A 144,179-nucleotide genomic window follows, 5' to 3' on the forward strand; every position below is an offset into this window, starting at 1 on the left:
GAATCTGCCTGCCAAGGCAGGAGACACAGTAGACTAGAGTTTGATCCCTGGGTCGAGAAGAAGATACCCTGGAGGAGGAGACAGCAACCCATTCCTATTCATGCCTGGAGAATCCCATGGACAGAGGAGCCTAATAGGCTATGGTCCATGGGGTCATGAAGAGTCAGACACGACTGAACAGCTGAGCATTGCATGCATACATACATACATACAGCTAGCAAATGTGCCTTCGTGGTTTTACAAAGCTCTACCAACCCTCAAGGAATAGGTATCCTCAGTGGTCATGATTCCACAAGCTGAGGCAACTTCCTCCAGGCCAATAGCAAGGATCATCTGTACCTCAGTGTGTAGGGTAGGAAGGCTTGTGGACCACAGCAATGTACACAGAGGGTGGCCCAGAATGAAGCTGGAGTACTCAAAGGGCCATACCTGCTGGGTCCTGGAAGCACATGTGGCTGACAGACATCGGTGGTTGACTGCTGAAATGTCACATTCCCCTAATGTCCCTTCTTTCTTGCTAATAAAACCTTAATTTCATTGAGGTAAGAGTCACCCTCAACTCGAGGAGATGAATCTTCATTAGTGTAATCAATGGAGACGCCATTCTTCTTACCTTGATTGGTTTTAGGGCTGACAGGTGACACAGTTCTGGCCAATGGGATGTGAGTGGTGTCTGCTACTAGAGGGGCAGGAGTGGGTGGAGAGGCTTTCAGAAATCTTTCCTGGACTTTATAAAGGACAAGAAAAAGGGATATTCTGTCCTCTGGCTTTGGGCACTGCTGTGTGTGAATGTGATATTCCGAGTGCCTTCCTGCAAACATCTTGGGCCCTGGGGGACCATCCCCCAGAAAAAAGCCAGAGTAGAGGATGCCAGGAAAGCTGGAAGGATGTACATCCTTGATGATGTTGCTGCTAAGTCGCTCCAGTCGTGTCTGACTCTGTGTGACCCTGTGGACTGCAGCCTACCAGGCTCCTCTGTCCACGGGATTTTCCAGGCAAGAGTACAGGAGTGGGTTGCCATTGCCTTCTCCTTTGATGATGTTACTGGACCACTAAGTTAACCAGTTCTTTATGGAAGATCATAAATGCTCTTGTTTGAGTCATTTTGAGCTGATTCTGTTACTCTATCACTTGCTGCCCAATGCATCATAAATAATTCTTCATAGTGAGGGTTTGAATACATATTTGATTTGAGTAACAAGAAACTACTTTAAAATATTAAGCCCAGGATGGGACTGACATGCTTAGGTTACGGTCTAAAATGCCTGCAGAGTGGACTGGGGGAGAAGGAAAGAAGAACTGATGTGAATATCCTCCAGAAGAGATGAGAACAATGCCACTTTAGACTTTGATGGTGGAAGTGATAATGGAGAGAAGTGAATGGGTTCCCACCTATTTAGGAAGAAAAGTTTCCCATGTTGCCTCCTGCAGAAAGCCTCTGACTTTCTCAACTAGATTCTGGTTTTCAACTCTCCTTCCTCTAAACCCTCCAGTGATGGTGTGTGGCCTTCTCTTTGGGAACTGGTTTTGTCTTGTGTGGACTTCCTTGGTGGCTCAGACAGTAAAGAATCTGCCTGCAGTGCAGGAGACCCAGGTTCAATCCCTGGGTCAGGAAGATCCCCTGGAGAAAGGAGTGGTTACCCTCTCCAGTATTCTTGCCTGGAGAATTCCATGAACAGGGGATCCTTTCCATCTCATATCATTTGAACCATGCCCCCCGCCAACATGACCTGTGAACTCTCTGAGGATGGAGACCCAACCTCTTCCATTTCTTGGTCCCATGTGTGCCCAGCACAGTGCCTGACACTCAAGGTCAATCAGCCACTGCTCAGCTTGCCTGAAAGAAGACAGGCTCTGTGCAAGCCTCACCTTTACTCTGGTCCCCCCACCCATCCATCCACACTCCTCAACAGGAATCTGTGCGCTGTGAAGTGTGGGACCAACTCAGTGTCGAGAGGAGCAGTGAGAGAGGCCCCCACACTCCCTGCACAGGTCCAAACGGGGAGACCAGCTATGCCTCTGCTGCCTTGGGAAAATCTTTCCTGTCAAACAGGCGGGGCCGGGGGAGGGGCTGATTGCTAAGGTTGAAGGATGACCTCCTGGTTGAAGGGTGGCCTGCCTTCTTCACAGGCTCCCAATGTTTCAGTTTATTCTGGGAAATGAGTTCCATTGCAAGAGACTGGGAGCAGCAGACTGAGGAACCTGCTCCAACAGAGAACAAAACGAAGCTTTGCATCGTAAAACGTTTCTTTCTCTACAGATTCACATTTTGTGCTTTCAGCGAGAAATGGAAAACAGGGCTGTTGGCTTTTGAGGATTGTTTATTTCAAGGAAGCAGGTAGATGGTGGCAATGGATGGTGATGGATCCACTCTCAGACAATAGCCATTGTTTGTGGCCGGGTTGAACACGTGGCTGCATCCCGGGTTCCTGGCCTCCCCGGGGGCCACTCTACACCTGGGGCACCGGAGTGGACAGACCCTTCGCAGGTTGCCCGGCTCCAAGACATACCAGAAGGACATAAATAATCAGCCACCGATCCTTCAGCTCGACTATAAAAAGCATGCGTATGCTCTGTGCAGGTTTTCTTAAGGTAAGGGACAGAGCCTGGGCAACGCTGAGCTTCTGGAGCTGCCCATATGGGGAGGCGGTCTCTCACCGATGATTCTGCAGACAGAAATTGCCCATCTGCACTGTTTGCAGGTGTTTTGAATGATTATATTATTAGCTCTGTCTGTTCAACTTCGCTTTTTTATGGTGGCTTTAGTATTGCAGTTAAAAAAAAAAAAAGGAGAAGAAGAAAGAAAAAAAAAAAGAAATATAAAGGCTGCCATCTGGTTCTCGGTTTGTGATAGCACTCTGTCAGGAAGGGGGACGAAGCATCCCCTGCTATCTGGGGGGTGGGGCACACATGGGGTAGACCCTCATTCTGCCCTTTTCTGGGACAGGAGAATTTGGGGGAAGCGAGGTCTTTCACTACACTGAAGGAAGCGGATTTATTTTCTCATTGCTCTTCTTCCCACCACCTTGATGCTTTGCTATTGCCTTGTAGCTCACCTGGGTACTGGAATTGGTGATCAGCATGTCCCCCAAAGCCTCAGCCTGGCCAGGAGAACTGCCTGCATATGTCAGTGAGGGCTGTGCTGAGCTATCCATCCCCGCAGTGATTCTGGATCTTGATATAATCTGTGCTGTTACCTGGGATGCTTTGCAGGGCTCTTCAACTGCAGGTAGTCAGACAAAGATGTATTGGATTATCTGGGTATGGGTAATTCATCAGGGAAATGCTCTCTGTGTCAGATGGTGCTGAGTGGGTTATTTAGGGTTGTGCAGTCCACCCAGGGCAGGCAGGTTGCCAGGAGCCCTGAGACCAGCCAGGTCATGGTGCCTCCACACCACAAGAGATTCCAGGCAGATCTCCAGCCACACTTGAGCCAGAGGGTGTCAACAACCTTTCCATTGCTTTGGACGAAAAGAGAGTTCTGTAGGTTTCCGCCCCGCACCCCCTTTCAGTGTAGTGAAAGACCTCGCTTCCCCCAAATTCTCCCGTCTCAGAAAAGGGCAGAATGAGGGTCTACCCCATGTGTGCCCCCTTCCCCCGCAAGACAGACAGAAACAATGCTCTGATGTAATCTGAAGAAGCAAAAAGGAGTCTGACACCCAACCTGCTCTTCCTTCCAGGCCCCCCAGGCCAAACGTGCCTGCATGCTAAATCGCTTCAATCATATTCGACTCTTTGCAACCCTGTGGACTGAAGCCCAGGAGACTCCTCTGCCCATGGGATTCTCCAGGCAAGAATACTGGAGTGGGTTGCCATTTTCTTTTCCAGGGGATCTTCCCAACCCAGGGATTGAACCTGTGTCCCCTGTGGCTCCTGAATTGGCAGACAGATTCTTTACCACTGAGCCACCTGGGAAGCCCCCCAGATGAGACAAACCATTGAATTAAATGTGTCATTGATCCCTGTGGTTTCTCTTCTGCAACACACAATTGTGCTGGTAGAAGGTGACGGGTGAAGGCTCAGGTCAGCTGAATGGCAGGGGCAGCATTAGGCCATGATATGTCTTAGAGATCCAAAAGGAGGAAGTGGGAGGAAGGGTCTAGAGGAGAAAGAGGAGATTCCTTGAAACCATACTTCCTTGATGTTTTGTTCTCAATGAACAGAACCTCACCCAAATGCACCAGAAACAGAGGCTTACTGGGCATCCAGTTGGGATGGGAACTGAATTCTGTTTTCACTTTTCTCTCTCCACTGCACTTCACTTCCCAAAGCAAACCAAGCACTTTGTATTTCCCTTTTGGGGTATATATGCAGGTTTAAAGCTGTGGGCAATCCCTCTTCCTTTGTTTTACGCAAGCTCGAGTCATGAGGATGGTGCCCAGAGTGGGGGTTCCTTAGGGTAGGTGAAGACCTTGGAAAGCAGCTAGGGAGAGAGAGTGTGTCCCTCAGCCTGGAAAGAGAACAGAACTCGGTGGTCCTCAAGTCGCCAGCGTGACCCCCTTGCTTGTTGGCAGTGCCTGAAGCTGAAAAGACCTTGAAGAGAACGACTTCATGGGGCACCTGGTGGGTATACAGCCAAATCCTTATGGTCCCCAGGCTTGGCAACAGAGCCCAGGAGCAGACGAAGTAACAGTGATCAAGGTACCATGCAAAGATGGACCATGGGCAAACTGGGGGTAACTGTTACCGAGGAAAGAAAGAAGGCCCCTTTCGGGATGCTTTGCTTTGCATAACATTTCAGAGGTTTGGCTGACCATGAAGACGTGGGATAAGTGGCAAAGAGTTATATAAAAATCCCTAAAATGGGGACTTCCCTGGTGGTCCAGCAGTCAAGACTCCACTCTTCCAGTGCAAGGGCCAAAGGTTCGATCCCTGGTCAGGGAATGAAGATCCCTGCACGCTGCATGGTGTGGCCAAATTAAAAAAAAATTTTTTTTTAAAGCCTGAAATGGTGCATTTCTATTGAATGAAGTGATCAAGAATTAGGGGCCTAATATCTTTGATTAGAGTAATATTGAGAAATGAGCTACTTCTGGTTTTTGAGCCTGGAGCTGCAAATTCACATCTGACATTTGAGAGGTGTCAGAATAAAGTCCAGAAAAAGACAAAATCAAGAGCCACAAGAGCTGGGAGCAAGGGGGCCCGTGGCCTTTGGCAGGAGGAGTCTGTGGCGGTAGGCTCCAAGGCCCAAGTCAGATGCACAGCCCTAGGTCTCATCGCAGAGAACAAGGCGCGGAAGAGCAAGACACTGGCTGACGATTTCATACTGTTGAGAACACCCTTAAGGGGGCAGACTGCCTGCTTTGAATTTTGAGTTTTCTATGTATTAGTTGTGTAACCATGAGTAAGTCCTTCCTTCCTCCCACTCTCTCTCCCTCCTTTCCTTCCCCACTTCTTTTTTCTTTCTTTGATAATAATGCTAGGATTGTTGAGAGGATTACTTATAAGACAACCTCAATAAAGATTAGCTAGAACTAGCATGATTGTTTGGAGAAGGCAATGGCACCCCACTCCAGTACTCTTGCCTGGAAAATCCCATGGACGGAGGAGCCTGGTGGACTGCAGTCCATGTGGTTGCGAAGAGTTGGACACAACTGAACCACTTCAGTTTGACTTTTCACTTTCACGCATTGGAGAAGGAAATGGCAACCCACTCCAGTGTTCTTGCCTAGAGAATCCCAGGGACGGGGGAGCCTGGTGGGCTGCCGTCTATGGGGTCGCAAAAGTCGGACACGACTGAAGCGACTTAGCAGCAGCAGCAGCAGCATGATTGTTATTTTCTGCATATCTGCTTCCTGTTTTTTTTTTCTCCTTATTTTTTATTTTCTCCTCTTTTTTATTTTCTCCTTATATTATTCTCTATATGGAGAACAATACCATGTAGAGATAAGAGAACAAACTTTGGAGCCATGAGTCCAGGAATCAAAACAAAATGTGTTAATCATTTTAAATTATTAGCATCATCATCATGATCATTGAATGGTTTTCCCCCCGTCCCAACCTATGTTCTCATTGTTTCCTTCATCACACTCTACCTTTGGCCTGCTGGGACCCCAGCTCGCCGTCTGGGGTCCACCACTGCAGGAATCTTAGTTCTTTCCTTTGGGCCCCACGTCCTGCCTCCTTGCAGGGCTCAATTCCCCAGTGAGAAAAGGAACCCATGTCACTGTCTTCCAGGTCAGCTCACCCAGGGCCTGAACAGAGAACACTGCACCCCCCAGGTATGGCTCTTGCCAAGGTAGGTAAATCATGACATTGATCAAGAGGACAGAGGTCCTCTCTAGGGTGTAAAGTTTACATTTAACGCAGCCACTCATCCTCAGGTTCTTCCTCATGATACCATACCCAGGGAGTCTCCCACGCTTTCCTCAGACCTCCCTGCAGGAGGGCCAAGACGCATGACTGTTGACTCACTGGCACAAGCTTTACTCCTCAGTGTGGGGTCGAAGCAGCGGGAGGTGGTGCGTGCACGTGCGGGCCAGCCTAAGGTAAACCCTATGTGCTGTGGTTACCCACAAGTATTCCCTTGACTCCCTTCTTGCCCCAGATGGCAGAGAACTCACGTGGTGCCTCTTCCCCTTCCCCACGTGACCTCCCTCAGTCTCTCCAGAGCCTTTGGGAACCCATACATATGCCCCTGAAGACACTGATTTCAATTATAATTAGCAGCAAAAATTGCCTTAAAAGTTCTTTCACCTCAGAATTCTCCCTCTGAACCATTTTATAGTAGAGTGTTAGTCACTCAGTTGTGTCTGACTCTTGCAACCCCATGGACTGTAGCCTGCCAGGCTTCTCTGTCCATCAGATTTCCCTGGAAAGAATGGGAAACCCACTGGAATGGGTTGCCATTTTCTTCTCCAGGAGATCTTCCCAACCCAGGGATTAAATCTGGGTCTCCTGCATCACAGGCATATTCTTTACCATCTGAACCACTACAGAAGTCCATACACTCAGCAATTTTCATGTTTTTGACTTTATATCCCCAAGGCAGAAAATCAGATGGGCCCAACTCATCTATCCCAAGGTCCCCTCCTGGTTTCTCAACCTCAACTAGGAAAGGGATGGAGGCTCACAGAGCAAAAGAAGTTGCCTCCCTAGGGTGTGGGTTCTGCAGGGGAACTGGGTAAGAAGACTTTTTATCTTGAGGACACCAGGAGCTCTGCAGCAAACCCTTGTCTTAAAAGTTATCTTTTTCACACGAGGAAAGAATTATTCCTTTATAAAGGATAGGAAAACAGTGCTGCTATGCTCTGCAAACTCAGCCAGTTGGAGGCAAAGCTGGTCCATATTCTATCCCCTCTAGCAAGGTCATGCCTCGCAAGAGTCCCACACACCCTGAGGTCTTAGAGAGCTTTAGAGACATTTGTCGAAGTCTAAATGGATGAAAGTGAAAGAGGAGAGTGAAAAAGTTGGCTTAAAGCTCAACATTCAGATCATGGCATCTGGTCCCATCACTTCATGGCAAATAGATGGGGAAACAGTGGAAACAGTATCAGACTTTATTTTTTTGGGCTCCAAAATCACTGCAGATGGTGATTGCAGCCATGAAATTAAAAGACACTTACTCCTTGGAAGGAAAGTTATGACCAACTTAGATAGCATATTCAAAAGCGCCAGTGGTCATGTATGGATGTGAGAGTTGGACTGTGAAGAAGGCTGAGCAACAGAGAATTGATGCTTTTGAACTGTGGTGTTGGAGAAGACTCTTGAGAGTCCCTTGGACTGCAAGGAGATCCAACCTGTCCATTCTAAAGGAGATCAGTCCTGGGTGTTCTTTGAAAGGAATGATGCTAAAGCTGAAACTCCAGTACTTTGGCCACCTTATGCGAAGAGTTGACTCATTGGAAAAGACTCTGATGCTGGGAGGGATTGGGGGCAGGAGGAAAAGGGGATGACAGAGGATGAGATGGCTAGATGGCATCACCGACTCGATGGACGTGAGTCTGAGTGAACTCCAGGAGTTGGTGATGGACAGGGAGGCCTGGTGTGCTGCGATTCATGAGGTCACAAAGAGTTGGACATGACTGCGTGACTGAACTGAACTGAACTGAACTGAAATGGTGGCCACAGGCTCAGATACCCCAGGGAAGCTTCCTCTGATCCCCACTACAAGATAGGTTTTATTTTTAATTATAGGCGCTCTTATTCCACAATTCTTTCTTTAAGAGCTTCTATGTCTTTATGATTATATATTCCTCATTTGATTTTTCTTTCATTCAGCACATGCTTATTTTTTTTTAATGGAGTATATTTTCTTTACAATGTTGTGTTAGCTTCTGCTGTACATTGAAGTGAATCAGCTATGTATAAATATTCATCTCCTCCCCTTTGGGCCTTTCTCCAAGCCCACCCTGCGATCCCACCCTTCTTGGTCGTCACAGAGCACCGAGCTGAGCTCCGGGTGCTATGCAGCAGTTTCCCACTAGCCGTTTATTTTACACACGGTTGTGTCTATGTGTCAGTCTTCATTCCCCAGTTCACCCCACCCCCGCCCTTCCAGGTCAGCGTGTCTGTTTTCTATGTCTGTGCCTCTATTCCTGCCCTGCAAATGAGCACACAGGTCTCTGCTCTCACAGAGCTTGTGATGGAGTGAAGAGTGGAGATGGGGCCGCATCATAGCAGGAGGAGGATGGGAGGGCTGAGAAGGAGAGGGCTCCTGTACACAGGGCTCAGTGCAGACCTTTCTGACAAGGGACACTGCTGCAGAGGCCAGAAAGCACCGAGAGTGTGCCCTATGACAGCATCTGGGGGAGGAATGTTCTAGGAGGAAGATTAGTGTTGGTTGCTCAGTTACATGAGTGACTATTTGTGATCCCATGGACTGTTGCTCTCCAGCTGAGAGTACCCAGGAGTGGGTAGCCATTGCCTTCTCCAGGGGATCTTCCTGACCCAGGGACTGAACCCAGATCTCTTAAGAAAGTACAAAGGCATAGAGACAGGGTTCTTTTGAACCCTGTCTTGTTTCAGAAAGAGCAAGAGGACAGTAGTGTGGAAGCTGAGTGAGTGAAAGGTGTCTGCAAGCCAGGGAATGGAGCCATGTAAGATTTTCCCCTGCATGAGAGGAGAGCTATGGTGGGCTCTGGCAGAGGAGTGCCCGTGGACTCACTCCAGGCTTCAAGGGACCATGTTGCTTCAGTGCTGAGAACACTAGTTAGGAGACCTTTGCAATCCTCCATGTAAGAAAACAGTGACTCTGTGTGATAAGGAGTTAGCAGAAGGGGATGATTCTCTTACTGTGTTTAGCCAAAGACTTGGGGGAAGGGGCATTGTTTGTTACAGAAGCTAGCACGAATTATCCTGACTAATAAAAGCCCTATCCATCATAGACAAGGTCCCTGCTTTCAGGGAACTTGCTGCCTAGGTGAGAAGACAAACACTAACCAAAGTTCATTTCTTGCTCAAAATCCAACTGGAGTTAGATAGCTCTTGTGGGAAGTTTCTTCCAGGTCGTTACTCAAGAATTCAGGCTCCTTCTATATTATGTCTTTACCATTTTGAAAATTTTCACATCCAGCCGTGAAGATGGAGGAAAGATAGAGAGATCCAAGAAAGAACACTGCCAGAGGGCCTCGGAGATTCAGAGGACACTTCTGGGGGAATGAGGCAGTGGCGAGGGGCTGGACGTTCAGCCTCTGTCCCTGCTTTTATCCAAACAGTCTCACTTTTAACTGTTCTGCATATCAGGGTTTGACATATGATTTTCTTTTTTAGATGAGTTCTATCGCTGAAATTTGAAAAACTCCAGATTTCATGATAATCCCAAGATTCTAGAATTTCCACATATGTGTTGGGGAGGGGGCATGGGGGAGAGTTGTCCTCAAGATCATTTGTTGTTTTTAATTCAGGTTCTAAAAATGATGGGGAAGCTGCTCTCTTTCACTCAAATAGTAATCAAAAGTTTTGTCTTTGTTTCAAAATGAAAATTTGAAAAGGTCTAGAAAATACCAAAGGGACAAGCTAATGATGGAGCAGCCAAGGGAGTGTAACGAAATGCTGCACTGTGGGTCCGATGCCCAGGACCCACAGCGGGCACCATGCCCTGTCAGTCCTCGAGCCCTGGAACTGCTCCCTGAGCCATCTCACTCTGCCAGGCCTGCATTCTTCTCCCCCTCCCCTCCCCTCCCCAACCATCTGAGCTGTGAGTGGATTGGGGACCACAGGGGGTGGCTGTCACTGGTATCTTGCCTGCCAGAGTGATAGAATGACTAGCGTTTTTCAGCTCATTCCTCCCAAACCCTTACTTGCAATTGCTCTGATGTCTACCTTGGAGAAGAGAGAGGGACTATTCCTCGGAATCACTGCTCCCTGATCTGTGGAGCACTGGCTTGGGGGAATGCACTGGACCTAAAAAGGATCTTGTGGCCCCAGTCCCAGTGTGGCACCATTATCTGTACGACAGTGGGGGATTCTATTAACTCTCCTCCAAATTCTAGTAGTTGAGAAGTGACCATTTTTCAACTTCTAAAGATGAGGAAACCAAGGCAATGAAAGGGAAAAATATGTCTATAAATTCTCTGTGGGAATGATTCTATAACATATAATTCCCAGATGATTTAATTAAAATCTAATATTGATTTCAAATTTTAATTCATGCCTTGCAAGTCATCGTCACTATGTTGAACCTGATCAGAAGTCTTGCTTTGGACTTTATCCTTTTTTTTTTAATTGAAGTATAGTTGATTTGTGATGTTGTGTCAGCTTCAAGCGTACAGGGGTGGGGGGGTGTCTCTCATCCTGGTACTGAGTCTCTTAGAGGGAACACCCACCACACAGACTGTAGCCACATCAGAAGTGCAACTGATAAAGGTGCTGTCACCACCACTTTGGGCACTTGGAATTAGCAAACATGCAGAGCTCAGAGTTTCTTAAATTGTCCTCAGGACCACACTCAGGCAGTGGGAATTTTCCTGTTGATCAGAGTAAAGATAACAGCCAAGTCCAAGTCCTCTCTCCCAGGGTCCTGAGGTTGAAAGCAGACCAAGGCATGACTTGTCATACAACTTTATACAATGCAATTGTCAAAAACTGTATCATAATTTGTAAAATCCCATCACAGTAACTATGGGTTTGGATACAAAACAGAATTAAAAACTGGGTTGACTGTCCCCAGGCCCCACCCTATGGTTGATGCATTCATCCACTTATGTAATCAGCTGACACCAGTCAAACATCTATGACTTGGAAGTCACTGCAGAGAGAAAAGAGAGGGTGGCTGCCCAAGGGACCCCAGCACAATGCCCACTGTGGACCACAGCTCAAGGTGAAAAGAATAAGGGACCAGTGGCAAGTGCAAGTACATTTGTGCTCCCAGTGAGCAGGATTATTTGAATCTATCTGTTTCACCTAACAGGATAAAGTCAGCTATGAGAGTCTGAAAAATTAGGGGTTATCTAGTCTCATAGCACAGAGATCTGACATAAAACCCTCACTTCTCTTCGGATTATCAGTTTGTTTTTAAAATATCAGAAGGCTGTAAACAAGGAGGGGTGTTTTTTTCTATTGTTCTATAACCATGCCTTGCTCTTGGAAGCCCTTCGCCTTATGCATGTAAATTCTTAAAGTGGTTATGTTGTTGTTCAGTCACTCAGTCATGTATGACTCTTTGCGACCCCATGGACTGCAGCAGGCCAGGCTTCCCTGTCCTTCACTATCTCCAGGAGCTTGCTCAAACTTATGTCCACTGAGTCAGTGATGCCATCCAGCCATCTCATCCTCTGTTGCCTCTTCTCCCCTTGCTCTCAATCTTCCCCAGCATCAGGGTCTTTTCCAGTGAGTTGGCTCTTCACATCTGGTGGCCAAAGTATTGGAGCTTCAGCTTCAGCATCAGTCCTTCCAGTGAATATTCAGGGTTGATGCCTATGAGTTGAACATGTAGAATGCAATCAACTCTAAGATGGAAGCTCCATTCTCGTGGGTGTCACTAGGGTAGAAAGGCAGGCATATACCTACAGGACCATTCTCTCCCTGGAAACCAGGCCAGAGCTGAGGCCTCTTGGGGTTGCCTGTGCTGTGAGCTTCACCAACTTTCTGAGCCCTGGGAAGGCACAACAGGATACTGACAGTACTGATCAACAGCCAAAGTGGCAGTTCTGGCTGAAGCTGGAATGTGGATTGGGTTGGGTTGGGCTTTGCCATCCCAGATTAAAAAAACAAAAAGCAGAAAAGAAATAGTTAATAGATTAAAGCAGTCCATGGTTTATGTTAACATTGTTGAACTGAAGCCATGAGACAGACATTGTCTAGCAAGCAGACTCTTTGGGTCTGCTCATTACTGAGCCTAATGTGTAACCAATTACACAACCAAATGTCCCCAAATAAGCTCAGATGGGGGATTCTGCCCTCCTCGGTCTGGCTCTCCCTTTCTTTTCTTCTCTCTGTCACTCTCACTGTTTCTTTTTTGAAATATAGGTCCAGTGGAAAAGTGTGTCATTTGGGATGAGGGAAAGAGAAGGGTTCTGGCTTTCTTTGGACCTCAAAATGGTATCAAAGGCAAAGCCTAGAACATTACAAAGGACCATTTGGAAGCCTCCACTTTCCTTCTCCCATTAATGCTGTTCCCCTAACCTCCTCTCAGATTGCCAGCTCCTGTCTCACCTCTGCAGGGGAAGAGGTGAAAGCACCCAGGCAGGGGGGAGAGGGCTGTCCCAGGCTCTTCCGCTTACTCAATGCAATTGAAACCTTGGTCAAATGTCTGAACATATTTGAGACTCAGTTAACCTATCCATAAGTAGGCATAGTGAACTCTGCCTCAATAGATTGTTATAAAAACTAAAAGGCATGAGGACTCTAAGGCACCACCGGGGTGTCATATGCCTTCCCTCCCAACCTCATGCCGGACAGTTGGGTATCTGATAAGGCTTGCTGTGGGACCAGAGGACAAATAGTCTCAAGCCATCATTAGCTGGCAGATTTTTTGTGGATGAAATGATCAGCTTCTGGGTGTATTGAGTGAGAATGAAGGTGTCTGGGTTGTATTCTCCAGCTGGGATCTGAAGAGTGGTCCTAAGTGTCTCCCGTCAGATGAGACCTGAAGATGCTCGCTGTTAGGAGGTTGGGCCACATAAGCAGGGCACAGATACTAGCAGGACTGGAATTTCAGTTTATACTATTCATGTTATCCAGGGGCCCATCTGAAGTAAGGGTGTTGTTTGAGATGGGCTTTGGGCTGATTGGACAAGGAAAGAGACTGGGTTGACAGGAGGGTGTGAGACGGAGCCAAAGGCCCCTCTCTCAATGTGGGCATAGCCAGGATCGTCTCGGGGAAAGATGAACACCCTATGAGCAACTTGCTTTAATAAATGAGAACTGTCCACACGTTCTAGCTTGCTGGTTTGGAGACACCAGAATCTGCTAGAAGAAAGGTGAGGTGGTTCTGTAAGGCTGTCCACCTTGTTAACTTGGCTCCCGTGGGTAGGCCGGTCCTGCAGTGGGCTTCCAAGTGGCACCAATGATGACTGATCACAGGACCCCCTAAGTGAGGCCTTCTCCTTTCCTTTACTCTGCCACTTGGTCCCATGTGCTGTGGGCAAGCCCTTCCCTCTCTTGGGTCTGTTTTCTCAAGTGTAGCATGAGGATCCCCACTACACCCAGGATGAGTATCTTTGCTGGGGGTTGGTGACCCAGCCTTCAAGGGGTAAGCTCTCTCTTGAGTCAAATGTTCACAAGAAAACTATCAAGGACCAGGTGGGGTCCCAGAGAGTCAGGGGTATGAACAGACCCTGCCACTCTGCCTGGTGTCCTCTCCGGGCTAAGGCCATCTGTGCATTCCTGGGTCAACTATCAACCTGTAGGCATCCATGCTTCTCTTTCAAGGAGGGACGCGACCCTCAGCTTAGCCCTGGGCCTGGGCAGCATTCTACAGTTCAGTTGGCCACATGATCAGATAACTGAGCTGAAGGTTTGCCCCAAAGTTGTCAGTACCAGCCTGCCCCTTGGGCCTCCTGTAAGCCCATCCATCCCATGGTTCTCTAAAGTTTAACCGGCAGAGACCAATGGTCCAATAAGATCCAGTTTGGCCTGGGCTGTGCTTCAGATATACAAGATAGAAACACTCCAGGATGTTTTTAAGGTTCTCCAAGTTACACTTTTCCCTTGTTGTGTACTAGTTTTGAAAGAAGAATGGAGTCCACACATGCAGGGATTTCTGCAGATTTACTCAGTATCTTAGAGGAAACAGTAGGGATTCTTTGATAAAACTTTAGAGGGAGTCTCTACTTCTCAGGACTTCAGGAAATGGTCATAAACTGCCCTGTGTAAAGGGCTTCCCAGGTGGTTCTAGTGATAAAGAAGCCACCTGCCAATGTAGGAGACTCAGGAGACCCAGTTTTGATCTCTGGATCAGAAAGATCTCCTGGAGGAGGGCATGGCAACCCACTCCAATATTCTTGCCCACTCCAATATTCTTGTCCATGGGATTCTCCCATGGACAGAGGAGCCTTGCAGGTTGCAATCATAGGGTTGCAAAGAGTCAGGCACAACTGAAGCGTCTCAGTACATACACACCCTGTGTAAAACCATAGAAGAGTCTGATCTGGAGCTTAATATTTTATGTTCCATAGGATCTTGGAAGGGACACCCAGGCAGCTGCAAGAACAATGCCTCAAACACAATAAGATCTTGTTACAGCTGATATTTATTTAGTTCTTGCTCTGGGTGGGGCCCTATTTTAAGCACTACTTGCTTATTAACTCATTTAATCCTCATAACAGTTCTCAGAACTAGTTAAGTTATTGGATGCACAAGGCAACTCTTTGCTGCCAAATAAAGATGAGCTTTCCATTTTTTTGCAAAACATGCCACCGAGAAGATGCTCCATTTAAACCAATTCAACAACCCATGCACCACTACATGAGTTCTGGAAGCAAGAAATCTTTCCCTGAAGGAATTTGACTTCCTATAGGGAAGTAAAGTATCTGTCTTTCATACAAAGAACTGAGAGGACACAGAGGAAATACCAAGTATATGAACAAGTGAGTCACTCCTCTGTGCTTCTATGCCCGGAGCAGACATCACTAGTCAATCAGAAGCTTTCTTTCTTGATGAACCCAGATTCAGCCTCAGGATCCTTCTCAACATCATGTTCCTGGAAGCCACTTTTGACATCTTTGGGATGTGCTTTTACAGAACAAACGTTTGCCTGTATCCTTTCTCAGTATGTCTGCTGGCAGCTCTGTGAAAGATGCACATAGGATTCATTATCTCCAAAATAGAAGGCAGAGGACTGATGCCCAGAGAGGGCAAGTGACTTATAAAGTTACACAGCCTCTTTGGGGCAGTGTCTAGTTGATCTCACTTGGGACACATGCCTGCTGCTTGGCCAGTCGAACTGAGACCCCTTAGTGTACAGTCCATCAGACTACAGGTATTGGGGTAGAACTCATTTCTAAAGAGACACTCACACACTTTTTCAAAAACAAAAAAATAATTGTTGAATGTTGAAGAGTCAAAAAAGTTTCCCTGTACCCTGAGTCTGATTTTGATACAACATAGCTCCACAATATCTTTTTAGCTTGAACTTGAACTCATCTCAAGTTCTCCATTGAGTTTCAGCATTGGATCTGTTCCTGGTCTTGGCATTTCTACACCTACTACAGGAAAGCCTATTCACTTCAGTTTATTTAACTCTTATTAAGAATCATGTGAGGCACTTTCTGGGTGAGAAAACTGAGACTTAGAGACCTAAGAAGCGCATTCAAGGTCACTCACCTAATAGGTTCTAAAACTGGGTCAAGAGTCTTCTCAAGGTCTTTCCATAAAGTCTAAAATCCATTTATGTATTAAATAATTAATTCACTCATCATTTGTTGAGCGCTGAATACCCTTTAGACGTGCCTTCCTTTGTGACTTTGCTCATAAAGGCCATCCCTTTGGGAGTACCTCTATCTCATCTCCATGGAGACATAACCCATCTTTCCAGACCCACTCTCTGGGTACCATCTTCAGACAGAAAATGATTTTCCATTGTTACAGCCTCTGTTTGTGCTTTTCTGGCACTACTCCATCCAGTTGGTGTGAGAATCTTAGTTCACTGTCTCCTCACCCTAAGTCCCTGCAGGCTGGTGCTATGTTTCTCTCATTAAACACAGAGCCCCCAAAGCTGGAAAACTCAGTAATGGGGGCTGATATAAGCTACTGAGGTGGGACTATTTGAAGTTGCCAATAACCAGCCACTTTTTAACCTGCAAAAATTGCCATCCCATGTAGTTCAACCAAAATAAATTGCATCTGACTTTATTGGGGTTTATGATTTATCAATAAGCAATTCTGGACTTTATACACTGGGATTTGTGATCTCCTATGCTCAAGATATTTCCTCACTGTAGCATCCTGTTATCAGAGAAGCTTAGATTTTACTTTTAGTTTTTCATGTTAAGAATCTTCAAAAGGTAAAGCCATATACAAAAGTAAAGAGAAGAACATACTGAAGACCCAGACACTCCTCAACCAGCTTCAAGACTATCAAATTCATATTCAGTCTTATTTCATTCCCAACCCACCCACCCACTGCCTCCTTTCCCCATGCCAATTATTCTTACACAACTCCCAGATACCAAGATATCAAATTATTGGAAAACAGTTCAGCATGTGTTTCTAAAAAATAAGCAATCTTTTAAATATATATATAGCCAAAATATTTTTAAATAAATTAATGACAATCTCTTAATATTGTCAGATTTAATGTGTGCGCGCACACACACACAGACATACACACAGAGAAGAGACACTTGACATATATATATGTCACTTGACACATATATCCAATAAAGTACAGTCAGACCAAAGAGAGCTTGAAGCAGGGTCTAAATTAGTTTTACGCATTGTGTTTGGTGGATGTTCCACTAAGTTTCTTTCAGTCCTTAATTTTCCCTCCCAGATATTGCCTTAACCAAATTGTTCTCGAACAGTCCCCATTGACTCAGTGGAGACTGGGGCCCTTGAGGTTAACCGGGTTGTGGCCAATGTCCCAAATCAAGCCAGTGACACAGGCCAGGGATGGAGCCCAGATGTTGGGCGGTGTGAGCCTCCCCATCCCTCACCCGGAGGCCCCACCCAGGCCCACTCTGGAGGCCCATCCTGGGGTCAGAACCACTGCCCTCTACAGATCAGCACTTCCTGTTTATCTTTCCAGGACGCAGTGAGCACTGCTGTGAAAAAGGTTCAATGGGTTTCCTGACACACAAAGCCCCTAAAAGGCAATATTTTGATGATTTAAGTATAAATGATCAGAAACATGTGGATTTCATTTCCTTCAGAATACACTTGGGTATGAAAATGAAGGGGAAATGTGCTTGGCAAAATACAGCCCGGGCTTCCTCAACCCCCTGACAGGGTTTAAGATGTTTAGCAAATCTGAAGTGAGGTTCCCCTTTTTCTCTGCACTCTCCCACCAGGCTCATGCTCATTTGGACTGGACCTGCTACCACACGGGGCTGTGACCTTGTTAAGAAATGCAGAGGAAGAGGAGAAGCAGGAAAGAGAGGAGGTGGAGAGATTCTCCTAACTGGGTTCTGCCTTGCACAGAAAGCTGACCTGTCTTCAGAATCAGCCAAAGAGAAGTCCTGCCAGGTCCCCCTCCCCTTATGCCCTTAGGGGCCAGCCGCACTCTGGCCACGTCTTCCTTTCTCCTGAGGAATAACCATGTGGAATCACACAAGAGGCAAAGCAAACACTTGCAGTATTTTCCCCTTCTTTCCTAGGGTTAAAATGGCATTGATTCCATGACACAGGTAGATGGTCTCCAAAGCTCCAGATAATCCAGGCCACTAGGCAACCATAGTTTCTGATGTTGGAAGAGGAAAGCCAGAAAGAGGTTCTGAAGAAAGGAGACTGCAGTGGAGAAAGAAAGAAGGAAGGGAAGGCAGGAAGAGAAATGGAAGGAGAGGAAAGGGAAGGACGGAGTGTGCGCAGCGCTGAGCCGGAAAGGGGGCCTTAGGACCACTAGTCAGGGCTGCTGACCCTAGAACAGGATTTGGGGGCTTTCCTAGTGGTGCGAGGGACCTGGGTTTGATTCCTGATCGGGGAGCTAGATCCCACATGCTGCAGCTTAGGATCCTGCATGCTGCAACTTAGGATCCTGCATGCTGCAGCTAAGACTTGGTGCAATCAAATGAATAAATAAATACTTTTGAAAATAAAATAGTGTCTTGGTCAGCAAGTTGGTTCCAGACCTCCCTCTTTCGAGGCACACTACAAATGATGCAAGGAACAATTTTGGGGGAAATGTCCATAAACCAGGACAGACTTCCTTTCTCTCTGTTTTTTGTTTTAATCATCACAATCAGTAAAAACGTCTCCAGAGGCCTTGCTGCTTATTCTGAGGAACGGATGCTAGACTCCTCTGTGTCCTGGAGCACCCACCATGGAGAGGGCCATGCAGGATCCCAGAGCAACCACCCAGTGTGGCCAGTAATCACGAGTGGGACCTCCCAGGTGTCCCCAGTCAGATGAACATAGAGGTGGGCACATTCCATGTGTTAGGCATTGTCTTGGGGGTCCCAGGGAATGGGATAGAGGATAAGAAAGGCTGGGCTTCCACTCCTGGGGGCTTGCTGTGTGCTGAGTCACTTTAATCATGTTCAATTCTTGGCGACCCTATGGACTATAGCCCTCCAGGCTCCTCTGTCCATGGGATTCTCCAGGCAAGAATACTGGAGTGGGTTGCCACTTCCTCCTTCAGGGGATCTTCCAGATCCAAAAATCAAACTCTGCATCTCTTGCGTCTCCTTCATTGACAGGCAGGTTCTTTACCCTTAGTGCCACCTGGGAAGCTCTCCTTGGGGCTTGGGGCTTACATAGGACAAAATACTTTTTTGGTGGGACAGTGGGAACAGAACAGAAACATCGTATTCCCAGTCACATGCTGGCATTAGTCAAGGTAATGGTGACTTGGCTTCAGGTTCCCCTGAAGCAGATGCCCAGACAAGAGGAGCCTCTGGGGACAAGAGGTGTAGGTGAAAGATGACCCCAGGAAGCAGAGCGAGACAGAAAAGGCAAAAAGACCTTGCCAGTGAAGGCTACTGTGTGGGCAGCTGAGGCTCAGTGACCCTGGGGCTCCATGAACACCTCTAGAGTTCCCCCAGGATGGTCCCACCAAGAGGTGAGCAGCTGGGATGTAGATCCTCCAGTTCATTGGTGAGGGGGAACTCCTGGGGTTGTAAACTTCCAGCTCTTTTGCCCTTCCTCCCCAAGGATTCCTAGGCCCCTAGAACATCTTCAGGTGGGAAGCTTTGGGTTGGATGGAACAGTCTATGGCTGGCCTCCAGGGTGGGTCCAAGGGAGTCTGGGCAGGGGTTCTATACTAGCTCCAGCTCCCAAGCAGACACCAGCATTTGCCCAGATGAACAGAGTGGAATCTGGGGGGATGGCAGGAGAGTAGCAGAGACCAGGAGTTGTGCTTCTGCCAGCAAGAGATGGGGTAGCAGCCCCACCTCTCGGCAGCCCCACACACTGGTAGGCTCGGCCCCCATTCAAGTCACCACAGTCCCCTGGACTCCAGCTCTTCTGCCCAGAACCAGGCACAAGAAACAGGAAAGTGCTTTTTCCCTGGGCTCTGGGTGGCCTGGTCAAGTTCACAGTCATTAGAAGGAAATGTGGAGCACAATTGTGCATGAACCTTCAGTGGCCGCATTCATGAGAGGAATCACTGGCAGATGTTTTGTGTTTGTAGGATTTTCATGAACAAGGGACATTACCGTCCATTATTCATTTCCTTTCAATTGCAGTGAATAGTTTCAGTGACAAATATCAAATTTCTGTATTTACAGAAAATCAGCCCATGTGTTGATAATGGTGCAATCCAGTATTTACTCTATAAAGTGCTGACTTGTTTTTCATTAATATAGACATTTGGTAATTATTACTATAACTATTCATTAAAATGTGAAAGTAGCTAAATAATAAGTTGATAGGCCATTTATTCTGTGCTCCCAGGGGGTAAAAATAGCCAGCTTCTCTTTGATAATCCTGGTTTTTTAGATTTTGGACAATTCAACTTCTATCTGAATGAGCAATCTGGAGAAAGCCCACGCTTGGCCCATGGCAGATGATCAATAAAAATACTTTGACAGATGTTTATCGGTTGACAAGGCTACTAAGAATCGGCTTTATCCTTAAGTCCTCTAGGCAGAGTTCATGTCAGTCCATGAAGTTTCCACCACAGGTACAGACACTGCATCCATGCTAGGTGACAAGATGAAGCCTGGATGCACAGCAATTGCTTGGTCACACCTTCAACTTGGCAAAGATCTTGAGTAGGATCATTTTAAAAAGCACTTTAAAGGACCAAAGGAAAATAACTTCAGTGCCTCATAAGAAAATCCTCCAAGCTGATTGAATAAGAGCTCCCATGTCCGGGCCTTGTAGCCTAGGAAACATGTACCTGTAACCTCAGTCCCTTCATTCACTCATTTGTTGGCTCATTCATCCATTCATGGATTCTGATGGAGTCCACTGCAGGAGGGTAGCACACGGAGTGGAAAGGAGCCAAAGAGGAACAACATACAGCCCTGTCCCCCAGGGACCCGGGGGCTTAGGGATGAGGGACCTTCATATTGGGAAGCGTCAAGGATGACAACGGAGTCTGAACCTCCCCTCAGACGAGCAAAGGCAGCCGGGCTGCTGTGCTTAGTCGCTCAGTCATGTCTGACTCTTTGCAACCCCATGGACTGTAGCCCACCAGGCTCTTCTGTCCATGGGGATTCTCCAGACCAGAATCTTGGGGTGGGTTTGCCATGCTCTCCTCCAGGAGATCTTCCAAATCCAGGGATTGAACCCAGGTCTCTTGCATTACAGGCAAGATTCTTTACCATCTGAGCCACCAGGGAAGCCCAACGCCCATAAAGATCTGGAGGTTCTATGCCATAAGCTGGATCTCATTCCTTCTCCATTTTGACATTGACTTACTAAGTGCAGTGAGTGCAGGTACACACAGGTGGAGGCCAAAGAGATGGACGTTAAAGTGATTGTATCAGTTTCAGTCCAATTGTGAACCCTTGTTGACAGATATTTACTCTGGAATCTAGTAGAAATGAATGCTTTGTCCTGTAAGTTTCTGAATTAAAACTCAAGTCTCTCAACTGTCTTACATTTTCAAAGTTTATATATATATATATATACACACAAGTATATATATATACAAGTATATATATATATATATACTTCTATTTGTGCATATGTGTATATATGTGTATATATATATATTTATATATTTATAGTGTATATGTGTAGATACGTTTGTAGAGTTTCCTGGGATGCCAGGCCCAAACCTACAACAGCCTTTTCAATTGACGCAAAGGCTTCACCTTGGACTTGGTCCTGAAAATTAGCTTTTTGAATTTTTTTTGTTGTTGTTGTTTAAATAGCAGCTGCTTCCCATGACTTTTCAAGTTTTGCTTCCTGGTTGCTAACACTCCAAAGTAGTCTGAAAACCAATTTTACACTTAATAAAGTTTAACTATTCAATATTTTTCATTTTAAAACTAAATAACAGACATTTAAAAGAATATTTCTTTTTTAATGACACTCATGCCACTATTTTATAAAACCAAATGACATCCACCGTGCATTCCTATCTCTTTAACTGCCAAATACTCTATTAGTCAAGTTTGCTCATATTTACAAGATTTTGGAGCGGGGGGATGTTTTACTGCGATCAGAAGATCTAACATCTGTTTCTCCAGGGATTCTCCATGTGTTCTATAGTTTGCAACAATTGAAACCACTGTTTTCAAAATGCATTTGGATTAAAGGCAATGTACTAAGACTGGATTTCACTTCACAAGAGCCTTGCACATACATCTGGGGCTTTCACTTGTGTAATTTTTCCAAGTAGCAAGACATTCATTCCGGATTTAGGTAGGTGATGTGCAATAATAGCAGAGCCCAGTGGAGTGCTTGTGTAAAATAATGTAGGTGAAGGCACTTGGGTGTGGGGAGAATTTTCTGGGCATCTGTTTCTGCCTGAGGCACCACATTGGAAAGGGTGTTCCTTTGGTTTTGTTGCTTCAGAACCCAGAGCAGCAGGGGCCCCTCCAGTTCATCTCCTTGCATCCAGGCAGGAAGGGGGTCTTGCCTGGCTATTTATCAGCAACACTGTCCAGTAGAACTTTCTGCCATGATAGAAATGGTTAATTATATATTTGCACTGTTCCTTTGATAATAGGATGATGTTGCTTCAAACCCCATGTGGTTATTGAGTACTTGAAATATGGCCAATGAGACTGAAGAACTGAGTTTTTCTTGTATTCAAAGTTTTTAAATTCTAATATCCAAGTGGTGCTAGTGGTAAAGAACCTGCCTGCCAATGCAGGAGATGTAAGAAAGGTAGGTTTGATCCCTGGGTCAGGAAGATCCCCTGGAGTAGGGCATGGTGACCCACTCCAGTATTCTTGGCTGGAGAATCCCATAGACAGAGGATCTACAGTCCTCTGGTGGGTTATGGTCCATAGGGTCACAAAGAGTTGGACATAACTGAAGGGACTTAGCAGGCACGCATCCATTTATAGCTAGTGGCTACCACATCAGACCATGCATAAAGGACTCAGTCATGCTAAGATCAGTCATCTTTTGATGTGTCTGGACTGAGGCATCAGCTCATGGGAGCAAATAGCACCATTGGCCCAAACTATTTACTACTGTGCCCAGTGCCAATCAGGTGTCACTCATGTGCAGATCAGGAAAAGGAGCTCTTCCTAAAGACATTTTTCTCTTATTTGTTACAAAGTGACATCATAATATGCAAAACTACCATGTCAAGGCTATGGCAGGCACCCCTAAGCTTCTGCTCAACCGTATATAAGAGTCTCTTTTCCATGTGGTTTCAGATGCTTGGATATGGGCATAGATTGCAGGCTGCTGGCTCCAGAAGAACAGAGGCTGGATGCCCCTCACTGCATACCCGAGGACAATAAGCAGGAATCTAGACAAATCACAGAGAGGCTTGGTAAGAAGCTGACTCTGGGAAACTCATCTTCCTGACCAGAAGCCCATTTCCTAGAAGTTTCCTTTCTATTGATTTTGTGATGGACTGTCATAAACTCTCTCCTATAGGTTATCCCCACAACCTTTCAGGTTTTGGAAAACAGTTACAAAGCACCCCTTTCAGCCTTATGTTTCCTGGAACAGGAGTCCTGGGATACCTTCCTCTCCTCCACATACTTCTCTTCCTCTATCAGAGGAGCCAGGCTTGTTCCCATGATGGAGGCAGAGGCCAAAGTATGTCAGGCCTCCTGAGGCCTTGCTCAGAACGGACCGGCCACCACTTCTATCTTGGGCTTTGGCCAAAGCTGGTCACAAGGGGTGGAGAAATGTGTTCTGATCCCTGAAAAGAATTCCAAAGTCACATGGCAGAGTGCAAGGAGACAGGAGATAGGAAGGAGAGAGGAACTGGGCCCTTAATTCACCTATCACAAATTCTAAAATAATACTAGCCAAGCTAGCATTATTGAGCACAATTATTGAGTACTCATTGAGTGCTCAATGACTGAGGACTTACTAGTGAATGTGCTCAGTCATTCAGTCATGTCTGATTTTGTGACCCCATGGACTATAGCCCATCAGGCTCCTCTGCCCATGAAATTTTCCAGGCAAGAATACTGGAGTGGGGTGCCATTTCCTACTTTAGGGAATCTTCCTGACCCAGGGATTGAAACTGTATCTCTTGTGCTCCTGCATTGGCAGGTAGAGTCTTTACAACAAGCGCCACCTGGGAAGTGTTATCTTTTGGCAATAAGAATATAGGTGATTCTTTTTATCTTTGCTTCATCTGTAGTTATTCATTTTTTTGCCTTTTTGAATTATATAATAGGTGCATTTTAATGTTTGCTAATAAAGGGAATAGATTTGTGCGAATAAGTTGAGAAATATAGACAAGTAGGAAATAAACACCCAAACTGTACTTTTCACCAAGAGTGTTACTAGTACTGTGAGACAGTACCTGGTTGGAGACTGTCATATGCATTGCAGGATATGCATCTTTGGCTCCCCTCATATCCAATGATTGTAATGGCCTACACCATTCTGACAATCAACCCCTCCACAGCAGCCACCATCACTTATGTTTCCAGCGGCTTCTTGAGTTTTCCTCCATAACGCTAAAAGCCACATTTACCCTTTTTTGTTGGTTTGTTTTGGTATTTCTGTGCATAGCATTAATTCATTCACTCATTTAAATAATTTTAATGTTTATCTTATTTATTATTTTACTGTTTTCCAATGACATAACACATCACATGGATAATTTTGATTACAGTTATTTTTCATTTAATTTGATATAATGTATTTTTTTTACATGCAACCTAGATGCTCCAAGTCTTTTGACTTTAGATCTAAAGTTATCTTTCCTTTAACAAAAACAAATTTTTTCTATGGTATCCAGTTTGCCACAGGAAGTCAGGTCAATGCCTTCCTGTGGATTTCTGATGGTAGAGAGGCATCTGGACTCTTCTCACGGCTGTGACTGTAGTCACCCCTTCCCATGTGTCTTCCCCCATCATCCCAGGCACCTCTTGTGCTGCCCTCTTTCCCACCATCTTTCATGGGCATTTCTCCTCTCTTCACTTACTTCCAAAGAAAGATTTGCTGAAGGGATCTGTTTCTATACAGTTCTGGTGATAATGGAAGGTGACTACTGCATGGAGCTGGGACCAACTTGGATGTGCATTTCAGGCATCACGGGCGCCCAGGTTCACTGGCCATAGCATGTTTTAGGGCACTCTTGGAGTATGCAGGGAGAACTGCATCATACCCTTTTTGCCAGTAAGTTTTGAGTCAATTGAGAATCAGATGAAAGTTTCAACGTGATAACTAGATAACAGCTAAATTATTGGGGTAAATAGCTTGGATCTAGAGCTGAAGTCAATATTCTGATACTTTCCCTCAAAGTTTTGCATCAAAAGTTTTGCACCTAAGTTTTGTTCCTAAATCTTGCATCGAAAAAACGAGAGAGTTCCAGAAAAACATCTACTTCTGCTTTATTGATTGCACCAAGGCCTTTGACTATGTGGCTCACAACAAACTAAAATACTTAAAGAGGTGGGAATGCCAGACCACCTTACCTGCCTCCTGAGAAATCTGTATGCAGGTCAAGAAGCAACAGTTAGAACTGGACATGGAATAACAGACTGGTTGCAGATAGGGAAAGGAGTACATCAAGGCTGTGTATTGTCGCCCTGCTTATTTAACTTATATGTAGAGTATATCATGTGAAATGCTGGGCTGTATGAAACACAAACTGGAATCAAGATTACTGGGATAAATATCAATAACCTCAGATATGCAAATGACACTACCCTTATGGCAGAAAGCAAAGAAGAACTAAAGAGCCTCTTGATGAAAGTGAAAGAGGAGAATGAAAAAGTTGGCTTAAAGCTCAACATCCAGAAAACTAAGATCATGTCATCCAGTCCCATCACTTCATGGCAAATAGATGGGGAAACAATGGAAACAGTGACAGACTTTTATTTTCTTGGGCTCCAAAATCACTGTAAATGATGACTGCAGCCATGAAATTAAAACATGCTTGCTCCTTGGAAGAAAAGCTATGACCAACCTAGACAGCATATTAAAAATCAGAGACATTACTTTGCCAACATCTAGTCAAAGCTATGGTTTTTCTAGTAGTCATGTATGGATGTGAGAGTTTGAATGTGAAGAAAGCTGAGTGCCAAAGAAATTATGCTTTTGAACTGTGTGTTGAAGAAGACTCTTGAGAGTCCTTTGGACTGCAAGGAGAGCAAACCAGTCAATCCTAAAGGAAATCAGTCCTGAATATTCATTGGAAGGACTGGTGCTGTAGCTGAAACTCCAACACTTCAGCCACCTGATACGAAGAACTGACTCCTTGGAAAAGACCCGGATGCTGGGAAAGATTGAAGGCAGGAGGAGAAGGGGACAGCAGAGGATGTCATCACCGACTCAATGGACACGAGTTTGAGCAAGCTTTGGGAGCTGGTGATGGATGGGGAAGCCTTGTGTGCTGCAGTCCATAGGGTTGCAAAGAGTCAGACACGACTGAGCAGCTGAACTGAACTGAACTTACCAGATGAATGGAGAATTATGATCCATTTCTCAGGAGAGGCCAGTTACAGAGAATGTGTTATGGGAACTGAATTAGAAGATGCCATTTAGAGCAGCCACCAAGAAATTTCCTCTTGAACACCTATCCCCCACTCTACACACCTATAAACTGAGAATCCATCAGCTGAATATGAGAAATGCCTTCCAAGGAAAGAACACCTCCTGGTAAAGTGATAATAGGGACTCATGGAAGGAGCAGAGGAGGTTAATTTTTCTACAAAATTTCTGTTCAATTGTTCTGTTTATTTTCTTTTGGGTTGTCATCTATCTATCTACCTATGAAAAAAGTTCTTCATATATTCTGTGTAGAAACAATTTGTTAGTTTTTTGTGTTACAAATACAATCTCCCACTTTGTGACTTCTAAGTTGTGTATGATATATTCAATTTTCTAATTCTGATATGGTATACCAATCTCTTTTCTTTGTCTTTAGTACATTTTGTGCCTGTTTAAGAAGCATTTTCCAGTACCAAAGGTCTTAAACATATGCTCCCATATTATTAATAAACTTTCTAAAAGTTTTATAAGTTTGCTTTTCATATTTAGCTTCATAATACATCCAAAGTTGACTTTTGTGAATGGTGTGAGGTAGGGATCTAATTCCAATTTTCATTTCTATAAAAATACTATATTTTTCTAGAATCATTTACTTAAATATAGATGTCTTCCCCCATTGCTCTATAGTAATATCTCTGCTTGTGGATTTTTCCATTCTATTGTGTTCATCTGGATATCAAAGACTTGTTATAAAACTAATGTGATGCTGGCCACAGATGGATAAATACATTGAGTCTTCTCACCATGTTCTTCCTTTTCAAGAGTGCCTTGGCTATGCTCAGCATTCTGTTTTTCCATACAATTTCAAATCACCTTGTTAAAATCCATAAGATCAATTTGAGGGAAAATGACATTTTAAACATATCGAGTTCAAGCACTATCCTTTTGTTCAGTTTTTATTATTTTATTTAAGTATGACTTAACAAGCAGACTGTCGGATTTTGTTTGTTAATCCTGAGAGTTCCTGACCATTCCAGCTACTCCAGCAATTGCTGGAGCGCAGCTGTTTACATTTGGAGGAGTCATGAATAAATTTAGTTTCATTTCCTCTATCTAACTTTATGTGTATGCCTGTTGCACACTACAGTGTCCTTTTTCCTTTCTTCATTTTTTCAGTTTGATCATGTTGCTATTCATTCCAATTTTGCCTCTGCTACAAAGAAGATCTATTGCACTTCTCTTTTACACTTATTGCTAACTCCCTTTCCCCTGCTCTTTGATTCAAATATATATCACTTCACCATTAGTCAAAAGTTAGTTACCATTTATTTCCTATGTTCTTCCCTCATGAAGCCTTAATTACCCCATCTCAGAATTTCTCAATGAGAGGCATAAAATAATTTCACTTACCCCAACTATTCCCAGGCCTTCCTTTTATTTAGTATGTGAAGTTTGATATTTTTTCCTCCCTCTTCTCTCCCTATCACTCTCACTTGTAGATTTTATTAAAATGATTTAGCTACTGTGTTCCTTTTATTCTGTGTCTTTATAAAAATAATTACACTTTCTATGTATATGCATGCATTTATGATGAATATTTGATATTTATATATTAGCTAGGTTCATTGTTCACTGCTTTTTCTTTTATCTTCATCTTCCCTCATCTTTATTTTTTTTTATTAAAGTCATTTTACAAGTATTCTGCTCAGATTGGATATTTGGGTGATATACTTTCTAATTTTTTTTAGCACATTCCTTTCACACTACTAGATTTGTGCTATGTCACTAGTCATAGAAATTTCTCATTATAGGTCTTTCTGTATTCATCTATAGAAACAATTCTATTGTCTTCCAGCATTTAGTAGGGCAGATGAAAAGTCTGATGTTATTAACTTGTGCTGTTTACTTGGAAGCAAGTATAATTTTAATTTTTCTGTGAAATTCAAGAATTTCACCAAGTGGGTCTAGACATGTGTTTGTGTATATGTGTTTCTTCATGAATTTATTTCAATTTGCTTAAGCACTTTAAATCTGCAGACTTTTCTCATTTCATGGAATGTATACATTTGGTAAAGTTTAATAATATCTCTTATATATCAGCTGCTTCTTTTCCCATAATTTCTGTCACTCACATGTTAGATCTCTAGGATTTATCCCTTAATCTTCTTACCTATTCCATCAAGTTCATAATCTTTTTGCATATTTTTCTGTTCTTTCAAGTATCTCTTGCTCTTGACTTGTGACATTATTAATTTAATCTTAACAGTGATAAATCTTTCATTTGATTTATTTACCATTTTTTCACTTTATTTTAAGCCCCCCCCAAGTATCTTATTATGAAAATTAATTTTCTAACATCTTATGCTTCTTTTTTTATCCAGATATTCACAGCCTCCTCCAGCAGTATTTTTTTTTTTTACTAGGTTTGCATACTAAGAGTTCTTCCTGATCCTCTCATTAAGGTGTTTGGGCTCTTTTAATTAGAATATTATTCTTTCTGGATTTATATAGTTCAGTTAGCTACAGCTGCTGGGTTTTTTTTTTTTTTCCCTGAACAGCAGGGGTTGTACGGATGATGAAAAAAATGTGGTAGTTCCTGGCCCCAAGAGCCTGAAAAGTAAAGGCAATTGTCACCTGCTATTAAGGCACCTGGAGAAATCTCTTGCTCATTGATGTCCCAAGTCAGGATGTTGAGCACCAGGATCAGGAATGCCTCAGTTTACCCATTCATTTTACTCCTTGACCTTCAAGAATGTCCCTAGACAACTCTCCCCAGGTCACATTGTGCTCCTCCCCTGCTCCCGAGCTGCATCACTGGTCTTTGGTCACTTATACACCGCCTATGCTCCCTGCAAGGGCCTTTAGTTTCCAAAGACTCATGCCATTAAGCCAAGTCCTGTAGATTCCAGAATGTCTGTGGTTAGGAGAGGCTGGTAGCATGGATTAGGTTGTTGAGGCAGGAGGGAACTGTGCTCAGTAGAATCCTTTTTATACTGTTGCCCAGGAGAACCCAAATAATCAGAAAATTTGCAGATAAATTTTCAGTGGAGCAAGGTCCATAGACTGTGGGAAAGTAATTTTGAATCTAGAAATCTATATCCAATCAACTAACATTGTGAGGGAACAATGAAAATGTTGTCATCTGATATACCTATAAATAGATGTTTATAGCAACTTTTGTTCATAATTGCTAAAAGCTGGAAATAAGTCAAATGCTATCCAATGTGTAAGTGGATAAATAAATAGAAGTACCTCCATGCAGTGAAATACTCTTTAGCAATAAACAAGAATAAACTACTAATTCATGTAAAAATTTGTATGGCTTTCAAAGGCATTATGCTGAGTAAAAAAATCAGTTTCAAAGGTTACATATTATATGATTCCTTTTAAATGATATTCTTGAGAAATCAAAACAATAGTGATGGAGAAGAAATCCGCAGCAGTCAGGGATTAGGATGTGGGGAGTGGATGTGACTATGAAGAGATAAAACCAAGGGAGGGTTTTGTGTGATGGAATTCTTCTATTACAAGTTGTGGGATTTATTGCATGACTCTATGTATGTGTCAAAGTTTTTGGAAATGTGTACAAACATCACTTTTACTCTAAATTAATTTTGAAAAGGAAAGGAAACAAAGGAGTAAAGAAAAGAAACAATAGGCATAGTGGATTCAACCTGAAGTCATGCCTTTAGACAAAGAAGAGTCCCATAAATAGAGAACTGAGAAAACAGAGGAAAAAAATTATATTGAAAATATATTAGATTTCCCAGAACAGAATCTTCAGTTTGAAGTACTCTGCAATAAATGAAAATATCACTTCATTTTCCATATCAGTATATTCATAGAAATAAGACATCCTCTACAAAGAAGGAAGCATTAACCGGGCATCACGTGTCTAACTCTCTCTACTGGACACTAGAAAGAAAAATGGGGCAAAACCTTCAAAGTTCTTAGGGTGACTTGGGAACTGACTTTCAAATTGGAAGTGTACAGCGAAGCAAGCTATGAGTTAAATGAAAGGGAAGAATAAAGATATTTTCAGACTGCATAGACCTGGAAACTTACCTCAAACACACTTTTTCCTTGGGAATTATTTGATGACTCAAGCAAAATAAAACAGTGTATCAAAACTGAGAAATAATGATGTCCTATTTCAGAATCCTTCCAAGCACCAAGCACAGAGACTAGTAAGTCCAGACCAGGGTGGGAAGGTGACTCCAGAATAAAACGACAGTTGGAGGATTATGTAGAATGATTAGAACTTTCCAGGTGGTAAAGAACCCACCTTGTGAGGCAGGAGACTCAAGAGAAGTGAGTTCTATCCCTGGGTAGGGAAGGTCCCCTGGAGGAAGAAATGGCAACCCACTCCGATATTCTTGCCTGGGAAATCCCATGGACAGAGGAGCCTGGCGGGCTATAGCCCCTGGGGCTGCAAAGCATCAGACACTATGGAGCAAGCGATGGGGTGGGAGTGAGGGTGGGTGTTGGGGGCAGAATGACTGAGACCTTGGAAGAACTATGGGCTTGCTAAAGACAACTGGTGATGTTAGTTTTTTAAGAATGAACTTAAACTTGGCTTTAAGTACATTCTTCTTCGAGCGGCTGTGTCGTCAAGAGGTTGGTCTCCTGGTGAAAGAAATGTATCCTGTTATTTGTTCTTTTGTCAGAAATATTCATATAATCATAATAAAATCAACATCATTTATTAGCCTTTGACTTGCAGACTCGCCCCATAAATGAAACACAGAAGATCCAACTTTTATTATACTGCAAATATTATAAATCTTGGCCAAATAAAAGTAAAAGTTCATTTGAAAGAAGTTGGGAGGTGGAAATATCCTCCTTTTAAAAGTTAAAATTCAAAAGATTTAATTCAGAGATTGAACCTATCATTGATTAGATAAGAAATAGAGACAGAGAGGATAGAATAGCGGCTAAGAGCATGGGGTTTCTAGGTTTGAATCCCATCTCTGTCATTTATTAGTTGTGTGACCTTGGGCACATTACATAATCTTTCTGTACTTCAGTTGCCCCATCTGTAAAATGAAGGTATTATATAACTAGGTTAAATGAATGAATCTATCTAAACCACTTAGAATATGTGTATAGCACATATTATTATATACACATTTGCTACAAACTCAGAGATGAACAATAGAGAAATTAATAAAAGTGAAAAATATTTTTTGAAGAAGGATAGAGATATTACTAGATGTCATGTAATTGAACAAAAGCATCATTAAAACATGGCAAAAGTTTATTAGACAATATTTATAGCTAACAAGTCAAAATGGTGAATTAGATTTCTAGAAGTAGCAATAAGAAGATTTAAGGAGATTAAAGGGTTTATTTCTGGAAAGGCAGGCTGGGATTTGGAAGTATAGGAGTTGAACTTCTTGCTTACAAGAGTAAGGGCTTCTGAACCATTTGATTCTTCAGCCAGGTTCATGCATTGTTGTGATAATATTTTTTTTTTAAAGTAAGTCAGACAAAGACAAATATCATATGATATTAAATATATGTAGAATATTTTTAAAAGGGTGCAAATGAGCCTATTTACAAAACAGAAGTAGAGTCATAGGTCTGTAAAACAAGCTTGTGGTTTCCTGGGGTTAAGAGTGCATGTGTGCATGCTAAGTCACTTCAGTCATGTCCGACTCTTTGTGATCCTATGGACTGTAGCCCACCAAGCTCCTCTGTTCATGGGAATTCTCAAGGCAAGATAACTGGAGTGGGTTGCCATGCTCTCCTCCAGCGGATCTTCCTGACCCAGGGATGGAACCCACATCTCTTATGTCTCCTGCATTGGCAGGCAGGATTTTTGTTTGTTTGTTTGTTTTTACCACTTCCTGCTATCTGGGAAGCCTGGGGGTAAGAGTGGGGAGGGATAATCTTGTAGATGGGAATTGACATATACACAGTACTAAAACAGTGACAGATTTTATTTTGGGGGGGCTCCAAAATCACTACAGATGGTGACTGCAGCCGTGAAATTGAAAGACACTTGTTTCTTGGAAGAAGAGTTGTGACCAACCTAGACAGCATATAAAAAGCAGAGACATTATTTTGCCAACAAAGGTTTGTCTAGTCAAACCTATGGTTTTTCCAGTGGTCATGTATGGATGTGAGAGTTGGACCGTAAAGAAAGCTGAGCACCAAAGAATTGATGCTTTTGAACTGTGGTGTTGGAGAAGACTCTTGAGAGTCCTTGGACTGCAAGGAGATCCAACCAGTCCATCCTAAAGGATAACAGTCCTGAATATTAGTTGGAAGGACTGATGTTGAAGCTGAAACTCCAATACTTTGGCCACCTGATGCAAACAACTGACTCCTTGGTAAAGACCCTGATGCTGGGAAAGATTGAAGGCAGGAGGAGAAGGTGATGACATAGGCTGAGATGGTTGGATGGCATCACCGAGTCAATGGGCATGAGTTTGAATAAGCTCTGGGAGTTGGTGATGGATAGGGAAGCCTGGCATGCTGCAGTCCATGGAGTCACTAAGAGTAGGACACAACTGAGCGACTGAGTTGAACTGAACTGAAATATAAAATAGATAACTAATAAGGACCAGCTGTATCACACTGGTGAGTAGAGATCTACTCACTACTCTGTAATGACCTATATGGGAGAAGAATCTGAAAAGAGTAGATATATGTACATGTATAACTGATTCACTTTGCTGTACACCTGAAACTAACACAACATTGTAAATCAATTATGCTCCAATCATAATTTTTAAAAATTACATGCATCAAACAATATATCCAGGTGAATAACATAAATGTCTATCTTCTAAATCACCTTTGTGATGAAACTGAACAAGGAAAAGTTAATCCAACAGAATGCAAGAAAGAAATACAAACAAAAATTGGAAAACATAAAATAAGATGAGAGGAATTAATCTAAGCATTTAAATAACAGTGTTAGGGGACTTGCTCAGACTTTCTGTAATGAGGAGCATAGTGGCTGACTAACCCCTCTTGCCCTCTCCAAATCCACCACCACATCCCCCCAAGGCTGACCTTGCCCTGGAAAGTTCCCAAGGATACTCATACAAACCACTTCTACAGAACCCTGAGCCTTGTTAAAGGCAGCTTGGGCTGCAGTCTCATATTAACCAGGTTGGAAACTTCAGGTTGTGGACTGAGTCTGACTCTTTTTCCCGTGTACTTCTTCCTTCCCCTCTGGTTCCATGTGGAGCAGATCTGTTTTGCTAGAGAAAGTTTGTCCTTGCCTTTTTCTGCTTATGACACTTTTATCTTGACCTGCACTCCCCCAATAAACGTGATGCAGATTACTGTCTTTTATTTGTTTATTGGCAGATTCAACTGATCTATCAGAAGACCGAGTTCCCAGATTTAGTTATCAAATAAGATGCAGTATGTAGGTGTCCTCAGAGATAGAACTTCACAAAATGGAACAGAAAGTCTGAAAGTAAGGGGTCGGAAGAAGTGCATAAGGTAGATATTTACAAAATAAAGAAATTTAGATAAGGATATTAACCAGAGCAAAACAGAAAACAGATGGAGTCAAACTGATATTTAAACAAATGAGAAATGGACAAATCCTTAATTACAGACAGAGACTTCAACACAACTTTCTGAGAAATACAGATCAGTTCAGTTCAGTTGCTCAGTCATGTCTGACTCTTTGCCACCCCATGGACTGAAGCACGCCAGGCTTCCGTGTCCATCACCAACTCCCGGAGCTTGCTCAAACTACAATACAGATCAAGTTGACCAAATACAGATCAAATCAACCAAAATATGCAAAATAAGTGATTAGCACAAATAACATGCCTTAGTCATGAATTAACACACTCTTCCTCGTCCCCCAGTTTTTAGCACCCAAGGAATACTTAACAGAGTTGTGCAAGGTATTAAATAAAAATTTTAAAAAAAGTTACAAAAAGCATAAATCATTAAAGCCATTTTTCTCTGGCCATAACAAAATTGAGTAAGAAATTAATATCAAAAGAGAACAAGAATGCAGGATGGTGATCAGGAGGGAGGAGAAGCAATGATTCATCTGAAAGATACTTTTTTCAATTCTTGATTTAAAGAAAACAGACCCCAAATCATGAACAAGTTATAAATGAACACCAATAAATATTCTATACTTCAAAATGGTGAACATCACCAAAGTAGAACTCAGAAAAAAACTATAGCCATAAATGCATTTTAAAAAGACAAAACAAAAAATCTTACATTCAAACAAACAAAAGACATAAACAAGAGAGCAAATAACAGAAAAAATAAATTCTAAAAATGTAAACAAAAAATAGATAATAAAAAGTAATGAAGTAGAACAGCAATATAAAAATACGCCTTATCTATCAGTGAATCTCAAAGCTGATTCTTTCTATGACAACAAGAAAGGCAGCCATCAGAACTGCATGGAGCCTGACTGCTCATCCACATACTTTTGTAGTGATTTACATGCAATAACCTAAGTCATCATCACCTCTATTAATGTAGATGTCTCATGGTGGGTACTATTATGTAGCATGAATTCTGTGTGTTTTCATTGTCTTGGTTTCCCTTTTTATTTAGTGATCATTCATTCATTCATTTATTCATTCAACAGATGTCTCAGTGCAGTTGAGTTCAATCGGTCAGTCATGTCCGACTCTTTGCAACCCCATGGACTACAGCACGCAGGCTTCCCTGTCCATCACCAACTCCCAGAGCTTGCTCAAACTCATGTCCATCAAATTGGTGATGCCATCCAACCATCTCATCCTCTGTCATCCCCTTCTCCTGCCTTCAATCTTACTCAGCATCAGGGTCTTTACCAATGAGTCAGTTCTTCACATCAGGTGGTCCAAGTATTGGAGCAACCTCAGCATCAGTCCTTCCAGTGAATACTCAGGACAAATTCAACAGATGTCTAACACCTATCATGTACTATGGTGTATTGGGGGAACTGGAAAGTTGAACTAAAGAATTGTTTCATATAGTTATTTTGGGGCTGCACTGAAAAATATTGATCACAGCTGTTATGTTGCTATTTAAATTGTCATTGAAACTCACTTGCTTTTACATTTACATATATTTTCCTGTTGATTTTTATTGTGGTGTAATTCACATTTGATGAAAGTCATCATTTTTAAGTGTACAATTCATTGTAACACATTATGTGCTCAGCTGGGTAATCACCAGACAATCAAGATACAGAACATTTTTATTCAATCCCCCAAATTTTTCCTGCCTTTTTCAGTCAGCCTTCTCCAGTCGCTGGCAACCACTCATCAGTTTTCTCTACCTATAGGTTTGATCATATAAAATTTCATATAAATAAAATTACATAGTGTGCAATTTTTATGTCTAGCTTCTTTTGTTCAGCATAACGCTTTTGAAATTTACCGATATTATTGCATTTATCAGTAGCTTGTCCTTTTTCATTACTTAGTAGTGTTCCATGGTGTGAATCAAACACAATTTGCTCATTTATTCACCAGCTGATAGACGTTTTGGTTGTTTCCATTTGGGGCTGTTATGAAAAAAAGTGCTATAACAATATATGTGGTTATAGGAATTTTGTGTATACATATGTTTTTATTTCCCTTGCAAAAATACATAGAAGATGAGTGGTAGGTTTTGATAGTATATATATGTTTAGCATAATAAGAAACAGCATTCTTTTTCCGACATAGGTATATCTTCCTGCCTCCCTACTGCCAACTCATGATGGTTACAGTGTTTCCACATCTTTGGCAACATTCAGTAATTTCACACCTTTTAATTTTAGCCATTCTAATGAGTGTGCCGTAGTATCTCCTGATTTTAAATTGCATTTCTTCAATGACAAGTGAGGTTATTGCCTTTTCATGTACTTACTTGCCATTTGCATATCCTCTGTTAGTAAAACATCTTTTCAAAGCATCTTGAATCCTTTTACGATATATTTGCTTTCCTTATTATTCACTAGTAAGAGTTTTTTTTACATATTTAGGATAAAAATATATGTTTTGTAAATATTTTCTGCCAGTGAATGACTAAAGTCCCTAAAATTTTGGTTTAATTAAAGCTGAACATAAGAAAAAAATGTTTATGCATACAGCTGATGGTTATGATTTTCCAGTTTGTACCTCATGTAACCACATTTTATTATACACACACACATACTTTTTGTATGGTCAATATTCTTAGTTGTGAAAAACCCTGGTGTAGATTTTAGGCTGAACTATTGAAGCACAAGCTCACCAGGAATTTGTCTTCTCCCCGCCGCCACATTCTTAACTATGTCTTTGTGTAAGAGAAATATGTTGTAATCTTGATTAAATCAAATTTCAGTTCAGTTCAGTTCAGTCACTCAGTCATGTCCGACTCTGAGACCCCATGAATTGCAGCACGCCAGGCCTCCCTGTCCATCACCAACTCCCGGAGTCCACTTAGACTCACGTCCATCGAGTTGGTAATGCCATCCAGTCATTTCATCCTCTGTCGTCCCCTTCTCCTCCTGCCCCCAATCCCTCCCAGCATCAGAGTCTTTTCCAATGAGTCAAGTCTTCACATCAGGTGGCCAAAGTATTGGAATTTCAACCTTAGTATCAGTTCTTCCAAGCAACACCCAGGACTGATCTCCTTTTGAATGGAATGGTTGAATCTCCTTGCAGGACAAGGGACTCTCAGAGTCTTCTCCAACACCACAGTTCAAAAGCATCAATTCTTCAGCATTCTGCTTTCTTCACAGTCCAACTCTCACATCCATACATGACCACAGGAAAAACCATAGCCTTGACTAGATGGACTTTTGTTGGCAAAGTAATGTCTCTGCTTTTGAATATACTGTCTAGGTTGGTCATAACTTTCCTTCCAAGGAGTAAGCGTCTTTTAATTTCATGGCTGCAGTCACCATCTGCAGTGATTCTAGAGCTCCCCAAAATAAAGTCTGCCACTGTTTCCAATGTTTCCTCATCTATTTCCCATGAAGTAATGGGACCAGATGCCATAATCTTCGTTTTCTGAATGTTGAGCTTTAAGCCAACTTTTTCACTCTCCTCTTTCACTTTTATCAAGCGGCTTTTTAGTTCCTCTTCACTTTCTGCCATAAGGGTGGTGTCATCTGCATATCTAAGGTGATTGATATTTCTCCCGGCAATCTTGATTCCAGCTTGTGCTTCTTCCAGCCCAGCGTTTCTCATGATGTACTCTGCATAGAAGTTAAATAAGCAGGGTGACACTATGCAGCCTTGACATACTCCTTTTCCTATTTGGAACCAGTCTGTTGTTCCATGTCCAGTTCTAACTGTTGCTTCCTGACCTGGATACAGGTTTCTCAAGAGGCAGGTCAGGTGGTCTGGTATTCCCATCTCTTTCAGAATTTTCCACAGTTTATTGTGATCCACACAGTCAAAGGCTTTGGCATAGTCAATAAAGCAGAAATCGATGTTTTTCTGGAACTCTCTTGCTTTTTCAATGATCCAGCAGATGTTAGCAATTTGATCTCTGGTTCCTCTGCCTTTTCTAAAACCAGCTTGAACATCAGGAAGTTCACGGTTCACGTATTGCTGCAGCCTGGCTTGGAGAATTTTGAGCATTACTTTACTTGCGTGTGAGATGAATGCAATTGTGTGGTAGTCTGAGCATTCTTTAGCATTGCCTTTCTTTGGGATTGGAATGAAAACTGACATTTTCCAGGCCTGTGGCCACTGCTGAGTTTTCCAAATTTTCTGGCATAGTGAGTGCAGCACTTTCACAGCATCATCTTTCAGGATTTGAAACAGCTCAACTGGAATTTCATCACCTCCACTAGCTTTGATCGTAGTGATGCTTTCTAAGGCCCACTTGACTTCACATTCCAGGATGTCTGGCTCTAGGTGAGTGATCACATCATTGTGATTATCTTGGTCATGAAGATCTTTTTTGTACAGTTCTTCTGTGTATTCTTGCCACCTCTTCTTAATATCTTCTGCTTCTGTTAGGTCCATACCATTTCTGTCCTTTATCGAGCCCATCTTTGCATGAAGTGTTCCCTTGGTATCTCTAATTTTCTTGAAGAGATCTCTAGTCTTTCCCATTCTGTTGCTTTCCTCTATTTCTTTGCATTGATTGCTGAGGAAGGCTTTCTTTTCTCTCCTTGCTATTTACCCTCCTTCATTCCTTATTTTATGTTTTTTGTATCATATCTAATAAAACTTTACATAATTTGAACTTACAAAGATTTTTACTCATATTTCTTTCTAGTTTTAGTTTTACCTCTTACATTTAGATAAATGACCTATTTTGAGTGTGTGGTGCGAGAAAAGTGTTAAATTTTTTGTTTATTTTGTTTTTTTCCATATAGATATCCAATTGTTATAGTATTTCTCTTGAAAGACTATCATCTTGGAGAATATTCTTCTCTCCATCGAATCACCTCAGTACCATTGTAAAAAATCAATTTACCATGTATGTATGTGTCTAGTTTTTGCTTCTCCATTCTCTATTTTGAGGCTCTGTTGTTATGTACATAGATATTCAGAATTGCTATGTCTTCTTGGTAAATTCTCTAAGACTTTTGTAATGTCTTCTGTTACCACTTTGTAATGTCTTCCTTTATCACTCACAATATTTTTTCATTTAAAGTTCATTAATATAACCATTCTTCTTCTTCTGCTGCTAAGTCACTTCAGTCATGTCTGACTCTGTGCGACCCCATATATGGCAGCCCACCAGGCTTCCCCGTCCCTGGGATTCTCCAGGCAAGAACACTGGAGTGTGTTGCCATTTCCTTCTCCACTGTACTTTTCTTAGAATTAGTATAGGCATATTGATTTTTTTTTCTATCCATTTGTTTTTAATGTATCTATAATCTTTCTCAGAGAAGGCAGTGGCACCCCATTCCAGCACTCTTGCCTGGAAAATCCTATCGACAGAGAAGCCTGGTGGGTTACAGTCCATGGGGTCACAAAGAGTCGGACACGACTGATCGACTTCACTTCCACTTTTCACTTTCATGCACTGGAGAAGGAAATGGCAACCCACTCCATTGTTCTTGCCTGGAGAATCCCAGGGACGGGGGAGCCAGGTGGGCTGCCGTCTATGGGGTCGCACAGTGTCAGACACGACTGAAGCAACTTAGCAGCAGCAGCAGCATAATCTTTATACTTAAAGCAGATTTCTTGAAGACAACATCTTGCTTTTTACCTAATCTGATAATTTTTTTGCCACTTAAATGGGGAAATTAAGATAAATTATAGTTAATGCAGTTACAGATATTGTTGGATTTAAGTGTCTCATTTTCCAAGTTGTACTCTTTCTGTTTCATTTGCTATTTTATCCTTTTTACCTCATTATGGATACTTATAGACTGAGTACTTTTAAAAAAGATATTTATTTATTTATGGCTGTGCTAGGGCTTCCCCAGTGGTTCAGTGGTAAAGAATCTGCCTGCAAAGGAGGAGCCACAGGAAACACAGGTTCAGCCCCTGAGTTGGGAAGACCCCTGAAGCAGGGCATGGTAACCCACTCCTGTATTCTTGCCTGGGGAATCCCCATGGACAGAGGAGCCTGGCAGGCCACAGTTCATAGAGTCGCAAAGAGTTGGACACGACATGCATGGTTGTGCTGAGCCTTCATTGCTGTGTGCAGGCTTGGCTTTCTCTAGTTGCAGCAAGTGGGGAATACTCTCCAGTTGCAGTGAACAGGTTTCTCATTTGGTGGCTTCTCCAGGTTAAGGACACAGGATCTGGGGTGCACGGCCTTCAGCAGTTGTGGGACACAGGCTGAGAAGTTTTGGTGCCCAGGTTCTAGAGTGTGCAGGCTGCAGTAGTTGTGGTGAATGGGGTTGATTGCCCCATGGCATCTGGAATCTTCCCAGACCAGATATCAAAGCCATGTCCTCCGCATTGGCAGGAGAATTCTTAACCACTGGACCACAAGGGAAGTCCAGACTGGGTACTTTTATAACTCCACTATTGCTAAATTTTCTAGTGGTTTCTCTATGGTTTCATCTTTAATTATACCTTTAATTAATCACACTCAAATTATTTTATTCTGCTTCATGTATAAAGTAAGAAATTTACATTAGTACCCTTACAATTCCTCCCTCCCTTCTTTTGTGCTAATTATCATTAATAGTTTCCTTTTTATGTTAAGTTCCCACTCAGTCAGGTATATTTTAGAGTGATTAAAAATAAGGAAAATGATATTTTAATTTTTTTTTTTTTTTTGCTGTTTCTAGAGTTCTTCATCTCTTTATGTAGACTGAAATTTCAGTCTGATATTATACTTCTTCTGCCTGTAAGGCTTTATTATTTCTTGTAGCTCCAGGTGATAAACAGTGAATTATCTCATTTTTTCCCCCTAAAATTCTTTGTTTCTCTCCAATTTTGGTAAGTTATCCTAGCTGGATATAGAATTGTGAGTTAATAGTGTTTTTCCCCAGTATTTTAAAGATGCCATTCTACTGCCTTCTGGCTTCCATAGTTATTGACAAGAATGCTGCTTTAGTAAATTTCTCTTTTTCCTTATGGCCTTCAGCATTTTCTCTTTTTCATTTTTTCCTGCAGTTTCACAATGATATACAGAAGGTATTTTTGTTCTTTCTTTTGGAATTTTTCTTGATTTGTGTTCTCTGAGTTTCTTAGATCTTTGATTTGGTGTATATCACTTGGTGTATATTTTTAAAGAATCTTAATCATTCTCTCTCTAAATATTTTCTGTGTCCCATTCTCTCTTCACTCTCTGGAAGTCCATTTACATGTGTGTGTGTGTGTGTGTGTGTGTGTCTGTGTGTGTGTGTGTATGTATGTATGTATGTATTTGATTTGATATTGCCCCACAGCTCCCAAAGAAGGGCAATGCCTGAGAAAGTTCAAACTACCACACAATTGGGCTCATTTCACATGCTAGCAAGGTAATGCTCAAAATCCTTCAAGTTGGGCTTCAGTGTTACATGAACTGAGAACTCTCAGATATATAAGCTGGGTTTTGAAAAGGCAGAGGAACCAAAGGTCAAAATGCCAACATTTGTTGGATCATAGAGAAAGCAAGGGAATCCCAGAAAGAAGTCAACTTCTGTCTACTCACTGAGTGTGCTATGTGTGTGGAATACAACAAACTGTGGGAAATTCTCCAAGATAAAGGAATTCAAGACTTCCTTATTTGTCTCCTGAGAAACCTGGATGTGGTTCAAGGAGCAACAGTTAGAACCGGACATGAAAAAACCTACTGGTTCAAAATTGGGAAAGGAGTATGTCAGAGCTATATATTGTCATGCTGCTTATTTAACTTATATGCAGAATACATCATATGAAATACCAAGCTGGTTGACTCACAAGCTGAAATCAAGATTGCTGAGAGAAATATCAACAACCTCAGATATGCAGATGGTATCATTCTAATGACAGAACATAAAGAGAGACTAAGGAGACTCTTGATGAGGGTGAAAGAGGAGAATTAAAAAGCTGACTTAAAGCTTGACATTCGAAAAACTAAGCTCATAGCATCCAGTCCCATCACTTCATGGCCAACAGAAGGGGAAGAAGTGGAAACAGTGACAGATTTTACTTTCTTGGGCTCCAAAATCACTGAGAGTGGGGACTGTGGAATGAAATTAAAAGACGCTTGCTCTTTGGAAGGAAAGCTCTGACAAACCTAGACAGCATGTTAAAAAGCAGAGACATCACTTTGCCCACAAAGGTCTGCATAGTCAAAGCTATGGTGTTTCCAGTAGTCACCTATGGATGTGAGAGCCGGGCCATAAAGAAGGCTGAGAACCAAAGAATTGATGCTTTTGAATTGTGATGATGGAGAAGACTCTTGAGAGTCCCTTGGACAGCAAGGAGATCAAACTAGTAAATCCTAAAGGAAATCAACTCTGAATATTCAGTGGAAAGACTGATACTGAAGCTGGAGCTCCAATACATTGGTCACAAGAACTGACTCATTGGAAAAGACCCTAATGCTGGGAAAGATTGAGGGCAAGAGGAGGAGGGGGCGACAATGAGTGAGATGGTTAGAGAGCATCATGGACTCAATGGACATGAGTTTGAGCAAACTCTGGGAGACAGTGGAGGACAGGGAAGCTTGGTGTACTACAGTCCATGGGGTTGCAAAGAGTCAGACACAATTGAGTGACTAACAACAACACAGCTCTTGAGTGCTTTGCCCTGTTTTATTTTTCATGTTCTTTTTCTCTTTGTGCTTCAATTGTCATAATTCCATTGAACAATCTTCAAGTTCACTAATTCTCTTTCCCTTGCTGTTTTGAATCTACTGATGGGATCGTTGAAGGAATTATTCATCTCTCACACTGCATACTTTTAAAAACATATTCATTAGACTTTTTCTTATAAATGTCTTCTTTTTGCTAAATTTCCTCACCTGATCATGCATGAAGTTTATCTTTTCTATTAGATCATTTAACTATCAATTACAGTTTTATGTTTAAATTGTTTGATGATTTCAATATTAGTCATTTATGAATCGGGCCATGAATTGTGTTTTTGTTTTAGATTTTTTTCTTAATTGAGAGAGTAGGTTGTATTGCTTTCCTGTATGTCTTGCCATTTTTCATTAAATACTGACATTGTATGTAGACCAGTAGACACTGAGTTGGGCTTAGGATTTATTGCTTCCATGATTTACCCTCGGTACACCATAATGTTAAATTTCCATTAGCAATGAGCTGTTATAGCTTTATACTTGGGTAAGGCTGAGGGGCCAGAAGCTATTTCTTAGAATTACTACTACTTCACCTTCAAATTTTCAGCTATCTTTGCTCATTTGTACCACAGAGGTTTCTTTCCATGCTTTTACTTCTCCTCCAGTAGTAGATTACTGTTGTTTGATTTTTGTGGTTGCTAAGCAAGCAGTGGGTAAATTCAGATTTCTCTCTTGTCCATTCCCAGTTTTAGTTTTTAGTCATATAGGAAGGTCCTTTATGCCTGAACACAAGGATATTTAGCAAAGAAGATACACAAACAGCAAACAATCACATGCAAATTATTTGACCTTTTTAGTCATTAGAAAAATGCAATTTACTTTTCCAGCTTTATTGAGATATAATTATACAGAATTTTATTTATAAATGTATAAATAATGCTATTTATTAATGCATAATTATAAATAATATTCTTTAAAGTATATAATTTAATGGTTTGATATATATATATGTGTGTACTTTAATCAAGCTAATTAACACATAGATCATCTTAAATACGGTGTATATGGTGAGAACGCCTCAGATCTACTCTCTGAGAAAATTTTACTTATATAAAATAGTATTATTAACTACAGCCACTGCACTGTACATTAGATCTCCAGAACTTATTCATCTTATAACTGAAAGTTTTGCCCTTTGACCAGTATCTCTTCATATCCCTCACTTCTAATTCCTGGCAAGCACCATTCTACCATCTGGAGAAATGCTATTCAAAACACAGTAAGATACAACAGCATGCCTATAGAATGGCTAAAATTTAAAAAAAAAATTGTTGACCCATCACAATATTGTAAATTAATTATCCTCCAATTAAAATTAGTTATTAAAGATAAATCAGTAAAATTTAAAAACTTGAAAATACCAAGTGTTGACTAAGATTTGGAGTTAATAGAATTCTCCTACATTGCTGTTAACAATGCAAAATGACACAGCTACTTCAAGGAAACAGTTTGCCATTTTCTTATAACTGAGAAATTCTTCTAGGTATTAGAAGAATAAATTAAATTAAATATAAAATAAACAAATTTATTTAAATAAAATAAAATGTATGTCCACACAAAGACTTTTTCGTGTATATTCATAACAGCTTTATTCATAGTAGCTCCAGACTAAGAACAACCCAAGTGCTCATCCACTGGTGAATAAAAAACAGTGGTATGTCTATATAAAGGAATTTTAACCAGGAAAAAAACAAGGATTATCCAACAATATGGAGGAATATCAAAAGTATTATGCCAAATGAGCTAAGTTAGACATACAAAACTGCATATTATATATTTCTGTTTATATTGTGATTCCAGAAAAAAAAGAAAACCAGTTCAAGTGATTACTTTCTGGGGCCAGGTTGGTAAAAGACACTTATTGTAAAGAAGCCTGAGAATACTCTTTAGAATGATGGAAGTATTCTACATCTTGATGGTGATGGTAGCTTCAATCATATGTATTTGTCAAAATGTTCAAACTGTGCACTAGGAATTGGTGAATTTTATTGTATCTAAATTATGTTCAGTATATATGATTAAAATAATAAGATGGAAAAAAGACTTTCAATGAGTAATGAAGTAATGAATTGTTTTCAAGAGAGGGGCCAAAATAAGCGAGAGGAAGATTAAATATCGAACGAGAAAGCAGAATTAGATAAAGCTAGAGAATAAATAAATAAAGCTAGAGAATGAGAAGGATGAGTAGAGAGAGCAGTGGGGCCTGAGCATTAAACATCAGAAACAGGGAAGGAGGCCTGAAGAGAGGGAAGTGGGTTTTAGCAGCGGATGGATGGAACAGGCAGAGAAATTGCAGTTTTCTTTCATTTTCCAGCCTTGTTAAGAGGCTTCTATTGGCCTCCTCAGGCTTCTCAAGTGGCACAGTTGTAAAGAATTTGCCTGCCAGTGCAGAAGATGCAGGAGACGTGGGTTTGATCCCTGGGTTGGGAAGAGCCCCTGGAGTAGGAAATAGCAACCCAGTCCAGTAATCTTGCTTGGCAAATCCGATGGACAGAGGAGCCTGGAGGGCCACAGCCCATGGAGTTGCAAAGAGTCAGACATGACTGAGCAGCTAAGCACAGGCTGGCTCCTCTAGCAGCCGTCTTTGTGGAGTGGAGTAGAGTAGGCTAGGTGCCGGCTCATCTCATTTCATCAATGTTAGTGCCAAGTGTTATCGAGTCCCTTTTTGACTATCATCCAAATAGTCAGTCACCCTACGATGTAGGGTGCCAAGCGTTATCGAGTCCCTTTTTGACTATCATCCAAATAGTCAGTCACCCTACGACGTAGGGTGCCAAGCGTTACCGAGTCCCTTTTTGACTATCATCCAAATAGTCAGTCACCCTACGACGTAGGGTGCAGCTTGCTTGGGGCTGGTGCATGGGGATGACCCAGAGAGATGTTGTGGGGAGGGAGGTGGGAGGGGGGTTCATGTTTGGGAACGCATGTAAGAATTATAGATTTTAAAATTTAAAAAAAATAAAAAATTTAAAAAAAAAATTTAAAAAAGGGGGGGAAAAAAAGCAATCAATATTACATTAAAAAAAAAAACAAAAAAAACAAATAGTCAGTCAAAACATAAAATGAGTACAAGGAAGTGAGCAGAATATAAATGTGAAAGGTAGGCTTGTCCTAAGACTAGTAATAATCATCGTAGTAAAGCAGATAGATATACTAGTTAAGTCGGGACACGGGCAGCAGAGGCAGGCCTATGTCAGTGCCTTCCTCTTGAGCTGACGTGCCTCTGAGGAACCCCTAAGCTTCCCTAGATACTCAGGCTGGAAATCTTTCCCATCCATTGGAGTAGGGGAAATGACAGCCAGAGGGTACATGAATTTCCAAGGTCATAGAGTTCTATAATCTCAACTCTAAGACCTTAACCAGAATTATGTAAGGAAGGAAAATATTTTTTTACAGAGAGAGTTGATTATTTTCCATGCGTCTCTTTCGTCTTCTAAATATTTTTTGAGAATCAACTAGCTGCATGACATTAAGCTAGCTATTGGAGTGATACATTAAAAAGTCACAAATCTGGCACTCTAAGTAGTTTCTTTTGAAGAGTGAAGTTCACGTACTATTTATTTATCTTTTCCAGGAGTGAGTCCATGCTGATATCACAGGCACATCTTTTACCATAGCAGCTACAATACAGAAATTCCACCTCCTGAAAGCCACCCCCTGTTCCAATCTGCACTGGACACAATGCACTCAGGTTATCACTGGCAAAGTGCTCAGCGAAGAGGCCTGCATTCCTAGGAGTTGCTGTGAAAGCAAAGCATCTGGGCAGGTGTTGGGAAGTGGCCACAAGCCCCTGGGGACTTTCACCCTGGTGACCCAAGTGGAATTTGGGATTATGGAAGCTCACTCATCTCTTCTTCCAGGAAGAACCACTATCCGTTTTCTAAAGTCTCAAGTTTGCCTAGAAAGACTATCATAAATTCAGAACATTGGTTTTAAAAGTGGTGCTTCTGGAACTCTCGCTCCTTTTCCTTGTCACCAAAGAAGTCATTCTCGGAGTGGGGTGCTATCATTGGAACGCCTCCTGTTGGTCTCACAGGGCCGTGTTTCCCATCAACCTCCCACCTTATATCCTTTGGGCCTTAAACCTTGTATGTCTCATCTCAAGCTCACTTTGTTGCTCTTTTTTTTTTTTTTTTGTCTCTTTCTTTGCCTTAAAAAAATTTTTTTTCTTGCGTACTTTTTTCTTTCTGACGGAGGAGGACTGGGGAGGAGAAAACCATTGTCAATTAATAGACTTTTTCACCAGGTGTTTCTCAATTATCACGTTGGCAGTCAGCCCCTTCTGTGTAAATTGTATTTAAAAAAAAAATCCTTCCAGTGCAGAAATCCTCCTTGGGATTGTAACCAACTCAGTGTCTTATTTTCTCTGAAGAAAGATCGTCCTCTGGGAACAGCCCTGCTTAGAACTCTAAGAAAAGCCAAGGTTGCTGCCTCCTGCAACAGCATGATTTAAATGTGTTAAAGTGTGTGATTATCATCAAGTCTTAAACACTCTAGATTTGCTCCTTCATTCTGCACAAGTTTGAGAAATAAACCTGCGACCAGTCTCCTAGAGAGATTGATGCTTATTCTGTGTCAGAGGCCTGGTCTCCAGACGTCCCCATAAATTTGTCTGCTGGAAGACCATAAACATAATTCTGAGCATGGAAGTTATTTCGATTTGAATTAATTGCTTTTTCAGTTTTTTCAAATATGCAAATTGGAATAGCCAAAGAAACATGCTCATAAAAAAAGCAGTCCATTCTCTTGGAGAGATTCTGGAGTGTCCTTGCCAAGGTGACCTGCTTCTTCTCAATACAAAAGCAAAGGTGTATTTAGAAAAAAAAAATGATGCATGTGTGTGTGGGTATTTCCTCTTGGTCTGACATTTTCCTCATCATTAAGTCTAGAGTTTTGTGTTTCTCAGAGCCTCTTTGACTTCAACAAGTTACCACAAAATGAAATAAGGCTGTCAAGTCAACTGTGCAGAGAAAAAAAACTCTTAAAGCCAGTCCTTAGCCTGCAGAAAAAAACGATTTTGTAGTTAGGGCTGGATGTGAATGCAGAAGAAGACTCATTCATTATCTTAAAGTTACTCTTGACCCAGGTTGATCAACCACCACTCTTTTCATCAGGCTCCTTGGTGGGGTCAAGAATGTCACTACTTATAGCTGCTACAGCCCAGCAGCCTGGCTTCCTTGGAGACCCCAGGAGCCCTCTTGGGCGGCGGGGGGACATGATGGCTCATCTGGACCACAACTTTTGTAAACATCCTCAAACTGGGGATTTTCCATAAACCTTCTGAGCCTGCAGAGATGCCCAGCTTGTGCCAGCTCCTATATAACAAGCTCCAGGTGCTTTCTCTCTGCTGCACTGGGTGGAATTCTCTGAGCTTTGCCCTAAAACCATTTCATCAGAGCCCAAAGCCAGGGGTGGGAAGTCATGGGGTCAGATCCCTGAACAGAGCAGCACTGCTCATGTATTCAGACTCTCTGCTCACGGTATGGATGCCCAGACAAGATGCCCCATAATCAGCCAGAGAAAAGAACTCATCTTCCACCCCCACTCCCCAGCATCACTAGGGCATAGTCAAAGTCTTCCTGGGTTATCTGAGTAGTCAGGTTTATGAAAACATGACTTCAAGTCCTAAACCAGGAAATGCAGAGGTCAGAGAAGGATGGAACCATAAACTCTGCTCGTTGTGTTAGGTCAGGTTTCCTGGAAGCAGATGCTGAGGTGGGGATTCTGGTGCTAATGACTTCCTGGGGAAGTGCTCTCAGAGGGGACCAGTGAGGGATGAGGAACACAGCTTAGGGAAGGGGGCATAACCAGGCAAAGATCTGGTTTTAGCTAAGAACCTGGCCTCAGCTTGAGCACATAGGAAGCTCTAGGGTAACTTGGGCTCCTCAGCTCTCCAGAGTTGTCCTTCTCTGACCCCATGACTTCCCACCCCTGGCTTTGGGCTCCGATGAAATGGCTTTAGGGCAAAACTCAGGGAATCCCACTCAGTGCAACAGAGAGAAAGCACCCAGACCTCATTATACAGGAGTTGGCACAGGCTTTATACTTGGAGTGTTGGTGGCTGACTGGAGACGCCCCATCTCCCACTCCTACCCACCCAAGAAGGAGTATGCAGCTCCAGAAACTCCAGGCCAGGCAACTCTGAGGGCAGTTCTCTTGAGAAGGGTGCTTCTGGGAGCCATGAGCAGACTGGCTACTGAGTGCTCAACCCATTAAAAGGCTTCTGGGCAAAGCATTAGGACACTGATGATATAGCTGTAGGAGAGAACATGGTTTAGAGGCACAGCCACAGTGGGCCTCCTAATAGGACTCCCCAAGTTGTAACCTTGGGGGTCACAGAACATGGGCGGGATGGGATGGGATGGTGGTTTCCCAGGCAGTGCACACAAGACCAGGGGCTGGCTCACCCCAGTAGAGGACAGAAGTGACTTTAAGACTGTCTTGTCTGATAGAGAAATCCCTGGATGGCTGAGTCTTGCCGTGCTCCCAAGAGGATGAATCATTAAACCTTCCCTCTGTGTGACAACTGCCTCTAGAAAGAGAACAGGGGACAGCAGTTCCTACCCAGTCATTTGCAAAGGCAAGGGTTGGTCCCTTCAAGGTAGGTGTGTGGGGAGGGGGAGGCTGCGTAGGAAGGACAGTGATCTGGAGAGAGAGTGCTGGGGCTGAGCCAGGAGGAGTGACACAGGCCAGGAAGGATGACTGGAGTGAAACTGATGTCCAGCCTACTTCCCTGACCCTTGAAGCAATGCGATGGCCACTCTTCAGGCACACTGGGGAAAGGCCAGGCCAGAACAGGCCTGGCCTCGGTACTTATGTACAGGAGTCTGCAGGCCCTGAACTGAAGAGTCCTCAAGGGATCCTTCTGGAGCAGAGTTGCACCCTGCTGTTAAAATGTGTGTGTGTGTGTGTGTGTGCGCGCGCGCGTGTGTGTACATAAAAAAGAAATCAAAAGCATGAGACAAAATTTAAAAATCAGAAGATTTCACATAACACCTTTTCTTAGGTGTTTTGCTGTTGCTGTTTTATGAATCTGAGTCCTTGTCATGTGGCCTCAGCTTCCTAGTGACTGGACCATGAGCAGCTGAGACTCTTACTCAGAACACTTACTTCCCAGCTCATCAAGACTCACTGCCTGGCCCCTGAAAGCATCCAAGGGTGTTGCCCAGGAATACATGCACAGACTGGAGGCTGACAGACACGCACTGAGGTTTGTAAACTTATATAGTAAAAGCAACAAAGAACTGGATGCCCTGAGGAGAGCACGCAGTATGGCCAGGAGGTAAGACCTAGTCTGATGGGTGATCAAAGCCCCCATTTGCACTGTTCTGACATGGGGTAGAGAGTGAGAACGGGTGCAGAGCAAGAGGGGTACGGGCACAGCTGAGCTGAGGGAAGGGTCAGCCTCTGCCTCCATCTCTGCACTGCTGTCCCTCCTCACCCAGACCTCGTGATCACTTACCTGGATCAATGCCCTTGTCCTCGCAGGCTTCCCCACTGCATCATCCTCTTTCCCACCTCCAGCTTTGCCCAGCTCGGTCCCAGCCTCCACCACTCTCTGCTTTCAGCTCAGTCCAGATCATATCCCTTCTTGGAAACAACCCAAGGACCCCCAAAGTCTGGGGTGTGGCTTGGGCTTCTTAGGCTAGTGGTGAAGAGCCAAGGAAGCTCATAGTGACTCATGCATGTGTGTGTGTGCTAAGTTGCTCAGTCATGTCTGACTCTTTGCAACCCCATGGACTGTAGCCCATCAGGCTCCTCCATCCGTGGGATTTCTCAGGCAAGAATACTGGAGTGGGGTGCCATTTCCTACTCCAGGAAATCTTCCCAACCCAGGGTTCAAACCTATGTCTTTTTTGTCTCTAGCATTGGCAGGCAAATTCTTTATTTCTGGGTCACCTGTCATCCACGTTCAAGATCAGTACCGATGTCTCAAGACATTACATCTAGGAAAAACTTCAGGCTCTCAGGTAACCCAGAAAAGTAGAAAGTCCCAGCAAGTGCCTGGCTTAGGAAAAAAGGTCGTGGGGCAAATATCAAAGTGGGCTTCACAGAATGGGTGTATTCTTTGTCTGCTCTCTCTACTGAGGAATCAAGGGGAAAAGCAGATGAGAGAGGTTGGTGAGGAGGTTGGGATCTATCCTGGGAGGAGCACACCTCTCTGCTCAAAGTGCAGACATGAGTGCCAAGTATGCTCTGATCCCCAGCCCAGCTCACCTGCCCCTTGAGCACACGGAGCAGAGGGAGACTAGAGCAAATGAGCCACAAGTTAGAGCCTGAAAACACGGCTGAAACTTCCTCCAGCACAAATCCACTCTGGTGTGTGCAATCATGACATTATACAAATTGTCTATCTACCTATCTATTTATCTATCTATCCTCTGTCTACACAGTATATTACTGCCTTCTTTCTGTTGTAAGGTGCTTTATGTAAATGTACATTCCCAAATAATAGTTCATTTGGAAGCTTCCAAAACTTCCCAGTTTTCACTCTAGGCTCAGCCAACCTCAACCACAAGTGTCTGCCTCTGTGATGGAGGGAGGAGCATTGTTTCCAGAGCAAATTTCCCTCCTATCAAACTAGAGAATTTCAGTACATGCCTTCTCCAAGGTAATGTCATAAGGGCTGAGGAGGGTACAGAATCTCTCCCCAAAAGTAGTGTCTCTTCCTGGCAGCTCACTGTGGCTCCCTGGAGCTCACTGTGGCCCAGGGGCAATGACTGATCTAAGATTGGGGCTAAGTACCTAATATTAATATTCCCTAATTAATAGATTGGAGAAGGAAATGGCAACCCACTCCAGTATTCTTGCCTGGGAAATCCCATGGACAGAGAAATCTGGTGGGCTACAGTCCCTGTGGCATGCTACAGTCCATGGGGCAACAAGAGTCAGACACGACTTAGTGACTAAACGACCAATTAATAGATGCTGAAGCTGAAGGTGCGGGAGTTTAGGAAAGCTGCTCAAGCCAGAAAGCTATACTTCAATGTATAAATTCAGTGCAATCCAAACAAGATTTTATTTTTTGGAAACCGAAAAGATAGTTGTAAGCTCAGTTTGCAAGAATAAACATAGAGGCTACAATGATGATTATGAAATCAATCAAATGTGTAAAAATAAAGATCTGCAATTATGATTTTAGGATTAGTCAAACATGTAATAATATAATGATGGAACAAACAAAAAAAGTGATGGGAAGCTTGCTCTCTCACTAACAAAACACACAATAAAGCTACAGTAACTAAAATAGGGTCACACTAATACAAGGATGTATTTCATAAGCAAATATAGTGATTTTATCTGTTCACTGGAACCATTTTGAAGTTTAAGGAAAAAGAAACAGATGTCCAGGTCTCACCTCCTGCCCAAGAGATGCTGATTTTATTGTTCTAGATGGGGTGTAACCTGGGCTTCCCAGTTTGTAAGTGCTTCTTCAGGTGATTCTAATGAGCATCTAGTGGTTGAGAATGACTGGTCTAAACAGAATCATTTGGGGCGCTTGTTAGAAATGTGTATCTCTGGATTTGAGGTCACAGGTTCAAGATCCCTGAGGAGAGGGTTGCATTGAAAGCAAGGTACACAACATACACTGAACCATTAGAATCATGGAAAAATAGTACTGAGATAGTTCCAAGTGCATGGAGGAATTTAGCACATTATAAAAGGGGCGTCTCAAAACACTGGAGGAGAGACTATCAAGGATGTGGCTTAACTGATCGACCAATGGTGATTAAGTTGCATCTTGAGTTTACTTCTTTCAACAGAAACCATAAAAGAAATAAGGCTGACTAATCTATAATGTGGTAGGGGAAGCCCATTTAGACTTTCCAAGAAAGCCAGAAACTTTAGAGTAAACAAAAATTTGATAGATTTGACTGCATAAAAGTGAAACTAATTTATGAACTGAAAGGCACACAAATAAAAGTGACAAAGATAAAGTTGCCACACACATTACTGAGAAAAAGTTAATAACCCAAATTTGCCAAAAAATATGCTTATGAACCGAAAGGAAGAAAATACTCAGTCAAAAATTCAGTAGTAGATACAAAGGGACAAATGACAAAATAAAATGTATAAACTGCCAATACATATCATTGGGTATTTTTTCTCATTAGTAATCAAAAGTGTTAATAAAAGTAAAAATGACTCATGCTTTTTCGCTCATCATATTGTAAAGGAGTAAAAACTTGGTAAAACCCCAAAATAGCAGGAAATGTGAGAAAACTGAGATTCTGTTGCAAATTGGTATTCTTTTCTGGAGTTTGTCGACTGAAGTCAACTTTTCGTGTTTGTTAAAGAAACACATCTTTGAGTCAGCAATCCATACATTTAGGAATTTATTCTGAGGAGCTAATTGCTAAAGGGTGCAAATATATGGGCCCAATGACATCCATTAATGCTTTTAATAATGAAATTCTGGAAACAACCCATCTGTACCTAAGTGAGTGTAACAACATACACACACAAGCCCTCCTATTTGAAATAATGCGTAATACCATAGATTTCCATTTGCTAGAAAGATGACAATTTTTCATACCTCTTCCTTTTGTATACAGCTATTCCTTCTCCATGGGCTGACACTTTCCTCCACTTCCTTATCTGATTCATTCCTGATTAATTCAAAACCAGCTCAAATTGCCCCTTCCTCTGTGAAGTTCTTCCTGTCCTTCTGAGCCACATGAGCAGCTGCCACCTCTGAACACTCAAGGCATTCCTTTGCTACTTCCTCGCTAGCATTGTTTAATCATTTAGTCTACAAATATTTTATTGACCACCTTCTACTATTTTGAGCACCTCTAATGTAATTGACTCTTTACATGGCCAACTCTCCCATTGGATTGTGAGTCCCTCCATAGCAGGAGTTGAGCTTGATTTATTCTGTTACCCTGGATTTCAACCTGGAGTCAAGAATTAAAAATATAAGCTTGTTGTATTAAAGGAGGAATGGATGGACAGACAGATAGATAAGTGATACATGAAGGTGGATAGATAAACAGAGGATGGATGGATGAGAGATAGATGAATGGAGGCATGGAGGGATGGATGGATGGAAAAATGGAGTAATTTAGTCAGTGATTTAATGAGTGGCAGGCTGGTTAGATAAATGAATGTGGAAAGATGAGTGGTTGAGTTGATGGACTAGGCATGTGAGTTAATGAATGGATAAGCAGATGGGTGGGTAAGTGGACTGGGTAAGTGAACTGGGCTTCTCTTGTGGCTCAGCTGGTAAAAAATCCTCCAGCAATGTGGGAGATCCAGTGGCTCAGCGGTAAAGAATCTGACTGCAATGCAGGAGCTACAGGAGACACAGGTTTGATCCCTGGGTCAGGAAGATACCATGGAGAAGGGTATGGTAACCCACTCCAGTATTTTTGTTTGAAGAATCCCATGAACAGAGGAGTCTAGTGGGCTACAGTCCATGGGGATCACAAAGAGTCAGACACGACTGAGAGACTTTCAAAAAAAAAGTCTTGTTTTTTTTTGTATTTTTTTAAATCAGTATTTTAAAAATTATTCTTAATAACTTTTATAATAAAACTGCAATGTGCATTTAATTAAACCCCCTCTGACTAGAGCCACAGCTCAGAAGAGGACAATGGAGTAATAGGATTGCTGAAACTAAGGGCAAATAATAATTGAGGTCCTTCTCTGTGCAGTATTCTGCTCAGTGATTGATGAACTGGATACTCATGTCATGTCATGAAGCTCATCTGTTGGAGCTCACAGACTAACTGGAAAAGTGGGTCTTCTAAGTTGTGCCTCTAAGTCTGTCTGTGTTCTTCTCCCTGCATGACTGCCATCTGGCGTCATAGGTACAAACCCTGATGGTCCACGGGGACAATGGTCCACATTAAACCCTTGCATCAGGACCATTCACAGGTGTAATGCAGTCACAGGTATATTAGCTAGAGTTCTATTTCTTCAAGAAATAGAACTGAGATAGAGAGACAGGGAGAGAGACATGTATCATAAGGAACTGGTTAACTTGATTATGGAAGAGGTGGGCAAATTCCAAGATCTACAGGATGAGTTGGTAAACTGGAGACCCAGAGAAGCTGACAGTTTAAGGCTGAGTGCAAAGCCCTGAGAATCAGGTGAGTCAATAGTGTAAGCTCCCATTGAAAGGCCAGCAAGCCAAAGCCCCAGAAAGAGCCGATCAAGTTCAAGTTCAAAGGTAGTCAAATAGGAAGAATTTCCCCTTACTTAGGGGTAGAATCAGTCTTTTTGTCATATGTGGGTCTTCAACTAATTGAATGAGTCCCAAGCCTCACTGGGGGCTTCCCTAGTGGTTCAGACCATTGAAAAATCTGCCTGTAATGTGGGAGACCTGGGTTTGATCCCTGGGTTGGGAAGATCCCCTGGAGAAGAAATGGCAGCCCACTCCAGTATTCTTGCCTGAAAAATTCCATGGACAGAGGAGTCTGGTGGGCTACAGTCCACAGGGTCACACAGAGTTGGACACGACTATGTGACTAACACTTTCACTTTCACCATCATTGGGGAGAGCAATTTGCTTTGTTCAGTCTACCAGTTTAAATGTTACTTTCATCCAAAACATCCTCACAAGACACTCACAATAATATTTGATCAAATATCTGGGCATCTGGAGTCCAGCCAAACTGACACATAAAAATAATCATCACAATACCTATCATGTGCATAGAAATTCTGTAATCTTTGTTTGTCTTTATTGAATACTGGAGTGGGTTGCCATACCCTCCTCCAGGGGACCTTCCCAACCCAGAGACTGAACCCAGGTCTCCCACATTGCAGGCAAATTCTTTACCATCTGAGCCACTAAGGAAGCCCAAGAATACTGGAGTGGGTAGCCTATGCCTTCTACAGGGGATCTTCCCAACCCAGGAATTTAACTGGGGTCTCCTGCATTGTAGGTGGATTCTTTACCAGCCGAGTTACCAGGGAAAGAATGTTCAAACCACCATACAATTGCACTCATCTCACATTCCAGCAAAGTAAGGCTCAAAATTCTCTAAACTAGACTTCAACAGTATGTAAACTGAGAACTTCGAGATGTTGAAGCTAGGTTTAGAAAATACAGAGGAACCAGAGATCAAATTGCCAACATCTGCTGGATCAACGAAAAAGCAAGAAGTTCCAGAATGACATCTATTTTTGCTTTACTGACTATTCCAAAGCCTTTGACTGTGTGGATCACAATAAACTGTGGAAAATTCTGAAAGAGATGGGAATACCAGAGCACCTGACCTGCCTCTTGGGAAATCTGTATGCAGGTCAGGAAGCAACAGTTAGAACTGGACATGGAACAACAGACTGGTTCCAAATAGGAAAAGGAGTACGTCAAGGCTGTATACTGTCACCCTGCTTATTTAACTTCTATGCAGGGTACATCATGAGAAACGCTGGGCTGGATGAAGCACAAGCTGGAATCAAGATTTCCAGGAGAAATATCAATAACCTCAGATATGCAGATGACACCGTCCTTATGGCAGAAAGTGAAGAACTAAAGACCCTCTTGATGAAAGTGAAAGAGGAGAGTGAAAAAGTTGGCTTAAATCTCAACACTCAGAAAACTTAGATCATGGCATCTGATCCCATCACTTCATGGCAAATATATGGGCAAATAGTGGCAACAGTATCAAACTTTATTTTTTTGGTCTCCAAAAATCACTGCAGATGGTGACTGCAGCCATGAAATTAAAAGATGCTTGCTCCTTGGAAGAAAAGCCATGACCAACCTAGACAGCATATTAAAAACCAGAGACATTACTTTGCTGATGAAGGTCCATCTAGTCAAACCTATGGTTTTTCCAGTAGTCATGTATGGATGTGAGAGTTGGACTATAAATAAAGCTGAGTGCTGAAGAACTGATTCTTTAGAACTGTTGTATTGGAAAAGACTCTTGAGAATCCCTCAGACAGCAAGGAGATCAAATCAGTCCATCCTAAAGGAAATTAGTCCTGAATATTCATTGGAAGGACAGATGCTAAAGCTCCAATATGTTGGCCACCTGATGCAAAGAACTGACTCATTGGAAAAGACCCTGATGCTGGGAAGGATTGAAGGCAGGAGGAGAAGGGGACGACAGACAATGAGGTGGTTGAACGGCATCACCAACTCAGTGGACATGAGTTTGAGCCAACTCCGGGAGTTGGTGTTGGACAGGGAAGCCTGGTGTGCTGCAGTCCATGGGGTCACAAAGAGTCGGACATAGCTGAGTGACTGAACTGATTTGCCTTTATTTATTTGCTGATTTATTTTTAATTTGGTACAACTTCAGTACATTTCTGGGATTCGGTACCTGCTAAGAAAATGCTAAAGCAGAAGGTGGTAGATGAGGCTCAGGAAGTTTCGATCAAGTGCCTTTCTGGAGGGTGTTCATGACCTTTGAAGAGCCCTGGGGACCCCCTTCACCTGTCTGCATCTCAGAGTCTGTTCTGTGAAAGGAGGGATTGGCAGATAGCCCTGAAGACCTTTCCATTTCTCCAAGGCAAAATGCATCATCGGGGCCTACATTCAGTTGTAATGGAGATTGTGAAGCAATGATCTAAAGCAAAGGACAGCAAGCTTTTATTGTAAAGGATCAAATAGCCAATGTTAGACTCTGTGGCTCAGATTGTCTCTGTTGGAATTATTCAGGCTTGCTCCTGAACACACACAACAGACACAGACAATGAACAAATAAATCGGACTAGCTATTTTCCAAGAAAACATTAGGTACCAGCAAGATCGTGGGTTGGATTTGTGCTGTGGACCATAGTTCACAGACTCCTGGTTTAAATAAACTGTGTTCTGAAAGGCTTAATTAGAGACTTTGATAAAGGTGATAAAAATTCAGATGATAATGGTGATGAAGATAACACATACATCTTTTCTTCCTTTTATATCAGATATATGTGCATATTCCTCCAATGTTAAAATTATTAACTTTAACTGTGTTCAGCAGAATAATGCCACCTGCTTCCATAGATGCCCATGCCCTAATCCGCAGAGCCTGTGACCATGTTACCTAAAACATGGCAAAGGAGACATTAGAGATATGAATATGGTTATGACCTTGAGATGGAAGATGACCCTGGGTTATCTGGGTGGATCCCATCAAATCACGAGTCCTTAAAAGTGGAGAACTTTCCAGCCTAGTCCGAGAGATCTGGGGGTAAGAAGGATTCAACCCTCTGTGGCTAACTCTGAAGAAGAAGGAAGGGGCCAAGAGAACCAAGGAATGCTGGGTCACTAGGAGCTGACAAAGGCAAGGAAAAGATTGCTTCCTCAGAGCCTCTGGAAGGAGCCAAGCCCTGTCCAGACCTTGGTGATAGCCCCTTCAGACATGTAGAACTATAAGATAATAAGTATGTGTTACTTAAGCCCCTAGGTCTGTGGTAGCTTGCTCAGCAGCAGTAGAAACCTAATATGCTAAATCCATGAGAAAAATTTAGAAAATGCAGAGTCTAAAATATCACCCACAATACCACTCAAGGACACCCACTATGAACAGGTAGGCATTTTGTTTTAAGCTTTTCCTCTATGTATCCAAAAAGTGAGTGAGAGAAAGAGAAATATAAGTACCTTAGGTACATTGGCTATAATTTATATCCTACGTTGTTTCACTTAACATTTTAACAGAATTTTCCTATGCCAATAAATTTTCTTCAAAAACATGTTTTCTAGTATAGATGAGTCATAATTTATTCACTTGCCCCCTTTTAATTGTTTCTAATCTTTTCACCAGAATAAAAATTGCCAAGGAGAAAATTCTCATACATATTGAAGTGTTAGGATGTTATAAGGTTACTATCTCTTTTTTTTTTTTTGCCATAAAACTTGAAAATATTTTTTCAGTTTTGTTTGATGTTAATTTATTCAAGGTCTTTTTGGGGGGTCATTTTTGATAGATAGAAATCTTACATTTTATTTTAGTCCAATAGATCAGTGTTGCTCCATCATATCTTTTCTTCCATGACTGGAAAAGCAAATTCTCACTCTTAGGTTTGTGCTTCCTTCTAGTTCTTTTGAGAGTCTGTGTTTTCCATTTTATCTTTAGTCTACCTGGTGTTTAACTTCCCAATTAATTACACATTACTCAGCAGTGTTTCTCCCACCATCTATTGCATGATTCTTAATTTGTGCATTTGATATTTGATAGCCATTATTATACCCTGACAGTGAAAAGGGCTTCCCTGATGGTTCAGACAGTAGAGAATCTGCCTGGATTGAGAAGATTCCCTGGAGAAGGGCATGGCTACCCACACTAATATTCTTGCTTGGAGAATTCCATGGACAGAGGAGCTTGGTGGGTTACAGTTCATGGAATCGCAGAGTCAGACATCACTGGATATTTGATAGCCATTAAAATCCCCATGGACAGAGGAGCCTGGTGCGCTACAGTCCATGGGGTCACAAAGAGTCAGACATGACTGACTAACGACAGCACAGCACTATACCCTACTGCTCCTAAAATGCAGGTTTTCCCAATGTTGGCATCACCCATATCTGGAGGAGCTTACAGTTACTAGCGTCTGAGGTCTTTGCTGACTCAGCTCGAAGGCTGGTTCTTCCAGAGGTTTGCACTGGTCTTGCTATCACCTGGGGGCACCCTGGGCGCAAGACCACTTCAGGTTGCAGGCTGGCGTTCTCCTAGGCTTTATTCTGCATTGCCAGATGGATATGGCTCCAGTTCTTAGTCTCAGGGGAGGGATATTTCCCTCCTCTGCCCAGTGCCAAGATGCACAGACATTTCTTTCTTGTTCATTCTGCACAATGGGTTTCTTTCTTTCCTTCTGGTGGGCATTTACAGAAGATGTAGCCCTTGGTGTCAGAGGAGTTCCCCTATTAGATTTATCTTTGGGAATTTTTCCTGTTATTGGTACATAAAGTAATGATGTGTCTTACAATCAACAATGCATCTTAGAGTCCAGGAAATATGGTATTTCATATATAACATGTAGTATAATCTTGGGTCCAGTTTCTGAATTATCTAGTTTGTTTTACTTTGCATCAGTATAATGGTGCTTTGAAATATTTTTTATTTTAATATATTGTAGAACAATTTCTTCCCTATTAGTCATTCTTTCTAAAAATGTTCTTATTTTTTTCATTCCAGATTAATGTTAGAATTAATGCTTCAAGTTATCACACATCATCCATATCAATAAGTGAATAATCTAAAATGTAAAAAAAAAAGCTTTTCTGGGATCTTTATTGGATCTTTATTAACCCTATGGATGAATATAGGAATAACTGATACCTTTACAATATTTAAAAACTAATATATTTCCTAATCAAGACTCAATATATTTTATTAAAGACTTACATATTTTATATCATTAACATTTTATTCGTATAAGTTTCTCATAGTTCTGGTTAATAACATTTTTCTAGTTATTATATATTTTAGTGCTACTGAGAATAGATTTTTGTTTTCATTAATTTTCTACTTGGCTATTTTCGGCATACAAGAAAGCTGATTTTTTTGTATTTTGATTTTGTAACTAGACACCTTTTTGAACTTTCTTAATTTTTTTCAAACTATATTTTCATGATTTTTAAAAACCATCACCTTCTAAATTGATCGAAGTTTTAAATATCATTTCTTTAAGAAAATCAAAGAAACACTGCCATGTTAAAGGAATACATTGTTTATTTAAAAATGCATTTTGATGTTTAAAAAGTCCTACATTTGAGAATGAAGGAATTTAGATTTTATAAGCAGAACAATCATATTATTGACATATAATGATCATATCATCTGTTCTCCTAGTTTCCCCTCTTATTTCTCTCATATATGCTATTTTACTGGCTAATATTAGTGATATTGTTCTTGATTTTAATGGGAAGGGCTCTAGTGCAGTGGTTTTTAATTACCTAATTTTTCTTGAGTGTGGGGAAGGTCGTGGCCCTTTGGAAAATCTGCTGAAAAATGTGCATTCTGTCCTCCAGAGAAAAGGAAATGTGCACTCACACCCAGACCCCAAGTGTCTAAGCTTTCAAAATTCTCCCAGCCCCCATGGATTTTCGCAAACCACCAAAGTCCATGAAACCTGATTAGGGATTTATTTTTTCCAAGGTTTTACCTTTTGGAAGAATGTTAAATGTTAATTTAAGATAGATCGTCTTTGCCTGACTAGGATATTATCTTTATTTCTGTTTTATTTCTCCCCCGTAAAATCAGTTGTTTTTGTTGTTGTCTGCACACTCAGTCCTATCTCACTCTTTGCGTCTCCATGGACAGAAGCCTGCCAGGCTTCCCCTGTCCGTGGAATTTTCCAGGCAAGAATGCTCACCAGAGTTAATTCCAGTAAACACCATCTGGGTGGGATGCATCACTCCTCCCATTTCTCCAGCTTGTCTTGTATTCACACCTTTGCAATTTCTCCAACTAGAGGAAGAGTAAGTGTCCTTGCCCCATTGTCACTGGGCCCAGACCTGTGACTTTCTTTGGCCAACTGGATGCTAGCTGAATAAGCAAGAGAAGTTCACGATGTACATGTGTGGTGAACGTGCCGTCTTGCGCTTCTGATACTATCACAAGAAGAGCATCTTCCAGAGCAACCCTCTACTACAAGGAGAAAGAGAGAGAGATGAACAGAGCTGGCTCTACACTTTAGGGTGGAGCCTAGACACAGGTCAGGGACCACTCTCAACTCCCAGGGATCACCTTCAGTTCCTGGTTATGTGGCCCTCTCCAGGGAGCCATGTCTCACAAAAAGGAAGCTTGATTCTTCAGGGTCAGCAAAAAAGGGTGGAGAGTGGGGAGAAAGAGTCTCTTCTTTTATAAACGGCTTACCTGATTAGGTCAGGTCCACCCAGGATAATCTTTTATGATTAACTCAACATCAACTTATTAGGAATTCCAATTACACCTGCCAAACCCTTTTATCTTTGCCATAATCTGTTGGCTAGAAGCAAGGTACCTCCTTGCTGGAAGCTCCTCACTTCCCATCGATTAAAAGCAAGTTACCATTCCCACCCATTGTCAGGGTATAGGAATTATACAAGTTTATTGGGGATTACCTTAGAATTCAGCCTACGACAATCATCTATTTGTTATTTTTATTTATTAATGTCATTGTTTGACTATTGACTATGTCACTGATATTAATACTTTATTTACTGATACTGCACATAATATAATGAACAGAATTTTCATTAATTAATTAAAAATTGCTAATGGTTAACTTGTGAAGATTATATTAATATATTAAGAAAATTAACCATATTAATAGATGGCTAATTAATTAATATGACTAATTATATTAATATATTAATACAATCTTTACCTGTTCAACCACTTTGCATTTCCTGAAATAAGTCCTGTTTGGTCATAATTTACATTCCATTTAAAATGCTGCTCGTTACATTTCAGTGGGAGTTTCACTGGTTCTTCTATTCTCATATTCAAAGAGGAGATTGACCCATAGATTCTTGGCCATCCTCGTTGGGTTTGATAACAAAAAGCGAGGACAACATTGTGAAACACATTCAGAAATCTATGATATCTTTCAGGGCTCAGTGAGAAAAATAGGACTACCACAGATATTAAGAAAAAATGAAAAGTTATATGGATAGGAGAGGATCAGGGGAAGTGAAGGGTGAAGTGTGGGGAAAGTTGGAGGATTAGAGAGACCATTACTGACCTCTTCAGCCTGGCTGGCTGGCTGTACAGATTAGGGCTTGTGGGAAAATCTGAAAAGCCATGATTACCCCTAGCTTGGGCTCCAAAATCACTACAGATGGTGATTTCAGCCATGAAATTAAAAGATGCTTACTCCTTGGAAGAAAAGTTATGACCAACTTAGATAGCATATTCAAAAGCAGAGACATTACTTTGCTGACTAAGGTCCGTCTAGTCAAGGCTATGGTTTTTCCTGTGGTCATGTATGGATGTGAGAGTTGAACTGTGAAGAAAGCTGAGCACCGAAGAATTGATACTTTTGAACTGTGGTGTTGGAGAAGACTCTTGAGAGTCCCTTGGACTGCAAGGACATACAACCAGTCCATTCTGAAGGAGATCAGCCCTGGGATTTCTTTAGAAGGACTGATGCTAAAGCTGAAACTCCAGTAGTTTGGCCACCTCATGTGAAGAGTTGGCTCATTGGAAAAGACCCTGATGCTGGGAGGGATTGGGGGCAGGAGGAGAAGGGGACAACAGAGGATGAGATGGTTGGGTGGCATCACCGACATGATGGACATGAGTTTGGGTAAACTCTGGGAGTTGGTGATGGACAGGGAGGCCTGGTGTGCTGCGATTCATGGGGTCGCAAAGAGTCAGACAGGACTGAGCGACTGAACTGAAATGAACTGGGCTTCCCTGGTGGCTTAACAGTAAAGAACCTGCCTACCAATGCAAGAGACGTGGATTCTATCCTTGGGTTGGGAAGATCCCCTGGAGAAAGAAATGGCGATCCACTCCAGTATTCTTGACTGGGAAATCCCATGGAGAAAGTAGGCTGGTGGGCTTCAGTCCATACAGTCACAAAAGAGTCGGACACAACTTAGCGACTGAACAACAGCCCGTAGCTTATGTAGAGTGTGTGGCCGCAGGTGTGGCAGAACCCATGCGATGCTGCATGGGGAGCTCCCTGAGAGGTCTTGAAAGAGCTCTTTCTAGGAGAACTGTGCCTCTTCATGCATGTAGCCAAGACGGTGGTCTTGCAGGTGCTGTGGGAAGATAAGCTAGGTGTAGAGTGAGAGTAGAGGGAAGACACCCTGGTTCCCCCCACCTGCTAAGCGGCTCTGCATCAGTCTGTCACTTTGCCTACCTCAACCTCTTCCTCCTTCCCAGGCTGTTCTGGGAGATCCTTGCCCCAACTTCAAACAAGAGCAGCAGAGCCAGGCTGACATCTCATAATCTAAGACATCTCACAATCTGCTCTCGTTTTCTGAGGTCAGAAATGATTCAGACACTGTGGAAATGGAATACTCCTTGAAATACGGAAAAGACTTACTCATAAACCTGTGGATGCTGGACAGGATGACAAATAGGCCAGAAGCAAGAGACACAGAGGAAACAAGGCTGCTGGTCTGACGGGGGGAGCAAAGACTCCAGGATAAAGAGCAGTTTTCTGTATTTTCACAAGAAACACAGATTTCTTACCTTTTGGACTGACAAAAGTGTAATCCCCACAGTGGTCAAACTACTCCCTCAAGCAAAAGACAGGTAGGTCCATGCTTGTAGAGTGCATAGAATGGGCACTCTACAAGCGGTGATCTCTATAGTGGTGATCTTCGCTTCTCAAATTTTAAGCTTTAGTTTTTAAGTAGAGATTTTAAGCAAAGAAAGCAAATATTGTCTTTAATAGGAAATATGAATTCATTTATTTCACTGTCAATTTTTGGTTACTGAGTTAAAGGATCTTCATTCAGTCAACTTGCTTGATGATGCACTCTTGTCTCACAAGTTCTTTTATTTTCTGCTTTCTTGATTATATATTATTTTAGTGCCTTTTTGTTATTTTAAATGGGTACAAGAAGACGTTAATTCTAGTATCAATTTTCTCTAAAATTGGAGAAACAATGATTGAAGTATGGTGCTGAATATTTGAAAACATATCTAGATCTGACTTCACACTTGTTGTAAATTCCTTTTCTGATAATTCCAAACTCTGTGTCACAACTGAGCCTCTTTCTAAATCTTGTTTCTTCTCTCCAGACTGTGTTTCACCTTGCTTTTTAGTTGCAAGGCCTTAACAAAGCCTTGCAATGTTTTGTTAAAAGTCAGGCATGTAATGGGCAGTAGAAGCTGATGTAACTTGGCCTTCAATGTGAGAATTTATGTTTCTCTAGTTAGGACCTAGGCTGTGGTTAATGTTTGTTCTAGATGTAAATACCAGCAGCTTCACATTCTTTCAGTGTTCTTGTTTGTGTCTCCCTTCTCAACTTCGGGCTTCCCTATGTAATCCTCCTCAGATAGAGTCTGCATCTTGCAACTTAGAAAGCTGTAATCCACCATTACTGTATTAACTGTGTTAGTACATGGTGGTGGTGGTGGGGTAAGGTATGGGGAAGAGGATCATTCTATAATCTTCTGATAAAATCTCAGGACTGTAGTGTTTCTCAGTGTTGCGACCTTCACAAGTATTTCTCGGGTGGCATAGGTTTTCTCTTCTGCTGCCTAGTTGCTTCTCTGGTTGCAGCATACCCAAGAAATTTCCCTGAAGCCTGTCCAAGGCTGGTGGGGCCTTGAGTGGAGAGAAATGCCCTTCCTCCAGCTGCAGTAAAAGTTTCAGAATTGTGCTCTGGCCAAGTACTTTCTCCTTTGGGAGTATTACACATGGTTAGTTTCCCCCTTCCTACTGCCAGAGCCATGAGGGGATCTTTCTCTATTCCCACTCACCCTGAGAACCTGGTGGGGTCCCTGGAGATAAAGCTCATAAAGCTGTGGTGGCCTCCCTAAGACTTCAGCCTCAGATATTTCTCACTCTCGTATCAGCCCACACTCCGTCTCCAGCAAAGCTGTCACTTAGGGTTCTTACTGGTTTCTAGCTCCAGCGGCTTCAGCTGCAGTTAAGCAGGTTTCTGTAGCTGTACCTCTCTGAATGCACCGTCTCTCAAGACTTCAGAGTGGCTCTGTCTTATGATTTCATTTCTCTGACCCAAGAAAAGTTGTTTATTTTTAGTTTTTACTCCAACTTTTGCTATTAGGACAGGAACAATAGCTTCCAAGAGCTTTTCATATTGAAGCTGAAACCAGAACTCTTCAGTACTTTTTAACCTAGACACAAAAAGGAGTCTTTTATAGATTATTTTGATTAATTTTGCTTAATTCAGATGCAGGCTCTAACCACTCACTGGAAATGTAGAAATAAGCAGCTTGGGGTTCATTGCATCAATTTAGATACATCTTTGTAAAGGTGTTTCTTTTTAGAATGAGAAGATATGCCAATATGGGCCTAGGCGGAAGCATTGCAGACATTTCAATTGGCAGTCACTGGTCATGTATATTACAGTGCAATGTGTGGGTATATCTTCCTTTGTCTGCTCTTAAAGACATCATCAAGCTAGACTTCATGACTTCCTTAACAGATAAGGAAATGGTGCTATTAGTGATGTCTAATGGCTCCCCTGAAGTCACAGAGCAAAGATGCCCATCTTGCTTCTATGTTCCATGAACCTGGGAGGAGACCATCTTGATAAATAGACATAGTCAAAGGGAAATGCCAGAATTTAATTTTAATCATGATAAACAATAAATAAGTATGAGAAATATGAACTTTGAAATAAATTGAAACAAGATTTAAGATGCAAATGTGTACCATAAAGGCCTGTTGAGATAGAAACTGAAGGGCAAAATGGGGTATTGTGACCAGAGGCCATCCCACAGTATAACATGGCCTAGTATTAACCAGGCTTCCCAAAGATAGACTAGGTATTTGCCTAATGTGGCAAGACCAGAGAATTTAAGGAGGAGGAAACTAACTTTGGTTGAATATTTACTGAACCACATTTTATACACTCATTTATTCATTCATTTGAATGAATTATTGAGTTCCTACTACATGCCTGCACTGTTCTTGGTGGCGCCAATTGAAAAGTCAATGTGATTTGGCCTGTTCCTTAGGGGAGATTACAGTCCAGTGTAGAAGGCAGACAGCTAGCCAGGGAGCGACATCGCATTATAATATGTGCTAAGAGAGGATACCCCACAGATTTCTCTGGAACTCCCCAGGAGGAGTCTGAGCCCTGCCAAAATGGGGGCAGGGGGTGACAGGAAGGGCACCCTGCAGCAGGACATGAGATGCTAGGAAAGAAAGTGAGCATGAGATGAGAGGGGGGAACAAGCCTGGCAGAGCAAGAAGGCCTGGGGTGTCAGGGAGCCTGGCTTCTTCAGGAATTGCCGGGCTCAGTGTGGGTACCATTAGGTGCTGCCAGTGGGTCAAGGTTAATGCCTTCATCCTTGCACAAGGGGAGCCAGGAAGAGATTCCAGCAGGAGAGCCACATGATCAGATGTGAGCTTAAAGGACATCTTGGAGGCAAGGAAAAGGATCAATGTGCATTTGAATGGTGGCAAGGAGGCCAAGTGAGAAACACACAGAAGTGATAAGGGCTCCAAGTTAAGGGTGGTGGTGAAAAGGGAGAGAGATTAAAGGATCAAACAGATATTAAGAAGGTGATGAAATGGGCAGCACCCGATGGCTGGTCTGGTTGAGAAGATGAGGTCTGAGCTATAATAATGGAGTGATGGGTGGGTCCTTACTGATGTGATGAGGAACAAAATGGAGTGGGAAGAACAAGAGTAGTTTGGGTTGTGTGGATGGGACATCCAGGGGTAAGTATCCAGAACTGGAAACTGAGGAGACACCTCCACTTGGCAGTTGCCATAACCTAGACAAGGGTCTCTGAAGCAGGCCTTGTCAGCACCCCCAATATTCTCTAGGCCCACCCACAAATTGGGTTCTGTGTGCACCTCCCATTCAGGCATGTAGATTTCTGTATCTCTTTGCCTGAGCTATGCTCTGGCCTGGGGCACTGGCTGGCTCCTGCATAGAGCTGACCAGAAGTACAGGGATGGAGGGAGTGTAGGTGTAGTGTGTCAGGGGTTAGCCCATGTTAAAACTCAGATTCCTGGGCCCCCACCAGAGACTCTGATTTAGTGTGTTTGCTGGAGAGAAGGGAATAAGACTTGCATTTCTAACAGGCTCTCATGTACCTCTCTCAGATGGGTCCACAACACTGTTCCCAACTGTCCTGATGGTAACCTTTCCTTAACACCCTCTATCGAGTCTCTCCCTTCCATGGCTCCTTCCCTCCTTCTCCTTCCTAGGATCACATCCCAATGCCTTGTCTGAGGGTCTGTTTTGGTTAACTCCTAATACAGTGGCTACCTAAAGCCCCTGTCTTATAGATGATATTCAGTTCAGTCACTCAGTTGCATTCAGCTCTTTGAGACTCCGCGGACTGCAGCACATCGGGCTTCCCTGTCCATCACCAACTCCTGGAGCTTGCTCAAACTTGTGTCCATTGAGTCGGTGATGTCACCCAACCATCTCATCCTCTGTCATCCCCTTCTTTTCCTGCCCTCAATTTTTCCCAGCATCAGGGTCTTTTCCGATGAAAAAGTTCTTCACATCAGGTGACCAAAGTATTGGAGTTTCAGCTTCAGCATCAGTCCTTCCAATGAATATTCATGACTGATTTCCTTTAGGATAGGGTGGTTTGATCTCCTTACAGTCCAAGGGACTCTCAAGAGTCTTCTCCAACACTACAGTTCAAAAGCATCAATTCTTCAGCACTCGGCTTTATTTATGGTCCAACTCTCACATCCATACATGACTACTTGAAAAACCATAGCTTTGACTAGACAGAGTAGATGATATTGGTGGGGGACAATTGTGATAACTATCTCAGAACTGTCATCAAAATTAAAACAGTGAAGGCATGCATGAGGCATCCTCAGGTTAAAATGGCCATTCGTGGGTTGTACCTGACTCCCCTCACCTCCCTTGAAATATTCCTGAAAATTTCCATGGATGAAAGAAGGAAAGTTTCAACAGACATGGACACTTGGCATGTTAGTCAAAGATATTAAGGACACCGGGAGGCACTTCCATCAGCCGCATGAGAACGGGGCCCCTCTGGGCAAGGAGTCCGTGGAGATTATTTGGTAATCTATCAAATACCAACATTTGACATAAATAAAAACTCACCCAGTTTGTAACTCACTCTCATATACTCATTCCCTGATGGTTCAGATAGTAAAGAAACTCCCTACAATGCAGGAGACACAGTTTTGATCTGTGGGTTGGAAGATCCCCTTAAGACAGGAATGGATACCCACTTCAGTATTCTTGCCTCAAGAATCCCATGGACAGAGGAGCCTGGCAGGTTACAGTACACGGGGTCTCAAAGAGTTGGACATGACTGAATGACGAACACTTTTCCTCATTTATCCAAACCTTAAATTTATCCTGTTGGAATATTCTTTCTCAGGTAGTATGCCATTCAACCTTCCAGAAGCAAGGCGTGGAGCTTTAGCAAGGCAGAAGTCACTGCCTCTGACAGTCCTTCTCTGGATATAAGTCAAAGAAGTACTGAGCTGTTCCAGGGAGTCAGAGTCAAGCCCCTAAAGCCAGATTCACAGAAAGTCTGCATGGTGGTTTCCTGTCTAAAAGGGAACGGCCACACCCTGTGACAATGTCTGTTCTACTTTTACCTAGCTACCTGGTAGGTGCTCAATAACTAAGCAGCATTCGTCCTATTTCCACCTATATTTTCCTTATAATTTAATCATTAGCAAAGGTCTCTTTTAACCATCTATTTTAAAGAATAATAGTAAAGCATTAAATCTGATTTTAGTACTCATGTCTGTCTAGTTTGCAATTTAAAAATAAAATAACAAAAACCATAATTGTAAAAAAAAGAGCTAAAATGAATTAAACTAAGCTTACAGCAACGCGCTTGATAAATTTTGTATGCCATCAGACTAACGCGAGGGATCCAAATTGAGATCAGTGGGGGTGAGGGTGGAGTAGATTAAACAGAGTGTGTGTGCTCAGTGGTGTCCGATTCTTTTGCAATCCCATGGGCTGTATCCCACCAGGTTCCTCTGTCCATGGAATTTTCCAGGCAAGAATACTGGAGTGAGTTGCCACTTCCTACTCCAGGGGATCTTCCCGACCCAGAGATCAAACCCACGTCTCTCGTGTCTTCTGTGTTGGCAGGTAGATTCTTTACCACTAGCACTCACAGATTTACAGAAGGGAAGGGAATACTGGTTGGAAAAGAAGAGAAAGCTGCCCCTTGATGCAGCCAAAATGACGCAAGGGACTGTGCCCATTTCTCTGGGCACTTTTCACTGCTTCCCCTCCCCCCACAGCCTCCTGGGCAGGTGGGGCAGAAAGAGGGGCTTCCATGGACCCCTCCCATTGGTGACCTCTCGTCCTTTCTTCAGTTGAGCTCCCCTGCCCTCCCCACGTTCTCCTGAAACTGACACAGAGACAAAAAAAAAAAAAAAACCATGATTTTCATTCAGATTAATGCAACAGTCTTTTTTCCTGTTTCTGAATGCTGTATTAGGAATTAGGAGCTCTTAAAATTAAATTTAGCCGAATATACTCACTTTCTCCATTGTCACTGTGTTCATGTTTTCAGTCTGCTTCTGTCTGCTCTCACTTCCTGAACAAGGGGAGAAATATTAGTTCAGTTTAAAAAGTGAAAAAAATAAATAAGTAAAACCACAGACAGAAGTATGCCCTTCTTCTCTGGTTCTTAGCATTCTGGAACGCACCTGTGTTAAAATATGAAGAAATAAAACAAATATAAATTATGCATTTTCCAACTTAATTTAAAATGCATTATGCTCTGCTTTGTTCTCCGGAATTAGTCTTATTAAGGGGACAGATCTGTATGGATTAATTTTGAGTCAGTTTATTCACTTCTTTGTAATTCAGTGGCAAGGATTTTTGTCCCCAGGCATCAAATTAAATTTTTTTTCTTTTACTGTAAGTAACACATACGAAATATAGACTTCTTTGTGTTATTTCTTTGTTTACCTAGCAAGCAACACATTCCCATGTTATGTTTCCACCAAATCTTAAATCTCTCCTTTTATAGAGCGAAACTTTCCAAATGATTTTTAAAGCAATGGAACCGTTGTCACAATATTTGAGCTGGGCACAGTCATACCATTATCCTCTTCCTGGTATTAATTTTTAGAGAGATCCACATGGCCTCCCTCCAATTCAAACTCCGAGGCCACCAGCCCCCAGCCCCTGCTTTCCCAATAATTTTGGCAGCATGTGAACTGATATTTTATGATGATTTAAAATATGTACCAAATCATCATTTTTAAGTATTGTTTGAGTACAGTCATTCTTTGTTCCGCTTAGACGTTTTAAATCTTTATTTTTTGCCCCCTTATACTGAGCGAGAAAATAGTCTGAATTCTTAATTAGTCTTCTTTAAACAAAATATCCTTTCATATGCACTAATAAAGACTAAGGATCATTCCCCTCTTGTTTAAATAACTGCTTGCTGTAGTATAAAATCGTAAGAGACACGATGCAGATCAAGTTACGGGCTTGAAGTGGGGAAGAGGAACAAGCCGTGCCATAATAAGCAGATTTTAATGATTTACTATAAATCAGCATTTTTGCCCTGTCAGTGAGATTGAAGAGGCAGACAGCTCCTCACATGTCTGCCGAGCAAATGTCTTCCTGATGAATCATGTGCACTGAATCACTGATCACAACATTCAAACGGCACATCCAAATAATGAGGGAAACATATACACAGCCTCCCGATGGCTGCTCCAAGGCAGCAGGAATATATGTTTTTTCGTTGTGTGGTAGTTAAACCCTTCCATTGATCCTCGGAGGGTTCCACGGAGGGTGATGGAAGTGTATATTACCGGGTTAACCGTGGATGCCCTAACATAGACTCATCTGCATAAACGCTCTGCCCCACCCCCCGACTTTTGATGAGAATCTAATCTAGTCTGCAGGAGAAGAGGGGGGCGGTCAGTAGAAAGACAGGCTGCAGTAATGAACCTAAATGTAAAGAATCTGGCCGCAGAAGCCAGGAGAAGTCCGAACTAATTTCTGTTGGGTCAAAGGCTCGTTCGGTCCGGGGGCAGGTTTTTCGATGCCCCACCTCTGGCAGGCTCCCTCCTGCCCCACGAGCCTGTCTCATCCCGTGCTCTGTCAGTGTCTGGTGTTTCCCCCAAAGGCAGTGCTTTGCTGCTGGGACCCATCCCTGGGGAGAAGGACTTATATGGAAACGGTGTGCTGGACCCCCGGACTGGATCAGGAGGCCAGGGGAACCAGGCACAGAGGCCTCTGGCTTGGACACAGAGCCCATCATGGACCTGGATCCATGGATCTCAGAAAGCCTTTTCAGCTGACACATCCGGAAGCTCTCCCTGACTGCCGCCTTCAGGCCTCATCTCCCACCCCTGCAGCCTGCCATCAGTATCTCACTCCTATCCTGCTTGTTCCTTGCTATGCTTATAACAGACACCCATCCCAGTCCACTGTGGCCTCCTCAGTTGTAAAGTGAAGTTGCTCGGTCGTGTCCAACTCTTTGCAGCCCCATAGACTGTAGCCTACCAGGCTCCTCCGTCCATGGGGTTTTCCAGGCAAGAATACTAGAGTGGGTTGCCATTGCCTTCTCCAGGGCATCTTCCTGATTCAGGGATCGAACCCAGGTCTCCCGCACTGCAGGCAGATGCTTTTACCCTCTGAGCCACCAGGGAAGCCTCAGTTGTAAGGTCACTATATTTCCTTTTTTTTGAAGCCATCGTAGGATCTTGTACAGAAAGCAGGCTTCATCATAACTCACCCACCCTCATGAGTAGTGAATGAATGAGTGATGAAGTCTTATTACCAAGCTCAGCTGGCAGCATGGCACACTGAGGCCCCAGGCTCTTATAGACAATGAGACAGAGTCCTGAGGCCATGGATGATCAGCTTCCTCTTGCCGAGTTCTAACTCTGCCCCCTCTGACTTCAGCTCTTGGTGCCACATGAGAATCACCAGAAAAGTAGAAGATGATGTCCAGGGAGTGGGCAGAGAGGGACTTTTGAAGGGGCCCTACATCCTGGGGACTCAGAGTCATTCACAGAGGATCACGTCCTCAGAGATGTTATTTCAAATGTAAACCCGAGAATAAATCAAAGCTACACCCTGCTCCCACCCCTCAGATGCCTAAGAACCTAATTAGAACTCTGAAGCTTCTGTCCATCTTGTGAATGAGTGGACCTACAAGGTCAGTTTTGAAATGTCTCACTTTACTACCCAGGACTTCGTGCAGAGTGCACAGGGCCTTCTTATCTTCAAATACCTCTGGAAAAGTCAGAGATGTTGCAACTTGCCCCCCGGTGGTGCCCTCACCCCCAGCTCATCTCTCTCCAACTTCCCCTTAACCACCCTCCTCAGACACCCAGCTTTCTAGACAGGCCAGGGCATCCGGGGCCTCTAACCTCCAATAGTCGGTGCCCAGCTGGGTGCTGGTTCCCAGGAGGCCAAGGACCCATTCACACCCAGCAGGCTTCTGGAGCTCAGCATCTGGTCTGCTGGCTTTATCAGAGCAACCTGGTTCCACCCCTGGATTGAACCTGCCTCACACTGCTAACGAGGGAAAGCCTCCCAAGGAGCCTCAACGCTGCCTGGAGAGGAAAGGAGGGGCTGGCTTGGAACACAGGGGCATCCCCACCACATTCCTGGCCAGGGTGCTCCCTCTGCTCCCTGAGCACAGCTGGGGTCCCACACTCCCACCGCTCTGGAATGCCCGCTCTCTCCCACTCCAGTCCACTCAGGAGTCCCGCCTCATCTCCCACAGTGGAAGTAAGCGCTCCCTTCTCTGAGCCCCGCAGTGCTTTGGGTACTGTGGATATTCACCTGCTCATGGAGTCATTCATTCATGCAGCTAGTATCTAATAGAATGCACTCTGCCTCAGCTTGGGAGATCCAGTGGTGTTGGGAGAGATCTGAACTCTGCTCTCATGAAGCATCTATCCCATGGGTTTATCCTTTAATCCAGGCTTCTCTGCCTGGTCCTGTCAGTTAATGAGGAAGGCAAGGGTGCCACTGGGTGGGGTGGGTGATGCCAGTATGCACGGAGCTTTTGCCATGTGCCAGGCAGTGTTCTGGGCCCAGCTGTGAACTAGTCAGGGCTGGGCAGCATCCCATCGAAGGTAGTTTCAAGGGCCTGTGACCTATATTGTCATACAGGACTCCTACTCAGAAGAGTCCCTCCCTGATTTAACACTCTAATGCCACCATCTTGAAACTCTTAATAATTTTTAAGCAAGGGGCCCTGCATTTTCATTCTGTGAAGTCATTAACAGTTCTGATCCCATCTTTGAAGGGTTTGCAATTCTGTGCAGGGAAGAAGAAGCAAACAAGTAAACAAATGAACAAGGGATTTAAGGTGTTATAAGTGATGAGATGGAGAGCTGGAAGAGGAGCTACTTCAGATTGGGGGGTCCAGGGAGTCTGGGATGAGGGAAACCATAAGTGGTGGGAGGCCAAGGACCTGTAGGCGGAGATACACCAGTTAACCCCGTTACTGAAATAAGCCAGTTAGTGCCGTGGCATGCCTAGGCACCTGCTCAATCATCCATTGTCTAGGATGTGTTGGGGTTTGGGACTTTGCCCCTCTCTGACCCAGGAAGGAAAATCGGGAGGTCAGGAAGGGAGTTCCTGTCACCTCCTCTCCCAGCCATCAGCACACAGGGAGCAACCCCATCCTCCTCCTCCTCCTACCCTGGCAGCCTGGGGAGTGGGGCCCCTGGGTCCTCTTGTTCTTGGGTCCCCATTATTTATTTGCCTTAGCAAGCCTCCATGGGAAATGTGGGGGATCCCACAGAGAACTTTGAAGACTGGCCACCACTAGGCATCTCAGCTCCTGGGGATGTCCCGTGGGGCTTTTTGATGTAGGTGATATGGTGCCCTGGCCTGAGGGTTGGAGAAAGACCAGTCTCAGAGCAGTGCTCATCTACTTAGGTCTCCAGCCCCAGACCCTGCGGTCCCTCAGCTTTCACTGTGGCCTCCAGAGGTCCCTAAGTGTGAATTCTTTCACCTGGGGCAGGTGCTTTCTCTGGGTTTGTGGAGGGGTGTGGCACAGGGAGGCCATTGATTGGCAGCTCGAAGCCCTGTTCCCTGACCCCTCCTCCTACCAACCTGGCTGCAGCCTGGCCGCAGCCTGGCCCCCTTACAGGGAAGACAGAGCATAAAGTTCACACCAGATCAAAATTCAACCATTGTGACCATCCAGAAGAAAGCTTCCTGTGGGCACAGCCTTAGGGCCCACAGAGGCTCGCAGTGGATTGCATACGCAGCGCCACCAGCCGGCCGGGGCCGGATATGCAGCAGGTACGCAGATAGAATGGAAGGGGTGGGTGGTGGGGACAAGGGGAACTGTGGTTTGGGGGCAGTGACAACACAGGCTGTGTGCAGAGGAACCTGCAGGAGACTTGTCAACACAAGGGATGACACTGAGCGCTGTGCAGTTGAAAGCAAATTTCAGCCACAATGTAATTATCCACCCAGGAAAAGAGGGGTCCCCTCTCCTGGGACAGCCGTCCATGTGAGGAGAAGGAAAATCAACTCGTTCTAGGTCAATTTAAAGGTTAAATAGAGGTCAGCGAGAGGGAACCGAGACTGTCCCCGACTAGGGAGGGGTTCTCTGGTCATTCGCGCAGGCCTTTAACCTTTGGTTCTAATATTCATCTGGGGGGAGAAAAAAATGTGAAGCAGATAATTGGATATTAGCAGACATACCATTTCAGTAATCTTAGAAAATAAAAAAAAAGAGTGATTGCAAATTCAGAGGCAGTTACTTTAGAAAGATAGTAACGTGTAATTCCCAGTTTCTAAGACTGTAACTTTTGCACTTACCACTAATTTCTCCACTGCGCCAAATGCAGTGTATACATTTAGTTTAGAATTTATCATCACCGTTTGTGTATATTACGCCAGCAGCATAATCCATCCTCATGAAGCTAATGCTCGGCATTAGGAAAATGGACTCCGTATGGATCCTGCCAGCCTCTGGCCTGAAACACACCCGGAGGAGACACGGCGGGTGTGCGCTCCCCGCCCCTCCCCCAGGGTGCGCGTGGCTTCAGGTTTTGCGCAGTGTCTCCAAATGGCACCGTCTGATTTCTGCAAGTTGCTGGTGTCCATTGTCTGTGGATGTAAAAATCAATGACCTACATAAGATTTTGATTTTACACTGGGAACTGAGAGAGAAAGAGACTGAAGCACAGATAGAAAATAATGAAACATGTTAAAAAATAAAAACATATTGAACTCGAAATACATATTTTCTAGAGGATCTCTATATTTTTTTCCTTTGAACAGGAACATATTTAATGTCATGGTCATTTGATTAAAACAGTTAATTGTATTAATGTATCACTGAGCTGAGGGTGCTGGTCATTCCAAGATGGACCCTAGCCCCAACACGGAGAACAAAAACCCCTAATTTCAAGGCTGCATGGAACCAGGAACTGCTATTGAGACCTCTTGGTGTATATGCAATCCTTGTTTTTATTTTCTTAAAAGAGAGGGGGAAAAAAGCCTCAAACTGCTGATTTCTGCAGAAAAATCTGCAAATGAACTGTTCTATTAGCACAAACATACCAAAGTCTTTAGAACCCCTCTCTTCAAAAGCATAATTAGGTATTTATTTCAGACAGACTAACATCTTTGCAGTAGCTAATAAGATGCAGCCCATTTGAATATTAATATAATAAATGATTAAATTAAACAGCAAGATTCAGACTCAGAAATAGCCTTTATAGGTCCCAGGGGGTCACTAAAACTGTTTCCATTTCTTCCTACAGTTAACATAGTGCAAGGGACATGAATGCATAGAGCAATATTTGTCTTATGAAACGCAGAGTTTTATATGGTGCTATTCAGTTTTATTACTCCACAGTTTGAATCTGGGCCCCGAGTGAAGTCACCATGCTGAGGCCTGACAACCCTTCTTCCTGTCTCACTGCTCACTGGCATTCCAGAGATGCTCCACTGTTTGGCAAAGGGTTCCCTTTGATTGTCCCCATACCAAGAGGTGCCCATGCAGGCGATCACCAGGTCTTAATGCGATTAAAAAAGCAGAAAGAAATGAAAACTCCCTCTGCATAACAAACTGCCAGGTTCATTTTGTGTGTCTGCGTGCTACTTCACGACTCCATGTTGTGCCTGTTGTGTGGCTCAAAAGCCACACCCAAAGTCGAGGTGCTGCTGGGGCCATCTGCGCCAGGAGACACAGCAGACACTTCATCTCTCCACCAAGAGGTAATCACCACCCCCGTCAGCTCCACCGGCACAAAAAAGAATAGGCAGTCGGCAATTATAATTGGCCATTATTCCAATAAAGGTGTTTCCCTTTTTAAATTAGTCCATGAAAACTGCACACTCTCCAAATCCCATGAACCTGAGAAGTGTTAATAAACATCTGGCCATGGTCTTTGCTTAATTAGCATTCCTTAGTTTGGACGGAAGTCTGTTTATGTAAAACAAAACACACACACACACACACACACACACACACACACACACACACAGATTCTGCTTTATAAGTCACAGCCCCTCAGACTTCCAAAAGCAGCCATCCCTAATGGTTGCTGAGAGATTTGGGTCTTTCCAATACTCCTATTTGTCAACTGAGCATCAGAAGAGAAAAGACATTTGGATCTGCATGCTTAATTTTATTGTGCAAGTCTCAGATCCAATATCTAATAACTTGATATAGTCATGCCGTTGGAAAATATTCACATTTCCAAAATAGCAAAGAGATTGAAGCTTGGAGGTCAGCTTGAATAAAATAGAAAACAACACAAACCAACCTCAAGCATGCCACAGGCCACATTATTATTATCCACAGCCTAAAATCTCCCAGCCCTATCTCTCTAAGGAGCAGCATTGGCAGAAAGGTAATGGATAAACTGTAACCCAGCTTGCAAGACTCTACTGTCTAAATTAGATAAAAGAAAACCAGGAAGAAAACTCAAAGATAAGTGGTACAAAGTAAATCAAAACAAATCATCTTACCAAACTTTATTCACATCTGATACCATTTTTAGAAATTAAGGTCAGTTTTGTGGAACTAATAGGGAGTTATACCTATATATCTTGGACACCATGACAATGCTGGAGGGGAAGATTTATACTCCATGGTTGCAGATGCAGAAGAAAGATAGGCGAGATCAAATGGAAGTGCATGATAACAAATGAAAAATGGTCCCCACAGCCCATAAATTAATTGAGAAAAGAAGGTTGTCATTATTTGAACATGCTTTAAAATAAGGTATGGGGTCCAGATGGCTGAGGATAGATAGGCCCACGAAGTTTGAGTAATTGATGACTTAAAAATAAAACAAGATCTTAAAGAAATGAATCACATCAGGCAAGTTAGAGGAGGAATATTATAAGAGAAAGGAACAAATTAAAAAAGGCACACAAAGCCAAAGATGAACCTCACATCTCCTGGACCATTAAAACTAAATGAAAGAGCACAAGCAAGTGTTAGTGAGAATTCAAAATGGGAGGAGGGGTCAGAAATAGAGTCTTAAAGGGGCATTTTAGATGTTACTTTATTAACCTATTAAGATTTGCTTGGGGCTTTCTGCTGCAAAAACACTCCTTTTCCTTTTTATTTTTTTTTTTAAGATGGTCTCAAAATAGGGCCACACTGAGGTGGGCCACCAACCTTGCAAATAATAGTTTTCTGCTGCTTCCTTTTGTGTTAATTCCCCACTGGAAAATTCAAAAATAATTTGTCTTTGGGGAATACGGAGGGGTGACTGGCAGCTTGGGAATTTTCTTTGTGGTCGACGGTGGGAGGGCAAAAGAGCAAACCCGATTGATTTCCCACAGCTGTAGAGGACCAGACCTTTCTCTAAGCAGGGGCCATCACTGCCTAAGTAAACCCATCTCCTCCGCCTCCTATTGTCAGTGAGAAGACGGTGCTTGTCCATTGGCTCCTCTCCTGGAAATAAAATTTCTGGGGCAACTAGATGCTGCATGAGTTCTAAGCTAAACATCAAATTCTTCCTTCCTCCCCCATCTCTCCCTTCCTTCCTTTATTTCTTCCTTCCCTGTCTTTCCTCTTGCTTCTTTTGTTTGTTTCTTTTCCTTCTTTAATTTTTTTTACCAGAATTCCTTGCTTCCTTCCATTTTACATTTCTTTTTCCCTTTTTTCATCACTACTTATACCACCATCTGTAATTCCACCCATATCCTTGAAATACAGGAAATAGAGCAGCGGTGCTGTATTCCATATTTATGACTTCTCAGTACATCAGAGCATTACTGACTTCGGAGAGCCCCCGTCTGAGCACAGCTCGGTGGAAACACTCCCTGCACGAGCTGAGAAAGGACGGCTTGGGGCAGAGTCGCCTGGGGAGTATTCTCATCATGTCGCTCCACGCCCCCCAGCAACACTCTGCTTGCTTCCTGTCTCTTATTTTTTTTTTTTTTCTCTCTGCTTCTCTTCTTTACACACATATATATTTTTGCCCTCAAAGCCATGGGTTTGCTGTTCATGCTAAGAGAGTATTATGAATATTCTGAATGAAAATAGAACTCTGGGAGAAAAAGCGAGGCACAAAGACTGGTGTCAGTGCGGGCAGTCCCTGGTTCACAGGGTGGGCAGGCAGATGAGTGCCTGCTTTCTCGTGATGCTCCTTCCCACAGCACAGCCCAGCCCTCACACTACATTCCTGGCCACTGATCATTGATGACTCAAAAAATACATGTAGCAGTGGAATTCCACTGCCTCTGAAAGGGCATGACTATGGGCTACCTTCCCTTCAAGAAACAGACCCAGGCATGTGCACATGAATGTGTGTGTGTGTGTGGCAGTTGGAGCTGAAAATGCGCTGTTGTGACAAAATTAAGGCAGAGTTAAGAAGTCCCTCATCAAAGGCTTCTCTCATGTGATTAAAGGTACACTGATCTCCAAGGAGAGACACACGTGGATAAACCAGAATATGGCCCTCCGCACTGAAGGCAAGCCAAAGGACTTGAAAATAATATGAAGACAGAAATATAGAGGCAGCAAACATTTCAAGAGAAGGAGACTTGCCAGCAGGATTGATTTGAATACTCTGCCTGGAGATTTATTTGGCCTTCCTGTCATAAAAGGCAAATGCCCCCCTCATCCCTAGATAGTGAAGGAGAGAGGATAAAACCTCTTTGCCCGAGTGGCAATGGCTATGTCTTAGTAGAGGTTAAAAATGGATGAGAAGTATCAGAGAAATGAACTTCTGTGGTTTTCAAAAAACGGTTCAGAATAGATGAGCCAACTCCTTTACATGTTCAAAAGAAAGAGGGAACAATTTTGTGAAATGCTAAGGCAGTGCAAAGTGAATGTTAAATAGTTTTTATCCACCAAAAAAAAAAAATAGACTTATTCAAATGCATGTCTTGCTTGTCTTTAACTAAAGTGAAATTTCTTAAATCCAGCTGTAGTCTTATGGGTGGCGGGAGAGCGTGGGGGGCAGGGGGGACGATGGAAGCACAGAACATCTTCCCTGAACCCAACAGCATGTCGTTTAAAAGCAGAAGCACACGCTATTGATTTTTTTTTTTTAAATACAAATTTGGCAGATTTCACATGATCCATTACATTTCTCAGGACGGTTAAGATGCAGCTTGCATGATTTATTCAGAATAAGGTCCATTTTTAGCTATATTTAAGTCTCCTATTTGTTATTTAACATGTGTTTAATGTTTTCTGTCCCTGCTGTGCACAGCTGCAAGCTGCTATTTTTTGGCAATTTTTGTGACTGGGAAGTGATTTGTGTCTTTGCATCTCACCTTTCTATTCTATGGCCTGCTGTTTTGATTTTCTCCTAAACTTTGAGAAATAAGTTACTCCATGTCACGACCTCTGCTTCCCTTTGCTGGGCAAACATGAGGGCTTGAAGGACACAAGCCAACATGAGAAACCTCTGATATGTTTTTTAGAAAGACATTGCTGGGGAGCTGGGGTGAACTGAAATTTGAAAAAGTTTTTATTTAAAAAACAAAGTTCTCCCATCTTAACCTCTCACCAGAGTGGATTGAAGCTGGTGATCTGAAAAAAATGTATGTCCTCCCGTAAGAATGTCTGGGAGATTTAATATGATGCTGACATGATTCTTGAGGACTTAGCCAGGTAGGAAGCAATGCCTCATCCATCATCTATAGTTGGGAGGGGGCAGTCACCCCTCCTCCCAGCTATTTTAGAAAACATATTCTAAGGTTCTAGGGGCACTGGGCCCCCAGAGGGTTTGCTAGAGCTGCCTTTAAAAAGGAGAGTGCATCTCAGGACTCCCCTGGTGGTCCAGGGGTTAAGACTCTATGCTTCTAATGAAGTCTTGGAAGGGGGCACGGGTTCGATCTCTGGTCGGGGAACTGAGATCCCACATGCCACATGGCAGAACCAAAATATAAAATACATGAATAAATTAATTTTTAAAAAAGGAGAGCATGTCTTAAGTGATGGTGCCAAGCCAAAAAGGTCATTGCCTCCACTGCCTAGACAGACCCAGGAAGTCAGCAGTCAGCATCCACTCTGCAAAGTACAGAGCATCAGGCCAGGATAAACAGCAGTTTTGCCAGCCCAGTTGGATAGATCACATATAAGTAAAAACTCTGTAAGTGTTTATCTGATTCAGGCAAACACGGTGATGGCATCGAATGGCTTGGTGATTTATTTTCCCAAAGCCTGAAGGATCTTGCTTAATATTGCTTGATATATGCTAACCTTCCCTTTATAGGGTCTGCAATTGAAAGCCATGTTGCAGTGGTTTAATCCTGGCCTCCTACTTATCTAAAACACACTCTCTGACTGTGCTGTGAAAATTGAATCTTTTCCTCACAATCTTACTGACATGAAAAATATATAATACAGTAAATGATTAATGCAGTTATAAACTATACCTGAGATAAGATTTAAGTATTCATATTTCTATCATGTTAATACAACACGATAAACCCATGAAACAAACTTGACCGGGGCATTTGTTATTCTGTCCAGTGTTCAATTATTCTTTGTCCAAATACAATTTAGGGGCTTGCCGTAATGCAGTCACTCGCTGCAACACATTATGTGCTTCTGGGAGATAATATGGTCAGCCTGGGAGAGGAGAGACCCCGCTCCATAAAAGGCCCCATGAAACACAGGGGGATGTACAGATGCTGAAGATGGGCCCTGGGCTGGGGATGGGCTCCCTGAAAAGATCTTGTGCTCCAGAAGGCTGAGCTCACTGTACTCACCCTTCCTCCCTTTTATAAGAAAATCTCTCGTTAAAGGAAAACTTATTTGCCATAATCAAAAGGAAGCTTACAGTGAGTGTGACTACTTAAACGCTGCCTGCCCCTAACACTGAAGAAGGCTTTTTATCTGCGACTGGAGAAAAGCCATTTCTTTGTTGGCTCTAAATGGCCCCTCCTTTCGTTGTACAAATGGCTCATACACGCCGTGTGCCGGTTCCCACCCACCTCATTATTTTTATACTTCTGATGATGTCGATTTTGATTTTCAAATGCCAGCCATTTATAGTTCATTCTAAAACACACAAAATTAAGTGATTCGAGATCTCTGCCATTACCTGGGCTTTGAGGGCCTCCCATGAAGTTCAGAAAAGGCAGGATCCCACAGTGTTCACACCCCCCAGTTTGGCATTCCGGATCTGTCCCTGATTAGCCCCGAGACCTTGATCAAGTGACTTCCCCTCCACAAGCCTCGGCCCCCCTGCCTGTCAGGATAGAATGTTGTTGCTTCCTACCACTTAGGGTGGATCTGCGATCCTGAACAGAATGTGGCCTGTATGAAGTTTTCAACAAAGGCCCATGATTTTGCATCCTAAGTCGCTTCAGTCGTGTCTGACTCTGTGTGACCCTATGGACTGTAGCCTGCCAGGCTTCTCTCTCCATGGGATTCTCCAGGCAAGAATTCTGGAGTCGGTTGCCATGCCCTCTTCCAGGGGATCTTCTCGAACCAGGGATCGAACCCGCATCTCTTACCTCTCCTGCCTTGGCAGGAGGGTTCTTTACCACTAGCGCCACCTGGGGAGCCCTTCCATAATTATGAGTCGACATTATTTCCAGGTTTCTCAGGACAGCCTAACTCTGACACTGGACCACAGGGTCATGGTTGCTACCTCTCTGCTCCAAGCAGGACAGGAGCTCTCAACACCACATCTTGATTCAGGTCTCCAGCAGCTGCTGCGGCTTTGAAAGATGGTGCCACCCTTGGCATTCTGACTGCAGAATGTGCCTGAGGGCACGCACATGTGGGCAACACTCTGCAGGAGGCTCATTCAGCACCCAGCACAGGTGGGGCTCATAGCAACCTAGGAGTCTAGGTGTGGGGGTGTTAAGAATGCCAACGGGTGTGATGCAGTGTGCACACAACTCTCCTGGGAGTGTCTGCATATAGATCCTGTGAGTCACTCTGGATTATGACTTGACGGTAATGGAGAATTCACCTGACTGACTCCTCAATATCCTCAATAGGGTAGAGTCCATGCCAGGAAGATGGGAGAATCTAGGTCTCCCTGAGTCTCTCCCTAGCCTCAGGCAATCTGTCATGCAGTAGACAAGCTGTAAGAAGGAAAGAGCTCTGCTTGTTTGAAGCCAGGATGAGATGGACCATCGGACTGGTTCCTGGTGCCCACAGGAAAGACGGCAGATAGAGTCCCCTGGTCTCAGGGTGAGAGGGAAGGTGGGAGGGCCATATGCTGAATGGAACCAGTCTCTTGAGACTGAACCACAATTGCTTTATGGTGGGATTCCTAGTGGGGGGACGTGGTCTTTAACCCTACTTTTTAGAAATTGACATAGTAACACTTATTTTGCAGAGCTTAATGAAATCAGGTGTGTCTGTCCAATTGCTTTTCTGGAACAAACAACCAGGTTCTTGATGGATGTTCAGTAAATACTACCTTTAACAGAATAAAACTCCTTTCCTGCAACTGTGGGGTCAGAAATTTGCACTTTGAAAATCATGTCATTGGTAGGATCTTTGACTGCACTTGTTAGGGAGGGCACTGATGGGACAGAGCCCTGAGAGGAATCAGAGCCTGGCCCTTTACTAGCTGCTCACCACTCCCCAGACCTGGCAACCTTGACATCTCTCTGCATCTGGCATTCTCCCTCCCTTGCTTAGACCTGGAAAGGAGCAGATCTGTGTTTTCTTACCATGAGGCGGTTTGGCTATTCCCGCAGAGGGGCTGAACTTTGCGTGGACTGCCAGCTTGCATAGGAGGGCTCACATCCCCCCAAGCCTTCCCTACCTGCTCCTTGACTTTGAAAACTTCTTAGCGAGGAAAGGAGTCTTTTAAGTTGAAATAGTTGCAAATGATCTTAGGTTTGAAAGGGTTTCTTCACCAAAACTGAAAGCAGATTTTCTTCTAAAAAGTGTTTTAGCAGGAAAAAGAGGAAGGCTATAAATCCCATGAAGGCTGTCATATACCTGGTACCAGAAAAATATTTGCCTAATGAATGAATAAGTGAAGATTGCATGAGGATCTGGATGTCTGGCAAGGAAGGCACTGCAGATTCTGAAAAGTACCTTCTCAGAGACACTTATTTTCCTCTCTACCTCCAGCAACCAGCAAAGGGCTAGGCATAGAGGAGGCATCCAGTAAATATTTGCTGAAATGAACTGATGAAAAATCGAGACTAGCATGGGTAGGTACACTTAGTTACTTAAAAAATTGACACAAGTCTTGGAATCAACTCAAACATGCTTCCCTATTCTTGGCCACGTCAGCTCTGGCTTCATGAAGTACCAGAAACCAGAACCTGCCCTCTTCTGGTTCTGATTCTTCTGACACTGTTCTCTTTGTGTAAAAATCTTCCTTTGTATTCAGCAGTCTCTGTGACTTTCATTACATCCCCTCCTCAAACCCCAGTCAATGCCTTCAGAATACAATCCATGCAAACACACCGTGGTAATACCAATGGTCATCTGGATAGACCCTCTTCTTTTCCTCCCTTAATTTTATATCAGCCTTATATTTAAGGGGTTACAATCATCAGAACATTTTAGGTGCAGAAATGTCATGTGACCCAGCCATCCTGACTTGTCCAAGACTGTCCTGCTTTAGGAATGGAAGTCCCACTTCCCAGAAAATGCCTTGGTCCTAATCAGACCAGGATAGATGGTCACCCTACCCAGCGATTCCATCTAACAATTAGCTCTAGGAAAACAACCATAGATGTGTGTCAAAATTTAGCCACTAAGCTTTTGCCAGAGCATGATTTATAATATTGAAACCTTGCAAATGAGTTCAATGTTCGATAACAAAGAAGCAGCTAAGAATGATCCTCTCTTTGCATACAGCAGGCTGCACTGCTGCCGTGACAAAGAATGTGCTTTAGGAACTCGTGGAGACATGGGGAGATGGAAGAGGATGCGTAATACATACGCATATATAATGCAGATTTATGTAAATGCACACACTCTACATAGGTAGAGTATGCATAGTACTTGGGGCTCTAGAGCCAAACCAGCTGGTGAAATCCTGGCTTCACTGCTTACTAGCTATGTAATATGGGGTAAGTTACTTAACTCTACCATGCCCTGGTCCCCTCCTCTGGGAATGTAGGTAGTATCAGCCCCTTCCTTGTCAGATAGGAGTGAGGATTTAATGGGTTAATACAGGTAAAGCATTTGGAACAAAGAGCAGCACAGGACATTTCCATCACAAAATAACCATTGCTGCTGCTGGAGAAAGTCTTGCTGATCCTTTGTGATGTGCCAGGCTCAAGGCTAAACTGTCATGACTGTTTCTCACAGAGTCTCCATAAACTGGTGTCGAAAGTAGCTAAAGGTCTCAGACCCGCGAGTGGTCAGCCAGGATTCAAACGTGGGCTTTCTGATGCTCACAGTCAGTGCTGAGAGCAAGTCTGGTTAGTACCTTGAGACATGGTTGTCATTAGGTGTGCACAGGCAAACTCAGCTTGGATAAAACTGTACCTGTTTGTCCAAATCTCACCTCTGCTGACTCATTAGCACTGGAACATCACAAAGAGAGAAGAGTAACTTAAAATTGGACCTCTGGTTTTCTCTCAAAATGTCTTTAGAAAGGTGCTGCCATGAATCAGAATGAAACCAATGTTTTAATGTGGACGAAGAAGACTGACCGGCACATGCCTGATGACACACTCACAGGTGGTGGAAACCCTCAGGTCCTTAGAGACAGAGGAAGGAATTTCAGTTAGGAGACATCTGGGTGTCTAGCTCGGGCAGGACTTTCTTTTAGTACCAAACATTTATCGTCTTAAAGCTTCCAACTGACTTTCCACAGAACACCCTTGTCTTCAAAGGATCAGTTCAGTCACTCAGTCGTGTCTGACTGTTTGCAATCCCATGGACTGCAGCACACCAGGCTTCCCTGACCATCACTAACTCCCACAACTTGCTCAAATTCACGTCCATCGAGTCGGTGATGCCATCCAAGCATCTCATCCTCTGTCATCCCCTTCTCCTCCTGTCTTCAATCTTTCCTAGCATCAGGGTCTTTTCCAATGAATCAGTTTTTCACATCAGGTGGCCAAAGTATTGGAGCTTCAGCTTCAGCATCAGTCCTTCCAATTCAGGACTGGTCTCCTTTAGGATTGACTGGTTTAATCTCCTTGCAGTTCAAGGGACTCCTCACTCTTATCTGACTCCAAGAGTCTTCTCCAACACCACAGTTCAAAAGCATCTATTCTTCGGCCTCAGCCTTCTTTATGGTCCAACTCTCACATCCATACATGACTACTGGAAAAACCATAGGTTTGACTAGATGGACCTTAGTTGGCAAAGGAATGTCTCTGCTTTTTAATATGCTGTCTAGGTTGGTCACGGCTTTCCTGCCAAGGAGCAAATGTCTTCTAATTTCATGGCTGCAGTCACCATCTGCAGTGATTTTGGAGCCCAAGAAAATAAAGTCTGTCACGGTTTCCATTGTTTCCCCATCTATTTGCCATGAAGTGATGGGACTGGATGCCATGATCTTAGTTTTTTGAATGTTGGGTTTTAAGCCAGCTTTTTCACTTTCCTGTTTCACTTTTCTCAGGAGGCTCATTCATAAAGGCGGTTCAAGATGGCAGAGCAGAAGAACATGTGCTCATCTTCTCCTGTGAGAACTCCAAAATTGCAACTTGCTGTTGAACAACCATTGACAGGTGAATGTTGGATCCCACCAAAAAAAGATGCCCCACATCCAAAGGCAAAGGAGAAGCCCCAACAAGATGGTAGGAGGGGCAAAATTACGTTTAGAATGAGATGCTTGAAGGGCTCAAATAAAACCTTGTGCACACCAGGACCCAGAGATCCCACAGTGACTGAGCCAGACCTGCCTTTGAACGTTTGAGTGTCTCATGCGGGGGCATGGGTCAGCAGTGGTCTGTCGCGGGGACAGGGGCACTGGCTGCAGCAGACCTGGGAAGCACAGCATGTGGCATAAATCCTCTGGGAGGAGGTCACCATTAGCCCCACCGTAGAGCCACTGAGCAGACGACCCACTGACTGGAGAGCAATTATACCAAAGAAGTTCTCGTATTGTTGCAAAAGTTCTAGGGCCCACAATAGGTTCCCCAACCTGGGTATCTGCCAAAGGGACTGAGAACCCCCCAGGGAATTCAACTTTGAAGGCCAGTGGTATTTGACTACAGATCTTTTACAAAACTGGGGAAAGAGACTCTTGGAGGGCACAAACAAAGCCTTGTTCACATCAGGACCCAGGAGAAAGGAGCAGTGACCCCACAAGAGACTAAGCCAGACTTGCCTGTGAGGAATTTAAAGAATATACATCTGCAAAGGGTGGGAGGGAAGTTTACTTAAAAGTTTGATCGAATAGGAAATGCAGACCAAGCCCTGACTCTTTGAGGTGCTTCAAAGATAGACTGTCAATCATAAAATTGTTTGAAGATATCAAAATCAAGATCACCAATGTGGGTTTTGAAAAAGCAGCACTCCGTGAAGTGGGGCATTACCACTTATGGCCAAGAGTGATTGAACCTAAAGAAGGCATAGATTCAAGATATATATGTCTATGGATAACTGATTTACTTTGCTGTACACCTGAGGCTAACACAGCATTGTAAATCAACCATACCCCAAGAAAAATTTTTTAAAAGAAAGCAGTCAAATTTTGATAATTTTGTGATTTAAAAGAACAAACCAGAATGAAATGGAATGGATAAATGAAAGTCTTATTTCTGAGTCAAAACATTTAACATAGCACCTCCCTTTCCAAATAAAGAAGCTTTATGGGCTTCCTTGGCAGTCCAGTGGTTAAGCACTCGCCTTGCAGTGCAAGGGACGCTGGTTTGATCCCTGGTCAGGGAAGATCCCATATGCTGCAGGGAAGCTAAGGCCCTGTGCACAGCTACTGAAGCTCGTACACCTAGAGAGTGTGCTCTGCAGCAAGAGAAGCCACTACAACGACTGCACACCACAACTAGAGAAAGCCCGTGCACAATGACAGAGACCCAGAGCAGCCAAAAATAAAACGAGAGGAATAAATCTAAACAAAGAAGAAGAGAGGCCCTTGGACTGCAAGGAGATCAAACCAGTCCTTCCTGAAGGAGATCAGTCCTGAATATTTATTGGAAGGACTGATGCTGAAGCTGAAACTCCCATACTTTGGCCACCTGATGTGAAGAACTGACTCACTAGAAAAGACCCTGATGATGGGAAGCTTGACAGCAGGAGGAGAAGGGGATGACAGCAGATGAGATGGTTGGATGGCATCACCAACTCGGTGGACATGAGTTTGAGCAAACTCTGGAATTTGGTGACGGACAGGGAAGCGTGGCATGCTGCAGTCCATGGGACGTCAAAGAGTCAGACACAACTGAGTGACTGAACTGAACTGAACTGATGGTGTTTCTTCTGACTGTGTTATTAAACTTAGGGGAGAAGATGTGTGCATGTGCATATGAAATATTATACTACATTGTATATGTTTCCTCTCTTATCTCTCACTATGGTCTTCCTGGATAGCTCAGTGGATAAAGAATTTGCCTGCAATTCAGGAGATGCAGAAGATGTGAGTTTGATCCCTGGGTCAGGAAAATCCCCTGGAGAAGGGAATGCAACCCATTCCAGTATTCTTGCCTGAAAAATTCCATGGACAGAAGAGCCTAGCAGGCTACAGTACAAAGGTATATTTATTAATTATATTATATTATCTCTTAATATGCATGTATATTTAATCTATATGTATATAGATCAAAGGATTTAAAACAAAAAATAACAATTATATTTGGGTTGCCAGTTATAGATGTTTTCAAATTTTTCTTTGTCTCTTTCATCTGAATTTTCTACATTATCCTCAATGACAATGCCCTATTTTAGCAATAAGAAAACTCACACAGAAGAATGCAAAAATATCTGAAGCCAAACCTAGGCAGTCCAAAGCCGTCTGTTTCTAGTTTCTATGCTAAACCCAACTTACACATTCAGAGAACACTATTCCTGTTACATGCATGCAGTAATGTTTCATCAGAATTGCATCTGGAGTCACATCCCTGGCCACTGGGCTGTCAGGGATGAAGATGGGTGCTTCTAAATTCTGGGGACTGGCTACCTATTGAGCTGTAGGTGGTGCCTGCATTTTGTTACCCACGGTGACAGCTGCCAATGTGTGACTGAATGTGAAATGTCAAGTTCTCTGGCACCATTCCTGGAAGAATCTGTAATTTACTGGCTCCGTCATGTCACTCTCTGAAGTATTGCCTGGGAGACAGGCTATGACCTACCCAGGATCTTGGCAGAGTCCTTTGAAGGCCACTTTCCCATCAGGGTACTTTGGTGGGGACCTTCTCACCCATTTCCTCTGGCTTCAGGTTTCTGCTGGGGAAGTGAAAAGGGTCTTTGGCACCTTCCTGTTTTGTGTTTTTTTAATGCCTGTATTTCTGGGTGAAATCCCATGAAGGCACAAAGTGTGGAGCGGGGGATGCTGTTCGCCCCATCCTATTTTAAACCATGATAAGGTGGCAGGAGCCTTTAACAATCAGGAAGGAAGAGACGCCTGGGGAGTGGCAGGAGTGAGCAGAGCTGACTCCAGGAACACTTTGGTATTCGCTGGAGGACTCACAGACAAGGTGACGGCCAGTCCCATTTTACTTTTTATTTTTTTTATACCAATTCAGTCACCTGAGCCAACCTAAGGCAGTGTGTGGTTATTGTTTATTTTCATTGCTGTAAATAAATGCATAATTAAAGGTCATTAATTAAAAACTGACACTGGACTGTCTGATTACATCTGATCAAACAAGTCCCCCCAAAACATGGGGAAAGCAGCAGATCCTTCCATAGGTGAATATCACAGACTTCTCATTGAGAAGGTGTGTTCATATCCAGTGCCTGACAGGCTGCCTGCAAACCACTGGAGCTGGGACGACTCCTTGGCCCCCATACCTGTGTGTTCTGGGGACAGGGGAGTGCAGATAGGAAACCCACATGCTGCAGACGGTCACCTCCCGAGCAAAGAATCACCCTTCTCAGATATGAATGACTGGTCAGCTTGATCAAACAACTGGATGGAAGACTGAGGTGGGAGTGGAGTGTTATGAGTGTAGAGACTAAACACGGGTTGTCACACACCAGTCTGAATGGGTGTGCTTGATGTGAATTAGTGTATTTCCATTTTGAGTAACTGGCTTAACCCAAAACATCCAGACACACCTCATTATTTAATAGACTCTGAAGCATCTTCAGCCCTGATCGTAAATGCTATATTCAAATTTCTTTTGGCTGTGTTCTCTCGGGTGTTCCTTCAACACTTGAGTCGACATGTCATGACCAAACTCATTGGCTGCTGACCTTGTTGATGAGAGGAGGGCTTAGCCCAAGCATCTTCCCTGAGCCCTCCCATTCACTATGTATCTCCAGTACCAGTAAACAGCAAGTTCACAGAGCAGCCAGGATGCTCATGGGACCTTCTGCAGTCTTGCCTTTAGTTTATCTCCTCCCCAGTTGGCCCTCCATACTACAACAGGGATGGTGTTCTGAACATGGGCTGGCATATACCACCCTCTTCCTCGGAAGAGCTTACTGACTCTCCGCTGGTTGTAGGATAAGTCCCGCAGATTTTAATACGTCCTTCCAGGACTTACTTGATCCCCCAGCCTGGTAATGTTTGAGTCCTGATGGTATCTCCTCCCTCCGCAGACCTGACACGTTGTAATAGACGTCACCATGGAGCTACACTACTTGAGTTTGAGGGACCCACCCAGCCAAAGACATGGATGAAGTGCATTTCCCTGTCTGCTCATCCTGTTCTCTCTGGGCTCAGCTCCCATTCGCCGCTGCATTGTTCTGCCCCAGCCCAGGCATCACCTGCAGGAGGACCATTCTCTGCTGCCGGTGTTCTCTTGTTTAGCTCCCTTGTGACACTGAGCATCTGGAGGGTAAGGACCAGTACGTTTGCATCTTGTCATTATCCAGCATGCAAATCCTGGAGACTCAAGAAATGTTTGTGAACTTATCACAAAACTGAAGCAATTATTCAGGCAACGTAAGCTGGAAAAGGTTCTACTTCTCAAGCACATTGCCAGTCGAGGCTCTATTCTGAAATGCAAGTCCTGGATCTTTGCCTGCCTTCTCTCACTTGCTCACCTGGGTGCAAACAGGATGCTGTAAACCCCAAGTGTTTGGAGAAACTTGAAGCTGTCAGTCTGTGGCTCCGTCAATCACAAGTCTTTCGAAAAGGCTCAAACTCATTAGGAGGGTAAAAAAGCCTTTAAGAAAATGTTGTCGGAAAGAATCAATCAATTTAAACATTTAAAAGTAAAATGGGCGCCAGTCTCCACGGTGGGGCTCTCATAATGCAAGGGTGTTCCCTCCTGGTCATGTGCCTGAGGCCCAGCTGCTCCTGGGGAGTAGGGGAGGAGGGGGAGAAGGCGGGGAAGGGGGAAGAAGGGGGGGTTGGGGGAGGTGCTGAGGTTTCATAAGGATGGACTGTGTCGCTCCAGCTGCTGCATGCCTCACATTCCTAGGAAGGAATGACAGTCGTTCAGGCCCTTCATGGGTCACAGTGCAAAGCGATCATGTGGTCCTCATTTCTGGCTGGCATGGGGGTTTCTTCTGTTGATTCTTCTTTGAAAGAAGGAAGAAAGGAAAAATGAATGGCAAGCAGGAAGGACAGGAGAGATTTTCATTATTTGCATTTTGATGACATCCGGGGCCTTTTCAAACTTGATTTTCAGCATGGGCTTCCAGGCTAGTTACTGTTATCTTCATATTTGCTCTTCAGAGATATTATATAACTTGCTATCGCCATGCAACTAGGCTCAAAGCATCCTTAGAACCCACTCTGATTTACTTTATTACATTTTTTAAAGGGGCAAAAAGGAAGAAACAAAGATCCTCAAATCAAAGTGGTAACACTCTCATTAGCACAGGGTATCTTTCAGATATAAGCGGGCAGAAGAGATCAGTCCTAAAAGCAAGTTTAGGGGTGGAAGGTGAGGGTGTAACCACAGGAGAAGATGGACTGGGAGAGGGTAGATGAGGTGTGATGGCTGTGGATTTGGCTAGTGGTCTTCTCACCCAGGTCAGTGGTTAAGAAGTCTCTAGAACAGCCCTTCTTAGGTGAAAGTTAATAAACCCAAGACCAAATTATAGTTTGAGGTAAAAGGACAATTTCTTGAAACTTCAGAATAAAACCCAACCAATGGAGTGAAAAGATATTAAGTGGTTTCTTCTTATATCAGTCTCATGGGATCTCAAATCCTGACACGTTGGCTAACCAGACAGCTGCCCGCCTGGGGAGATTTCAAGGGCCTTTGAGAGTATCCTGTTCTGTTTCCCTATCCTACAGGGCTCTCCTAAATACTGCCCCTGCCAACCTGAAGTTCAAACCACTGGAATTGACTTCGGCCTCAGAGTTTCACTTCTGCAGACACCCTCAGTAACCAATCACCTAAAAGTGTCAGTGAGTTTCTCACAGTAGGAGAGGAGGCTCCAAGAGGAGAGAAAAAAGAAGAAGAAGACCGTGACATCATGGGTTCCAGAAGTGGGGATTGGGAGAACCAAAAACTGACCTGCATCCTCCTCTCTTTTCTTAATTAAAAAAATAAAAGAAAATTATGTTCTTCACAGCTTATCACGAGACAATCCAATTTAGCTCCTAGGCAAGTTGTTTCCAGGGACTGACATGTAGGAAAATTGTTCTATACAGAGTAACAAGGAAGCCCCGGACAAGGTCTCCTCTCCCAACAGGCTGCTTGCCTTGGGAATGGCACCTGTCCTCCAACTCTGCTGAGGTGTCAAGGGATTCTAACTAAGCCTGCACGGCCGCTTGTGCCTCTCTTTTGATCTCATGGGGATGTGGCACAACATCTATTTTCTTTTGAGGGGAGGAGCAAGGACAACCAAATATCTATAATATTTAAATTTAAAACTGAAGTGAATTACAATTATTTAAAGCATTCACTCTCTTACTTTATTTTTTTTTAATTTTAAAATCTTTAATTCTTACATGCATTCCCAAACATGAACCCCCCTCCCACCTCCCTCCCCATAACATCTCTCTGGGTCATCCCCATGCACCAGCTCCAAGCATGCTGTATCCTGCATCAGACATAGACTGGCGATTCAATTCTTACATGATAGTATACATGTTAGAATGTCATTCTCCCAAATCATCCCACCCTCTCCCTCTCCCTCTGAGTCCAAAAGTCCATTATACACACTCTCTTACTTTATTGGTTGAAAAATTTTCATAATGGCTAGAAATCTCATTGATTATTTCATGTGTCAATGCACATGTGAGCCTACACATGTGCATGCACACACACACACACACACACACACACACACACAGACTATATTTATACGGTACCTGGTCCTTTGCTAAGCATCCTGGAGGCTTAGAACTGAAAAGAACCTCACAGTTATACAAACATCCTTCAAACCCCGTGTAAAGAAAGGGATTCCTGACAATTAGCCACCTAGTGTCTGCTTAATCACTTCTTGTAATGAAGAACTTACTACCTCCAGAGATGGCTCGTTTCCTGTTTAGACAGCTGACAGTTAAATTTTGACTTCACATGAAGATGAACTTTCTGTTTGCCTAGAACATTCCTGAATTCTTTGGACATCCCGGGTACTGAGCTTAGCCCTCCACAGTATTATCTCTTTCAATTATAGCAACAGGCCTGTGAGGCAAGGGTTATTTTACAGAGGAGGAAACTGGGGCTCAGAGACAATTTGCTGAAGATCACATAGACGTTAAGTGGCTTGGAGATCTGACCCTAGGTCTTGATCCCTAGATTCTTACTCCTGATCCATGATCTTGAGCCTGTATCCGTCTATCTGTCCTCCCCATGGAGCAAAGCTAATTCTTCTCTCCACGTGTATTAGTCAGGCTTCTCCAGAGAAATAGAACATGTACATACATATACATATACATATACGTATACGTATACGTACACTTGGGCTTCCCAGGTGGCTCTACTGGTAAAGAACCTGCCTGCCAATGCAGGAGACATAAGAGGCACAGGTTTGATCCCTGGGTCAGGAAGATCCACTGAAGGAGGGAGTGGTCTACTCACTCCAGTGTTCTTGCCTGGAGAATCCCCTGGACATAGGAGCCTAGCAGGCTGCAGTCTTCAGGGTCTCACGGAGTCAGACATGACTGAAGTGACTTAACACACACACATGCATACATGAGCACACATATACCGATGCACACAGACCAATACACACCCACACACGTATACACAAAGAGATTTATCCTAGGAATTGGCTCAGCTGGTTATGAAGACCAAGAAGTCCCCTGGTCTGCCATCTGTAACCTTGAGAGACAGGAAAGTGAAGAGAAGTTGCTCAGTCATGTCTGACTCTTTGCAACCCCGTGGACTGTAGCCCACCAGGCTCCTCTGTCCATGGGATTCTCCAGGCAAGAATACTAGAGTGGATTGCCATTTCCTTCTCCAGGGGGATCTTCCTGACGTAGGGATCAGACTCAGGGATCGAACCCAGGTTTCCCACATTGCAGGCAGATGCTTTAACCTCTGAGCCACCAGAGAAGCCCCGAGAGGCAGGAAAGCCAGACGTAATTCATTTCTAGTCTGAAGGTGAAGAATTAGGGGACCAATGGTATAAGTCTTTGTCTGAGACTAAAAGCCTGAGAGATGGGTATCCATGCCCTAGGCCAGAAGAAAGATGTCTCAGCTCCAGCAAAAGAAGCAGATGGGCCCTTTCTTTGCCTTCTTTGTGTTTTTTGAACCCTCAATGAATTGGATGATGCCTACCCACACTGTTAAGGGTGATCTTTTTCCCTCTCTGCTGTTTCAAATGCTAATCTGTTCTGGAGTCATCCTCGCAAGCACACCCGGAAATAATATTTGACCAGTTTTCTAGGCAACCCTTAGCCCAGAAGCACATAAAATTGATCATCACACCATGGCAGCCCCATAGGAGGAAGTGGCCAGCTCTCCCATTCCATCACCTGCCTAGCCTTCCCAAAGCCTCATCTTTTCCAAGCTAAAGATCTCATTTCAGAAACTCAGTCACTGTTTCTTAAACACAGGGTAGGTGACCTTCTATGAGCATCATGGTTTGTATAAACAAATACCGCTTGTGCACTTTGCCTGGTGGTTACCTTCTATCCACACTACCTACAGAAGTAGCAGAGGAACCTTCCCTGAGTGGCAGTTCTCAGATAACCACACACCGCCAGCCTGTGGCATGGCCGTCAGCACAGATAGTTGTCCTATCAAATATCCTCCCATGGCCATGCTCTCTTGACAGCTAGACTCTGAGGTCCTTAAGGGAGGATTTATCCATCTTTGTTCTAGCAACATCTACTATGACTAAGGTACACAGTTAAAGCTCAACAATTCTTTGTTGAATAAGTAAACGATTCACTCAATTAGGATAAAAATTATGTAACTGATATGAAAGGAGTGCCATTCCTACAACTGACATTATTTCCTCTTTGTGGTTGTTCAGTCTCTCAGTCGTGTCCAGCTCTTTGCGACCCCATTAACTGCAGCATGCCAAGTTTCCCTGTCCTTCACTATCTCCCAGAGTTTGCTCAAACTCATGTCCATTTAGTCAGTGATGCCATCCATCCATCTCATTCTTTGTCACCCCTTTCTCCTCCTGCCCTCAATCTTTCCCAGCATCAGGGTCTTTTCCAGTGAGTCAGCTCTTCCCATCAGGTGGCCAAAGTATTAGAGATTCAGCTTCAGCATCAGTGTTTCCAATGAATATTCAGGGTTGATTTCCTTTAGGATTGACTAGTTTGATTTCCTTGCTATCCAAGGGGCTCTCAAGTGTCTTCTCCAGCACTACAGCTCAAAAGCATCAATTCTTCAGTGCTCAGCCTTCTTTGTGGTCCAACTCTCAAATCCATACATGACTACTGGAAAAACCATAGCTTTGACTACAGGACCTGTTGTCAGTGAAGTGATGTCTCTCCTTTATATTTTCTCTTGGGGAAAATATAAAGGGTTGGAGATATAATTATTGACCAATTATAGAGATTATCTAGTTTCTATCATTTGTTGGGAATTACCTTTTAGTTCTTATTAATGAGGCAGTAAATGGGAGGTCCAAAGTATTTTCCTTTTTTTTTTTTTGTTCTTAATATCTGATCTGAATCAATTGCCAGAATTGGAAATAAGAAAGTAAAATTTGACTTTCCAAATTCTTTGGAAAAGCCAGAAGACTTGGTCAACCGTTTCTTCCTGGCAAAGTTTGGCCAGTGCTGAATAGAAGCTACAGCTTAAGAAGGGGGCCCACTTGCCCTCCCTCGCAACTACACTCAGTGTAGTTCCCATCTGTTCCTGGAGGGGTCTGCACTGTGGCCATTCTTTTAACACTGAGCAAAAGTGAGACAAGCTCCTCCATTCATTTTGGGCCATGGATTCTTATAGGAAGCTCCAGCTCTAAAACCCCTCCATTCTGTGTCTTGTCCTTAGGGTGCCTGGGAGTCACCAGCAGCAGAGGGCAGTGACATGGAAGTTAGTAAAACCTTGTTAACTAAACTTCACTTATCAGATCCATTCTTGAATGTTTTCTTTTAGGCAAGTTTTACTGCTAAATATAGCATAGCACAACAAATTCAATTTTGTTTTGAGAATTGTTGAGACTTTTTCAAGGCTAGACCCAAGCGTGAAGCAAATTCCTACAACAAGGAAAGTGCCATGTGTATAGATGGAACCTTCTAAGTTTTCCCCATGCCTCCAACCCTCACACGCAAAGCTCTGCCAGGACCCATCTGTGCTACTGCAGAGATCCCTGAGCAGCCTCTAGGTGTGTTGGCAGGTGTGTGGCTATACCTCCATAGTGTGGCCTTACTGTGAGACTCCGAAGTCCAGGAGGCAGTGGGCCCAGCACCATCTCTGCAGGTAGAGATGCCTTCCTGAAGCTCAGCTCTGGAGAAAGGCAGGCACTCTGTGGGGCTCTTACCACGGCCTGTGGTTCGCAGACACCATATACATCAGAAGACCAAGCCCACCAGTGTTTTGCTTGATGCCGCTGGGCTGCTTGCAAGACCATGTCTTTGAGCTTCCTTCCCTCCTTTGTTGAGCAGAGGGGGTAAGTCAGGGAAAGCTTTTACGGGGCGGCTGCATTTCCAAATGTTCCTCTGTGATTGACAGCTCTGCCTTCAGCTTCCCATTATGGCACCTGCAGATAATGAGATATCTTGAAACCGGAATTTCCAGCGCCTGAGCCTGCCAGGAATATTATCATCAGTGTTCTAGCCAGCCATTCCTGCTGCACACATGACCTCTACAAATTTGAAATGTCAAAACACAGCCAGGAGCTGAAACCAAGGCCACTCTAGTCCAAGTGGCTATTGGCTCTTGACTGTCCAGGAAGGAGTCCTTTATCTCAGGAGAATTATGGATTACCAGAAAATAGTGATCTTTTCATTAACCTATATGTATTTAGAATGTAGATAATGTCCGTCTTTCATCATTCTCATAGCTTGTGTGTAGGGAGACAAGAGGGCGGGAGGCCTCAGCATTTCCCCAGTGAATCTGGATCTGTTTGGAGGCTAACCCAGGCCATCAAACCTCATTGTCCTTAGTGGCAATTGGGGGCCTTAATGCTGTAGATAATATACCCTTTTAGATCTTCTTTAAAATAAATTTTTATTGGAGTACAGTTGATACAATGGTGTGTTAGTTTCTGCTATTCAGCAAAGTGAATCAGTTATACATATAGATATCTCCGCTCTTTTTTAGATTCTTTTCCCATACATGCCATTACAGAATATTGCATAGAGTTTCCAGTGCTATACAGTTAAAACTGCTTATATCCTATTATGTTATCCGAGAGGCTAAACGTGGAGGCACTTGATCTTAAACTTGGAATTTTGATATTTTATGAGTCTGTTTTCTTGTCTCCCCTCCACCTGTGCCGTGAACTTATAGCTCTCAGCCCTGGGTGTTTGGAACTCAGCTCTTTGCCCCTGAACTGTTGGTCTGTGCACTCACCATGTCAGGCGACATAGGATACTGTCAAGGGGATATTGTCAAGGGGATCTGCAGTGCACAGGGGAAAACACTGGGCTGAGAGTGACATCATGATGAACATAGAAACATCCCTTATGGACGGATCTGCACAAACAAGGACCCAGAGGCCTAGAGGCACGCAGCACATTCAGGGGCCAGCAAGTGCTGTGCTGAGCCTGACTCATAGTGTCTGAACACAATAGCCAGCTTGGCTAGGGAGGCTTGGACCACAGCCAGAAGGGCTAGAGCTTTCCCCAAAGCTGGTAGTGACAGTTCTTCTGACGCTTCTCCTCCTCCCTCCTTTCCATTATGTTGGTGAACCAGTCCTTCCCTACCCTCAGGTCACCTGAGTTCTAAGGACAGACACACGAGTCAGTGTTGGCCACTTAAAAACATTCCTGAGATATAATTGACATAAGATATTGCATCAGTTCCAGGCATCCAACATAATGATTTGATATTTGTTTACATTGAAAATGTCACCAGGGCAAGTCTAGTTAACAGCCACGTTGGAGAGTGCTCCATTGCCTAGTCATAGTGGTTGGTTCAGGATGGACCATTAATCTAATTGGGCCAATGGGAATTAGCCTTGTGATTTTGGTTGATGCTTTCAGGAATGAGGTATGCTGTTTCCACTAGGATTTCTAAGCAGATTAAATAGAAGCTGTTGGTCATATCTGCACTGCTTGTAGACAGCCTGCCTATGAATGACATTAGCACAGGGGTACAAAGATCCAAGAGTTGGATAAAGGGCTTTAATGACATCATTGGGCACCTGCCTTCAGTCATGCTTGTAGCTGGAGCCCCCACTCCCAGATATTACATTGGCAGGGATATGTTTTTATTTATTTGTTAGTTCAAACAAGTTTGAATTGAAATTCTGTCTCTTGAAGCCTCAGAGAAGCATGAGTTATATAATGGCAAACACTGGCATGACTAATAATTCTGTTCTTATCCTGGAGATTTTGATGGTGACCCACTGGTTACTCCATCAGATGAAATGATATTGGGATGAAGTTCTGTTCAAACAGGTGAAGGCTACACCTGCACATCTTTCCAGCCTAACCATCTCTCCGCTTGTGTGATCACTCTCTAAGTCCCCACGCACCAGCTGACAAGTATGAAGACATATTCCTAGGCCCCACAGTGTTGATCTACCCCTGTTCACCAGAGAAGGCCCTCCAGGAGACCAAAAGGACTGCCAAAGCAGAAAACCCAGACCAAGTGCTCTAAGTGAGGCTGCTTGATTGCAGAGATCAGAGTTCCACTAGTGCTCCAGGCCCCATGGACACATCAGCATGGGATGACCTAGAAGATGGAGCCTCCCTGGGGAGAAGATCCACTCCAGGGGACCCTGGCCACTAGTTGAAGGCCTGGGGGCCCACGTCCTATTCCATCCTGGAGGGTTTGTGTCTACTGGGAGGAAGGAGAGAGGGCTGCTGGGAAGAAGCAGAGGGTCTGCAACCAGGAGGCATATTTGGCCCAGAGGGGTTCTTTCTTGTTAGGCCAAGGAGGTTTGGAGTAGGTCAGAGAGGATTTACCATTCTCCTTCCCCTAACCTTACACCAATAGTCGAATGCATCCTGAATACAATGGTCAGCAGCCACAAAAGATTGGAGAGTTTTATTCAGTGCTCCAAAACCCAATGTCTTTCCTCACGCCTGCCCCAGACACAGACAGACAGATAGACATACACAGACACACAGGCACACACGGGCACATACACACACACACACAGGTACATGTAGATACACAGAAACAAACACACATACACACACGGACACACAGATATACAGACACACACTGAGACACACAGAGGCACGCAGACACACAGATACCAAGTACATACGCACAGATACAAAGACACACACATAGATACATACGCACACACTAACGCACACATAGACACAGATACACACACAGACACAGAAGCAAACACACAAACACAGACACATGGATACACATACATACACACAGACACACAGATACACAGACATATCCACACATACACAAACACACATATACACAGACGCTGGCACACAGACAGATACACGTACACATATATACACAAGCACATAGACACAGATACACATAGATACACCTACAGACACATAGATACAGAGATACACAGACACACACACACAGACCAGACACATACATACACGAGACACACAGACACAAGCACACTGACACAAACACACAGACATACACATACACACTACTTTTTAAAGACACAAACGGGTCCATCAGGACAGATTTATTCAATTCAGCTACCCCACTGGGTCAAGCGGCCCTAACCATGCATGTAGCCCCACTGAGTAATTGATGTTATCCCAGGGTCCTCAGAAAGTTTTTTTCTTTTCATTTTTTTCTTTCCTCTCAGTGGTGTTTAAGCACAAACAGAAACTTATGGTAACTGAAACAGGCCTCACGTGGTAAAATTAGAAGTATCTTAGGAAAAGTACATAAATAGACTCACAAACAAAACAAACCATTCACCATCCACTGCTTTGCCCCCGTTCAAAGATCTGCTGGGTTTGGGGCTGTCCACAGCAGGCAGGGAAGCCTGCGAGCCTGGTCCCCAGAGCCCACGAGCAGAGCGGCAGCAGAGGCCGGCGGCCGGCGGAGCCGTGCAGCCAGCGGCGGGGCTGGGCAGAGAAAATGGCCGCCCTGTCACCAGGCCCTCGTGTGGGGCCCTGTCAGGAAGGAGCCACGCTCCGGCCGGCCTGGCTGGCTCCCGCTAAGCACTAATGCTGTGGTGGCGGTGGGGGACAGGAGATGAGAGACAGAACAGGGCAGCTGCAAATGAAAATCACCCTGGGGAAGGTTACAACTAGATAAAGTTTTCGACAATAAGATTCCAGAGACTGCTGACGGGAGCAAAGCTCAATATTTTAGTCTCAGTACAAATTTGCTTCAATCTTATACAACTCCCATGCAGCATTGCCCACAGCTGCATGCTGTAAACAGCAAACAAATCTATTTCCATCAGCCCTGCTGATGCCAGGAGAAAAGTGCCTGAGCATAAGACATGCACAGATGCAAACCCTCACCTGAGCCTGGCGCTGCCCTCCATTTGGCCTCTCTAACTTAATATCGTTGTTACAAAGCTATTGGTCTCCTGGTAGCGAGCTGGCTCAACGCAGCGCCTCTTCTTCCAGCTAATCTGACAACTCCGATCCAAGAAGCATCAAGGGCCCAATTAAGAAGACACATCTTATCAAGGAGCTTATTTTGCATAACAGAATACAAATGACGAATAAAAATTTAATGTTTAATAACTTAGTACAAAGAGGGCTGTTGATATAGAATGCCTGGAATTTTTATGGAGGCTGTCAGACTTGTGATAAAACTGTTATATAGGAACACTTGGCAAAAAACAGCGTAGAATTTTTCAGTAATGGTGTGTGCATGCTATTGCATTAATTCTTGATAGGGAACTAACTGTAAGCCTGGGAATCAGCCAGTTTGAGTCGCAGTTTAAGATGGTGTGTGTGCATGTGTGTGTGCGTGTGTGTGTGTGTGTGTGTGCATGCATGTATGTGCGCATGCATGTGTGTGTGCATGTGTGCCCCATTCAGAAGGCTTTGAGGGTGCGGCTAAACATGCTAGGTGTTTCTATCGAAGGGGATCTAAGTGCATTTTAATGAAGATTTTGCTGAGAAGATGCTCAGTCCTTCATAAAGCATTTGGGTGTGTTTTCCCAGAAACAACAGGAAATGACTGGGGTTGTTTTCTGTGTTGACCACTTAGTGGAAAGGGAGACCTGGTGCAAAGGGTCTGGCAGGATCGCCTGGTGCCCTGCTCTGGCGCACTGGAATTTCTTCTTTACCTGTAAGTGAGGGTGAGCAAGTGACACAGGAGGCTGGGATGCAGGAGGATGCGGGGAAATACAAACCATGGTGTTTTCTGGACTCCAATATTTAATCCCAGGCAATAGCTAATACAATACACAAGCCTGAGCCTGAAATATTACTTAACTCTCCACAGAATTTCCCCATTGCTTTGGCCAAGAGGGAACCTTTCAAAGGTACATTCATTCAAATACTTACTGAGAGCCTAAACTTGGCTGGGCTTCGGGAGGAAAGCTACAGCTCTAAGAGGCAGCTCTGGAGAGCAGGTAGGACCCCAGGATTGACTCTTGGCTCTGTCGTGTGCTGCCTGCAAGATACCAGACAAGTTACTGAAACTTCATAGCTGTGAACCAGGCTATGAATGGGACTACCTGCCTGACAAAGCGATAGCCTACCTGGGCATTTAGCGTGGAGTCAGGAGCACAGGAAACTCTCCATACACATCAGCTTCCCTTCATGCTATCAACACATTTCAGATCAATTGCATCTCCCTCCCAAGCCTGGGCCCACAGGAGCCCTGGTGTCCCCAGTCTGAACGTCTTTAGACTGAGCTAGGAAAAACCCTTTTGACATTATGACTGTGACTCCACAAAATTCCAATGTCCATCAAGAGAAATGGAGCCGTCATCTACTAGTAATGCTTTATTTTTAAAAGTGTCCATTAACCAGGGTTACACTCAAGCTGAATCAGAGTGGAACTCTTTCAGAAGTACATATCACATCCAGATGAACACAAGATGAATTTTGTACTCATCCTGTCCTATTGCATTAGTGCTATTATATGAGATGCTAAATGAATTTCTAATGATTGGACACTCCAAGGAAAATGTGACCCCTTTAGAGCAGTCATCAAACTTGGTAGGCAGATTGGAAATTGTGGGTTGGGGGGCTTGTCCCTGTGACAAGAAAGCCAAAACAGAACAAAATGCTACCCTGAGTGTTATTGTGTGGGCTATTGAAAAACATAATTTACTTGATGAGGCTAATATTCAAATGCAAACTTATATTAGAATTAACACTATAGGAGGGGCTTTTACATGGAGGATTTGTTACAGAAATAAAATCTATCGGTAACACTTTCATTGTTCCATCATTATGAGCTCATTTGGTATTCACTGTAATAGCACTGATCATAATGAATTTGTTTGATATTCATGTGGCTCTCCCACACATTAACAGAGTTTCTGTTATAATTCACCATCCAATGAGCATTAGTTAATGCAGACTTTGGACCAATAAAGTTGTGCCATCCCATTCTAGAGTCGCCTGGAGCTGTCTTGGGGTTAAGGGACATGTTGATACCGCATGGTCCTTCTCGTTCCTCCTGCTTCTCCTGCCAGCCCTCAAGCTGGAGACCTTTCTGGATCCCAAACTGGACATAAATGAGAATGGTCACAATTCAATGTTTGGAGCCCAGAGAAGTCGAACTTTTGCCTCTTGATACCACTAGCTCAGCCCTGGCAGATGTTGACATCAAAATCATGTTTCAATAAGAAACCCGGCCCCACTGGAGCTGCAAGGGACCCAGGAAGGTAGAACAAAATGCTGCTCATACCAGGACACATCAGCCTTTCTACTCTCCAAAATAATTTTCCACAAGAGATTTCAGTGCTCTGCCTTGGTGATTGTGCAAATGTTTGTCCTGCCTTAGTGCCCCCGGCCAGGAATGGAGCCAGTTTCTCAGCAGCCCTCACTCATCAGGCATCAAATAGTCCCGACCATCCTACAGAAAAGAAAATCCTACCCATCCTGGCCCAGTTACTTCATCACTTGTCAGGGCACTGGGTGAGGACTCTCTATTAAGCTCTCTGGTAATTAAACTTGTAAAATGTCCCTACAATGCTCCCTAGCTTTGGAGTAATGGATTTACCTGAGATGGCTGCCCAGGAGGGAATTGTCCTGTGATAGGCGAAAAATTGTTCCAGCCGTTACCATGACTCTTTCTGTTTCAATTACCCAAATATTTAATACTTATCCAGCGGTTCCCGAAAACTCATAAGCCAGCATCATTTTTCTTCAGAGCAGATGCGACCCTGCTTATCCTGAAAAGGGCCTCTGTTTAATCTCTCGGCACTTAGAGAACTCTGACCTCCAGACTGACAACATGACACCTAAACCCACACACCTTCTATCTTCAGTGTCTCTGGCAAAGACAAGTCCTTTAACCTCAGGCCTGAGGAGAGAGAACAAAGAAGCAGGCACGCTTGTGCCTTCAAGGAGTATGTGGGAGGTTGGTAACAGAAACATGCCTGCCACCCCGTGTGGCTGTCCCCCACACTGTCTTCCCAGACGGAGGGCAGCACTCGGGACCATCTCTCCCATTACTAACTGGGAGTCTTTGGACAAGTTACTTGCCCAAAAGCCATCCAATACTCAGTGCTCATAAAACCAAACTGTTCCATCTGCAAAATGGAGATACTGAGCTGGCTGCAAAGATGAAGTAACACAGCTCATCACAGCTCCCAACACAAAGACTGAGCAGGAACGATATTAGAATTCAGGAGCATCTCATCAAGCTGCGTGTTAGTGTCTCTGCTGGGAACGGTGGTTCCTGCATTGTTCTGCCCACATTAGTCAAGTTTCTGAGCCTCTTTCATCCTCTCTGCAACATGGAGTTTCTTTTCCTTCCAAGTCCTCTTCCCAGGCCCTGATTTCTCCAGCATCTGTGGGTAGAAAGGGGGTGGTGCTTATGTAGATGCTTAGGTAGACCTTCCCTCAATGGCTTGGGCACAGGAGTCTGGCTTCCGTGAGTCTTATTCTCTTATTATCATTGTCATTTTGCTCTCTGACGTAGCAAAGTATATCCCGTTTTAAGCAACAAATAGTTAAGCCATTAAGCTATAATAGAAACAGATAACTTTGAGCATTTTAAACATTAGACCAAGAGAGTCTGGAATGTTACATTGCCTGGTGCTGAAACTGTCCTCAGAAAGATGCATCTCCAAGTTGTTGGTATGCCCAGCTCCAAACACAGCTTCCTCCTTGACAAAAAGGGATTAGATGTCTTGGAGGTTAAGGCTGACTGGCTTCTCCAGGTGAGCTGACCTTGTCTGTGGATGAATTAGGGTCGGTGCCAGAGGCTGTGAGCTGGCCTGCCCTCTTTTTGTGGTTTCCTGCCAGACCTTAGAGTTATTTAGCATAGTTTTGGGTAAGATCAATATTCATTGAGCCCAATGTAAATACGATCCCCAATGTGCCAAGAAGCAGCCCAGGGGCTGTGCCCCCAAAATTAGCCAACAAGTCACTCTTGTGAGCTGCTTGTAACCTCATCTTGAATAAGTGAACTGTGGTTTGATTCATATCCTTCAAGTGCACACATTTCTTTTTTTGGAAGAGACACCAAGTTGAGAGAATTCCTCTCTGAAACTGAAGAAATAATGAATGTGGACCTCACCAGCCCCTGGCCTTTTCGTAGTTCATAATGAAAACGAATGTTCATTTTTCCTTTAAAACTGTCTCGAGCTAAATGATACTGACGCTTTCAATTTTTAACATCATAATCAATAAAGGCTGCTTATGCACACTTTGCAAAACCATCAGTTTAGAAGTTTGAAAAAAAAATCTGCATATGGCTGCAGCTTGCTGGCTGGAACGCTCTCGCACTAAATCTTCTGAGTTAAAGTTTTACTGGTGTGTTATGAGTAAAAATGCCTTGTCAGCCATCTGCCAGTTTTTCTCCTAACATCCATATTTCCAACCCTTGCTAAACATTGGGAGCATGCGGCCACAAGAGGCCACCTCTACAATTAAACAGCCGAGTGCGGCAGCAAGAAGCAAGGGCATGTCACAGGAGAACTGTCTAGTATTAATTTTAAAAGTCCATAAAGACTAGCTCTGATCTATCCAGGATGATAGACTGGCAGTTAAATGGATTAGAAACTGTTAACCCCAGGAGACAAAACAGGAGGAAAATAAAAGCAGAAAGGAAGAAAAAAAAAAAAGAAAAGAAAAAGAGAAAACACACACAGCAACAAACAATGCCTCAGTGTCAAAAGCTCCAATAAATGCTAATCATGGCTGATTAATCAGCCTCTAATTCCACTGATCCAAAAAGGTTACCGAGTCAATTGCGTAAAATTAGCTCCTTCTCATGTGTCCCTCTGCATTTGGAGTCTCTATCTGTTCATTTGCGTCTTTTGCCAATGTTTACGAAGAGTTCAGTTCATTAGCTCTTGAGCATGAAGTCAGAAATTGGAGGGGACTCTGCATTTTCTCACTGAGAGTGTACTTAAAACAAATAGCATCGCTTCCTCAACCATTTATAGATTAAACTAAATGGCATTAATTACTTTAAATCTCCTATTTGTGAGGAGAAAGAAGAGGAAAAGAAAAAAAATCCTCTTTCTGAATATCCACAGTTGCCTGCAGAATTGCTTCATTCTCGTCTCCTGTCTTATATAGATGGGGGCAAAATGTTTAATCATGGAATTAACAGGAAGCGGATTGCACAGGGAGGTAACGAGGCTTGCTGCAAGGAGGCTCACTAACTTTTTATAGAGCAGCATTTTGCAAAGCACAGAAGCAGAAGGTTGCTTTTGAAAGTCCTTATTAAAAAGAGATCCCTGTCACATATGTAGGAGCTGTCTTGGGAGATACCTGTTTTACTCATGTTTGAAAATCTCAAAATCTGCCAAGACAGGTGGAGGGGGCAAGGCTGGGCAGGCCCAGAAAGTCTGCCCCAGGCTTGTAGGGAAGGTGGGCACTGACGGATGGGGTGATGGGAAGCTCCATCTTGTTTTCCAAAAACCACCCCTCGAGATGTGTTTCAGACGAGGCAAGCATGCTCAGAGAAGGAGACAGAGAGCAAAACAAACAAGCAGGTGAGCGTGAAAGCCTGGGAGTCAGCTTGGGAGAAGCCACACACCTCCTTCGGAAACGTGTAGCATCCTTGGTCCTTGGAAAGGACAGGTGCAATGCCTCCTGTTCAGATACGACTTACACCGCAGATGTCTCTGGGAGAAGTGGGGATGGGCCAGGAGGAACTCTCCCGAGAGCTGGCTGACCTGGGTGAAGCTATCCAGTGTGCAGAGCCAAAGACATTTGAGACAACATCCTGCCGCGGAACAAACCCAGGGTGTCTGCTCGGGGCACTAGTATCCCCTCCTGATCCCCAAGAGCTCTCCCCACCTCTAGCTGAAGCAAATTCATTTCTTCTGTGTGTGAGCTTCTACTTGTATATATTTTCCTACATGATTTTTAGCTGAAATGTCCTTCATCGCACCCCCTGTAGACATCGCTCTTCCTCAAATTTCTGCATGGGTTTGGTATGAAGGGCTGGAACCCACTGATGTCGACCTTGCCCTCCCAGAACTCACACATATCAAGGGAACTTCAGGTACACAGAGAAGTAATTATCATCAGGTGTGATGTAAGAGCCTCACCTCCCCCATGAAGCCTCCTTCGACCCCTCAGGCTGTATTTCCATCCCTCTTTCCTGTGTGATCCTCAGCAAGCCACCAAACACTGTTTCCTAATGATTATTTTTATGTCTATCTACTCCTCTGAATGTGAGTCTTTTAAGGACAGGATGGGCCATCCGCATCTTGTCATCCCCCAGATCAAGCACGGCACTGGATAAAACAGGTGCTCAGTAGGTTGGTTCAGGGTTACAGAGCCCGCCTGCCAAAGCAGGAGACACAGGTTTCATTCCTGGGTCAGGAAGATCCCCTGGAGGAGGAAATGGCAACCCATTCCAATATTCTTGCCTGGAAAATCCCATGGACAGAGGAGCCTGGTGGGCTACAGTCCACAGAGTCACAAAGAGTCAGATATGACATGAAGGAGCGACTGAGCAGATACAAACATTTGTTGAATGAATAAATGAGTGAGTCTTGGCAATATGCTGTGCAGACAGCAGAGGTTTTTCTTTCCAGTTCTTACATATCATTATTCAGAACTGGGTCCCTGATGCCTCTGGTCCCAGGAATTAGGTTTGCAGAGTGTGGAGTCTGTTATAAAGTGTACATATTAATCAAGTCTATGATGAGGTTATTAAAGGGAATGTGTTGCAAGACTTGGATTTGGGGACTAATGTAATGGGAAGTTACTTCTTACCTTCGTCTTCTTTTATTTCTGTCAGCTGAATACCAGTATCTTGAGGGCAGGTCTATCTTTTTATCGTCTTGCGCTTAATATCTGGCACAAGTCTGACTCATAGTTGATGACTAGTACAGGTTTGCAAATGAATCAGTGGGTGGGCTTGGGGCCTAAGCCCTGGAGCCCCAGTCTTGTGTTATGACCGATCAAGGGGCCAGAGTGTCCTCCAAATGTTCTGAGCACAAGTACAGTCTGAAGGGAGCAGGAGGGGTTAAAAGCACCAAAATCATCCTTGTAAATCCCTTGGAATGGCATCCCGTTGGAGGCTACAGAGGCCTCTCCATTAGTTAACACACCACTTTCCCCTCCAGTGTTGGAATACAATGCTGCCTGGGGAAGGGGCACCCGGTGAGGCAGCTACCCTGACTTGACGAGTCATGCGGTATAAAAATGCATGTCTTTCCCTGTGCTATCCCGTAATGGAAAAGAATTTAAAAAGAATATACCTACATGTGTAACCGAGTCACTTTGCTGTACAGAAGAAATTAACACAGCATTGTAAATCAACTGCACTTCAATAAAATAAAAAATACATGCCTTTCACTTGTAAAATCACACTCTTGGGAATAGTGGTCTGGACGGCCAAATTGAGGCAGGTGGTGAGAGGTTCATGCACTGGGGGGGAAAGGAGAGTTACTGAGGATCTGCTCCCAGAGTCACACCACCCACCTTATGCCAACCCCGGCCAACAGAAGCAGCCACATCGCCCACACTGTTCCTGTGACTGTCGCTGCCCCACGGAATCCCCCATGGCTCCCCGGGAGCACCGAGGAAACAGCAGAGGCTCAGGTCCACCCACGTGAGTGACCCAAGTGGGGGGCTTGCAAGTCCCGTCCTGCTGTTTCTGGACCCTCCCTGAGCTCACTTCCAAGGTGGGCTCGCCTGGGGTGGGGAGAGGGGAGAGGAGACCCATTGCAGCGGCTACTCAACCTTCCTCAGCCTCCTGATTCATCATGTTTTTTTTCTTAGCTCTCTTTTCCCTGATAAACCTTTGCAGGAGAGGAGCTCTCACAAACAGCTGGAGGAAGTCCCTTTAGCAGGTGGAATCTGGCAGGCGGCTTCCCAGATCCTGCCGCCAAATCACTCAAGCTCCTACTTAAATGGGGGGGGGGTGGCGGGGGGAGGGACTCTCTGAGGCGGCCTGGATTCCGGCTTCCTGTTGAATCCACAGAAGGATAAGGGATAAAGGCGGAGGCCAGGGAGAGGGGAGAACTCCCGCCAGCACTCAGAGCTTTTGGGTCTCAGATCGCTCTTTTCTGCCAAGGAGATTTTTATATTTGGGGTACCAATTTCTCTTTTGCTCTCTTACCTCCTACGTTTCATTTTCATTTGTCTGTTTGGCAGGGGAGTCAGGGGCAATTTTCTTGGGAATAAATATACGTTCTCTTTTCTCCCCTCATCTTCCCTCTCTCACCTCCTCTGTTCTCACTCTAGCCCTCTGTTTCTTGTTGCATTCAATCTGGAGTCAAATGCAGAAGAAAACAGGAAAATCAAGGGCTTTTAAATATATATATATATATATACATATTTTTTTTAGTGGAATATTTTAAGCATTTTTCCTGACCTGAAATTTGAGAAGACATTTGTACAGCACCAGGCATATTTGGTTTAAAAACCTCATCAGTATTTGGACTCCCTCGCTCATGGACAAGGTCCCCCGTCCCGGGGAAAACAGCCCAGGAGCCGACATGTGGTACCCAAAGCTTTCTTCCTTGTACAGAGTTTGGGCTTGGGCTTCCTTCACTCATTTGTCTGTATTTGTGGTTTTGCTCTTCCTTGATGGTAGGGGAACCAGCCACGGTCCGTGTGTCAAGAAGCAGGATGGGATGCTGTTTCTTAACTCAGCAATGGACCCACCAGGAAGCTCACATGTCCTAAGCCAGGGTGGGAACTGAAGGGTTTCTAAGACCAGAGGTGAGAAGCGCTCTCTGCACTGGAGAGTGAGCAAGAGTTGGTCTTAGGGCAGGCAAAAAGATTTCAATATGCATGACAACTGAGATGGATTGGTCATAGTGTCCTGGGCTGCTGGGTTGGGAGGGGCAGTGGTCCTGCAGAGCTGAGCAGGAAAGGTTTGCTGGGACAATGATATTGGCCATGAACCCTACAGAGAAGAAATGTCTCCACCTATTTCCTTCCTGGGCCCAGAATCTCAAAATTCATTTTTAAATCGTAGGCAAAGCCTTTCAGAAGTCAAGAAACACTCAATAAATCCCTATCGAATACATTCATCAACTAATTTAGCTTTCTCCCAGTCACCATGTTGGCAAATTGAATACTCCATGGGAGCTGTTCTTTCCATGGGACTTAACCACTTCCCTCCCTCACCCATCCTCACTGTGGTCTGTAAAGGGCTCTGAGATGCTCGAATTGACTCAGTTGTTTGAGTTACCCTGACGATGATCAGCAAAAGAGGGTATACCCATCCTCTGAGGGGAAGCACAATAACGCGGTTGCCTTTTCTTGGATGCGTTTTGAGTAGCAACCTCTATTTGCACCGCCACTTGAATACACGTAGAAAAGAGACAAAAGGAGAAAGGTAAAGATTATGAGATGTATTTCCTATAATATTTAATAATCACATTGAAACACTGACATAAATTGTGCCGCATTTACAAATCTGTCTCCTTTGAAAATTACACCCCAGCATTTAATTCACCAAAATAACTCATTTTATACAGCACAACAATGTAGTAAAAGAACTCATCTCGAATATGTGGATATGAATAGATTTAACACATCTGCATTGAACAAAATGAATTCATCTAAAAGCTGAGAAACTGCTGTTCTCTTTCGAGAGTTACCGATTATTTTACCATTCCCTCCAGTTTACTTGTTTGTTTGTGTTAAATTACTTTAGGAATTAGGAAATGAGAAAAGCAGAAACACTGGGTAGGTTTTTCTCTACTTGGAATAGGGGAAAGAGGCATAAATAATCATTTGTATTATACCTTATTTCATGAAAAATTATATTTACAATTGTGTGGAGACCAGGGAGACCCCTCCATTCACTATAGGTTGTTTTGTTTAATCCTTGGAAAATACTGTATTTCCATTACAACGTTCTGCCAACAGAAGTTTAGATTATTTTTGAAGCGGAACATAAAGTGCTAAAAACAAATCAGAGTTCAAGTGCATTTCTGGGTTCCCCCGGGAGGAGGAATTCTTTTGCAGATGTGGGGTAGTGTCCCTGAAAAGGAGATGGAAAAGGCGTTTATCACATCTCAGTTCTGACGCAGGGCTATGGGCACCCTACCCAGTGTGCCACGGAGGAACCTCCCCAAGGCTGAGGTGTGATTTCTGGCCCTGCCTTCTGGATAGCAGAGGCATCCTCGGAAGCAGGGCCCATCTGTGGTGGATGGTTTGGGGATGGCCAGGTGAGCCAGGACCACCGCTGGAGGGGAAAAGGGAAGCTCATGGACCAGGTGAACACATCCTGTGACCAAGGTGAAGCTAACCATTTCTGGGTCCTATAGGGCCTCTGCCATGCACAGCACTTTGAGGGCAATGAATGGAATCTATTGGGCATCCCCATTAATGCCATGGGTCCCCTTCTCCATTGCTAGTGAGGCCAGCAATTCTCCCTCTGTGAGCTGGAACAGAAGATGGACCACATTGGTGTGGAAGGATGGAGCCATGGAAGCCTCCAATATTTTGATGCAGAGTCTAGGAGGAATAATTTCCAGGCCTTCTGTCCTCCTGACACTCCAGCCACAACTTCCAGTTCCCTGGACTGTAAAGTGCAGAAGCACAAACACAGCTACCAGGGTATAGAATCTCTATCTTCACGAGTTCTTTCCTCAAACAAATATTGTCACCCCTCTAACAGGAATTTTTATCAGTAATCCATTGCTGTTGAATCTCTCCAAAGCATTCACCTTCATTTTTATAGGAAAAAAAAATCTATATTTCTCACTCTCATTTAATCAATTCGCACAATTTATTAAACTGTGTGAAGATAATTGAAAGAAAACCAGGTGCAAGTAGGTTTGAGAACAAACTTTTCTGAGTCCTGATAAGCATTTCGTTCAGCCCATGGGCCCCCAGGCTTGAGCACTCAGGATGCTGTGGGCCTCTGTTAGTGCCACTTCCAGAAGGAATGCCAGCTCTGGCTATCTCTGAGTTGGTGAAGAGATCAAGGGCTTTCTGAGTTCTGAGACTGGGTACAGTTTAAGAGGTATTCAAGAATAGTTGGGGCCTCCCAGGTGGCTCAGTGGGTAAAGAATCCAGCTGCAATGCAGGAGATATGGGTTCAATTCCTGGTTCAGGAAGATCCCCTGGAGAAGGGCATGGCAGCCCACTTCAGTATTCTTGCCTGGAGAATCCAATGGACAGAAGAGCATGGAGGGCTGCAGTCCATCAGGTCACAAACAGTCAGATACGGCTGAAGTGACTAAGCACATACTCACGCAGGGAATGGCTAGGCAAGGCTGAAAAATACAAGCAGGGATCAACTGATGGGGCCTTGAATTAAGTCATTTAAGAGATTATCCTGGGAGCTACTGATAATTTTTCCAAAGAAGCCTTTTTATCCAATATGCCTTTTAGAAAGCTCACTCACTTCAGATAGGGAAGGTAAACACGTGATAGCTTGGATTGTCCTTTCATGTTCTTTTTCCCTCCATGGGATGGGATTGTACATTTACAACTTTTGTGATGTGATTTTGCCATGCTCCCCAGTAGAGTAGGCAGCTTATTGTCTTTGGGCCTGACCATGTGATTGCTTTAGCCTGTGAATGCGGAATGCACATGATGTGACCACAGGCTTCATATGCGTTTGCCTGATAAGGCTTGCCCGCTCCCCTTCCTGCCATCTGCTGTGAGAAACACTTGCCCTAGGAAGTCACTGGGCCTTCACCCTGAGCCCTGGAAGGAGGGGCACGTGATGCAGACCCAAATCTGACCTGCAGTCTGGAGCAAAGTCACCGCATACAGTCTATGGTCCCAGAGTGAGACATGCACGTTTGCTCTTGTAAACCATTGGGATTTGAGGGGGTTTTGTTACGAAGCATAACTCTGAAGGCTGACTAAAACAGGACTGGACAGAAGTTAGTGAAACAAGAAGCAGGGAAGCCATCATTCTGCTTCACCTCATTCGGCAACCTTGGGTGACTGCCTGCCCCGCTCTGAGGTCCGTTTTCTTACGGACAAGGTGAGGAAGCTTTAGGAGGTGGTCCCTTGATGTCTTGTATGCTTCTGCAGAGGGAGAGATAAGAGCATCATCTAGCCTACAGGAGAGATGATTTCCTTCATGTTCACCAGGAAATGGTCCAGGCCCTCCTGCAGCTTGCAGTCCGCTGGAGGCCAAAGGTTGCTTTGTAAGCAGGCAACCCAGAGGCAGCCTGTCCCAGTGCCCCCGGAGTTGCCACAAAGTGCCCAACTCCCCATCAGCCTGGGCACACGCATCCTGAATTCCTCTCCTGCCATCTCCCTGATGCTGGGGCCATCGCATCCCCAGAGAAGAACATCGTATGAATGTTATGGGGCCATTCATAACAGACAGGAAACTTTATGCCAGGAGCCAGCCCTGGAAGGAACAGCTTCGGGGTGGGATTTCCCAGGAAGGGTGATTATCACGGAATCAGTAATAAGGATGGAAGCGCTCCACGAGAACAGTGGGAGAGGCCTCCCGGTGCAGTCAGTTTAAGGTATGTCGCCTTCTTCAACGCCAGGGCCACTGTCAGAAAGGCAACTTCATCTGACTAATTAGCAGGGTTTGCCACTTTACAAATCTGCTGTGGCTTTCTTGGCATGGAACAGCTGCTTAGGCAAAGAGCTGTAGGAACCTATTAAAACTCACAGGCCTGAAAAGGCAAGGAGGGGAAGGGGGAGCTTTAAAAGAGAGAGGGTGGAGGGAGGAAACTTCCCTGCACAGGTCAGCGCCAGCTCCCTGGCTCTGCCCTGCGTCCAGGCAGGAGGTGGGTGAAAGGATGCGAGGGGGACCCTCCCTCGGCGGGAGCCGGCTCCATTGTGCTCACTCGGCTTTTCCTCTTGAAGTGCTCTTGGTTTTTAAAGCAGCTTTGAAGAAATGCTCTCCCGTGGACGGCAACCTGTCACCGCACCCTGTCATCCGTCGAATAATTAGAATCTGACTGATTCACTGACTGGTACCGACCATCACAGCCCAGGAGTCAGCTGATGTTCATCTTTCCCAAGGCTGAATTGACTTGGTGGGAAGAGATGGCCGATTCCCAAGCTGAGCTGTCACTCAGCTGCTGTGGAAACCAGGAAGACAGCTAACAGAGCCCTTGCCAGCCATCTTTGGTTTATTTTATTCTAATATTTATTGCCACCCAGAAAATAAACATAATGCAGACGAGTTAGGGGGAGCAGTGCGGGCTAAGCTGTAGGGCTGGCGGGGCGGTCAGGCAAGCAGTGGACACACCAGCTGGCTCATGGGGAGCTGTGGGAACGCCATTTGCTCTTCATGTACAAGCAGTTGATGGGGAGGTGGAGGGATCTGGAGCTTTAAAAAGCCAACATGATTATGTCTGCTCATGGAAGAGCAGTGATGAATCAGGGTGCGTTGAGGGTGCTGATGGCAGGGGGCCCTCAGAGTCAGGCATGGGCTCTGGATGCTCTGAACTGCCTTGCAGTTACTGGGGTGACTCAGCTTCTCTACCCTCCACCCTTGATGGGGAGCAGGCCCGCCCACACTGTCCTCTCATCCTCTTGGCTTTGCTACATCAGGCCTGGGGCATGGCCCTTTCTGACTGTTCTTGCATAAGGCTATACAGAGAGCCCCCTAGAAGCAGCCTCTGGCCCCCATGAACCACCCATGCTCCCCCGACAACTCGGTGACCCCTTGCCGTCTCCAGCATCTTGTCCACCCTTCATGTTTTGTTCTTGAAAGTCTGTGTGGGGCTATGCACAGTGTGTATGGCTCAGAAGGCATCTAACCTCAGGCTTCCTGGAGCCCATGGGCCAGGGGGACGCCGGAGACATTCACCAGATAAGGACAAAGAAATTCACACCTTCAATCCCACAGAGGGTGCTAAGGGGCAGGGGGAGCCCAGGGCCCTCTTTGTGGACTTGGGGAATGCATGTCCCCCTACCCCAGCTCAGGGCCAGGACAAGAAGGGGCGCTGGGCACACAAGTGTGGGAGCTAAGGTGGCCTCACCCTCGGGGGACACGACATGGGGCTCAACCAGGCTTTCTTCAAATTTGTTCCCTGGCACCTCCCAGCCTCACTCCGTGCTGGCCCTGCCTGAACGTTCCCCTCTCACCTTTGCTGAAGCAGAGAGGGTTGGAGCCCACGCTTTTCAGGCGGCCACATCTCCCAGCTGACAGATTCATCAGCCCTCCTGACGCCTAAATCACAGAAAACCGAAATATGTGTGTATCGTGTGGTAATGCACCCACGCATCACTGGGCTGGCTGTCTGCTGTGTGTATTTGTGTACAAGCCAAAAATAATATAACATTATACACATATACATTTTAAACAAAAATGATACCATTGCACACTTTTTAAAACAAAGACAATGACTATTTCGTCGGGGAAATAGGGAGGAGCAGAGGGCTCCCTGCAAGAGAAAGTTTTCCTGCTGTCTTTGCTCCCCTAACACTGTCTCCTTGGGGTGTCCGTCCTCTTTTGCTTCTGGGACAAGCAATCCTGTGAGGGCAGGAAGTGTGTGCGGGGGTGGCGCCTGGAGGAAGGGGAGATGGACCAGACGAGCAGCCCATCTCACAGGACAAGCTCACTGGAGCCCAGCCAGGTCTGCACCACAGAGGCCACAGAGCAAGCCCACGGAGAGCTGAGACTGACAAGAACCAGGGCTCCAGTCCCTTCTGGGCTCTTCCCACCACCTCTGAGGCCAAGGGTTTGGTTTCATTTGTTTGTCTCCTTAAATCAATGCATTAATTCTAGATCCCAGTGGAACAAAGAACATCAGAGCTCATAAACCAGGTACTAACATGGAGGGTGCCTAAAACATTTAGACCAAAGGACTTCCTTAGCCATCAAATACCTTGTCCTTCACAGCCTGACTCACCTTCTAAACACTGGTGCGAACTTAGGTGTCCCCCCCCACACCCACCTCATCTCTCAGCTGCTGCCAGCCACTACATACCTCTGTCTGCTCAGCACAGCTCCCCAGACCGAGGCATCTGCTAGACTAAATGACAACTCCTGGGAGGAGGGGAAAACAGACACACAGGTCCAGTTGTTACAGAAACCCTAGGGTGCTCTCCTGGTTTAGCACTGAGCATCCCAAAGGATGCTGCCTTCTGGCAGCAAAGCACCTCCTTCACCCAGATAGACACCCCAAGGGGAGAAGGGAATCCTGGATTCCGGGTCTACCTGCTCACTCCCCTCTGCAAAAGTTGAGAACAGGGGCGAGAAGAGTGGAAGTTCATGTTTTTATTTTGAGTAAATCAATTGGCTAATCAGGGTGGGATTTTCCATCTGGGAGTTGAAAGGGCAAAAGGAGAACAGTTAATTTTTCAAGCCATCACTTTAAAATACAGCCCCCTGTTTGCGAGCTGCGTTTGATGCAGGGTCCAGGCGGGACATCAAGAAGCAGTGTCAAGGCCAGAACAAGCATATTTTAGAGTAACAGCAAGTAAATTAAGCCAATTAAGCATTCTTAATGCTTAGGATTTTTTTTTTTCTTTCTTCCAAGAGCTCTTGCTTTCAAGACATTTTTTTTTTTTCTTTTTTGAATTCACACCCTTGATTTTCACCTGCGTTTCTCTGTTAAGAGGGACTGCATGGACTGGTCCTGGTGAGGGTGGGAGCCCAGCTGTCCAAGAGCAGAAAGTCTGTCCTGTCTTAGGGGGTCCTGGCTCTAAAAAGGGGGCAGAGGGTGGCTGGGGGAGGAGTTTTCAAAGGCACAAGCCACAGCGAATGCAGAAGACTCCATATTTGATCTCCCAGATAGAGGTTTAGTGAGGTGAAGTGAGAGAAAGAAATGAAAACATTGATGGAAATTCTCAGGAAGAAAAAGTGCAAGATAAATGCAAGTTACATTTATGACTCTTTTTATGTTAACATTGTGGGTGGTCTTAGAGCACATGGCCCATTCACTCAGCTTCTGATCATGACACTGAGATTTGTGAACTGATGAAGCTTTGGAGTGATCACCGAAGCGAGGCGATGGCTCCACCGGTCACTTTGCTAAGGGGGCCAGGAGGTCACTGCCAAACAGGAGGAGAAGCCGTGCAAATTCAGGTTTCTCAAATTTTTCTGATGGTTCCCCATGTAAGCTCAGTCTTACAGTCACCCCAGCTACTCCCATTTTTCTGAAGAAAAGACCTGATGAAAACAAACAATTGGAAAGTCACAAAATAAGCAAGTATAGCTAGCAATGCACATAAATTGCATACTGTTTACTCTACGAGCAATGAATATGAGCATATATGCACTTGGTTTTATTTTATAAAACAATGCCTCATAAACTGAACACCAGCCCAGCAATTTTATTACATTTACCTTGATAATATGTTGCAAGCCATTTAAACAGAACAAATTCACTGGCAGACCATCGCTTGTGAAGTATGACTATACAAGCACAACGGTTTGGGGATAATGTATAAATCGGTTTTAGTATTAGGGGTAAGGATGATTCACATTCAAGCCACAATGCAAACGCGTCTTTGACTTAAAAAGGTTTAACTTGGAGATCAATATCGCTATTCCTGGAAAGGTGTACCCCCATACAGTGCTTCTCTGGTGGCTCAGATGGTAAAGAATCTGCCTGCAGTGCAGGAGATCTGGGTCCAATCCCTGGATTGGGAAGATCCCCCGGAAGAGGGCATGGAAACCCACTCCAGTATTCTTGCCTGGAGAATCCCATGGACAGAGGAGCCTGGCAGGCTACAGTTCATGGGGTCACAAAGAGTCAGATACAACTGAACCACTAACACTTAGACTTTTCATCGTTATGATGTAGAGTAGAGCAATGGCCAATGGCAAACTAATAATGAAGCAAAGTTTAATGCAATTTATAAATTAAAGAAGCAAGATAGGCAGCCATTGAATATTATGATCTACTCAAGAGACTGGTCATGGAGTGTCCCTCTGGAAAGTCAAAGAAACATCAGGGCTCTGCATGGGGGTGGGTGCATCGATGCCACAGACGGACTCAGTAGGTGATGCCTCCACAGACACTAGTACAGTCCCAATCCCCATTTGTGAACTCTTAACTACATTGACCTTCCTAATGGGTTACTAGGAAGTAGCACTTGGTACTGAAAAGTTGATGTGATTCACGTTAAAGAGTCAAAAACAGGATTTGTCCTCCATGGACTCTTCAGAGAAAAAAGTGAAAATTACCAGAAGGGAAGCAGTAGTTAAGTGTTATGGAAATTCAGAAGAAAAAGGTGACTTCCACCTGGAGGAAGGTGACATAGATGGGACAACAGGGAGGATGGCTGGGGGAGTAAAGTCCTAGAGGAAAAAAAAAAAAAAGCAAAGCAAGAAGGACCCATTTGGCTGGAGAGGGGTGTATACGGGAGAGTAACAAGCTGAAGGCTTGGTCATTATCTAATGAAAATGTAAATACAGCTAAATGATAGGTTTGCAACATGCAACGTGCAGAAACTGAGGCTAAGCACTGCATTCTTACAGAGCAGTGTTTGGGTAGTTAATGCAGAATCTTCAGGATAACCCCTGGTGCAGCTGAGAATGGACAGGCATAGTCCAGCATTGTGGTAGAGGTTTAGAATTTCCTAAGCAAAAGAACGGGCTTCCCAGGGGGCACTAGTGGTAAAGAACCCACCTGCAGTGCAAGACACATAAGTGACTCGGGTTCGATCCCTGGGTCAGGAAAATCCCCTGGAGGGGGAAATGGCAACCCAGTCCAGTATTCTTGCCTGGAGAATCCCATAAACAGAGGAGCCTGCTGAGCTACAGTCCATAGGGTTGCGAAAGAGTCGGACATGACTGAAGCAACTTAGCATGTACACAAACAAAAGGACAGCGTATCTTACTGGAAAACCTGAAGCAAGATCCCACAATAGGCATCTATAAGGACTAGATTAGGAAAACCTCTTCCCCACCCCTACCCCAGGTCCCAGGGCAGGCTCTCAGGGAGAGTTCTGTAGGGACTATTACTTTGGGGGACTTTACCTACTCCCAGATGTACAGCTACAAGAAAATCAAAGAAATGGGTGGGAGCTAGGGCCCTTCTTTAATATAGCTTAATGTAATCAAGTTTTTCAGGGCTCAAACCGAGTAAGCTGGGAATCAAGACCTCTGAGTTCAAGTCCAGCCTCTACCACGCACTGGCTGCACACACTTGGAAAAGGGAGCATAGCTTTGGGACTTCATTCTCTTTCCTAGAAAAGGTGGGGATGGCAACCTCCCTACAAGATGCTGGTGAGGAGCAAAAGGAGTTATGGGCCAGAAAGTCTTTAGCAAACTCAAAGCATGATGCATCTTTCTGTGTATTTCAAGAGTCCTCTGAAGAAAGAGAAAGGAAGGTCCCCAGCGCAGCTTACCCAGCATGCTCTATCCACGAGTCTACCTCATCTTAGAGAACAAAGCAGGGCCTTTGCAAGAGCCCTCAGAGGTAAGTTCCAGAGAAACCCCCATCCCCGTCGTGGACTCACCTCCTGAGGAAATGCTGTTATTTCCACAAGGCCCCTGAAGACACAGCTCAGCTTCTGACTCAAAGAAAGCACACGCCTTTATGGTTTTTTTTTTTTTTTTTTTTTCCAAGAGAAAGACCTCATCATCTCAATCAGAAAGCAGTGTTTTTAACACTCTCCCATATTATTACACTCAGCACTGTTTCCAAATTGATGATGTTACTTAATCAGACACACTAGTGTTCTTGAAAGTGTTTAAAACAAAGCACTAAAGAATTCTTTACCGTCGTTTGGCTTTTATTTCAGTGTCTAATCAAACCTCATATACTTCCTACTGTCTGCCAAAGTGATTTCTAGGTACTCTTCAGATGTTTTCCTCACATAATCCAGCAGGGGAGGGAGGGTAGGGAAGGAGAGAGGGAGCGAGGAGGAAAGAAGAGTGAACGCGGAAAAGCTAGCTTTCCCTGATGGATCCGGCACTCGTGGCAGGCTCAGAGGCTGTCCCGGCCCCTCAGAAGGCCATGAGGCAGTCACAACGGTGCCCTCCTCTGCCCTGATTCCTTGCCTCACGCACACCTGAGGGTCGGGCCCTTGCATCTAATTGGACGTCTGGGCTGGTGAACGTGGCCTGTCCTGCCAGCCCTCTTGCCGGCCACAGTGACAGCTGTATTACTTCCCTGATGTGAGTGGGTGCCAAGGAGCGTTGACACATGATCAACTTCCCTCTAATATCCTTCAACCAACCTGACAGTTGTCCGGCAGAGGCTAGTCAACTCAACTGCCAGCCCTCACGGAGGCATTGGGGGACAGCTTCCGAAGACAAACAGGCAGGAGAGACTTCAAATGAAGCTTTTGTTTTCTTCCAGTCGGTGACTTGAGAACTGATGCAAATCTAGGGACTGATGGCTATGTTAGGGACCGCAGGGAGGACTTGTGGAATGCAGGCAACATGAGCTGCTGCATTTGGGAGGCACAGTCCAGCTGGCTCTGAGACCAGACCATTGGTCTGGTCCACATGGGGTCAGGCTAAGAGATGACCTCTCATAGGGGATTCCAGTCTTGTCTGTTCTGCAGGTTCAGGACAGCAGGCAGCTTTTTCCTATTCTCACATACCTTTCCATTCTATAGTTTAAGGTGGAGGAAACTCTCCAACAAACCGTACGAAGTTCAGAACCCTCAAAGTAGGCAGAAGTAGCTCACATTCCATGGAGCTTCCCTTGTGGTTCAGCAGGAAAGAATCTGGCTGCAATGCAGGAGCCACAGGAGATTCATGTTCAGTCCCTGGGTTGGGAAGATTCCCTTGAGAAGGTACACAGCAACCCACTCCAGTATTCTTGCCTGTAGAATCCTGTAGACAGAGGAGCCTGGCGGGCTACAGTCCATAGAGCTGCCGAGAGTCAGACACTACTGAAGACCCAGTGCTGTGGGCTCTCCTGTGCTGGGACCTCTTGCTACCTCCTCGGCCAAGCCTCTCAGTGCTAGGGGCCCCTCTCTTATGCTTTGCCTGGCAGAAGGACAATGCTAAGACAGCATCTAGGAAGCATGAGCTCCGTTTAAAGCTGCCTCATTATTTGGAAGTGAGGCCAGAGACACCTTGTGGCATCGAAGTATCCGGTCCCAGAGAGTTCCACTTTCCACCCTCTGGTTCTGACACTCTCCAGAAATCAGTGAGCAGTTGGGAGTCGGGAGAGGAGCAAACCCCAGCTTAAGACAAGGTGGCCAGGCCATCTCACTGATCCTTTTCAGGGATCAGAGCTATTTTGGCTGCAAGTGACAAAAACCCAGCTGAGATGCACGTAAAAAAGGAGGGGTTGCTGCACAAGAATTTCAGTGTCTCACTGAACCCATTCACCGCAATCCAGCTGAACATGGAGAATAATTGAGATTTAAACACTACCAGCAGCCTCTGGCTCTTCTCACTGCTCACTTCCGTCCGTGTTCTTCCCAGCCCTCCTACCTTTGCCTCTTAATTTTTCCTTGTGATTAAAGCAAAACAAACAACCAGCAGTCCTTAAAGTTCAAATTGTACAGCCCAACAACTTTATTAGAAAGTAAACACTGTCCTCTTTTTCTCAGTTTTATTTCTAAGATTCTCAAGAAAGCTTGTGATTGGCCCAGCTTGGTCATATGTCCCTTGCTGACCCAATAAACCATGCTGGAGTATGTATCATGTGCAGCTAATATAGCAGCTTCTGTGGGTAGCATACAGATGGTGGGGAGTTCCAATGATCTCAGAGAGGGAGGTATTGGGCAGAGGAAGTCACAGCTGACCACTAAGAGATGGCTCTTGCTTAAGAAGGAGCTATATAAAGACATTCACCTCACCCCCATGTTCATTGCATCATTGCTTATAATAACTAAGTTGTGGAAACAACCTGGTCTTTTGATGGATAAAGCAAATGTGGTAAATAGATGATAGATAGACAGATAGAAAGAAACTGCAGTATTTTTCAGCCATAAAAAGGAATGGAATCTTGCCATTTGTGACAACATGGATGGACCTTGAAGATATCATGTCAAGATAAACAAATCCAGTGGAGAAAGACAAATACTGTATGATCTCACTTATATGTGGAATCTAAAAACCAAAACAAACAAACAAAAAATGAGTTCAAAGGTACAGACAACGGATTGATGATTGCCAGAGGCAGGGTTTTAGGGATGGGCAAATATGTGAATAGGGTCAAAACTATAAATTTCTAGTCATAAATTGAATGAGTCAATGGGGATGGAATGCGAGGCATGGCAACAATAGTAATATGGTTATTGCATGTTTTAAAGCTACTAAGAGAGTGGATCTTAAAAGTCCTCATTACAAGAAAAAAATTTGTAATTGTGTGTGGTGGTGGATGTTAACTAGATTTATCGTGATAATTTCCCAATATGCATAAATATCAATATATACCTGAAACTAATATAATGTAATATGTCAATTATATCTCAATAAAAAAGTTCACTACAGACAAATTTTATTACATTCCATGTAGGCTTTAATCTGACATGACTTTGAGCTGGAGTTTGAGGCTATAGTTGTTGGTTAGTAGAATATGGTCTTTTTGTTTAGCCTGTGAGAAATAATTAAAAGTATTGCTCTCCAAAGCAGCCAGTGACATGACCCAAATTTCAGCTGGCACCCCTGAAGAAAGAGCAGAATTGGCTGTTCAAGGATCGTGAAACAAATCTGTCTCCAAAGCAGCTGGGGCTAGAGAAGAAGCGAGTAGTGAAGCAGGCTCTCCCTGGGGCCCTCCTGTTCTCCACTCCGCCTCTGTCCACCTGGGAACCCAGCGAGGCTGCCCCACCCTCCTCGATTGAACAAGCAGGCTCTGACCCCGCGAGGTCCTGAAAACTGAGCAGAAGCCAGTCTGCGGTCCATAGCGGCTCCAAAGAGGTCTAAGGGACGTGGACAACCTGAGAATCTAGCAACTGTGAACCTCGCGAGCCCTGTGGACTTAGAGTCTCGTTTGGATGCTTCTGTACAGAGAGCCTGGGGAAGAGGGGAGGGGGCTGCCTTCTGATTAAAGGCAGGTGAGCAGTGATGAGTGTGCCCAGAGCTGGAGAGCCTCCAGCTGGGCGGGTGCCGGGGGCTGGTCTTGAACTCGACCTGGATGTACCCTGGCTTCCTTCAGAGCTGCCTAGACAGGGGTGTGCATCCACTCCAACGACACAAGCTCCCTGAAAAGTCTGACTTATGAGCAATCTCTTATAGATGCTTGCCTCAGAACACCTCGTCCGAGTCCATTCATCAACCAAAGAAAAAAAGGTGTTTTTGCCTTAGGTGTCAGGGCTGTGTCATGTGTGTTTTCTACATGGACGAAAACATCTTTTGATTAAATGGAAAACTTCTCACACTCGGGGTGACCCAACAGCCGAAGAAGGGTATCCAAGCTTTGCCAGTGACACATTTGGGCTGGGGTGTTCCTGATCGTTAGACACAAGTCCTCACATCTCTTTCTGAGCAGTGCTATGGCAGAGAAAAGTTAAAATGACTATTCAAAGTATGACTTTAACATTCCTCTGATGGGATGGCAGCTGCCCCGCCCACACAAGATGGGCTGCAGGACAGCGCGTGGCCGCCTGCCTCATCTCTGGGCAGTGCTGTCAGAGGACGGGGCCGTGGGCTGTGCAGGGATCGCTCCCACAATCAAGGTCTTCTCCAGCCAGCCCCCTCTCCTGCTGCACCTCCCGGAGCTGCGCCCACCTCTGTGCCCACAGCTCTCCTCCCTGCCTCCCTCCCTCCCTCCCATTCCCCTCCCCCAGGCTCCCCACCCATCTGTCCTCCCCTGGCCTGCCCCCCTAGGCCCTGAACACCAGTCTCCATCCCTGGCTGTGGCTCCTGTCAGTCACCCTTCAAGGCCCAGGCCTCTCTTCACTCTCCTGACCCCAGACCCCAGACATTTCTTGGTGACAGCTCTGTGATTCCTTGACGCTCACCACTGCAGCATTCAGAGAACAGAGGGCTCCAAAGCATCCTCCAGGCAGACAGCAAGAAGGCGAATCCAGCCCAGGCCTTTTGTCATTCAGCTAGACTGTGGCTGCCACTGGTAGCTCCTAGTTGGAAGTTGGGGTTACAGCTCCCTTCTTCTCTCCCCTTCTCTCCCTCCTCTCCACCTGCATCCAAACACTTTTTTTTTTTTTTTTTGGCCATGCCAAGCTACAAGTAGGATCTTGGATCCAGACCAGGGATAGAATTTATGCCACCTACAGTGAAAGCATGGGGGTTTAACCATTGGACCACCGGGGAAGTCCCCCTCCACGCAAGTTTATCTCCCTGTTTATCGGCTTAAGTATAGATCATACAGGGGGACATGCCTTATCTTCATTATACACAAGGGTACATTTCCCAAGATGGAAGATCCTCTTTGTCAGCTCAATGTACACCCACTAAAATCTCCTGGATTCAGATTTCAGAGTATTTCCTGGGCTCTGAGTACATGCCTTGATTAAGAGGCAGCTGCCATAGTGGCTAAGAACACGGGTGCCAGCACCAGAGGCCTCAAGCTCCAGCTCTGCCACATACCGGCCCGGTGATCCTGGACGAGTAACTTCATCACTCAGCACCACCTCCTTGGCTCACAGTGAAAATGAAATGAATAAATATCCAGAGCATTGAGACCAGAGTCTGGCCGTAGCAACTGCTGCTTAAGCTGCTATTATTATTTCTAATTGGTACAATCATATGTGCTTCCACTTTGAATTGTTAGAAAGACAGTGTTGTCAGTTGGTTATTTCTGTGCCCATTTGGCATATAAAGACATTGAGGGTGGAGAAGGTCAAACAATTTTCCCAAACATATACCACTAATTGGCACCAAAAGGGCTTCCCTGATGGCCCAGTGGTAAAAACCTGCCCACCAATGCAGCAGATGTGGGTTCAGCCCCTGGGTCTGAAGATCCCCTGGAGTAGGAAATGGCAACCAATTCTAGTATTCTTGCTGAGAAACGCCATGGACAGAGGAGCCTGGGGGGCTACAGTCCACAGGATCTCAAAGAGTTGGACATGACCTAGTGACTATACTTCAACCGCAATTAGCACCAAACCCAGGACTCCAACCTGGGCCTGGTGGTCCATTCTCTTCCCATTGCTCTGTGGTGCTCAGCATTTCACTGTGCTTAATAAATATTTGCCAAATGTGTAGGCATCTATTTCATTCACATTCAGAATCCTACAAACACCCTGGGGACGGCCATTGCAAGGAGAGGCTGAGCAGGTTGTGTCAACTGGAGACGCCAGCTTTGGACCCAGGCCCTGACCTCTCCAGGGAAAGGTCTCCTGGGGATGGCTCCTGGCTGGAGGAGCGTCCCAGTTAGGAGAGGAAAACCACTGCCTTCCTTTCGAGGAGGGCGAAAGATCATAAGAGGTGCAGCCATCGGCAGGTGTGGGATGGAAGGAGGGGGTACAATGTCCCAACTGGCCTGCTCAGAAGGAGCTTATGAAAAGCAACCCACTAATGTGTATCCTAAACCCATTCTCTCCCAGATCATGGCCACCACCCTAACCGAGCCGTCCTGTCATTTGGTGGCTTCCACAGTGTCCTTATTGGCCTTCGGGTCTCCCCGGCTCCCATAGCAGTCAGGGTCAGATGCAAACCAGATCATGTTACATCCCACCTTACCCTTTCAGTGTATGACTACCTCACTGTCTCATTCAGGATGAATCCAGCCAGTTTGCACAGCCGCGGCTGGCTCTCCGACTCTGACCTCATCTCATCCTGCTGTCCAGGTCACAGGACTGCAACTGTCAGCGTCCTGGTGGTCCTAGAACCCAACGAGAGCGTTCATCTTCCAGGCTTTGCACCTGCTTTGCATTTGCCTGGAAGATCCCTTATCCCAAAACCCACAAGTCAGTCCTTTGCTCAACTGTGGACCACATAGTACATTCTACTTCCTCCAAAACACTGCCCCTAGCCCCCAAGACTCATCCCCCTGCCATATTCTGCTACACTTTTTTCATCACATTTGCTGCCACAGATGAAAGTATTGATTTTGAAAATCTTGTTTCTAAAAGCTCCTTGAGGGCAGTGGACCTACCTTTCTTACCTATTTCTGTCCTCCAGGCCCAAAAGAGAGCTGCGATAAATGGGTTTCCTAAACATGTGTGATGAATGAGTGCAGTGTTAAGCCAGGCCCACCTAGATACTCCAAGATGACTTTATCTCAAGATCCTTAACATCTGCCAATACCTTTTCCCGAATAAAGTTGCATCCATACGTTCTGCTGTAGACACATATTTAGAGGAGGGGAGCACAAGTCAACCCACTACAGTTCCTTTCATGTCTTAATAATTTATTTTAGAAATATGTCCCCCAAAGTTGCCAATCAGTAACCACATTCCAGGAGGGAACCATGATAGGGGCCCACAACAAGTTGCCAGACACCGAAATGCAGGTGACGTTGTGATCAGTTCAGTTCAGTCGCTCAGTCATGTCCAACTCTTTGTGACCCCATGAGTCTCAGCACGCCAGCCCTCCCTGATCACTATACCACAAACACAGATTCTCTCTACCCTCTTTATCACATTTAGAATATGATCAGGAGCTTCACTGTGCATGGGTTTTCACCAAAACTACAGCAGAGAACTACACAACAGGTAAGAAAGAAAGAAGCTCTGGTTTTAACTTTAGAAATGGACACTATCAATTCATATACATGTCCACTCCATCGTTTCCAACCTTTAGCCTGATAACTAACCAGGTACTATTTTGAATTAAGACTGAAGTTTAGCCAAAGACATTGGAGGCAATGCTGCCCAGATGCAATGGAGGTGATACTGACATAGTGCCTAGAGTCCTACGTTTGTCTCCCAGCACCATCATGGGAGACTTTGGAAGAGTGTTTTTGCCTTTCTGAACTCCAGTCTCCCTATCTAGAAAATAAAGATTAGATTGGAACAGGGGTTGGCAAACTACAGCTCAAACTTTGGATCTAGCCTGCAACCTGTTTGTGTAAACAAAGCTTCATTGAGCACAGCCACGCACCTTCATGTATGGATTATCTGTGGCTGTTTTCATGCAACAATGACAAAGTAGTTGTGATAGAGGTAGAATGGTCTACAAAGCTGAAAATGTTTCCTCCCTGGAGTTTATAGACCACGTTTGTCACCCCTGGACTAGTGCGGGGTCAGCTAAGTTCCCTTCCAGCTATATTTTTCTGCAATTCCTATACCTGATGTCAATTTGAAGGATCAGCCATGGAAGAGGAACTTTAAAGAGAAACTTTGAAAATGTGCCATCAGACTCCTTAGATTAGCGTCACCGCCTCCTTGCCAGCCCCTGTGTGTGCTATCTTCCATGATGTCTGTGCCCTGGCTGATCCTTCCCTGTTCTCCCCTGGGCCTGCCCCTCTCCAGTGATCAGGGGACACAGAGAACCAGCGGACTTGCTGGTGTCTGCAAGGCTATGAGCCTTGGGGGAAGTCTACTGGGTTCTCAGCCACCTGACGACAGCCATCCCCTGGGTCTGAGTCACTCCCTCTTCGTTTCCATCACTGTCCAAATTAGAGCAAATACATCCTTTCACCATCAAACTTCTACCTCTTTCATTCCCCCCTCTTATTTGTTAAACAAATCTTGATCTGCCTTTTTAGGCTGCTCTTGAATTTTATGGCAACATATAATAAACATCTGACTGCTTTTATTTCTATTTAACTTTTATCTCGAACGTCTCTGCTGTTTCAAACCAAATATTTATATCATCACACAGCCGCCGCGATTTCATTCCTCACCAATACTGTCACTACCTCCTGCGTGCCTTCACCAGTCCTTCAGAGAATCCAGGGAATCTTTGAGCAATTGGTTCTTTTTGCCCCTACAGGGCTCCTATCCTCAAGCTGTCAATCATTGGATGCCCATCAGAGCTGTAGCTTTCCAGGCAGCTCCAGCCTCGACTCAGAGTCAGACCACCCCTGAGTGACTCAGGACCTTCCTATGCTTTGCATCTTCAGCCAGCTCCCAACTATGGGAGGGGCCTCCGCATGGCCTGGGGGACACCCTGCCCTGTCTCTCAAGGAGGAGACCTTGGAGGGGGGTGGACACTGCTGACCTTCTGTCTGCTCCGAAGCCTCGCTTTCCCCAACACCTCAGGTCCTGCCCAGGGCTCACGAGTCTAGCTCCTTGGTCTACCTGGTTTGTCTTCAGTCTTCAGAGCCACCAAAAAGCACTCTGACAACCCTAAGACTCTCCCCTTCACCCAGGGCTCTGGCCCCTACTTGGTGACTAGTCTAAAAGTCCCAGCACAGGACGGCCAGGCATGTCTAGTGCCCAAAAGACAGCAGTTTTACCTGGTGGAGGATGATGTTCTGCACTTCAAGTCAGAAGACTTTACTTTTTCTTTCCAAGTCTCAGTTTCCTCATCTATAAGGTGGGAAACACAATGCCTGCCTGGCTTGACTCACGTAATTACCTTGAGGGTCCCCAAAGATGATGCCTGAGGAAGGAGGCGCTCTGCCAAGTGCAGTTTTCTGCCCCGTGCGAGAAGGTGGAGAGGAGCCCCAGCCCGCTGCAAGCTGAGACCTGAGTCCCCCAATGGAGTCAATCAAATATTGCTTATCTTGGGCCCCCATGGCTGGAGAGGTCGGCTGTGGTCTCCTGGGCTGTCTTTTCTCACCCCATCCATGTCAACGAGCACAAGCCCCACCAGGTTCTGTACATGGCTCCGTGGGGACAAACCCACCGCAGCAGCCTGTCCATGCCCTGCTCCACAGGCCCCGGGAGACATTCCTCCAGGGGAGCTTGCTGGTAGACCAGACGGGAGAGAGAGCACCTGGCAGAAAACCAGTTTATCCTTTCTTCCCCTGCATGTCTGGCACCTGACCAAGACTGCTGTCTGGTTACCCAGAGGAGCATCCACATATGCCTTGATGAAAACCTTCCATTTGATTTTTCAAGCCTTCTGATGCTTTAAACAACCACATATCTGGAGAGCTGGGGTGACCTTCCCAAGATTCCCCATCTCCCACCATCCCACCCATGAGAATCTCTTTCTGACTCCACTAAAAAGTCATTCTCCTCTGTACCAGGGAGTCTCAAACACCAGAACTGGGCCAATCTCTATCAAAAATTTCACCAGGTGTGTTAATGAGGACACTCGCAATTTTAAGATATAGAAACCCAGTGTAATCTGGTTTGATGGGAAAAAGGGATGTACTGGCTCACCTAACTGAAAATATCCAGGGGTCATTTAGTTTCAAATACAAGTTGATCTAAGCACTCAAGCGATATCATCCTTAAGCCATGTTTTACTAGCAGAACCAAGTGTGTACAGGGCGTGGAGCCAAAGGGATTCTCATATGTTGCTAGAGGGTCAGAACCTGGCACAATCCTTTGCAAAATTCCTGGGAAAGACTTACAGAAGCTACAGAAGCTGAGCAAATGCATGATCTACTCAAGGAAATTTTAGGTCTGAGCCCAATAGAAATGAAGGCTTATGTCCACCAGCAGAGACATACAGGACTGTCCATGATAGTTTTATTCATTGTAACAGTCAAAGCCTAAAGACAATCCAAATGTCCATTAGGTAGATAAGATAGAATAGATTCATATAAGGAAATACTACGCAAAAGAACCAACACACAGCAACATGGATGACCTCATGGCATAAGGTGTGAGGGAAGAATCTAGGCATAGACAGGGCTTGCCTTGTGAGAGCCGCTTTGTTTCTATGAAGTTCAAATAAAGCAGTTATCTTTGGGAGTGTTCTGAGTGGAAGGAGGTGCAAGGGAACCTTCTGGGGAGAGGGAATGTTCTCTGTCTCGATCTGGGTGCTGGTTCACAGGTGTATAACTATGCAAAATTGCACTGAGCTGAACAATTAAGATTTGTGCCTGTTCCCATATGTAAATTACACCACAATAAAAATATCTCAAGAACAATCCTAAAACGGGAAGAGAGAAACTCTGTTTCTCTGTATCTCTGCTTCACTGCTGGTGAGAGATCCTTGTGTGGTGGCAAGGTGGCCGAGGATGACTCCAGGCTGACCCCACCAGGTTCACAGAGCCTTTTCTCGAGGTATCCCAGAAAGCGACTTTCCTTGGCACATTTGGTCACATGCCTACATCTGAGTCTCTTCTGTGGTTGAGGTGGTGCCAGGTGGAGGAGGGGGGATGCTCTAACTAGCCCTGCTTGGGTGACAGGAGCTTGGGACAGGTGCACCCCACCAACTGGAGTGAGGTGAGGAAAATGTGGGTTGCCAAAGGACAAGAGGTTAACCCAAAGAGTTAACAAATGCTGGCAAATCCCTTGGCCTAAGTAAAAGGAAAAACATAAAGGCAGGTGTGTGTATGTGTGTGTATGTGTGTGTGTGTGTGTGTGTGTGTGTGTGTAAACTTAACACTATGTACACAGTTAGTTGGGGTTCAGTTGTTATTCCAAAGGTTGTGCAGTGCATCCCCTTTAGAAATGAAGGAGATATTCCCCTACCTGGTGGGAGGGTTGCTGGCTGACAGTCTTTCATTAGAAGCCCTGTTTAGGAATCTCCCTGCCTGAGAGAGCTGCCCAGCCCAGGTCACACCTAGTTTCCTGGAGCAGCCCCATGTGAGGACTAGTTGGCAGGTGTATTAAAGCCTGCCCTGGGGCCCCACCTCGAGACAACCCTGAAGGCTATTACAGCTCCAAAGCTTCTGCAGTTAGGCTGAGACCTTGTTAAGATTTCACTGCAGCCCAGCTTCTCTCTCAGCCCACCCTGCCTCTTCTTTTCCCCACAGACTTTGAGTCTAAAAGGATTCCCTTGTAAACATTCTACACAAAAACTCTTATCTCAGAGCCAGCTTCCTGGGGAACAAAAAGGGTGACCATCACCAACCACCCTCCCTTATAATGGACCACCCTTTATTCTGGGGTGTGGAAATGCTCTTTCTGCTATGAGATGGTGGCTACTATCAGACAAGAGGCTGTGTTTTACTTTCCCTGTAATCTGTAATTTACTTAACAGCAGGAACAACTGGCCACCTGAGGGGGACCCTAGACTTCCTTTGATGTTGTGCGGGATATCGTATGCAGAAGTCCAAAGACCATTGCAGCTTCTCAGTACACTGGTTCTTGGTCTGTTCTGCTTCAGGAGCAATCAAATGATGTCTGCATGCATGGAGCCCTCCTGCTTGCTCTGATAAACTTTGGATGGTGTCTAATTTCAGCCTCTGACTGCCAGTGCATCCTGTTTCATTTCACAGAAGCATTTGTCAGGGATGTCTGCCGTTTTCCACCCATCCAGCATTCATCTGCTTTCTTTTGGAGAGATTGCATCCATTTTCAAGTGGGGCCCACCTCTTACCTGTGCTCAGTCAGTTTATTTGGGAGGGATTTTCCTTTCCCTCTTCCACCCAGAGTTGAGATGGGGACATGGATCCAATCACAGCACTTCATAGCTGAAGCCCCTAAAGTGGTTGGTTCAGAGATACACATCACCTGATCCAGGCAGGTGAGACAGCAGCCCAGGGTAACCCTCCTGAGGATCAGCTGCCTCTGTCCATGGTGGCTGCTAATTGTGAGGCACTGTCAGCCCAGAGATGGATAGGAAGCCAGCTGGGAGGATCAGAGCCAAGAGATGGGGGGAACTGGAGACCGAACCCCAATAACTTAGTTTTAGTATCTACTTTATTCAGCCGTACCTAAGTTAATGTTCATCCACACTTTCATATGAGCTGATCCTTTTGCCTCTCTTGAGCCAATTTGCATTACACTTTTGTCACTTGCCTATGAAAGCGCCCCAAGTGTCACAGAACTTCTCAATAACAGTGATGAGATGAGCTTGGATTTGCTCCAGTAGTAAATGTGGAATGGAAATAATTTGTATCCTCTGAAACCCATATTAAAGCTTATAACCCAAACCCACCATTGGGAACCATCCTCTCTATGACGAAAGTGTCCAGTCACTACACTTTATGACTTTGTGATTCTCTTGGGTCCCAGCCTCCACAAATCCAAACTTCTAAACTCAGTCCTTGATCACTGTTAGCCTGGAAGACAGGGATCAGCAAACTAAAAGCCCGCAGTTCAAATCTGACCTGCTACCCAACTTATGCAGCATGGAAGCCAAGAAGGGTCTTCACATTTTAAATGGTTAGAGGAGAAGATTAATGCTTCTTACCATGAGAAAAGTACATTAAATTCATATTTCATTGTCCATAAATAATGTTTAATCGGAACACAGCCTTGCTTACTTGTTTACTTGTTTATGACTACTTTCATAGCACAACAGCAGAGGTGAGTGATTGTGACAGAGACTTCATGGCCCACAAGCCTCCAATATTTACTGTCTACCTTTTAGAGGAAAGCTGGGGACTCTTCCTCAAAGTCTTTCGAGGTGTGATCTTCACAGTTCAGTACTTGGGGCCCTGTGGCACCAACAGTAAAAAGCATTCTCTTTAAATAATGTTCATGTCCATTTTAGGATGTGGAGGCATTTTTATTCATTTTAGTTTCTAGAATATAGCTCTGAGCCAAACATACATGGTCCTGCAATAAGTCTCGGCTGAGTGAACACAAAAATGAGTCTATGTTAATTATATCTCAACAAGAATTTTAAAAACAAAGGAAAACAAAAGTAAAAATTTAAATTAAGCAACTGACCATTTTAAATCAAAAACAAAAACAATTAGAGGAAATGTGAAGTTGCTGTTGTCTACCAAAAGAAAAAATACACAACTTGAGAGTTGTGAGTTAAGTTTTATTTGGTTTAAAACAAGGACTATAGCTTGGGAGACAGCACATCAGATATCTTTGAAAAACTGCTCCAAAGGGTAAAGGGAAAGTCAGCATTATGTATGATTTTAGTGAAGGGGGATTTGTGCAGTCAAGCACACATTTTGGCAGAGACGTGTTGCTAGTCATCAAAAGCAGATGTGAGAATTGGACCCATAAAATATTTTCCTGAAAATACCTAACTGTCTGGAGGACTGTTAGGCCAGTTTTTTCCAGAGCTCAGAGTGCCACATTCCTCATCTCCACCCTGAACTCCTTTTGGAGTGTATTGAAGGTCAGCGGCTGCAGTGGCTATTGACTTAATCTTGATAGAGGCAGATAGCAAATGCAGATTTTTAGTTGGCACCATTATGGTTTTAATGAGCTCTCTTTAGTCTGCATAGTGAAGAACTGTGTAGGTACCAAGGAGCTAGAGCTTCAGCACTAAGTGATACATTCACTTTTGCTGTCCCTAGCAGAGCTGCTATTTGGTACAGAAGGTGACTTGCAGAGGTGGAAGCTCCAATCCCATCCCAGGCCTGTAAGTCATGTAACTTTTTTGTGGCTTAACTTCCATGCTTTAAGATGAAGTGATAAGCATTTGTCTCTTGGGAGTTAGGAGGAAGAAATAGGTTAACACTTAAGGAAAAGACCTCCAAAACAATATCTTCTACTTTCATCCCTCACTACTTGTGTGAAAAAGCAATTTAAGGACCTTTGTTGATCTTACTGTTTCTTGTAAAAGCTGGAAGGTAAAATAACTCCACCGAAACAGGACAGTATACAAGTTGAGTGAATCATCATGGATCAGCATGAGTTAGATGACTATATTCCATCAGGTTCCAATCTCATGGAGCCCCTCTTCCAGTCTGGCATGTGAGAAAGGAGGTTCCCCGCGTGTGATGGGCAGTCCTCACACCCTCTAAAGCTTGATCAGCCCTCAGGTGCAAGATGGGCTTTCTACCCCAACCTCACCATCAAAACCGCCATCTTCACACGTGCCCAGTAATCACCATGTGGTCAAATCTCATCACCATCTTAGTCTGCAACCCTGCCTAATCTTGGGCTTCCTTGATAGCTCAGTTGGTAAACAATCGATCTGCAGTGCAGGAGACCCCAGTTCGATTCCTGGGTTGGGAAGAACCCCTGGAGAAGGGATAGGCTACCCACTCCAGTATTCTTGGGCTTCCCTTGTGGCTTAGCTGGTAAAGAATCCACCTGCAATGCGAGAGACCTGGGTTCAATTGCTGGGTTGGGAAGATCCCCTGGAGAAGGGAAAGGCTACCCACTCCAGTATTCTGGCCTGGAGAATTCCATGGACTACAGTCCATGGGGTCACAAAGAGTTGGATATGACTGAGCGACTTTCACTTCACTACCTAATCTTTCAAAGGCATTTTGAAGAACTGAGGTCATCTTCTTCTTAAAGCTCTTTCCTCATGTGTCCTAAAGGACAGACCTCACCAATGTGTCCTTATAGGCCACTGGTCAATCCTGTTTCTTCCCAATCTCTTAATCTCAGCCATCGTGCTGCAGGATGCCCTCCTGTCTTCAATACACGCATTCTGAGCCACCTCATGTTTCCCTGTGGTGTGCATGTGCTGGTGTCTCCCAAATTTCTGAGACACTCCAATCTCCCTTCTAGACACTAGACCCTCATGGCCAGCTGCCCTTTGGATATCTCTTAGGCATCCCAGATTAACCATATTTAAAGCCAACTTTTGTTTTCTTCTCTCAAAGCCCAAGCTCAGTTTCCCTATATTAGCGAAGAAACCTGGATGTGGACGTGAGGGAAAAAAGGACTAGAAGATGATTCTAAAGCTTTTAGTCTGAGCAACTTGGTGAGTGCCCATGGAGCAGGAGAATGAAGAAACAAGGCCACAGCCTGGTCATAATTCTTGCAAATCCTGTGTCTGATAAGAGACTCACATCCAAAATACGTAAAGAACTTTCAAAACTCAACAATAACAAACAGCCCAATAAACATGCACAAAATATTGAAACAGACATTTTTATCAAAGAATATCCATAGATGGCAAATAAATACATGGAAAGGTGGGCAACATCTTTAGTCATTAGGAAAACGCAAATGAAAACCACAATGATACACCACTCCACACCTTTTAGAACAGTCAAAATGAAAGACTGAGAGCAGCAAAATGGGAGGAACTGGAATTCTCACGCGTTGCTGGTAGTTCAACCACTTTGCACAAGAGTTCGGCAATTTCTGAAAAAGTCAAACATGCATTCACCGTATGATCTGGAATTCCATTCATAGGTAAGAACCGAAGATACATGTGAATACAAACACGTGTATACAAATGTTTAGAGCAACTTTATCTATGACAGCCTCAAACTGAAAACAATATAACTGTCCACTAACAGATGAATGGATAAGCAAATTATGCCCAATCCCTACAATGAAATACTACCCAGAAGTGAACAAGAATGAACTCTGAAATATGCATCAGCATGAGTGAATCTAAAATAATTACATGAAATAGAAGAAGGCATATAAATAAAAAAGGACCTTTTATATGATTCTATTTCCGTAACACTCTAGAAAGTGCAAGCCAATCTATAGTTGTGGAAAGTAGGTACCTGGTGATCTGGGGCTGGGAGAGTGGAAGGAATTATTAAGGGACATGAAGCAACCTTTGGAGGGGATGATACAGTCACTTTCTTGATTGTGGTGATGGCTTCACAGGTGTATACGTATGTCAAAACTTATCAACTGTGCAGCTTAAACCTGTACAGTTATTGTAGGTCAATTACACCTTAATAAAGTTGTTTAAAAAGAAGTCTAATGGGAAAAACAATCAATCTTCAAGGTAAAATGCAGACTATGCCTGCTGCTGGGAAGAAAACAATGTCTGGAACCAGATCAGCATTTAGCAGCAGATGCTAACACAGACTACGGTTGTTGCATAGGGAGGGTTGGGGCAGGCTTTTTTCTGAGAAGGCATGATTCAAGTACATCCAAAAAGAGTTAACCCAGTGAAGAGCTGGGTGGAGGGCAGCTGAGAAGGAAGGAGAAGATCCCAGGAAGATGAGCAGCTCAGAGAAAAGTTTTGAGGTCAGATGAGGGGAGTTGCTCCCAGAACTTTAGCACAAAGGATACAGATATTGCTTTGTTCAGCTTGTTTCTGCTCAAAGGAGAAGACCTTTTGGGGAATATGGGGAAACTGTTACATTCCAAATCTGTAGCCCCCTTGAGTGATCCTCAAGGCCTCTTGCTCCACCATTAGAAGGGCCTCCATAAACTCATCCAGATTCCCTTTGACCACAACTCACCCAAGCCTTGGGCAAGCTCAGGCTCCAGCCCGAACGGTCCCCAGGGTCCAGTCACTTCTGCTGAGGTGCTGTTCTGCAGGAAGCAGCATGACCATCCTGATGGGAAGAGATGTGGCTGCTAACGCAAGGCCCATCCCCGCCGTGCTCTGCTGGGTGGCCTTGGGAGGTTGTTTAACTTCTCTGGACCTCAGAGTCCTCACCTACAATATAGAGTTCATTCTGATTCTGATTCCTGGGCTTTGGAAGGAGAATACGACCAAGAAAGTAGGAATTCTTTAGGAAGGTGAAAGTGGTGTTTCCATATGAAGGGTATGCATCAGAGCGCCGCCTCCTGATACGGCCAGCCGACATAGAGGCTTGGCATCCTGAGTGGTCCCCTATGCGGAGCTGGTGGGTACACCCATCTCCAGCTGCTCTGAGGGTGGGCCACTAAGCTCTCACACCTATGCCTTTCCCTGGAGGATCACCTCCTCCTTACTTGGAAACACCTGGGAGGCTGTGCCCTCCTTGGGGAGAAGGGTCTCCATCCAATAACTGATACTAATGAAGGGTGACAAAGCTCTTGCCTTAAGGCAGGACAACTCGATGTCATTCAGTCTCCAGAGTTCCCTGTGGAATCAGCTGAGACCAGACTCCAGCTGGGGCCACAGTTTTGCTGGTTCCTTCCCCAGTCTCCCCTGCTTCATGCACAACCTCACTCCCTACTGAGAGCTTCCACTCCCTAAGACGCTCTGCTTGTACAGATGAGTACAACACTCTGAGGCTTCTTAATAGCAGTTTTAACCTTTTTTTTGCCATAAGCCATCCTGCCCAGTTCCAGAAGGATGAACCTATTGTCCCCTTTCCTAGAACTACCTCAGAAAGCTGAGGAGTCTGGGGCCCGGGACATGGGACTATTTCCTGGATGTTTTGTTCACCCTCTCTTTTCAAAAAAACACATTTTCAATAGCTTTAATTTAATCAAAACGTTCTTGACTGAGATCATTAAAGCCTCTGAGAGAGGCATTTAATTCTAAATTCACCATATCCACAGCGTAGCAGTTGAGTAACTGAAAAATCAACTTTATGTCATAATAGTTTGTTAGAATGTTTGTTTACTCTTCATCTGAGACATGCTAATTAAAACAAGAGGCCTTCACAAGCAATCCAGTTAGCAAATAGGATTGGTTAATAGATAAGGGCTGGTTGGTAATTACAGGGAAGTCCGTATCCCCACACATACGGGTTGGGTTTCAGGAAGCGTCTGGGGATATCATGATGGGTCATTGCTGCTCCTGGGGCTTCTAGGAAAAGCATTTCTTTGGCCATCTCCTCTCTCACAAACACATCTTCTGAACATCTCTGAGAAACATTTATTTCTGCTGAGTCTCATCTGTCACCAAATCTTTAACTCATCTTGACGGGATATGATTAAGGACGTTTATGAATTACTATGTAACTGCTGCTGCTGCTGCTAAGTCGCGTCAGTCCGACTTTGTGAGACCACATAGACGGCAGCCCACCAGCTCCTTCGTCCCTGGGATTCTCCAGGCAAGAACACTGGAGTGGGTTGCCATTTCCTTCTCCAGTGCATGAAAGTGAAAAATGAAAGTGAAGTCGCTCAGTCGTGTCGAACTCCTCGCGACCCCATGGACTCTAGCCCACCAAGCTCCTCCGTCCGTGGGATTTCTCAGGCAAGAGTACTGGAGTGGGTTGCCATTGCCTTCTCCCTAAGGCTGAGCAATTTCCACTTTCCCCCAGACTTGGCTGGAAGTTGTGGTTCCCACTCCCCTCTCACTAACTCCTCATTCAGCAGGAAAATAGAGCTGTCCTGGAAGATACACCTTTTGCCAGCTCCAGGAGACCCAGCCAGCTCTCCTGCCTCCCCACAGCCCCCACAAACAGATGCCGCCTTCACAAGCTGGGGATCTCATCGCTCACTGCTAGTTCAGGAACATCTCCAAACACAGACACCTGGGGGTCTGGGATGCATTCATTAAAGTGCAAAATATCAGACCCCCTGTCCTGCCAGTGACCCCTCTGCCCCATCTGGTAACATCTGCCTTTATGCATAATTGCACATACACAAACAATTTTCTCTCTACTTCCCTTCCTCACACATCCAAGGCCAATTACCCAACATCCTGCTTTTGTCTTGCCCTCAAGCTTTCCTTTTGCTCCAGGCTCCCCCTTCAGAGAACCCTGGGTGTACTTGCCCATCTTCACCTTCAGCTGCCAGAGGACCTGCTCTCTCCCTGTCCTCCCAACCCCCAGCTCCAGGCCAAGAATCCTCACTTTCCACAGACTCCTAGATTTTGAACATGAGGAAATCTTAGAGACGATGTGGTCTCACTCACTTTAAAATAAGGAGCTGAGGTGGAGAAACAGGGACTGGACTTGGAAGGTTAAGGTCATGGTGCTATCTTTAAGGTCTAATCTACATTCAGAAGGGTCTTCCCTGGTGGCTCAGTAAGTAAAGAATCTACCTGCCAATATAGGAGATGCAGATTCAAAATCCCTGGAGAAGGAAATGGCAACCCACTTCAGTATACTTGCCTGCGAAATCCCACGGACAGACGAGCCTGGCGGGGTACAGTTCAGGGCATCATAAAAGTCAGACAGGACTTAGTGACTAAACCACCACCACCACTTCTTTCAGACCCAGACAATTCATAAGCTGATTCCATCCTTACTAGTCTTCATAGTCCCTATGTTTTCTTGGTTCTCTAATGCAAAGATTTGGCCTTCTAGATGCTTCAAGACTGATACTGGGAAATGTCATTAAAATGTACCATGAAGTGAAGTGAAGTCACTCAGTCGTGTCCGACTCCTTGTGATCCCATGGACTGTAGCCCACCAGGCTCCTCCATCCATGGAATTTTCTAGACAAGAATACTGGAGTGGGTTTCCCGACTCGGGGATTGAACCCGGGTCTCCTGCATTGAAGGCATATGCTTTACCATCTGAGCCACCGGGGAATCCCAAAATGTACCATGGTTGCACTTATTGCAAATATGAATTATTCAACTAAAAATGACATTATAAAAATATTAGTAAAGCCTCCCTTTCATGTGAATTTTGAAATAATCTGACTATCAGAATCTACATCATGAAAAACATGTTGTTCTTGGATTAGGTACATTTTCTGTGTGACAGCTTTCGGAAGGAACTATATGTGTTATAACTGAGGGGGATGAGGATCCCAAGGGCTTCTTAAAGGGCACAGATTCCTACTGTCTCCTATCAACCTGGCACAAAGAAGAAATTCTTGGTAGCTATTGGGGAGGAAGGTATGATAATGGATGTTCTTCCTCACCCCTCCCACTCGGAGGCCCTGTAGCCTTCAGTCCCAGAGCCTGCCTTGAGCAAGCCAGGCCTGCTGCCTCATCATGACCACACAGGCAGAACACACCTGTGAGCACAGGAGACGCTTTTGAAGGGCTGGGCTCTGCAGGGCGGTTCATCTATGATGATGGCAGATTACACACAGCCAGCCTGCTAGAAGGCAGGCCAGGAGAACCAGGACCCATGCTGGGACTCAGGAGTCCTCTAGGATAAGGAGGGCTTCTTGCCTCCAATAGGGAAACTTTCCCTGTGACCTCAGCCTCTCTGTCCAGGAAGCCCTGACCTTTTGAGATGCCATAACTGGTTTCTGGAAGTCTCCTGGACTATTGTCTAAAACCAACTGCCTGCCTCTTCATTCTCACTGGTTTTTGAGTGACTGATTCTTCTCAGCTGCTGCCCTGAGCACTTCACAAATATCTCATCTAATTCTCCCGAATCTGCCTGATTGAGGTATCATCATTTCTGCTTCCCAAACAAGGAAACTGTGACTCTGAGAGGTGAAAATGCAGAGCCCATAGAGCCCACAGCTCGTATCTAAATGTTGGAGTTGGGTTTGGAAATCATGGGACTCCAACTGTATATTCTGCTCCCCTGGTTTCCAGTCACACCTCCTCATGTAGATCCCAGCCCTTGTAGAAATGACATCTTCACCGGGTAAGCCAGGTTGCTCACCTGGGTAGATCGCAGGACACACCTGAGATCTGAGAGCAGCTTCTGCCTGACCAGAGGGCACAGTGGCCACCACTGCCCCCACCCCACTGCCCACCCCACCCCACCCCCACCCCATCTAGCAGCAACAAGGCTGAACCCCTCTGATGGTCTAATGCCCGTGACCACTTGCCAGGTGACTTTGTGATATTACTCTGGCTGTCCCAGGCAGACCTCCCAGGCCAAGCCCATGCCAGCTTCTGCCCCTTTGCTCACTCCTTTTCTGCTTGGAGCCCTTGTTCCTCTTCTCTGCCACAACCCAACCTTATTTCATGGTCAAATTCAATCCTCACCTTGAACCTCTTGTGACCCCAGCTGACCGCCTCCTGTCTGACCTGTGTTGGGATTTAGCAGCATATACAAATGATGGAAATATAAATGACACACATGAGGCAGGCACGCCTGGAATAATTCAACAGTCTGTGAGAGCAGAGGGCAGAGGACCTGTATAGAGGCTGTCTGCTATTCACACCAGCTGTTGGTCACCATGCAGAAAATGTGTTGCCAGATTTGACTTTTAAAAGGACGGTAGATAACCAGCATTTGTACAAACTATTCCATTTTTAATGTAAATTAACTCCAATTTCTAAAACACTATACGTCAAGGAAAGCCCATCTTTGAACTGGATTGGAATCACCTACAAACAGTGTGCAACCCATTTCCAAGAACACATGTGATGTACATCACTGGGCCCAGAGTCTGAGTCTACATGGCTCTGCATGATTCCCTCAACTTTCTAAATGGGTGACTGGATTTTCCTACAAGCAAGGCCCCACTTTCTTTCCAAGAATGAGGAAAGTATAACTGTTTACATTTTCCTTGATAGTCTGGCTCTTAGGAATTTCAGAGAAAAAAAAAATGAACTAAATCACTAGACTTAATTCTACCCTTAATTCTTTCCTTTTTTCTTTCATTTTTATGTTTTCATTGTAAGTGTTCCTATGGCAAACCAGCACAAAATGATATGAAAAGGAGGGAGGGAAGAATTAAATCAAGATGCAAATGAAATTGGTGTTGGGTCAGGGACATTCCTTTTCCTATTCTAACCTTACCCTTTTTCAGGCCCAGCGGGGCATATGTATTTCTCAGGGGTCTTTGGTTGCAAGTAACAGAAGGCAACTCTGGCTGTCATCATGAAAGGGGACTATTTTGGAAGAAAGAAGAGTAACTCAGAGAATGTAAAGAAAGAGACAGGAAAGACTTACAGACCCATTTTGGGGAAGGATCTGTAACCAGAGACATTGCTGGCCGCCTCGACTCTGATTCAGACCATAATCTAGGACTGATGGATTCCAATTGCCGTGCCCACTTATCAGAACTCAAACTCTGAGAAGTCGGTATTGCTTGGATAAAATTCCCTCTCTTCATCAGTCTTATCAAGATCCTTACTAAAAAGGGAGAGTGAATTCCCTGGGGGAAAATATGGATGAAATTTAGGGAAAGAATGGATGTGCTAAATGGATCTCACTGAAGTGTATTGAACTGAGCCAGACCTGGTAGAGCTGAAGAATCTAGCATGGGAGCATTCATTCATTTCTTTATTTCGTGTGAATCCAGTGGGACTCATCGTAGTCACAATGAATCATGATCGGGGAGGGAGCCCTTACTGAGGAAGCTGGACTGAGGAAGAAGCAGAGGCGTCAGAGCCCACAGGAGGGGGTGGACCTGGTAAGGCCCCCACCCGGGCAACCTCAGAGGCTGCCCCCTTCCTCACTCTGCCCACTCTGTTGCCCAAGTCCCTCCCAGGGGACAAGACAGCCCTCAGCCCTGGACTCTACATTCCTCAGCCAGCCAAATCATCCCATGGTGCTCATCTACCATGGCCACGTCCTAGCATCCTCAGCCCAGCCCTCAGGTGGCCAAGGCTGAGCCCCTCCACCGACAGTTAAAAACTTGGATCGTGAATTATGTGTCTCTGGATCTGAGCTCTGGGTTTTCCACCTGTCAGATTTTGAGCTGGGCTGATTGCCTCTCTTAACCTCTATTTCCTCATTCATGAAATCTGGATAATAATACCAACCTGTAATGGTTGTTGAGAGGATCATCTGGGGGATTGTAGGTGGAGGTGTTCAGGAAGCACCCTCTTATTTGGCAATATTGACTGAGTGGCTATTCTGTTCCAGCCTCTTTCCATTCTCTAGGAAGGAGTAAGATGGACAAGGCCTTCTCCTCCTGAAGAAGGCAGTAGTCATATAAACAAGTAAACACACAAAATACCTCATTTTGTAGTGAGAATAATGAAGAAAACCAAGCAGGGTGTGGTGGAGCTGAGACCCACATTCAGGAGGGCAGGGCTCGCTGCCTTTTCAAGCGACCCTTCAAGAAAGGTCCTGCCTCAGCAGCAGAGAGCTGCCTCCCAAAGGTCCTGCCTTTGGTAAGGCAGCGTCTACCTGGGAATTAAGCGAAATAGACTATGATGAGCAACACTGGCTCCCAAGACCCCCACATCACAATTCACACCTTCCTCTGCCCAGCTCTGCTTCCACCCTCTTCCCTGCATGGAGTTGATCCCTCCTAAACCTCTGGAATTCCAGCTGCATCTCCGTGTCTGTTTCCTTCCGGAGAACTCAATCTGACAAAAGAGTAGGAGGACAGAGCACTTAGGATTCTAAGTGAAGGGGTTGGGACACTCAGTGCAGATGACCTCTGAGCAGACTCCAGAATGAACCAGGAGCAGGAGAACAGTGCCACCTGGGGGAGACTGAGCCCTGGTGGGGCCGCACATGCAAAGGCCCTGGGGAGAGAAGGGGCGCCAACAAGGCGGCCGGTGTAATCAGCGCTGAGTGGGTAGCGGGAGAGCAGTAGCAAATGAAGCCAGAGCCAGGAGGGTGGCCCAGATCATGTGGGCTGTTACGTCACAATAATTACTGGCTCTTACTCTGAGTGAAACGGAAAGCCATTTGGGTTTAGGGCTGGCAAGTCATGTGGATTTGTTTTATATTTTATTTTATTAAAAAAAACTGATTGAAGTATAGTTAATTTATAATTAGTATTAGTTTCAAGTGTACAGCAAACTGATTAAGTTATATATGAGCATACACATATATACACACACATATATACATCTATATACATACTTTTAAAATTCTTTTCTATTAAAGGTTATTGCAATATATTGAGTAGAGTTCCCTGCTCTATACAGTAGGTCCTTGTTGCTTACCTATTTTATATTAATATATAGGACTGTTCATATGTTAATCAGTTTAGTTTAGTCGCTCATTCACGTCCAACTCTTTGCAACTCCACAGACTGCAGCACGCCAGGCTTCCCTGTCCATCATCAACTCCCAGAGCTTGCTCAAACTCATGTCCATTGAATCGGTGATGCCATCCAACAGTCTCATCCTCTGTTGTCCCCTTCTCCTCCTGCCTTCAATCTTTCCCACCACCAGTGAGTCAGTTCTTCGCATCAGGTGGCCAAAGTATTGAAGGTTCAGCTTCAGCGTCAGTCCTTCCAATGCATATTCAGGACTGATTTCCTTTAGGATGGACTGGTTGGATCTCCTTGTGGTCCAAGGGGCTCTCAAGAGTCTTGTCCATCATCACAGTTCAAAACATCAATTCTTCGGCACTCAATTTTCTTTGTGGTCCAACTCTCACATCCATGCATGATTACTGGACAAACCATAGCTTTGACTAGATGGACCTTTGTCGGCAAAGTAATGTCTCTGTTTCTTAATATACTGTGTAGGTTTGTCATAGCTTTTCTTCCCAAGAGCAAGCGTCTTTTGATACCATACGTTAATACCAAACTCCTCATTTATTTCTCCCCAACCCTTGCTCTATCCCCTTTGGTAACCATAAGTTTGTTTTCTAGGTCTCTCAATTTCTTTCTGTTTTATAAATAAGCTCATTTGTATCATGTTTTAGATCCCACTTCTAAGTGCTATCATATGATGTTTGTTTTTCTCTGACTTGCTTCATTAATATGATAATCTCTAGGTCCATCCAGGTTGCTCCAAATGACATCATATCTGTCTTTTTATGGCTGAATAGTATTCCATTGTATATATGTATCACATTGTCTTTACCCATTCATCTTTCGATGGACATTTAAGTTACTTCCATGTCTTAGCTATTGTAAATAGTACTGCTATGAAAGCTAAAGAGGAGAGTGAAAAAGTTGGCTTAAAGCTCAACATTCAGAAAACTAAGATCATGGCATCTGGTCCCATCATTTCATGGGAAATAGATGGGGAAACAGTGTCAGACTTTATCTTGGGAGGCTCCAAAATCACTGCAGATAGTGATTGCAGCCATGAAATTAAAAGACGCTTACTCCTTGGAGGGAAAGTTATGACCAACCTAGATAGCATATTCAAAAGCAGAGACATTATTTTGCCAACAAAGGTCCATCTAGTCAAGGCTGTGGTTTTTCCAGTGGTCATGTATGGATGTGAAAGTTGGACTGTGAAGAAAGCTGAGTGCCGAAGAATTGATGCTTTTGAACTGTGGTGTTGGAGAAGACTCTTGAGAGTCCCTTGGACTGCAAGGACATACAACCAGTCCATTCTGAAGGAGATCAGCCCTGGGATTTCCTTGGAAGGACTGATGCTAAAGCTGAAACTCCAGTACTTTGGTCACCTCACGTGAAGAGTTGACTCATTGGAAAAGACTTTGATGCTGGGAGGGATTGGGGGCAGGAGGAGAAGGGGATGACAGAGGGTGAAATGGCTGGATGGCATCACCGACTCGATGCACATGAGTTTGGGTGAACTCCGGGAGTTGGTGATAGACAGGGAGGCCTGGCCTGCTGCGATTCATGGGGTCACAGAGTCGGACACAATTGAGCGGCTGAACTGAACCGAACTGAACTGATGAACATTGGGGGTGAATATATCTTTTCATTAGAGCTTTCTCCAGAATGCCAAGGAGTGAGATTGCTGGGTCATATAACTCTTTTTTAGATTTTTAAGGACTCTCTTTTAAGTGGAGAACTCTGGCTGCACTGTGAACAATGGAGTGAGGGTCAGGATCAGGGGAGTAGGGGATACAAAGAGAGCTTAGGAGAGCATGTTGTGATCACAGCCTTGTCATGGTGAAGGGGCTTGCATAACTCTATGAACCTATGAGCAGTGCTGCATAGGACCACCC

The sequence above is a fragment of the Capra hircus genome, chromosome 18, assembly GCF_001704415.2.
Source record: "Capra hircus breed San Clemente chromosome 18, ASM170441v1, whole genome shotgun sequence".
Taxonomy (NCBI): domain Eukaryota; kingdom Metazoa; phylum Chordata; class Mammalia; order Artiodactyla; family Bovidae; genus Capra; species Capra hircus.